Source organism: Theropithecus gelada, chromosome 8 (assembly GCF_003255815.1).
Source record: "Theropithecus gelada isolate Dixy chromosome 8, Tgel_1.0, whole genome shotgun sequence".
NCBI classification, from domain to species: Eukaryota; Metazoa; Chordata; class Mammalia; order Primates; family Cercopithecidae; genus Theropithecus; species Theropithecus gelada.
In genome coordinates, this window is record NC_037676.1 from 135,526,524 (window position 1) to 135,670,702 (window position 144,179).

At 47.2% G+C, this 144,179-nt stretch overlaps 2 protein-coding genes and 1 pseudogene across 6 annotated transcripts in view; 2 read left to right on the forward strand and 1 right to left on the reverse strand.

Moving 5' to 3' along the window:
- The window catches only part of WISP1 (WNT1 inducible signaling pathway protein 1), a 40,025-nt gene extending 38,578 nt beyond the window's left edge, over nt 1-1,447 (forward strand). For both annotated transcript variants that reach the window (XM_025395284.1, XM_025395285.1), the window contains one exon: nt 1-1,447. This exon is cut by the window's left edge and continues 2,737 nt beyond it. The gene's annotated coding sequence lies outside the window, so the exon portion shown is untranslated.
- Nucleotides 1,448-8,570: 7,123 nt separating this feature from the next.
- Nucleotides 8,571-68,938, reverse strand: NDRG1 (N-myc downstream regulated 1). 4 transcript variants are annotated; one of them, XM_025395280.1, is made up of 16 exons: nt 68,768-68,938; nt 55,913-55,993; nt 51,711-51,746; nt 36,108-36,213; nt 33,639-33,759; nt 30,792-30,854; nt 29,991-30,051; nt 28,366-28,452; nt 25,872-25,928; nt 21,735-21,838; nt 20,020-20,076; nt 19,183-19,234; nt 17,928-17,975; nt 15,687-15,722; nt 13,359-13,410; nt 8,571-10,516 (listed from the first exon to the last, which is right to left on the reverse strand). In XM_025395280.1, the coding sequence occupies exons 2-16, from the start codon at nt 55,973-55,975 to the stop codon at nt 10,275-10,277; spliced, it is 1,185 nt and encodes a 394-aa protein (XP_025251065.1). In that variant the 5' UTR covers nt 55,976-55,993; nt 68,768-68,938; the 3' UTR covers nt 8,571-10,274. The 4 variants fall into 4 exon arrangements, with proteins under 4 accessions (XP_025251065.1, XP_025251066.1, XP_025251068.1 ...); XM_025395281.1 differs by lacking the exon at nt 68,768-68,938 and adding an exon at nt 68,638-68,720; XM_025395283.1 differs by lacking the exon at nt 36,108-36,213.
- Nucleotides 68,939-94,340: 25,402 nt separating this feature from the next.
- LOC112630682 lies at nt 94,341-94,742 on the forward strand (annotated as a pseudogene).
- Nucleotides 94,743-144,179: the final 49,437 nt, after the last annotated feature.

A 144,179-nucleotide genomic window follows, 5' to 3' on the forward strand; every position in this document is an offset into this window, starting at 1 on the left:
TTTGAGAAATGGAACTATCTTATGCAGAGCGCAGAGGGCAAGTCTCAGACCCATGGGTTGAAGTCATGGATAAGGAAATTTGGATCCAATGTAATGAAGCTCTTTCTAAGTCAGAATTTCCCTGCAATGGTGTGGCCGGATTCAATAAAAATTAAGAATAATAAATATAATGGAAAAAATCTCCATTGATTGTTTACTCGGTGCCAAGCACTATGCTAAGTTGTTCATTATCTTATTTAATTGTTACAGCAATTTTGAGTATACATCTCTTCACTATTTTATAAATGGAACATCTGGGACTCAGATTTTCTGAGAAGTCAGCCCCCAAAAAGTTAGAGCCCAAACACCAGCTTATTCTATCAGTCCCTGCTCTTGCAGAGGCCTCTAGAAAAGACCTGAATGACTCCTATTGGAGAATCATATCTACAAGGGGCTTCAAATAGACCAAATAGATCATCACCTCTCTGGTCCCTTGTTAACTATATGTTCTGAGACAAAGAAAATGTACCCTACGGGTTAGTTAACCTTGGCTGAGGAAATTTACATTAGTACTTAGAGTGAATTACTCAGGTGTGCTTAGGTGTGCAAAAGAGAGGGAGATCTGAATTCACCAAATTAAATCTTGCTAAACCTTATTATAAGCATTTGATGAGTGCTTAGCATACACCAAGCCTTGTGGAAAGTGCTTTCCTACCATATCTCATTTAATCTTCACAGCAGACCTACAGAATATGGCACTATCCTCTGAGTCTCACAGAGGTTTAATAGTTTACTCAAGGTCTTACCAGCTAGTGAACAGCAGACCAAGACTGGAAACCCAGGATAGTCCGATACCTGAGCCATCTCTTCTTGTGCTACACCTAGTTATTCTGTCCCCAAATCAGAAGGCATGACCTTTATAAGAGGCACTTTACTGACAATAGCTGCAATTTTAACTTTGAAAATGATTCAGAGTTATCAAAGATAGTAGACTCAAATGATATGATTGTCTGTAATCTCGCTAGCCTTGTACCGTGTGTCTATAGCAATTACAGGGAAGTAATCTAGCTCCCGACTACTACGTTGAACTATGTCACTGCTTCTTACAAACTTGTCTTGATGCAAAGCAGCCACAATGTAAACCCTGCATATCTGGGAATCATAACAGTCAACTATGTATCTCTGCGTGTGTATATATATGTATATATCTATTTTCAAACTGTGATTTAATATTTAAATATTCCTACTGCCATTTTTGTGACTGAAAAACTACACATGAGGAAACGTCTTAGAATTTTCCAATAGAAGAAAAATAACACTTGGGCAATCTGTCATGTTTCACAACAGTCCTCATTTTTCTCGTGATTTGTGTAGTGGGGAACATGTTTGCTCAGTGTGAAGGCTTTCATTGCTCAATTTCTCTGTGTAAGGCTTTTCTCCTGAAGGGAATAAACCATCAGCAAAGTCATGTACTGGATTTGGTGGCTTCTCTTGTACCTGCAGTTGTTATGAGACAATGATGGAGCATTGAGCACGTTCAATAAATGTGCAGATGGTGGAAACGAGGTCCCAGACACTTTATATAGTGACATTAAAATGGCTAAAAAAGTTTGGAAATGGGTTTAGAAACACAAAGTTTAGAACTCAGAGAAGACAAGGGCTGCCAATGTATCCGGGCTGGAAGACACCTCATGTAAATATAAAGTGAAATTGTTGGCGTTTATTCATTCACTCACTCACATATTCAGTGTCTTTCTACATCTCCAATGAGACTGAGTACTGTGAGGTCAGGGACTGTAGCTGCTTCCTCTGAGCCTAGCTCAGAAGCAGGCACATGTCAAGAACTGAGTAAGCAAGGATCAGATGGATGGACAGAATATCTATTGCCAGCTGCCTTAGGAACCAAGAGGAGGAAAAAGAAGCATAAGGAAGGGTGCAGATGCAATGGAAACAGTCCTGACTTTGGGCCTCAAATGGATCTTGATATCCTTTTTTCCTTACTAGGCTCATCTGAGCCTCAGTTTCTCCAGCTGTGAGAGTTAGAAAATGATTGTACCTACCCCTCAGTGGGATGCATATTTCATACAAAGTTTTAAAATACATTTTAGAATACTAAGCACTTAATAAACTTAGAACATTAAGCACTTACTAAACACATCTATTATCAGCTGAGTTTCTTTATAAACTGGGGGTAATCAGCAAGGCTGCAGTAAGAATTAATGTCAATGTGTGTGTGTATATATTTAATTTATTTAGCCCTTATTTAAAATAGCAAATGTAAAGAAAACTATCTATACTCCGTTATAGTGTCACTATCTATACTCAGTTGAATGCTCTTTTACCTCAGCCATAGACTGCTGAGCCCCTTAATTTTTTGCTTTTTATGTTTTCATGTTGTGCTGTCACTTGATTTAAAACCCAGCTTCTCTAAAGCAGGAAGGGTGTGTTACACTTCTCTATGGCTCCCAAGCCCGACACAGCACACAGCATATCTGAGCTGTATGGACCGATGTGCAGATGGCTGGGGCAGATGAAGTGAATGCCTCTTTTGATACCTCTTGGCCAAATCCCTCTCATCCATTTGCCCCCACAACACATGAAGAGAGTATAAAAAGTCAAGAGGAGGCTCCATTCCAATAAAAATATAATCGTCACACGAATTCTTTCTAGGAACACCTCTATCCTGAAACATATTGGTTTCAAAATTGGAACTTAGATCATGGTGTCCTGTGGGTGCCTCAGATTGAGATGAATGTATAGATGTTAGGGCAATTTTTTAGGATATCAGGTGGCTGAATTGGGGGGAAAACGGGATTTAGGGGAAATGGCCAGAGCATTTTATTATGAAGCATTTTCTTTTCAAAAGCATATTGCAGAGATGCCAGTGTTCTCCATCACCCCTACTGACAAAATCGGAATGCAAAGGCATCCTCTGTATTCAGAGAACCAAATTCTAGTTGAATCTGGGTTCTTTCTAAATGTAGGAATGAGCAAAAATGACTTCTGAGGAGACAAACAAGCTGTCACGAAGCCCGTGCACTGTTTCATGTATTTTATTCTGTAACGAATGTCTCCAGATCTCCAGCCTAAACCTCACTGCTCTTGTTTTTCACACAACCCTAACAATGTAGATTTCTTAGTCCATTCCATAAAAAGGGAGAGGAAGCTGCCCAAAGCAGGCTTATTGATAGCAGAGGCCAGCCCGGCAGCAGAGGAGGAGGTGGAAAAATTAAAAGCCAGATGAAAGATATAAAAGCAGGTCATCTAAGTCCGAGTGGGACCATCTAATAATGGAAGGACAAACAGCCGCCACAGTCAGTAACAACCTTATGGGCATCCACAGTCTTAGTTAGTCCCAGGAATTTACTGATGTTCCACAATCCCAAGACATCAATAAGTGGGGGCATGAGTCACGTGCTCAGTGAACGGTTTTAAAAGACAACAAGACAACAAGGGATTTAATCCATTTTAGAAATGGCTGGGCAAGCGATTTAATCTCTCTGAGTCTTGGTTTTCTCATCTATATGAAGCAAGGAAAACTCCTCACAAATAAATAATAAAAAGGTGAAATAATCTATAAAGTACACTACATATTATTAAAGGAAGTATGCATCTGTTAATTTAACAAAAGTCTCCTGTTATGTGCTTTGCTCTATGCTGGTCCTGTCGATACAGAAGAAATCTCACCAGCCTGGCCAACATGGCGAAACCCCGTCTCTACTGAAAATACAAAAAATTAGCCAGGCATGGTGGTGTACCTGTAGTCCCAGCTACTTGGGAGGCTAAGGTAGGAGAATCACTTGAACCCGGGAAGTGGAGGTTGCTGGGAGCCCAGATCACACCACTACACTCTAGCCTGGGTGACAGAGCAGGAGTCCATCTGAAAAAAAAAAAAAAAAAAGAAGAAGAAGAAGAAAAAGAAAAAAAAACAATCCCTAGTTTGCGGGAGGAAGGACACCCACAGTGACATGTGTTACAAATGCTAGATGTCCCATCTCTGCATGGTGGTGCCTGCCTCCTGGCGAGGGCTGGGCATTCAGCAGACACTTCTCAAAGCAGGGATGAGAAAGGGCATGTTCTGCCACAGTGAGCTTTGCTGTCAATGGGCTTAATCATGCAACAGATATGCCCAATTCATCGCCACAACGACATCAGTTACTCAGACGCCCGCTGCATGCATGTGGGGGGAAGGGCGCAGGGGCAATGTGAGCCCAGTCACAGTTAATTAGACAGGGAGTGGCACCTGAGTAGAGCTGGACCAATGAGATTCTTCCCCTTAAGAGACAGAAAGACCTGATTAGTTTTGGGTTCAAGAGCCAAAAGGTCAGGTAGCCCCTGGGTTAGGGCCACCATTTTATGCTTCAGAGTTACAGAAAAATCTGATCTTAGAAAGGAGACGGCTAACTCCTCCCCAATCCTGTCTCCCACCCCATAGGGCCAAGCCTCACCTTCTGCTCTTGGATTCCATATGGGGCACTGGCGAAGGGTTTCCACGTAGCCTAAGAAGCCCAATATAAATACATAAGCCAATGGATTTAGGCCAGATCTAGGGGTCAACCCAATGACTTTCTTAGGGAAACTGAAAAGGGCCAAGGACAGACCCTGCACATGCTAATCTCAGCACACACTTGGCCTCCCAGGGGCTGCTGAAACCCAAGAATCGGAAGATTTGAAACCAAAACAAGCATCTAGGAGACCAGAATCAGATCCCCAGCTGGCCAAACAGACTTTGGGTATGTATCTCTAAATAGCACGGATACATGTAAACACCGGCAACAGTTTCTTCCTCGCAGAAGCCAGACCACAGCAGGTCTCTGTGCCACACTGACTCCTCAAAGCTGGCACAACCCCCCTGCTGGGATGCTTCCTCACCATCCTCGCCCTTTCCTCCACCACCCACTTTATCTTAGTTCCCGTCTCACACAGGACACAAAGTAGGAAAGGCACTTCTTATGTTTGTTGAATAATCATGAGCCAACATGCTCCTCCCTCCCCTGACTTTAAACAGGGCTTCTTAACCTGGGGTCCCTGGGCCCTCCAAGAATCTATGTATAGAATCCAGAGGGCCCTGTTCCCAGATGGTGAAAAAAATGCATCTTTGTTGTTCCTGACCACTAATTGCAACTTAGCATTTCCTTCTATCTAAATGTAGGCGACAAACCCTAATAGTATCAGCAGCTGTAATCCAGATAATCCTCTTATTTCAATTGCAGCAGATAGCTCAAAGTACAGGACTTTGAAATTGCAGCGATGTTGAGGTCTGCTTCCATATTACTGCTGAAGAAGTGCATGTGATTAGGTCACACAATAGTCACATTTGGATAATTATACTTCTCTACAAGTGGCTTTTTTAGTCTTACGTATTTTATTTTACGCATTTAAAACTCTTCAGAGGAGGAGTCTGAAGTCTTCTCTAACTTATCAATGGGACCATCCGTGGCACAAAGAAGCCCAAGGACCCTGCCTTCCCCTCAGCCCCTGCTGGGACAGGATGCAGTTGTAAAAACTATCACTCCAGGCTCACCTCCTGCCACGTACAGCTCACAAGGTCATCTGCCCAGGTCTACACTGCACGTTCCTCACAAAGAGACATACCAGGCTGGATGCAGTGGCTCACTCCTGTAATCCCAGCACTTTGGAGGCTGAGGCAGGTGGATCACCTGAGATCAGGAGTTCAAGACCTGCCTGACCAACATGGTGAAATCCCGTCTCTACTAAAAGTACAAAAAATTAGCTGGGTGTAGTGGCACATGCTTGTAACCCCAGTTACTCCAGAGGCTGAGGCAGGAGAATCGCTTGAACCCAGGAGGTGGAGGTTGCGGTGAGCTGAGATCATGCCATTGCACTCCAGCCTGGATGACAAAGGCAAAACTCCATCTAAAAAAAAAAAAAAAAAAAGGACACACACCATCCACCCTCAGTGCTGGTGCCCAAACTGGCCCCTCTGCTGGGAACGCCCTCTCGCTCTTCTGTGCTGAGGTGATGTCCCCACCTTCTTCCAAGTCTAGCTCCTAAACAGCAGGGCTGTGAACTACGGCACATCCACCTGTTGCACGATGGTGCAGACTTCGAAAGTGTTTACAGCTAAACATTTTACAAAGCCTAAGAAATTCTTCAAGGGAAGTGAAGAAAAACCAACACAGAGAACAGCATGAGAGCTGTTCTCAGTGGGGGCCTGTCCTTGAGTGGGGGCTGCACTTAGTGACTTGCTTCTGTGAAAGGAAAATCCTGGGGTCTCCAAAATCACTCAGCTAAAGGGGAAAGTCAAGTTGGAAATTGCTCAGGGCAAACCTGCCTCCCATTCTATTCAAAGTCATCCCTCTGCTCCCTGAGATAGATGCATGTTCTGATTGCCTCCTTCGGAAAGGCTTATCAGAAGCTCAAAAGAATACGACTATCCTGCGTCCAGGTGTTCTCATTGTTCAATTCCCACCTATGAGTGAGAACATGCGGTGTGCACATGTACCCTAGAACTTAAAGTATAATACATACATACATACATAAAAAGAATACAACCGTCTGTCTGTCTCTCACCTACCTGTGACCTGCAATTCCTCTCCCTGCTTCTAGTTGTCCCTGCCTCTGGATGGAACCTTTGTATGGTTCTTACATGTATGGATGGATGTCTCGTGTCTCCCTAAAATGTATAAAACCAAACCACGCCCCGACCACCTAGGTCACAGGTCGTCAGGACCTCCTGAAGCTGGGTCACAGGTGCACGTCCTCAGCTTTGGCAAAAGAAACTTTCTAAATTAATGGAGAACTGTCTCAAATTCTGGGGGTTCGCGCTTCCAAGGAATGAATATGGAGAAGTAGAAAGGGTAACTTGACGATGGGGAAATCTGGCAAACACTACCCCAGCTAGGCCATCACCATTAATCCCATCGGCGATAAACGACAGTGATAGTGTGTGGCCTGGATATGATGTGAGAAGCAGGACAAACCACCTCTATGGGCTTCCCTGAAAAACCCACAGCCCCCAGTTGTACCATGAGAAGAACTACGTACAAACCTCAGTGGAGAGACCTGCAATAGAATGCCTGACTAGTGCTTCTCAACGCTGTCAAGGAAAAAGGAAAATCTGGCCAGTCGAGGTGGCTCACACCTGTAACCCTAGCACTTTGGGAGGCCGAGGCAGGTGGATTGCCTGAGCTCACAAGTTGTGAGACCAGCCTGGTCAACACGGTGAAAACCCATCTCTACGAAAATACAAAAAAATTAGCTGGGCATGGCAGCCTGTGTCCGTAATCCCAGTTACTTGGGAGGCTGAGGTAGGAGAATTGCTTGAACCTGGGAGGCGGAGTTGCAGTGAGCTGAGATCGCGCCACTGTACTCTGGTCTGGGCGACAGAGTGAAACTGTCTCAAGCAAAAAAAAAAAAAGGAAAATCTGAGAAACTGTTATAAGCCAGAGGAAGCTGAGCATGACAACAAAATGTAATGGGGTGTCCTGGATGGGATCCTGGACAGAGAGAGGACATTAGGGGAACCCCCGTGAATTCTCAATTATGGTTCAGGGCTTAGTTAACAGCAACGTCCAACTCATCTCCTGGTTGTGACAAGTATGCAGTAACATCAGATATTAATGACAGGGGTCACCGAGTACAGGCTATATGGCAACTCGCTGTATTCTTTGCAACTGTCTGTACATTTTAAACTAATCTTAAATAGTTAAAATAAGAGGTTATACTAAAGTCTTTTAACTTTTTTTAAATGTAGAATAGAAAGCAAGCATTACAATGGTTGCCACTGGGCATGAGAAAAGGAATGGTCTTTCCACATCCATTTTTTTGTAATCCAAACAAAACGTAGCCTGGGTACGGTGACTCACACCTGTAATCCCAGCACTCTGGGAGGCCTAGGTGGACGGATTCCTTGAGGTCAGGAGTTCAAGACCAGCCTGGCCACGGCAAAATCTCATCTCTACCAAAAAGAAAAAATAAAAATAAAAATAAATTATCTGGGCATGGTGGCGCATGCCTGTAATCCCAGCTACTCAGGAGGCTGAGGCAGCAGAACTGCTTGAACCTGGGAGGCGGAGGTTGCAGTGAACCAAGATTGTGCCACTTCACTTGAGTCCGGGTGACAAAGTGAGACTATTGTCTCAAAAAATAAAAATAAATGTTAAAAATAGAAAAGCTGTTTTCCTCAAATTATAGGTTGAAAAGTTTTCTCCTCTTATCACTGTGCTGTCTAAGCTATTGGTCACTTGAGGTGCGGCTGGTCTGAAAGGGCCGTGAGTGTGAAAGACACACTAGAGTTCCCAGAATGAAAAAGGAATGCAAAATACCTGCTCAATAGTTTTTATAGAAGTGGTAATATTTCAGACATCTTGAGATAAATGTATTATTAAAATTAATTTCATCCACTTCTTTCCACTTTTGAAAATGAGGCCACCAGGAAATTAGAAGTAACATATCGGCTGACTTAAATTTCTGCTGGACGTGCTGCTCTGAAGCAAAGAATTCCAGAGATGAGGGGCTGGGGCCCCCTAGGTGTCAAGGATGGACAACCCCCCAGTGAAACAGCCATCCCTGCACTGTAATGTTTCACACACACAATCTCTCAGGGACAGAAAAAAGACACAAGCCGCTGCAAAGTTACAAATTTATTGGTCTGGAAATAAATACAAATATCTCATTAAGAAACTCCTCTGGAAAGACTTGTGCACAATAGTTTCCCATCTGTACTCAGCCTCTCTTGCCCCGATCCCCGACTTTTCTGCGCAAGGCCAGGGAAGGCCTCCAAGGTGATGGGCGGCAGGTAACGAGTCATTGCCTCTCATGCCACCTGGAAGGCTGGACTACTCCCTTCTCCCAACCGCAGGGTCCCAGAAATCCTCGGGCCCCAGCGGCTGACTTACAATGTTCAATTCACTCTGACCAAACTTCCTATGAGAAAATCCACTGTGAGCCAAAATGAAAAGTACAAGGCAGTAGTACAGGAGCCTGGCAGCCTCGCTGGCCGCCCAGAAACGTCAGTGGTGCTGCCCCATTCGGCGAAAGGTTAGGGAGCAGGAAAAGAGGAAGCAGAAGAGGGAAGGAAAGTCCCACGGAATGCGTATTCCAGAATCCTTACATTTTCTCAGCCACCGCTCCCCACATGAGTTCCCACCCCCACCCCCACAAGAGTAAAGAGTTCTGAGGATCTAAGAACGTGACTCGGTCAGGTAGGTTCAGCTACTGAGTTCACGTTCTAGCCCAGCTGTCGAAGATTGAAAACTGGATGTAACCCAATCACACAAAATCCCTGGAACCAAGCTGGGATCCACAGAAATCACAACTGCACTGGATCCCAACACAACCATAAGGAATCCCTTACATCAAGTAACCCCAATTCCGCCCCCACCCCAGTGCTTCTACCCCGGCCCCTGAAAGGACACTCATCACAGCCAGGGCAGCTGTGGAATGTTTCCCTCCATTCCAAGGAATGCAAAACAAATCTAAATGATCTTCTCCCTGAACAAGAATCATCACTCGCTCACGTATCAGGGGTGGGAAGTTGGGCTGTGGAGAAGAGGCAGAAAGCAGAACTAAAGCCTTCAAAAACCATGATGCGCAACGTTTGCTGAAACATTTTTGTCTGTAAAGCCAGGAGATTTTGTTGCCTGCTTTTGCTGCACATTAAGAGGATGCTAGAAAAATCAAGCTTGTTTGCTTCTGCATTCAAAGCTTTCTAGATGCACCAACTTTAAAAATCTGTTTCTTCAAGTTAACTACATAGATTGGTTGTTCCAAATGCCTCTAGCCTCAACATAAATCCCACCTTTTCCCCCTTCCTGTTTTGCCTGTTTAAAAGAGGTCCCTGCACGTCACTATTACCCGCCTCCCGAAATGAGAAAAGGATTTTGTTTCCGGAAACTGGATAAGTTTCTCCTCAGTTAAAGAGGAAACGGGAAGTGGGCGGCTGGCCTTCTGACCAGGCACCTGTTTGAACCAGGATGCTCAGGGCAGCCTAGGCTTGGCTTTTGTGAAGTGTGCGCTGCTACGTGTCTTGTTTTTGGCAGTTTGGTGTCTCTGAGGGAGGGGAGGAGAGTGGCAACTCACCACTGGTTAATAGAAGAGGATGCGAATGCAGAGATGCTTGCTTCCTTCCTTTGGTCCACTGCCACCCCGCCTTTGGAGAGGGCACCCACGTAATGGACCCCATTTGTCTCCACCAGAGCTCACTCTTACAAAATAAGCTTTGGATTAATACCGAGTTAGGCGCAGTGTGGCAGGCAGGGGGCGTAAAGGGGCTGGGGAGGAGGGGGCCGCTACAGAGATCAGAGTCCGGGGGTGGCGGCTGGGCAGGCCGCCTAGCAGGAGACCTCCATGGACTTGGGCCCGGCGTTGTTACCGGCGGCACCCGAGTTGGGGGTGATGTCCAGGTGGGCCCCCTCGCTGGTGTGGGAGCGGCTGCGGGTGCCCTCGCTGGTGTGGGAGCGGCTGCGGGTGCCCTCGCTAGTGTGGGAGCGGCTGCGGGTGCCATCCAGAGAAGTGACGCTGGAACCAGAGGCTGTGCGGGACCGCATCAGGCGGGTCATGCTAGCCGAGGGCACTAGGGGGAACAAGAAACAGCCAGTTAGAGGGCAGGAGACTGCCAGGTGAGGAGCCAGGCATGCCCATCCACCAGCCACATGCCCTTCTACATGCCAACCCCAGAGAAGCCTTGATCCCTGCAGCCATCCAGCTGCTGGGCCCCCGTCCTCTCCATGTCCACTCAGAGAGAGAGACGGCGAGGCCCAGATGAGGGGAAGAACTGCTGCACTCACACCATGAGTGACTTGAACCCAGATCTGGGTCTGCACCCCAATTCTGCCACCTCTTAAAAGCTGTGTAATTTTGAGAGTATCCCCCTGAGCCTCCCTGTTCCCATCTGTAAAGGGATGTTAATACCGACCCCTGGGATCAGCACCTGTGTGTACGCCCATGACCCCATGCTGTCCATGATCACTGCAGCAGGGAGGACACCTGGGGTCAGCCGGGCTCAGCTCTGCACATCACAGGTGGGGAAAGGGAGAGGGGCCACATGGCAAGTTCCTGGCAGGGCTATTCATTGTCATCTCTCTTTCCCAAAGAAGCCTGTCAGCCCAGGTGCTAACAAGGGTGCTGCCTATTCTTTGGGATCTTCTCCAAGACCTCAAATGTTCTTGCGCATGGCACGTGCTGATGGGGTGAAATGAGGAGGAACAATCCTGCCCACCGGTACCGGATGGGACAGTGTCCTGCAAGATTCACACCCACCTGAAACTTCAGAAAGGAATCTTATTTGGAAATAGGGTCTTTGCATCTGTAATTAGTTAAGGATCTCGAGATGAAACCACGCTGGGTTGACAGGGAACCCTAAACCCAATGACCGTGATGCCCTTATAGAAACAGCACACAGGGACACGCAGGGGAGAAGTCCACGCAAAGACAGAGGCCGAGATTGGAGCAATGCAGCCACAAGCCACGTAAAGCCGAGGATTGCTGGGGCCATCAGCAGCCAGGAAGAGCCAGGGAAGGTTCTTCCATAGTGCCGTTGGAGGGAGCAAGGCCCTGCCCACAGCTTGATTTCGGACTTTAGGCCTCCTGAACTTTGAGAGAATGGATAGAATGGATTTCTACTGTTTTCAGCCACCCAGTTTGTGATTTGTTAGGTCAGCTTTAAGAAACTACTATCCCACCCACCTGAAGCATCATGGCTAGGAGGCCACAAGCAGTCACAGCCATCAGCAACAGGGGCAGCTGATCCACACCAAGCATGCAGGGCTTATGTTATCTCCCTGATAGGCACAGGCAGGGGCTTTTGATGGCAGGCACTCCCAAAGAGAATTAATCCTTGCTGAACTATCTTAAAGAGCTAGTTTTGAATTCAGAAAGAATTGGGGTCAATGCCACATCCGCAGCTCACATACTTCTCTGAGCCCCTACTTCTCAGAAATCTGGGATTTCTACTGAGGAGGATGAGAAGGATACAGTAAGCACTGATGTCAGGTGTGCAAAGGGTTCATTAAGCCAGCCCCCTGCAGTGTGCAGGAGGCCAGTGGCCAGTTCCTTTCCTTCTCTTTGGCTGATGCCTTTGAGACCATAGCTCTTCCTGTTTTATTCCCCCCAAGACCTGCAGGAGGCTTTGGGTTTCTGGAAATAGATGCTGATTTGGGGAGAAAGATGAGGTCTAGCATTCACTTCCTTTCTCTCCAGAACACACTCTCAAAGCAGAAATCCAAACCCTGGTGGGGCCAAGACAAACAGGAGTCACAATTCACACTGTGCAGGGTAAAGCAGGGCTGCCCCACGGCTCTCTCCATGGCTATCTCCAGTGACAGCCTTTGCCTGCAACTTCTGTCGGGGAAAGCAGGCTAGAAAGGCAGGAGCCCCACTGGCAGATAGCTTCTGTTGGAAGAGGGCACCTGGGGATGTGGATCCTGCCTGAGCCTGAGGCATGGAAATCAAACCTGCCAGCCCTGCCTTGCTAGAGCTAATCATGGCTGAGGCCAATGCTAGGACTGCAGTCAGCTTACCAAGCATACTCTTACTATCTACATGGGCAAACAGTTTAAGGAAATGATAAAAGGGATCACAAGTTCAATACCTTCCTAGTAAGGAAGGACACACAAATTATAGTTCCAAAACAGTAGGGTCAGAAGAGCCACTAGTCATGTCAGGGCCGGACTATGGCTGACAAGCCCACAGCACCGACTGGCTGCTGTTCACTTCTGGAAAAACAGGCTGTATGTGCCTAACAAACTATAACTGCAAAGTAAGAATTAGCGAGTCCCTGAATGATGCTTCCAATGTATCCTCCACTTCCCAAAGCTCATGACTTGAATGTGGCATGCTCCACCTTGAATATAAGCAACTTTGTTAGCCACTTCTACAGAGCTTTGCGGTCTTCAAAGAACTTCCACCGATCCGCCCTCTACCCCCTGCTTAGATCCCCGAAGCCTCGGCTTCATCATTGATAAGATGGGCTAAGACTATGTCAAAGGAGTACTGTGATAGTTCAATGAGATAAAATAATGTGTTAGTATATCTTTCATCACTGACACCGTCTTCATCATCACTATAGGTGATGGTCTCTTAAAACTTGTGATCAAAATTTTAAAGACTGTTATTGTTTCACTGTTTGTCACTGTCTTGGTGCTTAAAGGGACAGTCCTGATCCTAAACCTCCCAAAGCCCCTGGTGTGAAGCAACTTCTGTTCAACAAAGGAGGAAAAATGAGCCTCGCTGGTATAAATGAGAGGCTAGACCTTCCAGGCTGCCACGCGCCCTCCACACACCTAAATGTTTCTCCCCAGAAAGCCGAAGCTGGCCAGGGGGACAGAGAATTGCTCATCCAAGCCTGGCTCAGGACAGAGCACTTCCAATTCCGACACACGCCCTGACCCACTGCACACGAGGAACGCCATACTCACTGTATCCCATGCCCTGCACGAAGTACTTGAAGGCCTCAGCGAGCTTGGCTGGCTGCAAGAGACAGGGAGAGAAAATGCAGTCAGTTGCTGGGGGACCCGATCACCCGAGGCCATGGGGTGTGTGCCTGTGGTCACCTTCATTTGAGAGCTTGGCTCCAGACAAAAGCCATCACATGTTGACGGGACAAAACACAAAAGTAAAAGGAAGACTATGGGATAATGATGGGACATTCACCCCACAGCTGTGGAACTTGGACAAGTTACATGATCTGTCTGAGCCAGTTTCTTCACCTCTAATACAGGGCAGAGTATCGCAGCTATTCCCGTGTGTCTCCAGGGAGATTACATTCCACAAAGGAACGTGTCTAACCCAGCATGTAGAACACAACAGCATCGCCATCGTGAGCCACTCCCCGTGCAAGGGGCTTTGCTGCATTTGATCATTTACTCCTGATAACCCCTTATGAGGTCAGTGCTACCTCAGATACATTTCATAGCTGAACAGGTTTGGAGAGGTAAATCCACTCAGGGTCCCACAATAAGTAAGTGGTGGGTCCCGTAGATTAACCCAGGGCTCTCCAAACTCAAAACACTCATTCTTGAGGCAAGTCACTATCAACCTCAATAGCAGGCTGGCTGAAAGAAGGGATGATGGATAGATAGATGGGTGGAAAGAAAAGGATGGATGGGAAGAAGAAAGGAAAGGAAGGAAGGAAGGAAGGAAGGAAGGAAGGAAGGAAGGAAGGAAGGAAAGATGGATTAAAAAAAGAATTGGTGGGCAGAAGGAAGGAAAAAAAGATAAATATGAACAAAAGAAGGACAAATAAAAGGAAGAAAGGATATGGAGAAGAATGAATGGATGATGGCTGGATGGTTCACCGGATGGGTAGACAAACCAATTAATTAACAACTCACTGGGTTACTTTAAGTGAACTGTGTATGGCACGCTGAGACCACATCCAGTTCTACCAGTTCTCTCAGTTCATTTAATGTAAACTAGGAGGCGAATGCTCAAGTATCACGGGCATACATGCAAGGCATATCTGTTCTTCAGTTAATTCCAACTGTTCTATCCTGTGCCCTGGGTCCTACTCTCCTGAGGCAGTGAGAGGGCACTGGTAGAGGCTGGGCTGACCCCCTCCCTGCTCTCCACCAACTCCTGCCAGGACTCCACAAAGAGGCAAGTGACATTTAAAAGAGCGGCTACGCTCAAATTGCCCTCTGGAATTTGTGTGACAGTGGAAGAAAGAGACAAGAGAAGCAGGTCAGGGCTGCAGGGAACAGGGACGCCTGTGTTCAAGATGATGAAGAGAACCAAGAACACAGGCTTGGGAATGAGAATTCCTGGGCCCAGTTTTAGCTCCAGTAATCATGGGCAATCTCTCTCAACTTTTGGCCTCAGTTTCCTCTTCTGTGACACTGGAATAAAATGCTTGCTCTTCCCACCTCTGAGGACTATTGCAAGGACCTAATTTAATCGAGGATGGGAAAACCCTGTGTAAACATACACCCAACCCGCAAGGGCACAAGGACGACAGGAATTGCTCCTCCCTGCGCTGGTGTCCCCGAAGCCTGTGCTAGTTGAACTCTGAAGCTCTGAAAATTCTTTTAATTATGACCAGGGTTACATCTGTTCTCATTTTACGTAGAGAAAGGGAAAAAGGAGGAAGAAAGGAGGCAGGGCAGGTTTTGGACCAAAAAGATGACAGAAAACTCTACTTCATTTTAAGATAGAACACAAAACTATCGGGATATAAAATTATAGGACAACAGATTAGAAGTTTACTTGTCAGGTTCGTGAGATTCTTTATAGGAGAGGATATTGAAGGGATCGGTTATGCAGCAAACACACTATGTTGATCAATGTGTTTATCTGTACATGTGCACACACATTTACACATGCACACAGACGTGTACACATGCACACCCACAAACACACATGCGCACGCGCGCACACACACACACACGCACAATTTGGCTTCATCTCCTCCATGTCCCTCTGCTCTGGGCTGGAGCTTCTCGGGGCCCTTCACTCCAGCAGAAGCCCGTGGTCTTTGGGGCAGACACACCTAGATTCTGATCCATGATGACTAAGGTGTGTCTACTTGGCAAATCCCCCAACCTCTGTGAACCGCAGTATCACCCACTCCACAGGGGTTGGCTCCTAGGGGATCAGAGTCCTCCTATATAGCACCTTTTCCCAACAGTCCACAAACTGTCATCCGATGTCACAGCAAGGCAATGAGGGAACAGGTGTCACAGAGGCACATGCACTCCACCCAGGGGGAGGCGACAGCTGGGTAATGCAAAAGCCAAGGTGGCACTCACCTGGGAGATCTGTGGGAGACCGCCACAGTCCGCCATCTAGGAGACAGGGAAGCTGGTTAGTGCCAAACACCACAGCCAAGGCCATCTGCACTAAGTTTGTTCTGAAAGGATGCCCATCTGCCCGCTGCCCTGCCCTGCCTTGTCCTGCCTTACAAAGGAGGAACAGGGTGGACCGTGGGTAGGGAGCATTCCAGCCCCACCAAGCAAGGTTGCTGGTGTCCCCGTGGCAACTATCACTTGCAGCTTCCTATATGCCAGGCACTACACTAGGCCCTATAGATAATTTCACTCCATTCCCCAAGAACCATGGAAGGTACAGCTGTCCCATTTTACAGGCAGAAACTGGGCCAGAAAGAGCTTAAGGAACTCGCAAGGTTCCAGGCCAGGATCTGTCTGACTCGAAAGGGTTTGATAAAAAAGGCCCTTTTTATATATTCCCTTTGTTCCCTCAAAAGGAAGTGGCTGAATTTGGGTCTTCGGGCCGGATTCAGCTCCTGACTGGTACCCTTCCTAAATGCTGGATGTTCAAAGTCCCTGTGAAATCACCGAACCTCAAGAGGCCACTGCAGCCTCTGAGAGCGTGCAGCCAGACTGGACGTGAGCAGAGCTGATGGCAAGGGAGCAGGGGGAGGCTGTGGGGAGGGTGGCCTGGGGTGAAATGGGGCTGGAGGAGTTCGTGGGAGTGGTGAGGCTATGGGCATCCTACAGCCCAGGGCGCCTCAAGTCTGGACACCCAACACTAGCCACAAAGCGACACTGCCCTGGGGCAGTCCTCAGCTCACCCAGCACGCAGGGACAGGATGCCCAAACGTTCCCTCCAGGCGGGGCACTCAGCGCATTAGGCTGGTGCTGTGGAAGTCTCCAGAATCAGGCCTGAGTGAGTTCTGTTTCTGGATCTACCATCAAATCGGCCACAGGACCTCAGTCAGGCCACCCACCCTTTGCTGTAGGTTGTGGTTGAATTGTGTCCCCCAGATAGACATATCTAAGTCCTAACCCCAGTACCTATCCATGTGGCCATACTTGGAAATAGTGTATTTGCAGGTACAATCAAGTTAAGATGAGGTCATATTGGATTAGAGTGGACCCTAAATCTAATGGCTGAGGTTATTAAAAGAAGAAGGAAGTTTGGACACAGACGCAGTGATACAGTAGGGAGTGCTGAGTGAGGACGGAGGCAGAGACTAGAGCAATGCATCTACCAGCTAAGGTGCACCACGTGTGGCCAGCAGCCACCAGAAGCTGGAAGAGGCAGGCAGCATCCTCCCCCAGCGTGGAGGGAGCACGGCCTTGCCCACACCCTGATTTCAGACTTTCAGCTTCCAGAACTAAAAGGGAATAAGTATCTGTTGCTTTAAGCCACCCATTTTGCGATACTTGTGACAGCCGCCCTCAAAGTGCGGCATTATGCAAGCTTGACGCCCAGCAGCTTCTAATCTTGCAATTTCCTTCTGAGGGAATCTTGAAAGAAAATCTATGTAAAGAGCCCAATACAGGAAAACAGCCTCCCACTCAATAAGTATCGGACACCCCCCACATGCCTTTCAAAGGCATTCTACTTCTATGGGGGAAGTTGAGGGCACGGTGACCTACAGATGCCACTTCCTTGTCCTTCCCCCAGTGCAAGGGAGCCGCCTCATCTCCACCCAGGTCCCTCCTGGCCACCTGCCCCTGCAGGGGTGCACCCGGGCCGAGAGGCCCCTCTGAAAGGTTCCCACTCTTGTGCTGCATCTCCGGGCGAGGCTGCCACAAACAGCCGGTGGTTTGCATTGTGCAATCAGTCATAACTGCCAAGGGACTGGTGGAGGTTGCTACAGACCCTCAAATCCAGCTGCGAGCGAGCTAGCACACCATGTGCTCAGATGAACTTGCTGGAGAAAGTCCTGACCTTCCCTGGCCGTGGGAGACGTCTCCTCCTATTGTGACAAGCAGAGCCCCTCTTGGAGGACTGTCCCGGCCCCAGCCTATGGAGGGCCCCTGCCAAGTCATCCCTGGTCTCTCTATCCCCAAAACCCTCAGACCAGCAGCCTGTTGATTCCTGCAGTCCCACAGAAAGATCCCTCATCTTTGCAGCCTCAGATCGCCAGTCGGCACCCAACATGTTCATAAACAGATAGATTAAATCATTCACTCTATGGTTTCTGATTGTGTGCCTTGCCTTTTTCAAGCCTAACTCAATATTGCAGAAAACGTGAGTTTCTAAGAAATAACAAACACAAACCCCCGTTGTTTTGCCTGTACCTTGAGGAGAGTGGTCTTTGTGGGGTCCAATTTCGAGTTGCACTCCACCTGCACAAGAGGGAGGAAATCTGTTCATTCTTTACGTGAAGCCAAAGTCAAAACATCATCCCCTTCCCTGCCACTCTGCCGCCGTCACCAGAAACTCCAGCATTTCTGCTGGCAAAGAAAAAAGTATGTGGGGTTTGGGATTCAGCAGATGTGGCTTTCAATCCAAGCCTTGCCATTACCAGCTGAGACAACTTGGATAAGTTATTTAACTTCTTTGGGCCTCAGTTTCCTCATCAATAAAATGGAGATAATATCTTTTTTCAAAGGGTTGTTATGAAGATTAGCTGAAATGTAAACAGTACTGCAGAAATATCTGCTAAATAAATATCCTTGTTTAACCAGCAGCTGCCAGAGATTCTACAGTTTTAACACTCCCAGATCTAACAACTATTCTTCATGTAAAACCACGCTGACCAGGCTGGTTTCTCTCTTCATTTTGTCAGTGACCCTCTCGAAAGGGGCATTCAGAATTGGGAAGAATACACACATGTAACCCATGATGTTCAAAATGCCTAAAGTAAAACTATCACCTCCCTTGATCTGAACAGTGTATCTCTATTGATGTATCCCATGATTATCTCCAGTTGGTCAGCCCATAAGAAATTCATGGTTCGTTAAGGCATGCCAAGTATTTACTACATGAACATTTGCAAGTGTCACTCTGAAGATCACTGCACAAGGTCTGGCAGTACTGCAGGACTCTGATCCATAGCCCCTAAGTCTTCCATCTCCCCAGCTGTGGGGTTGTCTGAAAGGTAGAGTCCTCTCTTTGCTGCCACAAAGTTGCAGGTGGGAGTTAAGGGGTGAAAGGAGTCAGGAAGCTTTGCTAAGCCCTGCCTCCCAGTGCCTCTCTCACCTGCCAGCTCATCAGGCACCAATCAGTTTGGAAAGATCCATCTGCTTCCCAAATAAGAGGCGAGTCTCCTGGCCAGGAAGCCACGCCCATATAAACAAGCCAATGGGACACAGATCGGAGGGTGAGGGGACCTGGGAGAGGAGACACTGCCAGGCAACTAGGGCTAGCAGCCACCAGGGAAACAGACTAGTGGCCGGGCCCTCTGCCCAAAGGCCAACATGGCATTTCAGAGAAACATCACCTGCCCTGAAGGGGCAGAGGAGAGAAGGGGCAGGCAGGGCCACTTCAACAAAGTCAACCAGACTTTGCCTGTTGAATTAAACACAGAAACCAGCTGTGATTTCTACATACCACGGCATCCACCGCAGGCGAGCTGTCCCCAACCACCAACAGAGCAGGGCACCTGGGGTCAGAGACAGAGCGGAGAATTAGCACAAGATTCCTTTAAAGATTGTCCTACTCCCAGGCCTGTCAGGCCGGGGCCTGCATTCTAAAACAATGTCATTTTGGTTTCCCCAACACCCTTTGCTCTTTTACTTCCGTCTCCTTTGATCTTAGGATAAAATTGGTTACTAGTCCTTTACAACTTAGTATGAATTTCAGCGAGGGAACTTCTGTGCCCCAGTGCTTTTATTTTAAAGCATCTTCTCCTCAAGGATGGATGAGCAGGACTTAGCTGGTAATCAAGACCAAAACGAGAACAGCATGAAGGACAAAGGCAATGACGTGCCAGGTTCCCAAGTGTCACAGAACGTGGCACACTCAGCCACAAAAAGACACCATCATTACTGGTGGAAACCCAGTTAGTTCTGCCCACGACTTTTTTTTCCTCCTAGACATACAGAGCACTGTAAGACTGGGCCCTGTGCTATCCATCCCTAGGCTTCATGGAACAAAGCCTCACAGTTATTGATGTAGTAGGTGCTTAATAAATGCTGTCCCAAGTACAATCAACAATCTTTCTGCAAGATCAAAGGCCCATGTCGTGGAGACACCCTAGAAACTGATGCCACCAGCACAGGGAGAAGTCCAGGTCAGACTGTGTAACACCCAGTCTCAGGGTGGAATATACCCAGGTCTCACTGACACAACGTCCTGCCACACTCAGAAAGAAGGCCTTGCCAGCAAGGCCACATTTACAGGCGGCAGCCCCGACTGCAAGTGCTGGGCGAGAGAAAAGCCACTCACTGCAGGGTGACTGTGTGGGTTCCCGGCATTGGTCGCTCAATCTCCAGGTCACGCCGGCTGCAGGAAACAAATGCATCATTAGCATGAGCGCTCTTCCCCTGGAGAAAGCTCCCACTCCCATCCAGCCAAGCCCAGGAGGTCCTGCCAGCGGCCATTCCAGCAAACCACCCACATCCCCAACTTGCGAGAGGTCCTGTGGCTTTCAGCACTCCACACCCTCTTGGTGTCCACAGACCTGGTTAGAGGGACAGCAGGACCCATGCAATTCAAGCAGAGTCCCCCTCATTTTGTCACAAATATTTGTGTGGCTTTTTTTTTCCAGGAGTAGATGTCAGGTCTTCCACCACAGAGGGCCCCTGCCTTCCTTGTCCCCCTAGTCAGAGCCCCCACCTGACAGAGGGGCCACCTCCCAAATGTTCTCGCAGCCTCTTAAGTCCCAGCCTCACCAACTCATGAGTCCTCTATAAAGCACCCAAATGATCTCTTTAAAACTCAGGCCTCATCTTTCCATTCCCTGTCTCAAACCCTGTGGTGGTTTCCCACTGCACTAGTGTGAGGCCCAGTGCGGGCCCGGCCCAGTGCCGACCACCCTCCCTGCATGCACTCACCCACCCTTTCTGCTATCTTGCAGCTCCCAACATGAGAAGCTCTTTCCCAGCTCACAGCCTAGATTTAGACAAGCAGGATCCAAATCATGCTCTGCCACTTTCTAGCTGTGTGGCCTTGGGGAGAACACAGGACCTCTCTGCGCCTTTGCTTCCTCAACAGGAAATGACAATACTACCAGGACCTTCAGAGTGGGATTTTGAGAGGGGTCCGTTCATTACTGTGCTATCTGTGCAGGCAAGTTAAGAGTGTGGAGTCTGTGGGTTGTGCTGGTCTCCTGTGTCTCCAGCACCCAGACGAATGCCTGCCTCACTCCAGTTCTCAGGAAGTGTTTGCAAAGTGAACGCACGGCCGGGCTTCCGTTTCTTCAGTCACACAGTGAGGATGTTACCACTGAGATGAGGGCAGGATTGTAAAAGGAGGCAAATACTAAGCTCTGTTACAAATGTTCATGTCAAGAAGTCACGTTATTAACATTTGACCAGAGATAAACACTATGAGGCTTATTTCTAGCTCCTGTTTTGGGAGCGTGGCAGAGACAGCTCAGCAGGTTGAGTGAGCTCTCTGGAAGATTACAGAGTCTCTGGCTGACACCACTGGCCCTGAGCTCTCTCCTCCCCTAGCTGAGCTCCAGATAAGCACCTAGTGCTGGTCGAGAGGGCCACGCCTTAGGCAAAGGCCGTGTTCAGGTCCTCCTTATCCTTGGAATGACAAACTCCCAGAAGCCTGCCTGGATTATTCCCAGCCTCCAGGAGTGCTTTGCTGCTCTCTCACTTAGCTCTTCTTACATTTGGCCTTTTGTGGACGTCAGCAGTGGGCACACACATTTACGCTCAACCCTCTGAGTGTGCGACTGCGTCCCTCTCACATCTGCACCCCCAGCGGTGTGGCGAGTTTGTTCAGATCCCTGCAAGACAAGCTGAACTCCAGGAACCAGCTTAGAGGACAGGTGTCCTCCTGGGGACACCTGTCCTATGAATCTATTTGCTCAAACTCAGAGCCTACCTCTTCCACTCATTTTATACCCTCCCTCTCACCTGCCCCATATTTCGGAACTACAGAAGACACCTCATAAATAGCAATGATGTGGCTGAACAACATCCCGATACCTGTTGTAGGCATTGATGAACAGGTGCAGGTTGCCAGGGTTCATGTCATTCACGATGTGCTGGCGGTAGGTGTGGACCACCTCCACGTTACTGTGCATTTCTTCCTGCATTTAGAGAGGTGAGAAGATGGTCCTCATTGCACCGTGGCCCTGGGCTGGTCACTACTCTCTCGTTCTCCAGGTTATTTGGATACAAAATAAAGATAATAATGCCTAATCCACAAGACAGCGACGGATCAAAAAAAAAAAAACCCGTTTGGGAAAGCAGCACATCCACCCGGGTGCAGACAGTGCTTTCACTGTCCGCTGGGAGCAGGAAAGACACCCCATCCTGGAAAGGCCACACCCCACCCTTCCAAACCCATTAATTAGGGAGTTTCAATCTGAAGTCAGACACCCTGGATCTAGAACTTAGCTTCATCACTGCCCTGTTCGTGGGCAAATCTTTTAACCTTTCTGAGCCTCATGTCTCTCTAAAAAAATAAAGGGAAGAGAGAGAATGTTGCCTACACTTCACTAGGTTATAGGACTTAATGGAGGTTGTGTTCTCACCTCTACCAACAGTAACAATTGGATGCAAATGTTAGTAATTATTTTCCAACAGAAAGAGTTGAAAAGAAGTTTTTCATGCTTCAAAAGCAAAACCAACTCACGCAACAGGAAGTTGCTGAAAAGAAGGGCAACTGCAACTCCCACCATGGCCAACCAGAGCCTTGGGGAAGTCGGCCTCAGCCTCCCGTCTCTGGGTGCTTTTTGAATGTTATTTGTGACCAACAACTTGTTTGCTCTGTTTCTCATTTGTACGAGGGCAGACACTGGAGGTTTCACACAGGGGTCTGATGTGACCAGTGGCAACCTGATGAGAAGTTGGAGTTGGGGGCCAAAGAAAGCCAGTGTCAAGCTTGAGCTGCGTCCAACAGCCCAGGATCATTTGGGGAGCAAGGAGGTCAACTGGCTACTAAGAGCAAACTCTGGAAAAGATAGTCAGGAATGATGCTGGGATTTCAGATCAAAACCAACTGTAGTGATCTAGGGGCACCCTTAGACATTATGGCCAGACCAACCAGTCTCCAAATAACTTGGGGTACAATCAGATCAGATGCTCAACGCTATGTGTGACATCCCTTCTCCAGTGAAACAGAAACAGTGGCTGTGAATTTTTCCCCAATTCCTATCAGTTTCAGATTACACACTCAGGACAGGGAAAATGTATCACACGCACTGTGGAATGAATCATAAAAGGGGAAAGAGGACTCTGGTGGGCTAAGCAGTGGCCCTCAGAAGATATGTCCATGTCAAATCTCTTGAACTTGGGAATGCAAACTTGCTGGGAAAATTTTTTGCAGGTATAATTAATTAAGGATCTTGATATGAGATCATCCTGGATTACATGAGCTGGGATGAAGTCCATTGGAAAGTATCCTTAAAAGAGGAAGGAGAGGGAGAATTGAAATAGACACAGAGGAGAAGACCATGTGAAGACAGAGGCACAGAGCGGCCTGAGCAGCCACTAGCCAAGGAATGCTGAGAACAGCCTGGAGCAGTAAGAAGCCAGGACGAATTTCCCCTAGAGCCTGTGGCAGAGGGGCGGCCCCGCCAGCACTTGATGCCAGAGTTCTAGACTCAGAGCTGTGAGAGAATACACTTTTGTTTTTCGTGTGTGTGTGTGTGTGTGTGTGTGTGTGTGTGTGTGTTTTGAGACAGAGTCTCCCTCTGTCTCACCCAGGCTGGAGTGCAATGGTGCAATCTCAGCCACTGCAGCCTCTGCCTCCCAGGTTCAAGTGATTCTCCTATCTCAGCCTCCCGAGTAGCTGAGATTACAGGTGCCCACTACACCCTGTTAATTTTGTATTTTTAGTAGAGACAGGGTTTCACCATGTTGGGCAGGCTCATTTCGAACTCCTGACCTCAGGTGATCCACTCGCCTCGGCCTCCCAAAATGCTGGGATTATAGACGTGAGCCACCGCACTCAGCCCACTTTCATTGTTCTAAGCCATCCTGTTTGTGGTAATTTGTTACAGAAGCCACAGGAAACCAACACAACGGGCAAACCCAGCAGTTGTACCCGCCAACTCCAGAGTGCAGCCTCTGTTCCCCGGTACACTCGCCAACTCCAGAGTGCAGCCTCTGTTCCCCGGTACACTCGCCAACTCCAGAGTGCAGCCTCTGTTCCCCGGTACACTCGCCAACTCCAGAGTGCAGCCTCTGTTCCCTAGTACGCTCGCCAACTCCAGAGTGGGGCCTCTGTTTCCCTCGTACACTCGCCAACTCCAGAGTGGGGCCTCTGTTCCCCTCGTACACTCGCCAACTCCAGAGTGGGGCCTCTGTTCCCCTCAAACACTCGTCAACTCCAGAGTGGGGCCTCTGTTTCCCTCATACACTCGCCAACTCCAGAGTGCGGCCTCTGTTCCCCAGTACACTCGCCAACTCCAGAGTGCGGCCTCTGTTCCCTAGTACGCTCGCCAACTCCAGAGTGGGGCCTCTGTTTCCCTTGTACGCTCGCCAACTCCAGAGTGGGGCCTCTGTTTCCCTTGTACGCTCGCCAACTCCAGAGTGGGGCCTCTGTTTCCCTCACACACTCGCCAACTCCAGAGTGGGGACCTGTTTCCCCAGGACTCATGAGAGTGTCAGATGGTCACACGTTAGCTCAGAAGCAGACACTGGTATATAAGCAAATCAGGTCACTGCAATTTCAGGCAACCAAGGGGTTTTCCAGACCCGGGGCTTGAAACCGAGCCCATGGCATACGCTTCCCGAGGACAGCTGGCCCCAGCTAGAGACACAAAACCAATGTCTGGGGCCAGGTAGGCTGGGCTGATAAGATGACGACCGCTCACTTCTAGCATGCTGCGAGGGGCCCCCTCAGTGGCGTGACTCTGCAGAAGAGCAGCTCATCTAAGAGCCAGGCAGCAGCGCAGGCAGCCGCCATCCTGCTGTGGTTGCCAGAATGAAGCCAGATTCATAGACACAAACACTGGCCCCACCTCTCCCCGGCAGAGACCCTACACAAGTCACTCAACCTCTCTGGTCTGTTTCCTCTTCCATAAACTGGGAATGACAACAGAATTTATCACACAGGTCACAGAGCATCTGGGTGGAATCCTAGTCCTATAGCTAATACTTGTGAAGCTCTTAGGACTGAGTCCAGCACACAGCTAACTCCACGGACGCGTTTGCTATAGACCAGATTTAGAACAGCCCAGAACTGGAAACAACCCAAAGGTCTATCAACAGGTGAATGGAAAAACAAACTGTTGCACATACATAAAAGGGAATATACTTCTCAGCACTAAAAAGGAATGCACTGTTTTTTAAGAGACACGGTCTCTCTGTCGCCTAGGCAGAATACAGGGGGCAATCATAGCTCACTGCTCACTGTAACCTCAAACTCCTGGACTCAAGCACTCCTCCTGCCTCAGCCTCCCAAGCAGCTAGGACTATAGGCATGCACCACCATGTCTGGCCAATTTTTAATTTTTTTGTAGAGACAAGGTGTCGCTATGTTGCCCAGGCTGGTCTTGAACTCCTGTGCTCAAGCAATCCTCCTGCCATGGCCCCCCAAAGTGCTGGGATGACAGGAATGAGCACTGCACCCAGACTAGGAATAAACTATTGATCCACTCATTAACATGGACAAATCTCAAAATGGTTACGCTGAGTGAAAGAAGCCAGACCAAAAAAAAAAAGAGTACATACTATATAATGCCATTTATATAAAAATCTAGGAATTGCAAAGCAATCTATAAGGGCCAATGCAGAACCAAGTTGCCTGAGGAGGAGGGAGAAGAGGATTATCAAGGGACACAAGGAAACTCTTGGGGTGATGGAGACGTTATTCTGATGACAGTGATGGTTTTACAAATGTATATACATGTCAAATTTAGCAAATTCTGCCCTTTAAATATGTGCAGTTAATGTACTTCAATCAGCCGTTTTTAAAAGACACATATAAAAAGAGAGAGAATGAATGACTTGTTGCTTATGAATGAATAATGTCACATTATCTCACGAGCACCAGCTCGGCGGCCCCCAGTCGATTGTGTCTTGTTCTCTCCACCCCCACATGGGGCCCGGTGCTGAGCACCACACAATGCATTGCTCAGCAGGAACAGCAGAATGCCAGGCCACACAACTCACCTTCCCAAAGAGGTGGGACACCACCATGTCTGGCAGGGCTTGGGTCCATCCGGAGATCTAGGGAGGAGTAAAGTGGGTGGATTAGAAACCAGGAGCTAACAGTAGTGAACAAAGTCAGCAAAACCCCACTTCCCTGGGGGGACAGTGGCATTGCCAGACTCCCCTCTGCATGCAGACCTCAAGGACATCCCCGTGATAAACTCAGTTCCTGTCTCCAGTTCCCTCCTGGACCTGACCCCCCACATGCAGGGCCTGGGACTATATCCAATTCCTTATTTTCAGAGGCCCATGCACAAGAAATCCACAGCAAATGAGCGCTGAATAAAGATCCAGCTACTGCTAGCTTACCCTGCTCAAAACATTCACCAAGTCTTCAGCAAAGAGGGCCGTCCATTCACCTCTTCTAAAAACACACTGAACTCCCCCGTCTACGCCCCCGGATATGCTTGGCTCCCAACTGTCCCTCTCTCTCATCTCCAAGCCAGTTTCCCCTTTCTAAGTATACTGACATTACCAAAGACACTGACAATCTTCTTTTTCCTACCTCTCCCCAGTGACTAGGTTTGCAGCAGCTCTATAAATGGTAGGATACAGCAGGAGCTCCATAAATGTGTGCTGATCAAAGCATTGGGCAAAAATAAGTAGCAGAGAAGCTCTAGACCTAAGGGTCTTTGGCTGGCCCTTGCCTGCCACAGCCCAGCTGTGTGGCACCGGGCAGTCTGCATACCTCTGGGTCTCAGACTTCTAATCTGGAAATGGGAGTGCCAGGAACTTCAAGGCCACAAGGCAAGGTGAGGAGTGCAAGAAGTAACTGCACATATCACAGTGTCTAATACCAATGCCTGGTACTCAGAAGGCTGGGGTTGAAAAGGAAGGGAATACTACAGCTATTAAAGCCCTGCAGACCTTCCCCAGGCTTCACATTAGCCAGTGGTCGACATCGCCAGACCTTCGAGTCTGGCTCAGAACAGGGATCATGAAGCACAGCGGGTGGACTGGAATGTCACTTCCTTTGCTGGAAAATCAAATGAAAAACAGAAGCGTGTTCCACTCCTGAATGTCATACAGGCAGGAGGGAAGGGGTCCTGCATTCTGGAGGAATGTTCAAAGAACAAACACAAAATCACAGTGGCTAGGACAGGGCGGGGGATGGAGCAAGAGGCACGGCCCCTTCAAACCCTCAGTCCCTGGCAGCCACCCAAAATTTGGCAAAACTGCACTTGCAAAATGAAAAGCTGAGATCACTTCAGCTTTGTCCTATTTCAACTGGAATGACCTGCCCATCTCCTCGGCAAACACTGAGGCCTTTACAGGGCAAAAAACCAAAAATAAACACCACAATGACAATTTTTAAAAGATAAACAAGGAACCTTAGGACACCAGCCAGGGCACAGCTTCCCAAGACAGCACAGGCCCCTTTTCCTCCAGGCAGCCCAACCTGCTGGCCAGGCCTGCCTGTCTCCCACCCCGGACAGGAGCCCCAGGGGCAAGGATGGTCAGATCCACGAACCACGAAGTCAAAGCAAGCTGCATCCAGTCCCCATTCTACTGCCTAGCCTTTTTTTTTTTTTTTTTTTTGAGATGGAGTCTCGCTGTGTGGCCCAGGCTGGAGTGCAGTGGCCGGATCTCAGCTCGCTGCAAGCTCCGCCTCCCGGGTTCACGCCATTCTCCTGCCTCAGCCTCCTGAGTAGCTGGGACTACAGGCGCCGCCACCACGCCCGGCTAGTTTTTTTGTATTTTTAGTAGAGATGGGGTTTCACCGTGTTAGCCAGGATGGTCTCGATCTCCTGACCTCATGATCTGCCCGTCTCGGCCTCCCAAAGTGCTGGGATTACAGGCTTGAGCCACCGCGCCCGGCCTACTGCCTAGCTTTATGTGGCCCTGGACAATCCCCTTAGCCACACCGAGTCCTCACTTCTGAAACGGTGATAAAAATTCTCACCTCCTAGAGTTACTATGAAGATTAACTGCGGTAATGCACACATAGCAATGTAGAATGAAACTAGCACATGGTAAACTCTCAATCTACATTAGCTAATTATTATCATAAAATTTTGTGGCACACTAAATATACATTTTTTTTTTAATAATATGTGAATGAATTCCTAAGATTAGAGGCTTTTGTCTTGTTCATCTCAAGAAGTTTTGTTCTTCAAGATGCTCAGCATCTTGACCAAAGCCTGGCACAAGTTAGGTACCCAGCCAATACTCATTAACCCAAGCAATGCTTATCCAAGCTGGCTCAGGGACCTGCATCCCAGTGCTTTCCCTGGCTTAGACAGCTTGGTGGTATTTAAGTCTTCTGAATGGCAAACGGCTGAGGTCATGTGTACTATTCTAAGCAAAGCAGAGGGAACTGGAGTGGGCAGTAGAGGGTAGCGGAGGAGTGGGTAAAGAGAGAGCTCGTAGCTCCAGGGCTCCGCCAGCCAGAGGCTGTGTGCACCTGTCCCTCTGCCTGCAGGGACTCCGCCTGCCTGACAGGCCCCCACCTCACCTTGGAGGCGGCCCAGTCCATCCAGCCTTCCGCACAAGGGTTCACGTTGATAAGGACGAGGCCCTCCACCATCTCAGGGTTGTTTAGCTGCGATTCAAGACACAAAGTGAGACAGACATCCCAGCAATCTGAAACACTAGGAACTTTCCAAGGCAAACCGAAGCTTGAGAGAAGTACCCAGAAAAAGGCAGTGTGGGCAGCAGAGCAGGCTGCTGCTCCCTGGCCCCACCCCATGCAAAACTGAGGTTCCAGCACAGCAGACACGGGATCGGGTCCTAGAGAGAGTGGGAAGGAGAAAGAGGAAGTGCAAAAGAAGTAGGAAGCCCGCCACATTGCAGACCTGCCTTGGGCAAGTCACTTCAACCCATGGAGGCTCAGCTTCCCCACCTGTCAAATGCGTGTAATACACCATCAACCTCATCAATCAAACAGGGTACACAAAAGCTCTCTAGCTGTGGCAGTAACAACTGTGTTACTTCCAGAATATATAAACACACACACACACATACACACACACACACACACACACACACACAGAGTTATGCATCGCTGAATAACAGGGATACTTTTGAGAAAATTCATCATTAGGAGATTTTGTCATCGTGTGAAGATCTCAGAGTGTACTTACACACACTAGATGGTATAGTCTACAACTCACCAAGGCTGTACAGTACAGCCCATTGCTCCTAGGTTTGCTGTACAAACCTGTATAGCATGTGACGCTACCGAATACTGCAGGGAATTGCATCATGATGCTAAATATTGATGTATCTAAGCAAATCTAAACATAAAAATGGTAGAGTAAAAATGAATCATTATAATCCTATGGACCCACTGTCAAATATGCAGTCTGTCATTGACCGAAATGTCATTATGTGACGCAGATACATATAGATATAGATATGTACACCTGGGGTTCAGTTGAGACATTGTTTAATTTGCTGAGAGTCTATATGGCCAGACCATTTTGTATTCATGTCAGCATTTCTTTCTTTTTTTTTTTTTTTTTAAGATGGATGTTGTAGAATCATGTCAGTATTCCTAACCTCTAGCAAAGCCCAGCAAATCATAGGCAGTCAAAATACCTATGGATGAACAAAATGAGTATTGCTGCATTCTTACATAATTGCTTGGTGAAGATACAAAGGAACAGTGGCTTTGGACCTGAGCCCAGAGAAATAACAATGACAACTGTCATGAAAACTTCCTGTGTCTGATTCTAGTTTAGAATCAGTTACGAACCAGGAGTACCCTGACTGCAAAAACCTGTACAGCTGTTACAAAGCAATGTCATAGCAGAGTACTCAGTGAGCACGGAGCGTCCTCACTAGATGGCTAAGCAGACAAAGTCAATGACAAAAGAATGTGTCCAGTATCACTCAAGAGTGGAGGAAGAGAAAAGGCTGAGTATATACATATATATACACACACACACACATATATATGTGTATATATATGAGTACTCACGTGTCACACACACACACACACACACACACACACAAAACTGTGGAGCATACGGGTCATTTCTTTTTCCCTTTTGGGTTTTCAATGCTTTTTCCAAATGTCTTCCTTCATCTTAAAATGTTATTTAAAATGCGATTTTCAAAAAATGCCAAAGCACTCACAGCAAATCGAGTTAGGATGTAGGCGCCTGCTCCTGTTCCCATGCCAATAATGCTTTTCAGCCTGGAAGCAGAAATACAAATGCATGTCACACAAGGAGAGAGTGACAGGAGCCCCCAAGGACCCACTTAGCACTTCCTGAGGGTGACCACCTGGCTAGGCAATGCGGGAGCATGCTGCTGTGACTGCCTGCACAGCCCTGAGGTTACCGTGCTTTAGGACTGGACAGAGACCGCGACCTTGGAGAGCCGCGCCCCTTATCCTCACTTCCCTCCTGGCCGCCACCCAGGCTCTGAGAGACCGTCTGACATTTCGGGAAAGCCCGTTATGGCATCATTTCTTCCCACTCTTAAGCTTTATTTTGGATTCTAAAACTTGGAATGAAAACAAATTGAGCAAGAACCATGAAGTTATCATTATTTGAAGGGCTCAAGACAGAGATGAACACTGGAAAAATGAGGGTGTGGAGAGAAAAGCTAAGGTCTCAAGCAACTCCATTCCAGAACATTCCATGGGAAAGAGAAGGGAATGGAAGAACAGGAGGCAAGAGCAAATGGGTGGGGCGGCTGCCATCACACAACATAACATTCATGCAAGAGGAAAACTGAAGTTACAGGAGGCAGACTAGAGCTCAGAGACTGTATGAAGAACAGTGTTCACAGAGTGACAAGCTAATTTCTTGCCTCATCTTTAAACTGCAACCTTAATTTTAGTGGTCAGTCCAGAGCAAAGCCAAGGGGCAGGAAGACGCTAGAAGCCAGGCTTTTCTGCAAACGGAGGAGGAGCTGATCCCTCGCTCTTACCCAAACTGTTGAAGGACTCCAGGAAGCATTTCAGCCAGCTGATCCATGGAGGGGTACATGTACCTGGGGATGACACAGAGAGGCCATTAGTGAGCGCCCAGAGAGAAACGGGTAATCGAAACAGGGACACGCTTGAAGGGTGGGGCCATGCAACAGACTGCCCCATGCACATAGACCCCCCAGTCTAGTCCCTTCCCATCCTCCTTCCAAGACCCTTGCAGCACACCCTATCAATTGCTTCCTATGAGCCAGGTCTCATGGACGCATTTTGGGGCATTATTAGCTCATTCAGTTCTCACAATAACTCTAGAAGGCTGCTAGGATTTTCCCCCCAGCAAGATTATAAATATTACTGAGGCTGAGAGATGAGCCACTTGGCCTCACGAGAACAGTAGATGGTTAGCCAGAAACATGTCCTCACTGGGTTTGTCTGGTTTTGGGTCTAGAGTGTTGCAGAAACTGACTAGAAGGCATTTCACAATTCCAACCTCAGGGAGAAGGAATTAGATCAGGCATGAATGAGTTCCATCCGCAAAGGAGTGACTGATGCTCACACATGCCGGGCTCTTGGTGAGGCAATGGCAGGGGCCTGTGAGCAAAGCAGAGGCAAACCAGGACAGGAGCCAGCCCTCAAGTCAACAGAAACAGGGGGGTGTGACTCATAACAAAGGCTATCGAAAGAGAACTGCCGTGATCAGGTGATCAGGAAGGGCTTCTTAGAAGAAGTGACGCTGAAGGGGTCATGGGAACCTGATGAGTAAAGCGTGTGGGCAGGGAAGCAGCGTGTTCAGATGCCCTGGGAAGAGCCAGAAAGAGCCCATATGGTGTGGCTCCACATCAACAGAACCACTGAGTTAGAAGCCACAGGGCAGAAGAGGGGCAAAGACATGAAGCTCCTCTGAAATGGCCACGCCTCAGTTTGGAGCCAGCAGCTCCTAAGGTGTGACACTGGAGAAGCCACTTAATTGCAGGACCCTCTGTTTCTTCCCTGTTGCCCAGGGCTGGTGTGAGGCAAGGAAGCAGCAGAATTCTACTCCCAAGGTCCCTCCTGTATAGATGGTGGAAGCCAGAGCCAGGAGGAGCCCAGCCAGGGATCCCCCACCCTGCTCTGCTGTCTCAGCTTCAGGATACAGGGGGCTCACCCTTAAAGGGCCTGGGAGACTCCCTCTCACCCCTCCCAAGCCCCACACTCTCCTCTGCCCTACTCCAGGAGGAAGAAACAAGTCAGGCCCCACTCTGACAGTGGGTCCCATGAGATGCACACAAAAACCACCTAGTAAACTAGGGGGAAAACACCCTGTAGTATCTAGACCAACTGAATAAAAATTCCTGGGGGTGGGGCTCAGGCCTCAGAATATTTGTAAAACTTCTCCAGGGGGAACTAAGAGTCTCTGCTTTCCCCCCAAGTCTTTCACACTATTCATCCAACCAAAGATAGATTTACTGACATACCTCTGGCTTTATCTGCTGGTTAACAATTAACCATGTCCCACTGTTTTAATACACTTTTAATTTTTGGTCCTGGTCCCATATGGTTAGCTGTACCTTCCCTTCCTCTCTGATAAAGGTTAATTATTAAGGATAATTCTGAACGCTAATAAAAAAGGATTTCTATTTATAAATGCCAAGAAGGCCCCTTCTGGAAGACTTTAAACCCAAGAACCTGCTCCTGCCCTGGTTTAATCAGAGCGTCAGGTGCGGGGACAAGAGGGATTATCTCTGAGGTCTGCCTCCCCAACGTGATGCTGATTGGGGGATCCAACAAGCTTGACCATAATTGCACAAGGGGAAATTGAAAGGCCATGCCCATACAGATCACGGGCTGACAAGGGCCAGGCAGTGTAAAGACTCTCAACTAAGGCAGCCTGATGTTCCAAAGAGGATACACGTCTCAGTAGATAGGACCAAAGCCAACTCCCCGGTTCTCAGCTGTGCAACCTTTTTTTCTTTTTTGGAGACAGAGTCTTGCTCTGTCACCCAGGCTGGAGTGCAGTGATGCGATCTTGGCTCACTGCAACCTCTGCCTCCCAGCTTCAAGGGATTCTCTGGCGTCAGCCTCCCGAGTGGTGGGGATTATAGCCACGTGCCAACACGCCTGGCTAATATTTGTATTTTTAGTGGAGACAGGGTTTCACCATGTTGGCCAGGCTGGTCTCGAACTCCTGACCTCAGGTGGTTCGCCCACCTCGGCCTCCCAAAGTGCTGGGATTACAGGCGTGAACCACTGTGCCCGGCCTCAGCTGTGCAACCCTGAGCAAGGTAGTTAATGCCTCCATGCCTCAATATGTTCATCTGGAAAATGCAGCTAACAATACCAACCACAGAGCTAGCTGTAAGGATTAACCCCAATGTTAAACACGAACGATGAAGCCTAGCCCACAGGAAGTGATCCATCAACATTACTTCTCTCCCTCTCTTTTTCTCCACAACCTTCTAGGTTTTTCACCACACTATTTGGTCATGTCAAGTCCTCCTCCACTTCAGTCCTGTCCAGGCTGAGCACACCTATGGTAATGCCAGCCATGCAGGAAGGCTGGGGCAATGGGGAGGTAGCATCTGATGAGTATCCTGTTTCAGTTTAGGAAGATGAAAAAGTCCTAGAGACAGATGGTGGTGATGGCTGCACAACAATGTCTGAATGTCCTTAATGCCACTGAACTATATACTTAAAAGTGGTTAAAGTACTAACTTTTATGTTATGTATCTTCCCACAATTTAAAAAGTGGTTAAGACAATACATTTTATATTTTACCACAACTAAAAAGTATTTAAAAGAGCAAAGCAGCCGAACCCCTCCCCGACACCCAGTTTCCATGCTGTAGAGCTCATAGGGCAAGAGGCTCTCACCCTGCGGGGAAGGAGGCTGCGCCGTCCTGCTGGCCAGGGGCGTCCACGTGGCAGACGGCGAAGTGCTGGGTGATCTCCTGCATGTCCTCGTAGTTGAAGAGGGGATTGTAGCAGGTTTTGTCTGAAGAATAGCAGAGAGGGAGAGACGAGAAAGAACTAAGAGGAGAAAAAAAATTAGGTGTCTCGGTGGCAAAGCTCATTCATTTTGTTTCACTCCTATTCAGAAGAAGGAAGTGAACTTGGAAGAACACAGATGTTCGCGTTTTTTGTTTTCTGGTTTTGTCCCCATGCCCACTTTCTTCTGGTGATAGAAAGCAAGAGTAAGTCATGGGGCAAAGGAGTGGGAGCTGGCAGATGAATCTTGCAGTTGGTGCTGGAAGGGGCTCCCAGGATGGCTCCTGCAGCTCCTCCAGTCCGTCAGGGTCAGGATGGCCCTGGCGTGAGATGGGTTTGCCCCCCTGATCCTCTCTTTCCATCTGGGCCCACTATACCCTCCTATCTGGGGTACTGGCCCAGGACACACATAATTTTCAAACAAGGAGGAGCATGGGAGGTGAGATGTGCCTCCTCCTTTCATGTGGCCCGGATGAGTCTCCTCACTGCTGAAGCCTAAGAGAGTCGGGCTGCTCACCCTACCTCCTGTCCCTTTTCCTCCTGGGCACTCAGCTAGACAGTACTTCCCAGGCTCCCTTGCAATGAGAAGCAGCCATGTGATCTGTTTCTGGCCAATAGCCTGTGACTGTCACCATTTCCTCACCATACCTGCCACCGAGATCCTCTAAGATCCTCTAAGCTTCTCTCTTCTCCCATCTACCTGCCAGAAGCACAGTTTCCAGCAGAAGGCTCTACAGCCCCAGGGGATGGCAAACCCCCAAGCTAGAAGGAGCCTGGGTCCTTGAATTGCCAAATAGAATATGTCCCACTCAACACCCACTAAACTGTTACGTGAGCGAGAAATAAAACACATATTGTGTTAAGCCACAGAGGGCTTGGCATCTTTTGTTACAGTGGTAAGCCTATGATAAACCAACAATGAGCCTCTCTACATGGGGAGAGGCTGCCATGTGCAATTCCAGTTCCTTGTCAGAGTCAATCAAATAAGACAGTGTAACTCAAAATACCCAGCACGGACCTGGTACAAAATGGATGTAAGGGAAACAGACAGGGGAAGAAGTGAGATAAAAGAAGGTGAGAATGAAGTAAAAAGTGGTTTTCAGTGGATTTCCGTGAAATCATCCCCAGCCTCAAGGTATTGATAAGCTTTATAGAAACAAATGAAAATCAGGCAGTCCATCATCAAAAATCAAGGAAGCTTGCAATGCAACTCAAGTTCACAAAAATTACGGGACCAGTGAAACCTATGTGTCTTCTGATTCCTCACGGAAGAATTCACCTCTACTCCATGAAATTTCAGCATTTAGTAGATTCCATTCCATTTGCGTCTATGAAAAATGGGGAACCCACCTCTGAAAACCCTGCGGTAATCTTGGAATTCACAGTCTAAACGTTCATGGCGGTGTCACTCACACAGCCAAAAAGTGAAAATGCCCCAAATGCCCATCAACTAAAGAACAGATGGCCGGGCCCAGTGACTCATGCCTGTAATCCCAGCACTTTGGGAGGCGGAGGTGGGTGGATCACCTGAGGTCAGGAGTTCGAGGCCAGCCTGGCCAATATGGTGAAATCCCGCCTCTACTAAAAAAACAAAAATTAGCCAGGTGTGGTGGTGGGTGCCTGTAATCCCAGCTACTCGAGAGGCTGAGTAACAAGAATCGCTTGAACCCAGGAGGTGGATTACAGTGAGCCAAGATCCGCACCACTGCACTCCAGCCTGGGCAACAGCACGAGACTCTGTCTCAAAAAAAAAAAAAGAAAAGAAAAAAAGAATAAAGTGTGGTAAATTCATACAATGGAATATTATTATTCAATAAAGGAATAAAGGCAGTACAAATACTAATGCATGGCCTGGATAAACCTTGAAAGCATTATGAAAGAAGCCAGTTACAAAAAAATTACACGTTATTTGATTTGATGTATACAAAATTTCAGAACAGGCAAATTCACGGAAAAGGAAAGTCAATGAAGGGTCAGTCATCTGGGGGTGGGGTGACAGATAAAAGTACAGGATTTTTTGGAAGGATGAAAATGTTCCAAAACTGTGCTGATGGTTGCCCAGTTCTGTGAAAAGACTAAAAACCATATGTGTGCATTAATATAGAAGTCACTGTCACAGATAGCAAAGAACTCCCTGTGTTCCCAGCGCCTCTGGGCACACAGACAACTCCGTGCCCACATGCAGCGCATTTCTGGCTTTTCCAGGCTGTGGCAAGAGTTCTTCCCAGAACAGCTCCAGGAAGTCCCAGGCAAAAAGAAACCACCGGCTCCCGGCCACCAGCCCTTCTCGGCTGCCTTTTTCCGCCACTCTCTTGGGAACCGGCTGACAGGGAACCAGAGCTCCTCAGAACTTACGGTTCATGCCGATGTCATGGTAGGTGAGGATGACAGGCCGGTTTCCCTTGGGAGTCCCACACAGCGTGACGTGAACGGAGCCATGTAAAGTCTCGATGTCCTGCTCCTGAGGAGACACAGCAGACAGTGGGCTGGTCATGCGGGGTTCGTGGCATCCGTGTGGCTGAAGACACCCAGCCTGTTTCCAACTGTGTTTTGAGGAAGCTCACTTCTCATCTGGCCATAAGATCCCTGGCTTCGGGCAGCAGCTCTCTCTGGCCAGAAGCCACTCCCACAGGGCTAGGAGGGGACTCCCAGGAAGCAGGGGACAGAGGCCTGGCTCAGACTGTGCTGTTAAATGCACAAAATGCCAGGGACAGGGCTTGCCCGTGACCATCTCTGCATCGGACTGTTTGCTCCATCCGGAAAACAGGCCACCAAGCCTGTGCTTCCTTGCCCCCAGGCCCCACTGACCCCACAGGTTACTGTACCTGTGACTAACATCTGGTGGCTTGGAGTTACCCAGAATTCACTCCCCACTTCCAAGAACAGCCCCCAATTTCCTTCAGGAGCCCACCCAACACTCACCCTCAGTCCTAAGAGTTCTGTTGACATTGACCCCCCTCCCCACGTTTCACAAGTCAAGGCCAGTTCATGCACTCCACCTTCCAGATGCAAGGACTGGATTAGGTAAGAACACATAGGTTGGCTCAGGCCAACTAAAGCCAACTGCACTTATTTCCAGTAATTGGGGAACTGGACTGGACTTGATGGAGTAAGGCTGAGAGGGCTGGATCTGCAGCAGCCACATTGTCACGATGAGGCAAGGGCCTGCCTGAAAGTATGGCCAGCCCAGGGACAGAAAAGAGTGAAAGAAGGTTTGGGGATGGCATCCACCACCTGGGATTTTCAGTTACATGGGCCACCAACTTCCAATCCCATGTAAGCCATGTTGAGTTGACCAAAAGATTCTGAATGATACCACGCCCATTCTCCCTCCTGCCCTTCCTTCTCATTGGGCCAGGTGGTTCTTCTGGTCAAGGCCAACTCTCCAGCTCGGCCAGCGACCCCCAGCCAGCTTACTCCCAGTCATCCCCGTGCCTCTCTGCACCAAACCTTCCTAACAGTTGAAGACCTGCTCATCTTTCTTCCTCTGGAAAACCAAATAAAAAGGCACCCTGCCTTGGTTCCAAGCACCCCGGTTCACTCATGGACCAACCTTTCACCTGCCATGTTCATCTGAACTCCTGCAGAGGGTGGTCGTGAGTCTTTCTCAATTGTCACTTCCACTCGCCCTTCACCCCATGCCTACCCTGGGCTTCCGCCCTCCTCAAGGTCACCCAAAAGGTTCCGAGGACCCCGGTCACTCGTCTCCCTTGAGTGATTTCCACGTCTGCGAGCAGTGACCTCCCCTTTGAAGTGCCCCGCTCTGGGCTCTGCTCCCACAGGGCCGTTGGGAAGCAGGGAGGCAAGGCCATCAGGCTGCTGAGACCATCCAAGTGCCAAGGCAGTGCTGAGCCATGTCCCTCCATGTCCTCACCCTCACAGGAGCCCTGCCAGGGCCAAGTGACCCAGCTGGCTGAGGAAGTAAAGTCAGTGTCCCAGAGTCACATGGCCAGGCAGCACAGAGGCGGGTCCCCCAGACAATCAACCTCCGCGGGGCCTCAGGCTTCTCAGCACTTGGCCCGCCCGCGAGTGGCGCACACTCAGGCCTCACGAGGCCACTCAGCCCAGCACGCTGCATTGATTTTCCAAAGAGTAAATGAGGCAGTGAAGTGGAACACAGAACACTCCAGATGCTGCTGAACCTGCTTCCAGAAGCTGGCGGAAATGTGACCTATACAGGTCACTGCCGTGTGGCGGCAGAGGAGAGTCAATGTTCACAAACTCACGCTTGAGAAGAGGCGATGGGACAGATCACCACTCAGGTGCCCTGTGGGGGCAAGTCACCTCCGCCCCAGCTTGAATCTTTAAAACAGGAACAGCCTGGCCCTTCCTCCCTCCTAGGGGTGCTGGAAGTCCAGAGAATGCCGGCTGCTCCATCCGCGAGTGACCGGCTGTGACTCGCGGATGGCAGCCACCCACACGCCATCCACACCAGCGGGTGATCAGATTCCACCTCTGCTACTTCTTCACCCCTGATACTTAAGGCAGTTTGATTTCATCTGAGAAACATTCATTAGGCACCTATTGTATGCCAGGTCCCCTATGTCCCTGCAGGGATGAGTGGGTGACAACTCATAAGCTAGTAGGGGCAGTGGAGACGGTCCCAGGGGGCTGCAGGTCCTCTGGGTCCTCTGAGAAAAGTGGAGAAAGAGGATTTAACCCACTAGGGTGTTGCTGGGAATGGGACCAGGAAAGCCTCCTGAATCCCGTAAGATCAGCGATTCTCAACCTGAGGAACAGGTTCAAAAATAAAGAAAAACGGCATCCAATTCCCAGGCTCCCCTGGAGGGTATGGAAGCTCCGTACTGAGTTTCCAACAAGAAATCACCACCTCCCCCTCCCCAGTGGAGGAGTGCAGGGGTTCCCGACACTCACTTGGAGAACCCCAAAGCCAGCCAGCCCCAGGCCACCATCGTGCTTCTGCAGAAAGGAGACAAGCACTCTAGCTCACTCACGGACCAATCTCTCACCTGCCATGTTCATCTAAACTCCTGCAGAGGGTGGTCCTGACTCTTTCTCAATGGCCACTTCCACCCACCTGCCCTGGGTTTCCGCCCTCCTCAAGGTTACCTAGAAGTTCCTTGTTCCTGAATGGCCAGAGATGCGGCAGTGGTTACCAGGGGAGGGTGGTGACGTATAAAGAATGTACTGTACGGAGCTAGGCCCAGCCCCCTGGGAGCACCTGGGCCCGCCCAGCACGGGGTCATCCTGGCACCTGCATTAGCCCCCAACACCGTAAGTCCCCTGGCACAAAGAGCTCAGCCCCATCTCCCTTCCCCACTCTCTGCCCCTCAGGGCCCAACGCTTCTTTCCTGCACATAACAGGCACTGGAAAAATCCATAGATGAGGGAGCAGTGGCCCAGCTTCCAGTGGGGGCCAGAGATCATCTGCTGGGCCCAGCCTGGCCCTGAAGCCACTATGGGAACAAAGGTCTATTTGTTTGTGGGGGCACATTCTTCATTGTCTCCCCAGCTGGCCCACATGGCTCCCTCTAAAAGACAGGCCAGGGCAGGCGGTGTTCCCACCACCCAGAGTTCAAATCCAAGTCCTACCACTCCCCAACCTCTGAGCCTCCAGGTCCTCACCCCTGAGCTGGGAGAGCCGCCTGCACCACAGGCTCCATAGCAGGAGAGGAGTCACCTGCACAGAGCCCAGAGCACAGCACTAGGCTGGAAGGGGACTCCCAGTACGGGCAGCAGAGGGTGCTAATGTGGTGGCAGGTATGGGACACGCCACCCCAGCTGGCATCAAAAATGTCCCTGGCAGCCCCGGGGTTGCAGGTGCGTAGCAGATTTCTGACTCATCTCTTTGAAGGTCTTAAAATCTACAGCCATGGAACCAGAACTAAATTGGAGGATCTATCCTTCCAAGTCCAAGAAGGAAAGGCTACCTGGGTCTCATTTGCTGCTCTGTCCACAGACCTCTGCACAGCTGCCTGCTCTCAGTGGGCACCCAGTATCTGATAGATAAGAGATCTGATCCTGGCAGATAATAGTGAATCACTAGGAAGGAACTTTATCTCCTAAGGGCATTGATCCATGTTGGGCTCTTCCCCACTCTGCTCCTGGATTGGCCATGAGATGCTCAGCTCCCTCCTGATAAGACCCCCAGGGTTGGTGAGAGCCTAACAGGGCACCAATGCTTCACTCCAGCTCATGAGGAGTGTCAGGACCCTGGCTGCTGCCTCAACACTGCCCCAAACCTCAGCCTGAGCAGGACTCAAAAAAGAGGCTTTCGACATTGCTTGCCTTGGTGGGAAGGACAAAGACCCCGTCTGAGAAAGTGGAAGTGAAGTGGTGGAAGTCACGCAGGGGCAGGGCTGCCTCCCAGGCATAGGTGAGCAGAGGTGAGGGAGAACATTTGCTAAGCGCCTACGAAGACTAAGGCAGGGTATCAGACCTCCATGCCACCGGGAGGCCTATCAATCCCATTTTACAGGTAAAGAAGTTGAGGGGACTCTCCCAAGGTCATAGGCTTGTGGTGGTAGAGTCGGGATTTGAACTCTCTCCACTGGGCCCTTGCTCCTTTGTGCCAGGGTCTGCTGGCCCCCATCGGTCCTCCGCTCAGTTCCTGGACCCCCGGCACACACAGAAGGAGGAGAAAAAAAGCAAGTGTTGTACCTGTACCCAAGTCCCATCCCCTAAGTCACACACATACACACACACACACACACACACACACACACCCAACAAACACACCCACCAACAAACGCACGTGCACGCACGCGGTTCTAAGCCAGTCAGAAAGACTGTCTGAGATTGAATGGGAGAATTACAATGCTCACAAACACAGGCCTTTGTCCTATTCAGTCCCAAAGGAATGTTCTGTCCTTCTGTCCCTGCCGGGATAAATCACTCAGTGTTCTGGAGAGAGGAACCCGTCCCGTGTCTTCCACGTTTTCCCAAAGAGAAAGCACAAGGAACCCAGCACATCAGAACTGCAAGGTGCACTGTTCATCCTCTTGCCTGAGAGAGCAAAGTGCCTGTCTCGGGGCTCATCAGGGACCCCCCAACTTCTGGCTGGGACAAGGCTAGCAACACAAACACAACTCCTTCACCATCCAGAGCCCCACACCCAGCTCTTCCACAGCTCAGGACCAGGCCACAGAAGACCCTGCTCACAGGGCCTGATTCAGACAAGACGACGAAAAGGCAAAAACCCGGCTGCACACACTTGCCTCTCACCTGCTCTGGAAGAGTCTAGAAAGCTTCTCTCTCAAATCTAGAGGTGATGGCAGGGATGGGGGCAGTAATAAACTGCCACTGCATCTTACCCCATGCCCGCTCTGAGTTTCTCACACGTGTTTTCTCATTAAATACACGCAACAACCACTGCAGAGATGAGAAAGCTGAGGCTGAGAGAGATTAAGGACTTCATCCAAGGCCACACAGCTGGAATAGTGGGGCAGGATCTGAACCAAGCTTGGATTAGGATGTCTGCATCCAAAGCCTGTTCTCTTTATCATCCTGTTTCACATTCTGTGCCGGGCAGAAGAGGGGAAGGAAACCTTTCTCTGCCACGTGCACTGTGACTCCCTAAAGGGTGATGCAGCAAGTCAGATTCCCCACACTTATTTGACTGCAGAACACTTGTACCTCCCCAGTGTCTCCAAGGACTGGCCATCCCTGCAGCACAGGCTGTTACACTACCAAACAGAATCGAGAAATAATATCTGCTGCTCCCATCCTCCTAAAACAGGCACCTGCCCCCAAACCGCAGGCATGTGTGTCTTTGTGAGGAAGTGTGCCAGCATTGGAAACACCTCAGCACAGACATCAGATATCACCTCCTTCCTGCTACCCACCATACACACGCCATGCAAACCCTGTTCTCTTCTTTGCAGCACAACCACAATTACAAATATACATGTAACAGCTGCCTCCCCAGCCAGACCGCCAATTCCCAGAGGGAAAGGCTGGCTCTCCAACAGACAGAGTCTGGCCCGGAGGGTGCACTTAGAGATTTACAGTCTACACTGCCTGTATGCTGGCAAGTAGCAAACATGGCACCTACCACTATGGTCTACACCGCCTGTAAGCTGTCAAGTGGGGAAATAGGACCTAACACTATGCCTTGAAGATTTCATCTCTTTGGCTGTCAGTCCTGGCTTGGGAGCTTTAAAACTATGGCAGACTCTGTTGGTTGGCATCCCAAACATCTGTTGTTCCCTTCTTTTTGAGGATAGAATTCCAACTGCTGTACTAAGAAGCCAAGTGCCTGAGAAAGTGGTCCCCTTCCTTACTCAACTCCCTTGAAACCAAGGACGGTCAGGAGGTTCAGTTCTGGCCAATGAGATGCCAGCAGAAATTCCTGCAGCTTCAAGGAGTTTTTTAAAAAGGATCAAACTTGACCTTTTGATTCTTGTCCTTTCACCCTCCTGCCTGCATTCTACTTGGGACATGGATGAGATGCTCGGGGGTTTGGTGGCCATCCTACCAATCTGAGGACCAAAGCCGCATGCTCAGGTGACAGCAGGAAGCTGTTAAGGACTAACTCCAGCAGGGCTGGGTGACATTCATAGCCCGGGGTGTTAGTTTTTTAGGCTGGTGAGAATAGCAAACATTTCCTTGTTACAGCACTGTTTTTTGAGCAACGTTATATATCCTAATGTTATAACCACCACATGCCCTTGGCCAAGTTATCAGCCTTCTCTGACAATCCCTGCCATCAGTTGTAAGCTGAGGTCAATGACAAGACCTCCTGTTCCATTGAGATACTCCCAAGACTAAAACCATGGGACGGACCTGATCGTGTTTTGCAAACTGCGGCGTTTCCCTCCACGTCAGCTGTTACGGACAACCGCTCCAGAGTGATTAGTGTGAAGCTGCCAGGGCCAGCCCCGCTGGCTTAAGTCAACTCTCTGGATGATCCGGAGGGGCTCTGGAGGCCAGCTGTGACTGTCTCCCCACTGCCCCCGGTAATCCCCTCCTTCCCAGCAGGCCCTGGCCAGATGCCGACCGTCCTGGGCTCTAAGAGGACGACCGCGTACCCAGGCTCTAAGTCAGTTGGTGGGCTGGGCGACCCCTCCCTCAGTCTGACAAGCCTTGGGGTCCAAGCATGGCCTGACCAGTCAGGGTGCCCTCTGGAAGAGCAGGCCAGGAAGCTGACTGTGGCTCATCAGCATAAAGTCAAGGCCCACGGCAGCAAGAAAGGCAAATCATGGGAACAGAGGCTCAAGTGAAAATGTCAGGGGCCTGCCCCCTCCCCACCATCTTTTCATAAAATGATACACTCCTCCCCCTATATTTTCCTGGTTCATCTCCTGTGCCCATGGAGGAGGAGGGGCAGCCACAGCAGTGCCATTCATCTCGATGATCCATTCCATTAAGTAACAAAAACAGGCCAGGTGTGATGGCTCACGCCTGTAACTTTGAGTTTGAGACCAGCATCTGCAACACAGTGAGACCTCCTTTCTACAAAAAATAAAATTAGCCAGGCATGGTGGCTCATGCCTATACTCCCAGCTACTAGGGAGGCTGATGTGGGAGGATCACTTGAGTGCGGGAGGTCACAGTTGCCGTGAGCCGAGATTGCACTACTACACTCCAGCCTGGACAACAAAGGGAGACCCTGTCTTAAAAAAAAAAAAAAAAAAAAAAAAAAGAGTAAAGAACACACAAAGTACCCGAGATAACTGAGGGAAGTGTGTGTAGCCAGGAGGAACACGATAAAAAGACAGCCACCCACTTACTAAGCAAGTTCAATAAAGCCAGCTTTGTCTCCTGTGCTGTATCATGACAGCCATTGAACAGATAGTCTCCGGGGCCGAAGTATAGGTGCCCAACAAGATAACAGAGTAAAGATTCAAGATAGATAGGTCCTTGGGCTTCCAAAGCCATGACTCCCCTGCAAGTCACACACAATGGAAGACCTTCCAGAGGTCAAGCTGGGCCTGTCACTTCTCACTTCATTCCCCAGGCTTCTTTCATGTTGACATAAGGTCAAGAGAATTAAACAAGGTTACACGGAGTCAGGGAACAGGCTGCTATGGGCAGAGGGTGTCAGCCTGGGAATACAGCATACAACTGGAACCCACACTGAAGACCTCAGTTCTCCAAGGAAACAAGAATTAGGAAGAGCGTCTTTGTTTGGATTAGGGTGAAGAGATGGAGCAGACCGCGTCATCCATGGAGCAGGGGAGGGCGACAAAGACCTGTGAGCTGAGCTGGCTGCTGTGTGCATTCAGTATCTGCAGTGCACTCAGGGACAGCAATGCTCCCCACTGTTTCACAGATTAGGAAACTAAGCCCCAGGGAGGTCAAGCAAGTGGCCAAGGACACGCGAGTAGCAAATGACAGGGCTGGGTCTGCACTCGCTTCTGCTCACTGCACCCTTTCTGGGACGCCAAGAGATGAGTGAGGTCAGCCTGGCAGAGCCTAGCCTGGACAAACCTCAGAGGCCCTGGTATGAGCCCTACCTCTCCTGTTCTATTGGAGGGTGCTCCTAGGAAACCCACAGCAGAATTGCAGAAGCAGCACACTGTGTTTATTTTCCAAAGCCTCATTTTGCGCTGATCCAGATGAGTGTTCCTGCCATCTGTCACTCGAAGGGTTTGCTCTAAGTCCCAATGGCTTTGCTAGGAAGTAGGGCTGGGGGAGGGCGAGGTTGGGAAATGGCGAGTTGAGGATTTCCAGGCTTCTGTCTGAGTTCTGCCCACCTTCAGTCATGGGGCATGAAAACAAGAAGCAACTGTGTGGAAAGAGAGAAATTAGCAAAAGGTCACCATTTCCATTTTCCCTGTGAGCTGGTCTGCTTCCAAAAAGAGGAGGGAAAACAGCCCCCCTGAATGGGATCGTACATCCCCAAGACCAGCTCAGCTCTGCCGAACAAGAGGCCTTGCAGCAGAACGGGAGCCAGACCTCCGGAGCCCCCGCCCAGCCCTGGTACTGCCCCAGCCCCTCCACCACTCCACACCGAGGCCCCACGGGTAACATCAGCTCACTTCTCAGGAAGCCCTGGTGAGCACACAAACACAGATTCCCATGGAAACCAAATCAAATCTAACCGTCTGAATAACTCCAGATCCAGGTGGAGGGAAATAGAAGCAGCAAATCCAACAGAAAAAGCAATTTGAAGCCACAGAAAGTCACCCGGCCCACGAGATACAATTTATGGGTGATGAAGTCAACGCTGCTGTCCCTTCCCCAAAACTCGTTAAATTCACTTTGGCTCCAGACGTGCGGACTGAATCCGCTTTCGCCATCTATCTCATCGTGGCGTGACACTGAGCAAATCCCTTCAGATTTTCTGGGCCTTGTATCTTCGATATAAAACGAGGATGGCAAGGATACCTCCCTCAACACGGTTTCATGAGGATCACATGAGCAGATGCAGGAAAAGAGCCCAGCATGGTTTCTGACATACAGCAGAGCTCAAGAGAGGCCCACCAGTACAACTTCCATGACTATAGCATTTTTCGGAAGCAGATGGATCTAAATCTAGGAGTATCTCAACAGTACCCTCTGGCAAGTTCCCTAACATCTTCAAATGGGTTTCTCATCTGCAAAAGAGGCCAATACCCCTCACCTTGGCAGGGAAGCCCTGAGACAATGAGTACGCAAATATTCATTCTTCCTCCTCTTCTCTCCCTCAGGTGGCCTTCCACAAAGCTCCCCGTCTGGAGCAGAAGTCTTAGACTCTAGAATTATAGCCAAAGAAAAGAAGCTGGAACCCAAAACACTCCCACCCTCCCTACTCCTCAAATTTGCAAACACAATTGCCTAAAACCTGATGCCGGAGGCCTCTCAGCAGAGCCAGATCAGACCGTGTCCTTCCTGCAACCCCGACACCTAGGCCAGCAGCCCGCCCACCCCGTGCTCTGAGGGTTCCGGAATCTTCCCAGGAACGGGAGCCAGGCGGGGGCCTGACAGCGCTGGCAGAACCTCATACGCAAATCACCAATCACTTTGCCCGAACATCACCCAGGACAAAACACAGAGACCACCTAAAGGTGATGCCAGTGATGGAGAGATAAGGCCTGATGCCATCTGCTCTGGCAGGCGAGCTGTCTCCTGAGACAGGCCACCCAGCAGCTCAACACAGACTCCACCAGCAGCTCCTCAGTGCCAAGTTCTGGGCTCAGTGTGTGTGTTTTGATTCATTTCAAAAACAAACCAAAAAAAAGCCTAAATTATTGACTACATTGGGAAAGGAAGTAGGAATCTGCCTTAGTCAAAGTGCGGAAGCAGTAATTCTTTTTCAAGGAATAACATCGACTGCTTTCAGATACACAAAACAAAGCCACTCAAGACTCCTTAGACTGAGCCAAGGGGAAGCTATGCCCGGGGGAAGAACTGCCCAGGAGGGAGCCCTATTTTAACAAGCAGGTAAGACACCAACTAAATGAATAGATAAAATCCATTTGCCATTAAGGCACATCAACTCTTGAGTCCTACAACAAATCTTCCTCAGTAGGCTAAACATAAGCCCAATGAAGTGTTGTTTAGATTATCTGCTTGGCTAGATCTTTTGACAAGCAGACGTGGCAAAGGTGAACCAGAATCTAGTCCAAAATGGCTTGATTAGCCTTTGCAGGAACAGGGCTGTACTCAAGCAACACGGTTGAGAGAACTGTCTGCATCAGACAGCCCTGGGCTCAATGTGGCCCACTTCACAGCTGCCGCCCCTGGGAAAGTCTCAGTTTCCTTATCTGTAAAGGATGATGGTACAGGTCCCCAAAGGTTCAGCAAGAGAGCGTGGGAGGCCTTCAGTGCTGGCCTGGCTCATCATCAGAGGACACCGAAGTGCATGGCGGGCAGGTGCTGTCCTGTCACTTTGCTGGAGCTCCTGTGTGAATCTGAGGTCAGAGCATGCTGGCCAGTCCCCGGGCTGATAAGCCCTGTAGGCCCCCTTGACCAAAGCTCTGTCCTTCTCAGTTCCTAGCCCTGTAACCCATCATGCCCCAGAGAGCTTCCGTCGTCATACTGCACCGCATCTTCTGAAGGAAATTCTACAGCAACCCGACACCCAAGATTTTGGAGACTGCTGAAAATCTGGGGGATGCTTTCATCAATCTCATGAGTCCCTAACACCTTCAAATCTAAGAAGCCAAATCTAAATGAATACGGTTTTATACAAAGATTTTCTTTTGGTAACAATCTTGAAAAAGTGTCATTCAACACTCAGATTTCAGCTCAAATATTGTGACTTACTGGGAACACTGAGTCTGTTAACAGCTTACAGGAATAACACATTTTTGCCCTTGGAAATTTCAGAATCCAGATCAGAAAGGCCTTTGCTCCGCCTGGAATGATCTATCCCCAGTCTTCTCTTTGTCACGTGACTGGCTCCATCTATCTTTTAGGTTCAGAGCAATGTCATGACTTAAAAAAGCCTCAACCTAAGACAGCACCCCAGCCATGCCCTCTCCCATCACCTGGCTCCGTATCACCCTTCACTATTCTCTTTAAAGCACCTACAGAAGCTGGAATTCTCACATATGCTTGTTTGTATGTTTGTTTGCCTCTTTCTTCTAAGGAATCCGGATTGGTTTCAAATATGCGCCCTGGAAGCACATAGCTTGAAGTCCCCTTTCCAGCTCTGCGATCTCAGGCAAGTTCCCTAACCTCTCTGTGCTTCAGGTCCTCTCTCTCCATAGGATGGGAACAGGATCGCTGTAAGCACCCATGGGGCACATTTGGCATGCTGCCAGGCACGCATTCTGTGCTCAGCTGTACTGAGCTATTATTCCAGAATGTAGGTTCCTGAAAACACGGGTCACTGCCTGTCATGCTCATCACTGCATCCCCAGCACCTAAACTAAGGCCAGGCACAAAGTGGGCATTTGTTAAAGAAACAAAGGAAGGCACAACAGGGAAAAACGCCCCAACCTCATAGGACAGCTCGGGGGATTAACTCAGAGGGCTCAGCCCAGGCTGGTGCAGGATGCTGGGAGACCTCATCCTGACCTCTGCTCTGTCCTTCCAAAGGCTTCTCTGTGTGGTCCCCACTTTAATGATGTCCTAAGGGGCAGCTCCTTAACCGATCCCAGCCTGAGCCACATAGGTTGACCTTCCCTGAGAGTAGGGGCAAGAGCTCCTATTCTCTGTTCTCTCAGTTGCCTGTGTCCTGAGATGGGAGAATGCAAAAGTGTTTTTGCAGACTTTCCAGAGAAACACAAATGTGAGGAATTATCTTCACAGGGAACAGATAAACTATGCTTTCTAGGTTTCTCAGAATTGACAACCAAGATTTTAAAATCCAAAATAACCATATGATCCAGTGATAGGGTTTGGCTGTGTCCCCACCCAAATCTTATCCTGAATCGTAGCTCCCATAATCCCCACATGTCGTGGGAGGGAACCAATGGGAGGTAATTGAATCATGGGGGCAGGTTTTGCCTGTGCTGTTCTCATGATAGTGAACGAGTCTCAAGAGATCTCATGGTTTTATAAAGAGCAGTTCCCCTGCACAAATGCTCTTGCCTGCCGCCATGTAAGACGCGCCTTTGCTCCTCCTTCACCTTCCACCATGAATGCGAGGCCTCCCCAGTCATGTGAAACCTCTTTTTCTCTATAAATTACCCAGTTTCTGACATGTCCTTATATCAGCTTGAGAATGGACTAAAACCTCCAGCAATTCCACTTATGGGTATATACCCCCCAAAACTGAAAGCAGGATCTCAAAGAGATATCTGTACGTGCATGTTCAGAGCAGGCTATATTACTCACAATAGCCCAAAGTGCCCAAAGTGTCCACCAACGGACAAATGGATAAGCAAAATGTGGGTCATACATACAATAGAATATGATTCAGCCTTAGAAAGGAAGGAAATGCTCACACCTGCTACAACAGGGATGAACCGTGAGGACATGATGCTAACCTATATCAGCTAGACACTGGCAAAGAACAAATCAATGCAAATGAATACAGTTTTATAATAATAATATAGTATATGATTGCACTTATATGAGGTACTTAGAGTAATCAAAATCACAGAGACAGAAGATTGAAGGGTGACTGCCTGAAGCTAGAATGAGGAGTTGTTTAATGGGACAGAGTTTCAGCTCTGCAAGTTTTAAAGTTCTGGGGGTGTGGTGGCTCAAGCCTGTAATTCCAGCACTTTGGGAGGCTGAGGCAGGCAGATCACTTGAAGTCCGGAGTTCGAGACCAGACTGGCCAACATGGAAAAACCCATCTCTACTAAAAATACAAAAATTAGCCCAGTGTGGTGGCGGCCACCTGTAATCCCAGCCACTCAGAAGACTGAGGCATGAGAATTGCTTGAACCCAGGAGGCAAAGGTTGCAGTGAGCCAAGATCGCACCACTACACTCTAGTCTGGATGACAGAGCAAGACTCTGTGTAAACAAAAATAAAAATACATAAAGTTCTGAAGATGGATGATAGTGACAGTTGCACAGTAATATGAACATACTTAATATTACTGAACTTTTAAAAGTAGTTAAGACGGTAAATTGGACGTTATGTGTAGTTTTCCATAACAACAAAAATAATTAGGGAAAACACCCCACGATAGTTAGTGGATAGGGTATGTGATGCTTGGCCCAGCACTGATGCGGGAAGCACCACAACACTGGCCCTTGTTAGTGTCCTCTCTCCAATGCCACTTAACAAGGCTGAAGCGCTGTCTCCATTTCACAGATAGGGAAATGGAGGTGAAGCAACTTGTGCTAGGTCAATCACCAGGAAAGGGCATCCATGGGGCTTGCGGTTCACTCTTCCTGGCTCTGGAATGGGGCTTTCACCTGAGGAGGATGGACAATCACATCCCCACTGCAGGAAGATACAACCTCAGTGCCAGCAAGCCGCTCCCCTGGGGAACACAAGGAGCTGACATTTCAGCCACGGGGAAGGTTGGCAAGGGCAGCTTCGATCAGGCTGAGGGAGGCTGATGTGGCCCGGCCCATCCCTGAATGAGCAGATGTCCCCTGGGACTAACTTCCAGCAGTTCTCAGCTCAGAGAACCAAACAACCAAGGCCATGGTGCTGGTGCTGCAGCCACTGCATCTGTTGCAGCTCTGACTGCCCTGGGCTCATTTTTCCCCATTCTCAAGAGGGTGAAAAAGAGGATCTGCTGCCATAACTCTTAGCTGCCCCACCATGCCACCCTGAAGGAGTGACTTCTCCTTTTCTCTGCCCCTCAGGTTCCCTAGCTGTAAAATGAAGGCTTGGACTTGATAAACCTCAAGACAGTGCATTCACCTCCCACCCTCCTGGAACACCTTCGCATGCGCAGCGTCCTGCAACACAGAGAGGAACGGGATGGAGCTCCGGCCAGGGCGTGGGAGAAGCCTGGACCTCAGCACACGAGTGGCGCAGGAAGAACATGGGCTTCCTTCCTGGTCAGGCAGACCTGAGTGTGGCTCCCGGTCCCTCCACTCTGGCCTCAGTCTACCCATCTGAAAAATAAGGCTAATGGTGCCTCTCATGTTACCATGAGATGTTGAGGCATTACATGAGATATTAGCTGGGAAGCTCTCAGCACAGTGCCTGGCGGGTAGGAAGCCCTCACCAACATCACTAAAACCTACACAAGCAGCAAGGGAAGCTCTCAGGGCTGGAAGAGGCGAGGCCCAGAGTCTGGCACCACTTCCCCAATCACTGCTGAGTGACCTCAGGCAAGTCAGCTCCCAATGCTGTCTCTCTTCTTCTTCTTCTTCTATTTTTTTTTTTTTTTTTGAGATGGAGTTTCACTCTTGTTCCCCAGGCTGGAGTGCAGTGGCGCAATCTCGGCTCACTGCAACCTCCGCCTCCCAGGTTCAAGGGATTCTCCTGCCTCAGCCTCCCAAGTAGCTGGGATTATAGGCACTTACCACCACGCCTGGTTAATTTTTGTATTTTTAGTAGAGACAGGGTTTCTCCATGTTGGCCAGGCTGGCCTCGAGCTCCTGACCTCAGGTGATCTGCCTGCTTTGGCCTCCCAAAGTGCTGGGATTACAGGTGTGAGCCACTGTACCTGGCCCTTTCTTCTTCTTCAACACTGAGGTCAGGGTGGATCTCCAGGAACAGCCTGACACAACCAGGATGAGGAGAAAATACACACCTTGGGGGCAGTATCGAAAGCCTGGATGATCTACTAGCCAACGCTTCCAGCCCCCTCCCCTCCTTTCCCTTCCTTCCAAAGACAGTGCAAGATTCCTCAGCTCGGGATGGATGGGGGCGCATTCATGAAATAAGAGATTCAAGAGGAAAAGTGGAGTTGTTTTGAGGTACGGAGGTAGAACAGAGGAGTGAGATGCAGAGCACAGAATGGGTCCCAAACTGGGGACACGTGTGCAACACACAGGTAGATGTTCAGGTGAGCACATCTCAGCCGCCTTTGGCTGGTCCAGGAACGCGCCTGTCTTTCTTCAGGGAGACCACGAGCTCGCCATATGCTCAGGCTTTCTGCCCCGCCCTCTAGAGCCCAGCACAGCACCGGACCCACCCGAGCTTGGGGCTAACGAGTCTAGGACTTAGAGTTCCTCAAGTTCTGACCCAGCCCTCAGCTGAGAGAGCCTAGTCTGTTCTCCTGAGAGTCTGTTCTTGGACACAGCTGAGCTGCACCCCCTGGCACGCCCTGCAATCCTGAGTGGGGATGGAGATGCTTCAGTTCTGGGCCAGTAAACCACAGAGAAGGCTGGTTTCAGTTTCCCAAGCAGAGCCAAGAACATCGAGCTTTTGCTTCTGTTCCCTCCCCTCACAGGGTCCCAAGCCAGCCCGGCGTTACACCATTTTCCCCACACACGTCCCACCGTTCTGGCCAATTCTTTGGGGCTGAAACAGGAGGGGTCTTCTGCTTCTGTGGGAAGTGACTGGTCTCTGCTTCTCTGGCCAGCACTCAAGCCAGCTTCTGTCTGGGAGCAGCAGCTAAGGGTGAGGACCTAGCTGAGACCACGGCCTTCTCTCCCCTTGCCCGCAACGTTTGCGGAATGATCTACTTAAACCAATGGAAAGAAAGAGGCAAAAGAGAAGATGGGATGAGGAAGGGGAAGGAAAGCCATATCCTCTACTTGCCTGGACATCAAACTCTTGTAGGAGGCTGGTGATGGTCTGTGGAAAGATAAAAAAGATTGTCAATTTCATCTGTGTCCTCTGTAAGAGAAATAATGTTGGGACGTATGGGCCTTTCTACGCCCTGAATCTGTTAACTATGCTCCCTCCTTTGTGGGGTCTCCCTAATTCCTCACAAAGGCAGGCTTTCCTTTCCTTTTTTTTTTTTTTTGGCTTTTTGAGACTGAGTCTCGCTCTGTCGCCCAGGCTGGAGTGCAGTGGTGCGATCTCGGCTCACTGCAAGCTCCGCCTCCCGTGTTCACGCCATTCTCCTGACTCAGTCTCCTGAGTAGCTGGAACTACAGGCGCCCACCACCACACCTAGCTTTTTTTTTTTTTTTTTTTTTTTTTTTTTTGTATTTTTAATACAGACGGGGTTTCACCATGTTAGCCAGGATGGTCTCAACCTCCTGACCTCATGATCCACCTGCCTCGGCCTCCCAAAGTGCTGGGATTACAGGCATGAGCCACTGCGCCCAGCCCAGACTTTCCTTTTCATCGCAAAATAGAAGTCCAGCAGAAAAGCAGACACATTAACTGGATTCCTTTCTGACAACAGCCTTGACAGATAAAAATCTGAAGGTCTAAGCTGATGACAAGCTTGAGAGATACAGAAATTTGATATCTGACTATTAATTGGTCTCCCTGGCTCCACCCGTGTGCTATACTTTTAAAACTCAAACCTGACCACATCATGGTCCTCCTTACATTTTTTCTATGGCTGCTGTCATCTGGACCTGGATCAAATTTCAATCTCTTGTGAGTAGAAACAGGCAGTGGAGACCTCTAAGCATTTCCCTCAACCTAAAAATTCTGAGTTTCAGGCTGGGTGCGGTGGCTCATACCTGTAATCTCAGCACTTTGGGAGGCCGAGGCGGGCGGATCACCTGAGGTCGGGAGCTCGAGACCAGCTTGACCAACATGGAGAAATCCTATCTTTACTAAAAATACAAAATTAGCCAGGCATGGTGGCACATGTCTGTAATCCCAGCTACTTGGGAGAATGAGGCAGGAGGATTCCTTGAACCCAGGAGGCAGAGGTTGCAGTGAGCCTAGATCACACCATTGCACTCTAGCCTGGGCAAAAAGAGTGAAACTCCATCTCAAAAAAAAAAAAAAACAACTCTGAGTTTCAGCCCAAATTCTATCTTTTACCAGATAGTCCATGGCAGGACAGGCCCAGGAAGACAGAGAAAAGCCCCATGTCTCCTCTGGCCTGGTGAAAGTGTGACTCGCAGGACCAACTGGAGTCTTGGTTGGCCAACATTTCTAACAGATGTTGCTGGCATGTTTTCCTCCTCCTGACACAGAGACGGAGTCCCAACACTCTGTGAAAACTGAGCCCCAGCCTCACCCACCACAAACCTCCAGAAAAGAAGACAGCTCAGCAGAGGAAAATGCAAAAGTGATGAGGGGAACAGGATGATGGAATGGAGCCCCCATTAGATGGCACGGATTGGAAGACTAGATGACAACACAGGCCCTCGTGCTGGGGATTCAAATAGCTCCACATCCCCTGGGCTGTGGGCAAGAACATCAGGGACTCTGGGTAAATTGAAGTGGAAGCAAACGTGGCTGGCACCTATACCATTGCACTGTGTGTGTATATGTGCACATGAGTGTGTACTGGTGGGAAAGAATGGAGAAAGCCATTCTGTACAACAAGCACCAAACTTCAAAATGTCAGCAGAGTGCAGTGGCAATCCAGATTGCGGACAGACACAAGGAAGAACTTCCCAATAGTTCAGCCTAACTCTAAACACTTTGCTGAGTCAATCTAAGGAAACGAAAGGAATTTATTTCCATCTAAACCTTGAAAGAAAGGGTAAATATTCACTGAGAGATGCACTAGCATGTAACCCTGAGTGGATAAGCTCTTAGAGACATGTTTCATACATAAAATGTTGTAAGGATTCCAGTAGGCTGCCTGAAATAAATAAAAAATATTGTTTTAAATGCATTCACCCTTGGACCCAACGATGTCACTTCTGAGAACTTTTTTCTAGGACTGTATCTGCACATGTATGGAATGACACACATGAAAGATACAAGGGTGCGAATTTCTTGCAGCGCTGTTTGTAATAGCAAAAGGCTGGAAAGACACAGGTGTTCACATACTGGGCACTGGGCAAATACATGAGGTAGAATACTATGCACCTAAAAAGAGAAAAGCAAGTGGATTGTGGACTGATGTTGAAAAGAGCTCCCAGAAATGTTAAGTGAATAAAGGAAAGTGTGGGATACTATTTTCACAGGGCTTTTTTAAAAGGTAGAAATAAGAATACGGTGATATGTATTTGTTCTACCTAGAAGTTTTTGTTTGATTGTTTCAGAAGACTATGTCACAGACCCAGAGTTAAGAGGACATGGATTTAGAACCTGCACAGTATACAGCAGCGGTTGGCACACTGCAATCTGCCTCACCCAATGTTTTAAATTTTTACTGGAACACAGCAAGTACATTCACTAACATACTGTCTATGGCTGCTTTCATGCTATAATGGCAAAGTTGACTGGTTGCAACAGAGATCATGTGGCCTTCAGTGTCTAAGATATTTACTATCTGACCCTTTGCAGAAAAGATTTGCAGACCCCTAGGGTGGAATGATAAGCAAGTATTCTGTAGCTTCCCCAGGCTTGGTTCCGAATTCTAGTTGTACCAGCTATCTGAATGAACTTGGCCAATCCCCTTCCTGTCTAGGATCAGTTTTTTGTGTTGTTTTTTCTTTTAATCAGCAAAAGGTGAAAAGAGATAGTTGCCTCACACATTTTTAAAGAAAAGTCTATGAAATTATGAACCTAAAACAAATCAGTCACATGTAGAGTCATAAGGAAATTAAATGAACAGTCTTTTCACCAACGTCAGCTGGCCTGGGTTTGATACCATGTCCCACACTTTGTAACTATGCAAAGCAGACAAATTAACCTCCCTAAGACTCAACTTCCTCCTCTACAAAATGAGTACAATCACAGAACCTGGGACCTGCATGAACCAAAGCTGAAATACGGTTGGCAGAGAAGCAGGCATGCAGGATGTGGTTAGTGAATGGTAATTATCATTTTTAAAAGCATTTAGTTGGCTTTAGACTAACTTCACTTTTGGACCAAAGCTTCCACATTTTTAAAAAGACATATCATCAGAGGTAGTTATGAGGCTCAGTGAGAATTGGGATGTGAACATGTTTTGAAGCTACAATGTCAACTGTGCAAATGTAAAGGTTCATTCATCATCAGAACCATCAGCCCAGGATGGGCCCTGCCAGCCCAGCCTATAGGACAGGGGCCTCTGTTTCCAACAGGAAGGGCTCTGTTGACAGAAGAGGTGTGCCCAAAAAGATAATAATAGCAAATGAAAAAGCGACTATGCATTGCCCATCTCCTCTATTGCAAAATTCTGCCTCCTGGGTTCAAGCAATTCTCCTGCCTCAGCCTCCCAAGTAGCGGGGATTACAGGTGCACACCACCACTCCTGGCTAAGTTTTATACTTTTAGTAGAGACGGGGTTTCACCATGTTGGCCAGGCTGGTCTCGAACTCCTGGCCTCAAGTGATCTTCCCGCCTCAGCCTATGAATTAGGTCACTCCATCCTCACTTGGCCCCAAGAGGTAAGTCCTAATGTCACCATTTTACAGATGAAGAACTAGAACATGAAGAGACTGAGAGGTTTGCAAGTAGACACCAAGCTGCAAAGTGTCACAGCTGGGATTTAAGCCCAGACGGTGTGGCCCCAGGGTATGCAGCTTTAATCAGAGCTCAGGCAGGCAGTCCTCATGGGCAACTGGGCCCCATGTTGCATGTTCTATAATCCCAGAATGTTAGAGACGGGAAAGCTGAGAGAACCTCTGGTTCGATGCCCTCACATTACAAATGACAGTAGAAAGGCCCAGAGAAGTGGGCAAGGGGCCCAGCCCCCAATCCTATGGGACTTGAACCAGAGCCTCTCACAACTGTGCATTTCAAGGAAGCAGTGGACACATGTGTTATGTGTGTATGCATGTGTGTGTATGCTGTGTACATGTGTGTGCAGCATGTTTGTATGTTGCATACATGTAAGTATTTCTGCAGTGTTTCCATGCCCATAAGTGCGAGTGTGAGCTCCGGTGTGCCTGTGTGTGTCTATGTGCACATGTGCCTGTGATGGGGTAGCCAGGAAGATCTCCACTCACCTCTCCTTTCTCCACCAAGGGCTTCACCTCAGCGAGGTCTACGTCCTGCATCTCCCGAGACATGTCCCTGCTGTCACCTGCCTGCAAAGAGACAAAGGCCAAAAGGTCAACACTTCCTGCAGAGAGGTTTCCCAAAGGAAGCAAATCCAAGACCAATGGCGAGAAGGCCAGGCCTGTGCTCGGCCCAGCAGCTTCACCTCCCTTGTGATGCACTGCAGGGGATCAGGAGGCGCCTTGTACACACGGCCCATGGACCCAACTCAGTCTTTCCACTGGGCCTAAGGCAGTGGATTTCCTGGGAGAGGATACTGAGGCTCACAGACACTACCCTCCCAAAGAAATGGATGGATCAGGCTCACAAACAGGTCCCCATACCGAGTTCAGGCCCACCCACCATACCCAGGACGCAGCTCACTGCATTCTAGACGGGGACCTGCATTGCTCATCCCAAAGTCAGGCAGCCCAAGTGACAATGAAACGGGAACACAAGCTCATACAATGCTTACCATGTACAGGCATAGTACAAGCTTCAGCCTCACAGTTAGCCCTCACAGAAGGCTGGTGACGCAGACGCAGAGACACACAGGCACACGCGTGTGCACGCACACACACACATACACACCCCATGGTGCAGGACTCTCAGCTACCTGCTAAAAGGGAAGAGGGCAGAGGAGAACCTTAATCCAAGGAGTTTGGCAGGCACTTGAACACATAGTACAGTTTTGTCAGAAAAAGGACCTCCAAGGCAAAAAGCACTTCCTGGACCAAAGCAAGGAATGGGCCAGATGAGCACAGTTACCTGTGCTCTAACACAGGGCAGGTGCAGAACTGTGGGCTGCAAAACCAGACTGAAGCAGAGCCCAGGAACACTCAGAATGCTGCCATTGACTCCCTGGGGTGCATGGCTCGGGCAGGTGGTGATATCTATTAATCATACTTCCAAGAGCTGAATCTAGAAACCAGAAGCATAAGCATGTATTCCTATAGATCAGTAGTCAAGTTAGAAAAATTAAATGCCCACCAATCCCTGGGGTGAAGCATAAAAAATGCAGAATAAGGTCAAGTATTACAGACAGCATCAGAGGACTGGGGGTGAAGGAGTAAGTGACAAGAGGGAAGAGCCCAGGCCACCCACCTGGTTCACAGATCCAGACTTTCTGAATGGAAAAGGCCATGAGAACCAGCCTGACCAAAGCCCTCACACTGCCAGCTTCAGAGTGGGAACCTGGACCCCGCACTGCCCAAGGCCCCTTGGATGCAATGGTAGAGAGAATGCAAGTCTCTGAAATTCCTGCCTAGGGCTCCTCTGAAGACCCAGGAATTCCCAAGAACCTGGTGAAACACCTCTTAGAGGTCAGCCGGCAAGTGCGGGCCACCCTGAATCCACCCCGGATCCATCCCTTGTGCCAACACATGGCATTCCATGGGCGGATCCCGCTCTCCACTGGGGTGCTCTGGTCTGGGGCCCCAGCATGATTTTCCCCAGTAGATAACCAGCCCCACAAGAATGCCTTTATACAGACTTTGGAGTCTATGCTCCAGAACATTCTGAAAACAAAGTCGGTTTTATATTTGTGGCATTCCTGGGCAGCTGCCAGCTTGGAGGCAGGAGGCATGAAAGGCCCGGGTCTGTTAGCCTTGCTAATTCAGCAGGTTTGTGGTCCCAAGACCCTGGCCTGTGGGACACCTCGCCTACACAGCCTAGGGAGCCTTCCAGAAACCCAGGGCCCTGCCAATGCCATCCCTCATTCTGAGACTGAAAGGACTTCTCACGTCACAGGAGCTTCTTAGCATACCCTGCTCAGCAAAGCACGCCAGGGTGAAGTCAGGGGGCTCTCACTGTCCCCCCAGGTGGGTTCAAGCAGTCCTATCTGTGAGCTTCATCAAGCAGGTAGCTTGTTCTTTTCTCTACCTCTAGCTCCCAGCATGAGAGACTCTCCTAGGCACAGTCAGGCTGCAACTCCCTCTCTCAATAAATGAGCAATGTAGCTCAACAGCCATGCTTTCAGTAAAATTCACTTTTAAATTCTCGCTAAACCCCAAGAGTGCAATGTCTGGAAAACAAATTCTACATTTAAAAGGACTCAACAAACGCTGTGGTTCAGTCCAGTTTTGTCAGTTCTCTTTGGCTTCCAGAAACCATGATCACACTAGGATATGGTGTCAGCCTCCACCAGCTCTCTCCTTCTCCAGAACACACAAGAGAGAAATGTCCACCTTCCCCGTTTCCTCTATCTGGTGAAACCTCTTCACGCTACCCGGCACCTTTTTCCTTCCTACAGCTTAGCTTCCCAGACCACAAGAGGCAAGGGGCTGAAAAATCGCTGTGTCTCCTAGAAATATCAAGTTCTTGAGCATCTGCTTTTTTGAGCTGGTGGGGCCTTCTCTGACCCAACCCCCTCAGTGCTAAAGGCCTTTGGGAAGTCTAGAGATAAAACTGCCGAGGATGATCACAAGACATATCTAAACTAGGGGGGATTTTATCTCCCAGGGGACATTTGGCAATGTCTGGTGACATTATTTATTGTCCCCCAAATGATTCCATTGATTTTGAACCATTTAGGAAGCGTCCTAGACTCTGAAGTCTGCGGGGAGACTAGATAAAGCTTTGCACTATTCTGGGGGGACTGTGGGGGCTGCAGACCTGAAGGCAGCCTGCATGTTGGCCGCGCCCTGCAATACCAAGGCCGCATGAACCAAGGACTGCAGAAGGTGCTTTCTGCGGGGTGACCCAGCCAGCTGCTGGCGGTCCACCACCCGGGCAGGAGGAGAGTGGCTCCCTCACCTCAGTTCTCCCAAGTTGGGCCCGTCAAGCAGCCCTTACCTTGTCCCTGAAGCCTCAACCAAAAAACTTTTCAAACTTTATTTGCAGGAGCTTTTGTCCAAAGGAAATCATGTAAGGAAGTTCAACATTTTAAAATGTTAAAAAAATAAATATTTAAATATTTAAAAAGCCAAGGTGCTTCGGCTGAAGCCAGGAAAAGGGGCCTGAACCCCACTCCACCTGGGACTTGGCTCTCTACAATCTGCCCCCACCAGCCCCCATGCCACCAGGCTGGCCCTCAAACAACATCTGAGTTCTGGGAAGCAGGTTGGAAAACTCAGGATTTATTCAGAGGTTTCTTCCTACACTAGGTTCTATGTGCCCAACATGGAGCTCAGAACAAAACTAACACCAGCTCTGGTGATGAGACCGGCTATGGGACCCAGGTGGGGATCATGAGCTAACAGACCCAGCTCCCACCCCCACGGAGCTCACAGTCCTGAGGGGACAGGCGCTCCCTCGGGCTCACTCATCAGGCTGCGTCTGGGCTGTGTCCACTGTCCTGTCTGTCCCCCTGGAGGGCAGAGCGGATGCTGTCTGGACAGCATCCAGGACAGTATCTGTGCCTCCTGGACAGAGATCCTCAGCTCAGCACTGCTGACATTTGGGCCCCGCAAGCAGCCTCTGCCTTAGGGGCTGCCCTGAGCATGGGAAGAGGCTCAGCAGCATCCCTGGCCTCTGCCCACCACATGCCCACAGCATACACCCCAAGCTGTGACCAGCAAAAGAATCTGCAAACGTTGCTAAATGTCCCCTGGTGTGACATCCACCTTCCTTTGGAACAGCTGATTTTAGTAATTCCTAGTAGGTAACAGTATCCAGAAAATGTCAGTTGGATGCATTCTTATTTAATCTAGTGCACGCACACACACACACACTCTCAAATGCACTCACACATCCTCTCACCCTGACACACTTGCAAACTTTCCTTCTCACACTCATTCTCACACTCACACACTTATAGTCACACATACATTCTCACACACTCATTCTCACACACTCACACACTCTCACACACTGAGACACTCTCACTTTCATGGGTTCTCACATTCACAGTCATTTATACTCACGCGCACTCACACGCACACACGCACCCCCCACCACCTTCATTCACGGAGGAGGAGGCTGGGCCCAAGCGGCTGCCGCTGTCCTGAGCTCACCCCGCTGGCTGCAGCACAGGGGCTGGAGCGGAGCCAGATCCGATGTTCACAGCCTTCCTTCACTCCGCTCTCCCCAAAACACTTGTTCTGGGATTCAAAGTCACCACCTGAGAATCACGGAAGGACCCAGTTCTGGCAGAAGACGCTGACTTCTGGTGTCTGTGATCTCCTTCTACCAGCAGGAAATGGCAGGTGATACGTGACCTGGTTTGGGGGCTCAGGCTGGTGCCTCCACTCCTGCTCCCTCCCGCCAGGCACCTGAGGCCCTCATGGCTTAGCAGGTGTGGCAGGTGGAGCCTGTCCCTGGGCTTGAGGTCCTTGCTGGACTCCAGTCCCTACCCCTTCCCTCTGCCTCGTGCAAAGTCCTAATCACAGCACATTGGGGCCCACTAGAAAGCATCTAAGTGGTCCTCTAACAGGCGGGGTGGCAGGGCAGGGCCGGGCCACACGCAGCACAGCGGGGGACCCAGGGCTGACTCCTAGCCCACCTGCCCTGCCTTTGGAGTGGCTTGGGACTGACAAACCGTGTCTCCATCTCCAAGGCCATCTTTCCTCCCTAAGAAGCACAGAGGACACCCCTCCAGCAGGTCTCCTTCAGCTAAAACCCAGCTTAGCGCCAAAAACAGGGCTCCAGGTCACAGCACCAGCTGCCAGCCTGACTTGTATCTCCACTTCTTCCTTTCCCATCCACCTGCCTGGGAGGAATTCCAAGAAGACCAGAGAAGTGAAAGGTAGCCAGGAGCTGGGGGAAGGCTTGCCGGTCAGATGCTGGTGTTACCATTTATTAGCTCTGTGATCCTGCATAATTTATCGAATCTCTTTTTAAAAATGTATTCTTCTTTTTGTTTTTTAGAGAGACAGGGTCTTGCTATGTTGCCCAGACTGGTCTCGAACTCCTGGGTTCAAGTGATCCTCCTATTTCAGCCTCCTGAGTAGCTGAGATTACAGGCATAGGCCACCATGCCTGGCTATCTAATCTCTTTGCCTCAGTTTGCTAGTCTGTCCGTGGGTATGCTAACTCCTGCTCCCAAGGATCAGCAGTGCGGCTTAAATTCAAGAGTGGCGGGGAGAACCTGGCAAACAGCTGCTTAATTCATCAGCATACTTTCCTTTCAGGGTTGCCTTGGAGATGTCAGGACATCTGTGAGGACGCGACCTGGGTTTCAGTCCTAGAGTCCCAGTAAGGAGAGGGACACACAGAAAATGTTCAGCAAATTGCCACCAAGGTTTCTGATTATCAGGCCCAGTGCACCACCACTAGGGCCCTCCTCTCCACCAGCACTGTCTGTCAATGAGTAACGAGGGCCCAAGAGGGGCCACACAAATATCTTTCCGGTCCAGCAGACCCAGGAGAGTCAGTGGAGAGCTGGATCACAGGTTCCAGGCAAAGTCAAGGCTAGGATCTGTCTGAGGAACAAAAGAACATGACCCGTGACCCTGGGGCCTGGGGGGGCAGTGGGCACAGGCGTCTTGGGTAATCTGAAGCCACTTGAGAACTGTTCAATAGCTCCTGGGGGACTGAGGGGACACACAGAGCCTGTGATTCCCAAAAACCTGAGTGGGGCAGCAGGAACGCTGGCCTAGGAATCAGGGCATGGGGACCCTGCCACCTTCCTATTCCATGACTCTGAGCAAGTCACTTCCTCTCTGGGCCTTGGTTTCTCCATCTGTAAAGTAGGCACAGTGTATGTCTATGGAGATCACGCTGTCCACAACAAACTTATAGGCAAACGGAAACCCAGGCAGGAAGGTGCTTCACAAAGACAAAAGGGCCACGGGGTCTTACCAAGGCCCTGCTGGGCTCAGTTCTGGCCAGATTAGCCCTGCACCTTGGACCAAGGCCCCCACTTCTGCCGGCCTCAGACTCCTGTCTGTTAAGACTAGAGCCTTGCCCCAGCTCTGCCACCCATCTGCACACCCTCTTGAGCAAACTCTCTTGGGCCCCCAGAACTCCCACAGGGTGAGGCTGAAGGGGTATCCAGCAGAGAAACATCCATGATCTGTTCTAGAAGTTCCAGGTTCCACCCGCCACGAAGAGCAGCCACAGGAAGGCAACAATATAACCCTACACAGACACACCACAAAAACAGCACCAGGAACAGTATCTGCAGCACTAACTGGGTTCTAAACCCCGTACTTCCTTTAAGCCTCACAGAAACCCTAGGAGGGAGGTGCCAGCATGTCACCATTTAACAGATGAGGAAACTGAGGCACCAAGAGGTTAAGATCTGTGCCCCAAGCCAGCAAGCATCAAGCTGGCACAGGTTAAAGCAACCTTAAAGGGAACGCCGAAATGACCTCAACATTGTCCTAAATATATCCATAGTCCTTACCACCACCCATGGCCCAGATGCAACGTTGTAAGGTGGGCTGCCTGTGACCGTGAGGCTTTCAGCGTGTGGAGGTCAGCTGGGACAGTCACATGCCTCTCCTCCGCTCTGCAGCCGCCACTGAGCCACCATGAGTAGGTTTGAGCTTTTGGCAAAACCAGCGTCTTGGCAAAACCAGCGTCTTGAACTTTTCTCCCTTCACAACACCCAGACGGTTCTGTTTTCTGCTCCCCCATAGCACCTTCCTAAGATGGCCAACTCAATGCTTTGGAAAAGCGTTCACTCAGCACACTGTTTCACTTGCTCCTCAAGACGGTTCCCCCAGGAGAGCTTGGGTATTATACCCAGTTCCCAGACGGGTAACCTGAGGCTCAAAAACAAACACAAAGGCCCACTTGACTTCCAAAGGCCACAGGTCTAGATTCCTCCCTGCGGAGGGAAAGGTGAAAATCTCACTGGTCTGCTGTGGGTGCAGGTGTGGCGCTCGCTCCCCTTGGGGGAGGGCAGACAACAGTCCCCTGGAGGCCTTCAGTGAAGCAGATAAAGGGAGGACAGGCGGGAATTGTTGACAAGTGTAGCATCGATTGTCACCAACAGCAACTGGCCCAGATTCCACCCTCCATAGCATGCCTGGTTTCAAGGCCACGTGAAAGCTAGCGTTCTCTCCAGCACATTGGGCTCTTTACAGAACAGATTTTAAAAGCAGGGGAAAAAATCAATGTGTGCTATGACTGTTTGCTATAGCAGCTTCCCCAGAAAATTGCCCAGAACAGCACCATTTCTGCCTGAACCTCAAGGAAAACCACCTTGGACAGACCCTGGATGGCCCTGCCTTACTGTGAATACATTCCTTTGTCATTTCTCTGCCAAAACAGATTTTGAAGTCAAGCTACAAAGCAGTTCATGGGCTCTCTTGGTGTTTTCTGGACCTTTTGAAACTCAAGGCCCTGGGGAGGGTGAGGAAGTTGGCAGTCTTCAAGCACTGTCTTTCTTATCTAATCAACTCAGCAAACAATATGGGTGGATTCATCGGACCTTCAAGAAAGTTCCCTAGTTTAGAGGTTAGGGAAATGTATCAGAGCAATCAAAATCAAGGAAACAGTGCAAATGGCACACAGAGAATAAAACCACACTAGGAACTCCTCGAGGGCCCGTGCTTTGCGTGGACCCTAAAACCCAGGATGCATCAGTGATGTTTGATATTCAAGGAATGAATAAGGGATCACTAAGAAGGTGAACCCCACTGCCTCCCTCTCAAACAAGCCAAAGCTGCATTCACTCCCTGGGTGTGGGTCCAGAGGGGCTGGAGGCGACACTGAACTTGTGTGTGTTCAGCTTGAGCACAGCACCAGGGAGATCCGAGAGAGAGAGAGTGTCCCAAACACAACAGCAGGAAGAGGAAGGTGTCAGGAATCTCGTCAGGGCCCACCTCTTTTCTGCAATACAACCGAGATCTTCCTGGAGATTCTCAGTGGAGTTTCGGCAGTTCGAGTAATTTGTTTGGCAGAGAGAAGATGACCATCTGAGGGGATGAGGTGAATAACTGGAAGTCCAAAGGAGGACACTGGTCTTCTTAGAGGATTACTCTGTGAAATCTGCGAGACAGGCATGAGCTGCGCTGGATGGTCTGAGATAATTTGTGGACATCACACAAACGGAGCCAGTGTTAGCAGAGGACGAGGAAATGGATCCCTCATACAGAACCCTTTGTCCCGAGATGGGATGCTGGCCACGCTAACAGAATCCTTTTCCAGAATGGTCTTGCAGTTTCCACCCTCCGGAATGGTCCTCCGATCTTGTCTACGCAAGGTGGTCCAAGTTACTTCCTTAATCAAAGGAGGTGTCCTTTCACCACCACTAACACAATACCTACTAAGGACAGGCTCTCAGGTTTCATGGGGAACATGAGCAGGTCCCAGGAGGGACCCAACCCAGCCTCCCCTCCAGTAGGGGACAGCCAAGGAGGCCTTTCTGGAGAAAGGAGGAGAGTCCCACAATTAAAAAGGAGGAGGGAGAGGTGGTAAGCATTCCCAGCTGAGAGAGGCCACAGACCCAACTCTAAAATGGCCCGCTCACATCCACGTTTGAAGAGGGCTACTCAGAACCTTCTTAGGTTTCATGGGGGTGGGGCTGAGGGTGAAGACAGGAGAACAGGATGGAGACCTGGGCCCCCACCCACCTCTCTTTAAACAGAACTCTATCCATAGTTAAAATGTATACCTGCAGAAAGGCCCCCGCGGATTTACAGAAAGGAAAGATTAAACTGCTGGGGAGGGCACTCAAGGCCCCCAGACTGTTAAGGAGCCTCACATTCTACCATCTCAGTTCAGGAACACTGGCTGAACTCAAAAGGTCAGAGATGGAGCCCAGGCAGGCAGGGGGTATGCAGGTCTGTAAACAATGTTAGGTAGGAAAGTCAAAGATCTGGGTCAAAAAGAGACCTGTGATGGCCCCGATTGTGTAATCCATTCCCATTCTGTAGTGCTGGGGCTGATACCCCACCCGAGGGGGCCCAGGTTTCTTTTCACATGGCCCCCACCCCGAGAACTTGGTTCCACGTTCGCACCTACTCATGGCCCTCTACTTCTGCAACTGCCTTCCTGTGGGGCCTCAGTGTGCCCAGCCCTTCTGCGCACCTGCCTGGGCCAAGTTCTCAGCCAAGACCGCTATCTAGCCTGCCTCTGTCTCCAAGTTGAAAGATAAAAAGCCAAGTGGACACGCAGGCCTTCCACCACACAGCCATCAAGAGAGGCAGGAAGAGCAGCCTGGGGTGGATCCAGGAAATCAAACTCATTCTCAAAACGTGGGCCCAGAGGGTGTGGGCAGCCTCCAAGGGCAATGTTGGAGTGTGGAAAAGGCTCAGGAGGCTCACCTTGGCCAGAACCCCACTCACTGGACTCTGGACACAAGAGTCACCAGCCTGAGCCTCAATGTTCTGACCTGAGAGGTGGAAAGAATGTCTTCTACCTCAGTTCGATGATGTGATGCATTGAACCTCCAAGGCACTGTAGCAAAGAAGAGCCATTTACTGAGCACTAATTCCCAGGCACTGCAGACACAGGGTGGCCTGAAGGTACAGTGGCATGCATGGCCACACCTTCCTTTCTTCTCTCCCCTGTAGTTCCAGAGCAGAAGTACTCAACTCTGGCTGCCTGCAGGATACCCCACTCCCAACCCAGCCAAGGGAGCTTTGAAACAATAAGGTATCCCCTGATGGAGACAGAATCGCAGGAGACTGGGCATGGAAATGTGCATTTCAGAAGAGGTTCTCACGACACTATTATGCAACCTACATAAGCTTAGCAAAAAGCAAAACCTAGGTCAAGCATTTGCAGGCACTTTCACAGCCTTGGGTAGGTTTAGGACAAAGGGCCCCAGACTCTGCTTGCCAAGAAGATGCCTTGAGAATGTCTTCTGTGGGTGTTCCTGACAACAAACACCTACACACTGTTTTCCACATGCTGGGTGCTGTTCTCAGTTTACACAGATTAATAGTTACACATCCTGATGACACCATGTCTGTTACTCTCATTTTACAGAAAAGCAAACTGAGGCATGGAGCTCCTGATTGCCCTTTCATTCGATCCCGATTTCTTCAGGCGCCCCAACATGTTGCCATGGAAAAAAAACAAAGGCTCTGAAGTCCAACTGCCCGGGTTCAAACTCTGGCTCTCCCACCTGAGCCATATGGCTACAGGCAAATCCTGAAACTCTCCTGGCCTCAGTTGCCTCATCCACTCAGTGGAGCAATACGGTCCAGGCAGCGTTCTTGTGAGGATGAAGGCCGATGAAGGGAGACAGTGGCTGTTCTGGAGGGAGAGGGACGCCGTGTCCCTCCCTGGCCTTCCTTCCAGGCTGAGTCAAACCTGAACTCTGCTTGAGTCGTAGATGCTGAGTCATCACGCTTTCTCTCCCAGGACAGGGCCTTTGAGTCACGTCTGGAACGGGATTCTCTGGGGTTGGGTCCCAAGGAAGAACTGCAGCTTTGGGCCATCAGAAAAACACAATGCCATCTTTCTTTCAGGGCCATGTGAAGGCAAGTTCAGGCCAGTGGGTTTCAATGTACCCCGGGGGGAGGGCCCTCAGCTCAGTTGAAATCTGTCTTCTGTCATGGGGGGGCAGCCCCCATTCAGTCAAAGGCCAACTCAGGGGGCTGCAGCCTCTACGCCCCTGCTCTTCAGGCTGGCTTTACTAATCTCTCAAAAATACCTGATTTACACTTTAAAAAAAATCATCCCACTCTGCCCCTTTCGCCTCAAAAGTTTCCTCGACAGAAACTCAGTGAAGATGCAATTTCCTTTTGCCCCTCCATAGCAGGCAGGCAAAATCCTGTCAGGAACCCTTTCCACTGCCTTCAGTCCCACCCAGGAGCCTACCACAAAGCTGAGCTCCAGCTCAGCTCGGCCTGCGCACATCCCTCCCCATCGCTGTGCCTCATTTTCCATCTGTAAAACGGGAAGAAGTTGGACTAGGTCCTGTGTGAGATTTTTTACTCCATTCCAAATGATCAAACCTTGTTGCTCCAAAACAACTTCTTCAGGAGTAGAGACTCAGACACTCCAGGGTCCCTCAAAAGCCAAATCCAACACCTCCACCCATGCACAGTCTATTACCTTGCCTGAAACTCAACCTGCTGGTTCACAGAGAATGGGGCAGAAGACCCAGAGCCATCCACTTCATCCCATGTGCATATTTCAACTCCTCCCACCTGCCAGGCACTGGGCCAGGGGCCAGGTTACAGGGCGAGGCAGGCAAATCCTTCCCCTTGCCCAGATACAGCTTACATTCTCGTGGGAGACACGGTCCTGCAAAGCTAAGAAGTCACGGGTCAGGAGAACACCCCGTTTTCCATTCACACTGAAACCCTCTCTCTCCCTTACACCTTCCTCCATCCCCCACTTTGTGCCACCCCAGCCTGGGGCTGGCTCTGCCGCCACACACACCACACAGAACCGGTCTGTGTCTCCAGCTGTGTGCCTGTCTTCCCCACCAAAAAGCAGCCCTTCCAAGACGGGCGCTGGGGTTTGCCCCCACTGCACCTTGCTTATTTCAATCACATTTGTGAAACTCAATAAGGACGCCAGAATTTCTAAACAGGAAGAGTCTAGACTGAAAAATTCACCTTGAAACTGCATTTCTGCAGCAAGAACAGGGGGTTTGTATTTAGATATGTTCATTTGATGCAGCTTAGGAGAAGGTCCCGCGCAGCTGATGGCTATTATAAGGATGTCTACCGCCCTCCTGCCTGGCCACTGGCTGACCTCTGAATCTTAGATATTTCCCAGTAGCTTAAAGAAACCAAGCAAACTGAAGTGTCCCCAGCGTCCGTGAGGAAGGGTTGTTCTTGGGTGGGCATAAGATAACCAAGGGCCCTGCCTCCCCCACCCGCTGCCAGGCATCTCCCACTTCCAAGCCACAAAGGCGTGCTGTTCAGGACCCCCAGGGACAGCAGGGACAACAGGCAGGGAGGTATGGGGGAGGGGTGGGAGTAAGGAACCGACCCACTAAATTCCAGCTCCAGCTACTAATTTGACAGAGGCGTGACAGCGTGTTTCCCCCAGAACCAGCCGCATTCCCCACGCCCAGCCCGAATCTCCTCCCGAGGCTGAATCAGAGACCGCGGCGGATCCCCCAGGAACGTCGGAGTAATTCCAGCTGTTCTCCCCCCTTGGAGAGCAGGAGCGGCCAGCACCGGAGGCAGGGGAGGGGAGGAAAGCGGGGAGGGTGGGCGGAGGCGAAAATGACGCCACTCCTAGCTCCAGCCAGCTCAGGGGCCGCCAAATGTCCGCGAGACCCCTCTCGCCCAGGCCACTTCTCCCACGCCGCCGCTGCTCCAATCGCGGGTTCCTCCGGGGGCGCACCCTGCCCAGCGGCGCTCACAGACACTTGCTCCCACTCGCGTGCTGCACTGTGACACACCCTGGACCCTCCCCCCAACACACGTTTACACTCACACGCACACCGCCCTGTGTGTGCTACGGGACTGAAGCGCCACCAGCCTCTCGGATCTACGCCCGTTCCCGACCCAGTCTGTGAGCCAGACACACCCACGCCCCCTTCTCCAGCCTCCTCGCCAGCGCCGCTCACCTCTACCATCCCCATCTACACACTCGCGCTCAATCTCTCCGTTCCCAAACACACACACCCACACCCACACACACACTCCCCTAGTCCCTTCTGCACCCACGTCCAGCGCGCACCCCTGCCAACGGCGCCAGCTGGGATTCGGAGAGGAAGCCAGGAAATGCTATCCTGGCGTTTTCGGGCCGTCTCATCACCCCATATCCGCAGCTAGCGGGGAGATGAATGGGAATCTTTCTTTTCCTCCCTTTCCGTAATTGAACACCCCCAACTTCAGCGGTGTCTGCACCCAAAGCCCCTTCGCGCCCGCGCCCCTGGGTGGCCGCACACTTGCAGCTCCGGGGCGCTTACTCCTGGGGTCCGAGGGGCTACAAAGGGCGGTCCCGGCGCTCCAACGGCATCGCACGGGCGGCCCCTTTCTGCTCCGCGTCGCGCCCGGGAGAAGAGGGCGCGGGCTTACCTAACGCGAGGGAGAAAAGAAAGGACGGTGCTGAGGCTGGCGGCGCAGCGCCCCGCGGAAGCCGAGGGCGGAGGGTGAGCTGGCGAGCTTGAGCGCGAGCGGTGAGCCAGACGAGGTTTGTTTACGTCCCGGCGAAGGGCGACTTTATAGGCACCGCGGCCCCGCCCCCGCGCCTCGCCCCTCCCAGACCCTCGCGGTCCCCGCACGCAGCCGGGACACACCCCTTCCCCGCTCCCTCCTCCCGGGCGCGTAGGGCTGGGCTGGGGCAGCGGCGCGGCGGGCGCCCACTGGAGCCGCCGCCTGTTGCGCAAGCCTTCGTAGGGGCGCGGCCGGGAGGGGCATCGGGGCCCGGGTTGTGGGTCGGCTCTGCAGTCCCCTCCGAGTCCGGGTCCTCGGCCTGTGCAGCGGGTGCGTATGCCCTGCCCGGAGGAGTTGTTTGTGTGCTTGTGCGTGTTCATGTGCGCGCTCGTGCGTGTGCATGTGGACTTCCTTGTGTCTCCGTGTGGGCGGAGGCCCCCCAGCTCTGCCTCAGAGTTTCTTCTAGCGCCGCGCCCTGAGCGACTCCCTTCACTTCCTCCGGGTCTCACCCGCTCGGCTCCCCAGCCGGATTCAGCTGCCTGCCCAGCAGCTGCCTTCCCTTTCGCCAGATAGGTTCCCTCCCATTCTCACCCTTCCTTGTCGCGAAAGCTCTCGCTGAAATCCTCGCTGCGGTTTAATCCCGTCCATCTTGCCCACCGCCGCCCAGCACCCAGCGCCTCCCCTTCCCCTCATCTTCCCAGTTCTAAGCACACTCACTGTACCTTGCCCACTAGGCTCTTCTCTCCTGCCCCACAAACCCAGATGGGAGGGTTCTCACCCCTTCCTATTCTGATTTCCTGAACTTTCAAGACACACCCTTTCCAACCTTAGCACTGTCCTGCTCTGCTGCTCTGTTTGTAACTATTGCCTGCATGTTCTCATCTGGCCAAAGAAACCAGCAATTCTCAACCCCTACTGCACATGAGACGCCCCAGAGGAGCCGCCAAAATTAATAAATAAATAAATAGATAATAAAAAGAGAGATGGACTCCAGAAAGGTTTAATCAGAATCTCAGGGGGTGCAAACCAACTGGGCATTTGGGGTTTTTACAAAGCTACCCAGGTGGCTCCTGACGTGCAGCCAGGTTGAGAAGCACTGCATGGAGGAACATGATTTTATGAATAAAGGAAGCCTGACTCATAGCTGGCACCGTCATTGTCCTCAGGCTACCTGCCCAGCGTTGAATTTGCCACTGAGCCCAGGACCAGACCCAGGGCAAGCTCAGGTTACCCTCCCTGCCCCTCCACAGACACATACGCGCGTGCGCACACACACTTCCTGCTGAATTGTAAACCTCTTTTCTATGCCAACCCATGCTGTCTCCAAGGCAGGGGCCATGGCTCTCCTCTGCATCCCACATGCCTCCCTAGGCCCTTAAACTGATTTATTATGTCATTCCACAAGGAACAGAATTGAGCTGCTCTTATGAGCTGGGTCCTGTGCTCTGCCACTGGGAAAGGACTGAAAAGGCAAAGACATTTTCTACAGGTGCATAGCATATACAGCCCCAAGATGCAGTTTCTCCATCCATACAGCGTGGTAGAGCTGAGCTCATTCATTCCCTAACTATATTAAGGACCTACTATGCCCAGGCACCATTCTAGACCCTGGGGACATGATCATGAACAACAACAACAACAGCAACAACAAAAATGTGCATCTCTGGGAGCCATCACGTTGTCTAAAGACCCTCCCAGATCAAGCAGTCTGTGTGCCTGTTTTCTTTTAGCCAGCTTACACATACCCATTCTCCCGTAGGCTCCCTCATTGTGGCGATTTATTGAGTGAACACCTTTGACTTTCTATCTGCTAAAGATACAAAAGTGTCAAGTTCAAAAGTGCGGAGTGTCAAGATAAGGAATGTCAAGTTCAAAAGCGCAGGGAAGGCAGCCCACTACTTCAGTAACAAATGGAACTCCTAGTGCATGGAAATGCAAGGGCATTTTGCCAGGGGAGGCCCTTGCCTGTCTGTTAGAAGGGGTCCTCAGGACAGAACGCTAAGAGCAGCCCAGGCTTGCAGCTTGAAACCCCGAGGAGGATGCCTGGTGGGAGGCTGGGCTTGTGTGGGAAGCCTAACCTTCTGGAAGACCATTAGCATTGAATAAGTCAGAGGACAGAGGAAGGAGAGTGGAGTGAAGAGAAAAGAGCTGAGAGGGGAGGCAAGAATTTGAGCAGTGGAACACAATTTTCCAAATGATGGTATTCTAAAATCAGAGTCCACATCACCTTGGAGAAGGCCTGAGGAAGACACCATTTGGATTCTACACTCCCCTCCCTCAGCCCAACACAGCCAATTTTCCTTCCCCATTGAAAAGGATGTTTTCTTCCACTGAGCACCAGATGAAGTCGTTTTCTCAAGTTTAGTTAAGTGTCACTCCACAGGAGAAAGACTGTCTTTAGTACAGGTCTGGATGCACATAAAGCATAGAGGATGCCCACCCTATGCAGGGGCTCCTTTCTGGGACCTGGGAGCTGCATGCACCTCCACATCCCCCACCGCAGCCAGCTGAGGAGGCAGAAGCTCACGGAGCTGAATGTGGGTGCAAACGCACTGACTTTACATTATTCCTCTTTCTCGCTGGTCAGCAGTAGAATCAGATTTGCTTAGTAAATGCACACGCGCTGCAAATCCGTCACAGGATGAGGTTGGATTTTCTGGACTGATGTCCACTGGAAATTTCTACTTAACAACACCTTAGATTTTATACCAGAATATTCTAACTAAATGTTCCAAAAATGACCATAGGAATCACCTATTCCCAAATGTCTTTCTTAAAACTCGTGGGGTACTCGGGGTTGGGAGAGACCAAGATGCAGCGGGGATTCATGGGGAAGAACCCAGTGGTCTGTGGCCCCAACACCAACTTCACCACTTATGAGCTGTAGTACCTGAGGCAAATTACTCCACCTCTCTGTGCGTGGGGGAAACGAATGAGAGAAACCGTCAGGCCTTTCAATCACAATTTATGGGCCTACTGCTGCAGACCATCATCTTTTCTGCTGTCAAAATGAAAAAGTGTCCCTAAAAAGTGAGTATCTTCCCAGCTCCAGTCCTGGGCTCCCTCGGAACCCCCTCTCTCCTCCAGCATCCATCTCTCCCTTTCTTTTGGATCAAACTAATCAACAAGTAATGATTCACTGCAATCAGTGATCCACCCTAAACCGATCCCCTCTTAATCCCAAGTCCCCACCTCCTGTACTGCAGCCCAATTCCTCTCACCCCGTCCTCTCTAAACTTTCCAAAACAGGCATTTGTACCTAAAGGCCCGTCTTATCTCCTCTTCCTTTTGCTTTGTAGTGTTTGTCAAGTTTTTCTTGAACCTGGTCAAATAAGTCTTCAAAACTTGTTAGGAAAGACAACAGCCTTTGTCCGCCGACTTTCCCACTTCTCTATCCCCAGAAGTCACCACTGTCTGCTCTTGGAGAATTATTTCTATCTTATCTTTGCCACTTGCAGACTCTATGCTCTTGGGCAAGTTATTTCATTTCCTGCCTCTGCCTCCTTGTGTATAAGATACACATAACAATATAGGGTCACTGTGATAAATAGATGTGTTAATATATGTAAAGTGCTTGTAAGAGTCCCTGGCACATAGAAAGCTCTCATTAAAGTGTTCACCATCATCCTCACTGTCATCATCACCATCATCATCATCATCATCATCTCATCCCATCCCTCCTGGCATCTTGCACACCTGATCATAGAGAAGTTCAGTAAATATTGGTTGAAGAACTGAGCAAATGCAGATGTTTCTCTTTGAACTCACCCCATCTTATTCGGTGTTACTGCTTGGACTCTGTTAGGAGGGAAAAGGGGATTCTACCAAGTGGAGGGACTGCCATCTGGGATTTTTACTTAAGTAAAAGTAAATTATCCCAGTTCTCTGCAAGCATGCCTGGCCTGTAATATCAAGTTGTGAGCAATGAAAATTTTTTTTAAAAAACTGTGAAAGGAATACAATTCCAAATGAGGGTGAAGGGTAGGCTATGTTCAGGATATGTAATAAATCCTTTACTTTGAACATAAATGAAGAGTTGTGCAATGTTTGGCCCTTAGAAAATCAGTTTCTCCTCACTCTTGGCTTGGATGAGTTTCCTAGGACTGTCATAACAAATCACCATAAACTGGGTGGCTTAAAACAGCAGCCATGTATTCTCCCACTGTTCTGGAGGCTAGAAGTAAAAACTCCAGATGTGGACAGGGACCTGCTCCCTCTGAAGTCTCAGGGAAGAATCCTTCCTCGCCCCTTCCTGGCTCCTGGTGGTTCCTGGCAATCCCTGCTGCTCCTCAGCTTATACATGCCTCACTTCAATGATGGTCTCCGTCAGCACATTCCTTCCTCTCTCGTCTCTCTGTGACCTCTCATCTTAACCTACCTAATTATATTCTGCAAACATCCTGTTTCCAAATACGGTAATTTTTGTTTGTTTGTTTTTTTAGAGATGGAATCTTGCTATGTTACCCAGGCTGGCCTCCAACTCCTGGGCTCAAGAGATCTTCCAATCTCAGCCTCCCAAGTAGCTGATACTACAGACATGCACCACCACACCAGGCTCTTTTGAAGTTTTGCATGGACGTGAATTTTCGGAGAGAAACTGTTCAACCCCATACATGGCTAACATGGATTTAGCAAGTATTTGTAGCATATTTGCTGAGAGATGTACTCAAGGGGCTGCTCAGAGCAGCCCTGACAACAGTGCACTCGTAGGATCCCGCCGCAGCCCCCTTTTATTCTCTGTCCCTCCCATGCCCTTGATCACATGGCCGGTTCCATTGTCATCTTGATTAATCTAAATCATAGGTCCTGCCTCATTAGGCCTTTCACTGCTCCTGTTGCCTGCCAAGTTCACCACGCCAGCCCTGGTGTGGCCATAGGGATATTCCTCGGCGAGCCCAGGCTTGTGTCTGCCTCTCCACATTCTCCTCCAGCCAGAGTCACTCACTGCTTTTCCTGAAAATATTCGTCTTCACCTACATCTCTGAACTTTTGACTAAGCTGCTTTCTCCTCCTAGAGAGCCTTCCCACCCCCTTCACCTGTGGTGACTTCACTCATTCACTCTTCCTGGAAACACAGCAGGGTTGATCACCACCCATTTCCTTTCCCCTTCTTCCTGCCGCTCCCTCCTTGAAGTCAGGCATGTCAGGGTGACTTGCACTGTCAATGGATGGTGAGTGGAAGTGACCTGTGTCACTGCTGGGTGGGAACTTTTGCAAGCACTGTGTGACTCAGCTGCTCTTCTGACTCCTGCCACTGTAACTAGCCAAACACCAAATGGCGGAGGCTCCATTCCCTGGGGCTGGGAGGAAGGAAACACGACGCAGAGCCTGCAACTGACCTAAAATGGACATGTAACATGGCAGTTGCTAAGGCAGGAATGTATGTGTCCCCACCGCCCCATAGATTTACATGTTGAAAGCCAACCCTCAATGTGATGGTGTTAGGAGGTGGGGCCTCTAGAAGGATATCAGGTCATGAGGGTGAAGCCCTCCTGGATGGAACCAGTGCTCTTATCAGAGAGACCCCAGAGAGATGCTTTTACCCTTCTGCCTTGTGAATTATAGTCAAAACATGACTGTCTATGAGGAACAGGCCCTCACCAGGCAGCAGGGCCTTGATCTGGGACTTCCCAACCTTCAGAACTATGAGAAATAAATTTCTGCTATTTATAAGCTACTCCGTTTCTAATATTTTGTAATAGTAGACAGGAAAGAAAGAAAACCTGTTTCCATGTGCTGCTAAGATTCTGAGGGAGGTTGTTACTGCAGCCTAACATAGCCCATCCTAACTGATTCACCATCCTCCAGGGCCCATGCAAACTGCCAGCTCCCCTAGCAAACCTCTCATTCTCCTGCAACGAAATTCTTCTTTTTTAAAAAATTCAGTACAAATTTGTTGAGAATTCATGTCCCACTAGGCACTGTGTGCTATACTAAGAAAAAACAGATAAGCAACAAAAAAAAGCATATTCCCTACCCTCATGAGAGCCACATCAGACCAAAACAAATGGCATAATTATATAATTGCAATTGTTGCAAGTGAAGATTATGTAAGCCAAGAATCTCCCCTACTCTGGAAAGTCAGGAAAAGCCCGCATGAATGAGCATGACCTTAACACCTTCAGACCTCCTGAGTATTTTGTATTTTTATTTTTATTAGTTAGAATTCTTTAATGTAGCCCGGTGTGGTGGCTCACATCTGTAATTCCAGCACTTTGGGAGGCCGAGGCAGGCAGGTCACTTGAGGTCAGGAGTTCGAGACCAGCCTGGCCAATATGGCAAAACCCCATCTCTACAAAAAGTACAAAACTGGCTGGGCTTGGTGACACATGCCTATAATCCCAGCTACTCGGGAGGCTGAGGCAGGAGAATTGCTTGAACCCAGGAGGTGGAGGTTGCAGTTAGCCAAGATTGCACCACTGCACTCCAGCCTGGGTGACAGAGTGAGATTCCATCTCAAAAGAAAAAGAAAAGAAAAAAAGAACTCATTAATGTATACCTGGCATCAATAAAATTTTGAATGCCTTCAGCAATAAAGGGGGGCAGGGAGTAGTTATGGGCTCATGCAGCAGTAAGGTCCAGAGGAGAAGCAGGTTCAGCATGGAGGATCCAGGGCTGATATCACCAGGACTCTGTCGCTAGATCTCAGCATCACCCAGGTTAGTCTTACTTGGTTTTGGCTTTGTTCTCTGACAGGTTCTTTCTAGATTAAATCACAAGGCTGTCAGGTCATATTAGGTCAATTAATTAGGGACCTCCTCTCTGAGGAAAGCAGATCCCTGAAATTTTTTCCTCATTTTTGGAGAGGTTTTGGGGAGCTTTGATACACCTTATATGCTTGTCAGCCACTTGTTCTGAAATTGCTGACCCTTCACACTCTACCCATGTTTTTTGCCTCACCTGATCACCTGCCTCCACCACCATCACCACCAACTGCACCTTCCAGCCAAACCTGCCTGCCTGCCTCATTCCATCAGGCCAGCCAGCTTCATGTCTTTGTGCCTTTGCTGTTGCCTCTGCAGGGTGGAACTTCTTGTTGGGGGGCAATGAGTCCTCTATCTTGGAAACACAATACCTTACATAGGATGGATAAGACTGAAGTGATCTTTGTTAACTAAAGGGAAGGAAAGGAGAGAGAGGAGGGAAGAAGAGAGAGAGAGAGATGGAAAGAAGGAAGGAAGGGAGCAGAGCAAGAAAGAAGGAAAAGAGAGGGATGAAGAGAGGAAGGCAGAGGAGGGGAAGGAAAGAGAAAGGGAGAAGGAGGGAGGGAGGGAAGGAAGGAAGGAAGGAAGGAAGGAAGGAAGGAAGGAAGGAAGGAAGGAAGGAAAGAAAGGAAGATAGAGTTCAGTCTAATATACAGACAATTGGCTTAAAACTACCCTCATTCATCGAGTATTAGACTGTAGGATGGTTCTTTGGCATTTTCTAAGCTTTAACCTGCCTCCAAGGCTGCACTTACCTTATTAATAGAGGGACTCAGTGACTTTCTGAGAGAGAATGATTGTCTTTACTGAGAGAAAAGTTAGATTTAGCCTCACTGGATCTCCCACCTGGCTCTTGACTGATGATTCCCTGCCACCATCACCTGGGATCTGGTTTAAGAATTGCAAAAAGATTTTGTAGCAATCATTCAACTTATTCCCCAACCTGATTGCAGGATAGTAACACCTGACTTTGCATTTTTTGTACACAGTTAAATTTCAAGTAGGACATTCCTTTGCTGGACCTGGAGGTACATTCCATCTTGGTCAATAAATTATCCTGCTCAATGTGATTAGAATTAGAAATGCAAGTGTAAGCCTTTTATTTGTTCACTCGCAATGCTTTCTGAAGCTGAGTCTAAATGGCTCATAGATTCATTCCTGATGAGTAGCCTACTGACCCACAACTCAGCAACAGCACTAATTGTGTAGGAGCCTATTGCTCCCTCTTTCTGGAAAGAGACTGAATCGTTCACCCCGTCCAGGCATTCCAGCAGTGTGTAATTTTGGCTCCCACTAGGACAAGATGCAAGAAGAGAGGGGAAATTCACCCCAATTCTAGACAACACAGGGAAGACTAGTCACCCTGCATGCTGCAAAAAAATCAGACATATGCACAGGGAATGATGGGCTGCAGCACAGAAGAGTTGATGTTATCTTCAAGTTACAAGACAGACCAAACCACAGCTGCCCTGTTCTTAAGCAAAAAGGGAGGTTATGCAGAGGAGAAACCAACAGACTTTTATGAAAATTGTCAGAATCAAAATGGAGTCAATTGTGTTTAAAAAAAAAAATTAAAAATGGAGTGAGGGAAGGCCAAAAGGACAAGGTGCTCATGCAAAAATGCTGGATAATAAGAAGTATCACAAAAGACTACAAAAAGCACAACCTTACACAAAAGCTATTGCAACCTTACACACACACAAAAATACCTCTGCAAGGGTATCCTCCCAGCAAGTCCCTGCCCAACCTTGGACTGATGCCATCCTTGTTATTAATCCTTGTAGCCAAGGATATAATTATCAAAAACAATTATGTGGTCCTCCTCATTTTTCCTTTAAAAGTCTTTGGCTTTTTTTTTTAACCTTTTTTTTTAACCTGTTTTTAAATCTTCTTAAATATGCATATAGTTTAGTATTACACATGTATTCCCATTGCAATGTTCGTTCTCAAAGAAATATTATTTTCTTTTTTTTTTTTTTTTTTTTTTTTTTTTTTGAGACGGAGTTTCGCTTTGTCGCCCAGGCTGGAGTGCAGTGGCCGGATCTCAGCTCACTGCCAGCTCCACCTCCCGGGTTTACGCCATTCTCCTGCCTCAGCCTCCCGAGTAGCTGGGACTACAGGCGCCCGCCACCTCGCCCGGCTAGTTTTTTTTGTATTTTTTAGTAGAGACGGGGTTTCACCGTGTTAGCCAGGATGGTCTCGATCTCCTGACCTCGTGATCCGCCCGTCTCGGCCTCCCAAAGTGCTGGGATTACAGGCTTGAGCCACCGCGCCTGGCCAGAAATATTATTTTCTTTAAGAGAGTCTCCCTCTCTATTATTTAGGATAACATAACTGGTGTCAGAAGTGGGATTTGAAGCACGATAATCTTTAGAGAAAGTGTGTGATTCTTGAGACTGGTGTGCAGTCAGCATATCTGAGTCCTTTGAACTCTTTTCTTCCATAGCTCGTCTTTTCATCCATGGTGAGTATTAGGCCAAGACCCCATTTTTCTGGTAAAAGCTCTTTGACTTTATTTGAGACCTGGACTTTGCATTCCTCCTGGGAAAATGAGACTTTTTTGTTTTTTTCTGACAAGTCCCTTCTAGTACAAAGTGATATTGTCTTTCTGATGGGTATACTTTTCTGGTTTCTATGGAACTCATGTTCTGTTAGTGAGGCGTGCCTTTACTGGTGCATTCACTATTGATTCCTTCTGCATACCTGGTTTAATATTTTCCTTGATCTGTGTGCCTGGCTTAAAATTTTTGTAAACATTTTTATTTTGGTTTATTTTAGTTTGGCTATGCATGTCTATATATAATTTGGATTATTTTCCCCCATGCTTGATGTGAGATGACAAATTAAAAGCCACTGGGGAGGTTGCCATCATCTAAAACACTGGTCTAAACTCTTGACATTCCCTGACAGGATTTATAGGATTTACTTTGCTCTCGAGAGAATAAGAAATGAAACGGAATTCTCAAATATTAAGGCATGCCAGGTTTTCTGGGACTCCATCCAGCTACATGGCTTTTCCTCATGCACATTTTTAAATCAGTGGCCATCATAGGAATCACAAGAACTCCCCAAGCTTGTTTTCCTTGGTACCAATTTTTAAAACTGCAACTGCAAGGTTAAAATAAAATGCCAGCATGTAAAAACTCCTAATTTATCTCCCTCACTTTATTTTCCTTTTTTTACCTCCTCTCTGATTGCTTTAAATCTGCTCTCTTTTTCACTGTTATTAAGATAATCTACTGTTGTTAATTTCAAAAACACTAAAAGGTTTTTCTTAGGGCACTTCAGCCAAGACTTTTAAAAAAGAGAGAGTGCTTTCAAATTACAACAGCTTCATGATAACCAACAACCTAACCTCGCACGCCTAAGAGTCATCCCTTTAGGAAATGTAAATTTAGGCTTACTGTGCTATGATCACTTAGTGTGATGAAACAGTTAATTAAAAGATTGATAGTCTAAAAGAGAAAGAACAAGATAGCATGTTTATAAAAGTTACGTTCTCAGATCAAACAGGTCAAAGTCTTGAGACAGAGCAATAATATAAGGTTTCTCTATGCAGCATAAAAATGTTGCTTAGTCTGCCACACACACACCAGCAAAAGCCAAGGAAGAAACCCCGAAACTATAAACATCTTTTTCTAAAATGTTCCCTGCCCACATCAACTAATCAAGCAAACCAGACCTGTAAACAAAAAGATAAATTTGTTGCTAAAATTCAAGGCCACCTGGTATTGTTCCCGTGTACAATTTAACCAGTCATAACTAAAATACAAACATTTAAATATTTAACCCCTGAACTTATTTAAACTAAAAAAAATGATAAAAAGAGGTTTTTAAAAATCAAACTGCAATAAAAACCTCTTTGCCTGAAGCTTTGATACACAGCCTTCATGAGATTACCTACTGGGTAAAGTAAAATGTAGCCGGAAAAACAGGTTCCGTTTGATCAGAAATATCATTTGGATCCAACTGTCCTTATATAAATCAGTGAATTTATACTGCTATGTTTTACTGCTTGAGAATCTGCTTTTGTGTATGTATTTGTGTTGTCTGTCTGTTTTCATTTTGTTTGTGTATTTTTCTACCAAAATATATTCAAAAGCCTTAATTAATTAATGAATTAATTGACTTAAAAGGAAACCTGGAGTACTTAAGTATTTCGTAAAAATACTAACTCGGTTTTAAGTTCATAAAACTTAGATAAATTTTTGGTAAATAAAATAATTTAAAAATTGTTGGTAAAATAAAAATAGAAATGTCTTCAGTATTGTCAACATATGTTTTTCCCTGGGTTTAGTTATCAGATAATTTTATATTTGTCTTTGTTAGATGTTTTAACGTGATAGGCAAGGTTTGACACTAAGGTCATAAAACTATAAACCCAGCCTAAAAACAGAATGATCTTTGTTTATGTAACCCTTTGGTAAGTAAAACTAATTTAATATTATTGATTTAATGAAAACAGCTGTAGTTTTGAAGTTATCCACAAAATACTCAAATATTTAACTTTAAGGTCCTTACTTGGGTGATAAACACCTGATAGTCACAGGCTATAAAAATGGTTAACAAAATAATAGTGTATGATAATGACTAGCCTTGTCTAATATCTCAGTTTTCATAAATAATCTAAGTATAGTTGTGAAAAATAAATAAATTAGGTAAACATAAATGGCACAAATGTTTATAAACTCTTCATAGTTTCAAAAAATCTTTTTGGTAACTTTAAATCTTAAAATTATATTAAATTAAGAAATAAGTACTCATTAAGCATCTGGGTCATTTTCAAATAAGATCAAACACTAAAACATACATTGCTAAACATAAATTTATTTGTTCCTGGCTTTTCAAATTTTATAAAAAGACTATATTTATGTCTATTAATACTCCTTGAAAATTATGTTATGGAGAAATATGTTCCTAACATTATAAAATGATTCTCATCTACAAAATATTGATATGTGACAACAAGTTCAAACTTTCTTACTTCCTATGTTTCACTAAAATTTAAGGTTACTAAGAGTTAAAATTCTACTAATTTATATATGTTACTATATACGAAGTATACCAAAAAAGTAAAATATCTTTTAAATGAGAAAAATAATAAGGAAGACATAAAACATGTTCTTTATTGAAAAAAACCTTTTTTTCTAATTCATAAGTTGTTTAAAGATTATTTCAAAATATGAATTTAAAAAGAAAATCAAACCAAGACATAAGGAAGCTAATGAGTAACACACAGAGAGAGGTAAAAACAACAACAACAACAAAAGAAAACCACTGTTACAGATACAAAAATGTATTTTTGGTAAAAAAATTAAAAAGAAAAAAATAAATTTCAAAATAATTAAAAAATATGTTCTATGGTAAAATGAGTGGCTATTTACAAAAGAAAAGTGGAACAAAACTAAAGACTTAAGCCTGTTGTCAAAGATCCGCACAGGTCATGAAGATTCCTAAAGGATAAATTTAGTTTTAAAAATGTGTGTGTAATCCTCATGTTCTCTCTTATAAGTGGGAGTTGAACAATGAGAACACATGGACGCAGGGAGGGGAACATCACACACTGGGGCCTGTTGGTGGATGAGGTTAAGGGGAGGGAGAGCATTAGGACAAATGCCTAATGTATCTGGGGCTTAAAACCTAGACGACAAGTTAATAGGTGCAGCAGACCACCATGGCACATGTGTACCTATGTAATAAACCTGCGCCTTCTGCGCATGTATCCCAGAACTTAAAGTAAAATAAAAATAAATAAATAAATAAACGTGTGTTTAATCAAGTTGAGTAAAAGTAAATTATTTTTAAGTCTTTCTAAAGATTGAGACATACACACACACACACACAGATACAAGTCTTCTGTTATAACTACAAAGAGTTCTTACAATATTGATCTTCTCTAGTAATATTTACAAGAAGTTACAAGTTTTGACTTTTAATTCTGAAAATTTTCAGCCATCATCTGAACCACAGCTTTTATTTGTTTTATAGTCTCCATTTAATGTCCCTGGTTTCAGGCTAACAATACTGTCTTCTTCACTTAAAAACGCAATTTCATTTCTAGAGGTGGAGTTTTTTTCTTAAAAGGTTTCAGTTCAATTTTGCTGTATCTCACAACAAAAAGTTAGAGGTCATACATTACTGCCTTTTGTTCTTCCTTTTTCTCTCCTTAAACAGATACATCTCTTTGCTTGGCTGGGGCGATAACACTGTCTTTCAACTTTTTTTGTCTGCCCCAGTAACTTTTTCCTCTGGTCCTGACTCTGTTGGTGTGGCCCAGTGTGAAAATGTTTGTCTGAAAGGCCTAAAAAAGTAATATTTTCCTCCAGTATAACTTGATTCTGTACTCTTGACTTTTCTTGGTATGTTTTGATTGTTCCATTTAGCAGGAAATTTTACACACTTTTACTTTTTTTAAGAGCCATGTACTCCTCTGCTTAAGGTAGTAGTTTTCTTGTTTACTTCTTCTAAGATATGGTGTAAACTTTAACCTTAGACACATACTTTTCTTGTGCCTGATTAAAGTTAAGTACCTTTTCACCAGGTTTGACTTCCAGATTATCTAAGCAGGCTTTCCGTAATGCAAAACAATCACACTGTACGTTTTTTCTTTACCTTTTGGTAACTGGCCTATAAAATAAAGAATTTGTAATTTCTTGTGCTTCATGTTGCTTTTATTAGTTTTTCTGATTACTTTAAAAAACTAAGCTTTATAAGCTTAGTTTTCTGTCAGGCCTCTGAGCCCAAGCCAAGCCATCGCATCCCCTGTGACTTGCACGTATATGCCCAGATGGCCTGAAGTAACTGAAGAATCACAAAAGTAGTGAAAATGTCCTGCCCCGCCTTAACTGATGACATTCCGCCACAAAAGAAGTGAAAATGGCCGGTGCTTGCCTTAAGCGATGACGTTACCTTGTGAAATTCCTTTTCCTGGCTCATCCTGGCTCAAAAAGCTCCCCCACTGAGCACCTTGTGACCCCCACTCCTGCCCGCCAGAGAACAACCCCCTTTTGACTGTAATTTTCCTTTTACCTATCCAAATCCTATAAAACGGCCCCACCCTTATCTCCCTTGCTGACTCTCTTTTCGGACTCAGCCCGCCTGCACCCAGGTGAAATAAACAGCCATGTTGCTCACACAAAGCCTGTTTGGTGGTCTCTCCACACAGACACGCATGACAGTTTCTTTTTAATATCCATGTAACTTTCTGTATTGCTTTTGAAGTCTTTGATTGTCACTCTGGTTAAATAAATGACTACTATTTCTGTGACCTGTTAACTTGTTTGATCAAATGTTTTGAAACTTTCAACTTCTCTGACAGGGTTTTCCAGGACCAAGTTCTAAATTAAGTCATTTTGACCTAAAATTAACTTTGAGATTTTCCAGTTGGGGCCCTGGAGAATCTGAAAGGATATATCTCTCATTTTGTAGAGATATTAAATAATTAGGTTTATTCTGTAAATTGTATGGGAAGAAACATTGCCAAATGATAAGTGATGCTAGATTTTCTTGTAATTGCATATATGGGTATGTTATTGACATAAACGTTCTAAAATTATAGAAAACTCTTAAAAATATTTTATCAGACTTGATTCTGGTTATTATGCTGTATGCCACAAAATAACCAAATTTCTTTGCCAATTTCTGGTTCTGATAAACTTTCATCAGGTTTTTAACCATGGTTATTCTAAGTTTTTGTTTTATACAGTTATTATTTAAAATACTTCTCTAAAGGCATCTGCAGTCAGATTCATGAAAAAAACTCTAACGAGTACATTTAAATACAGGCTTCTAGAAACTTCAAGATCAATGGACTAAATAAAAATGTTTTCAATTCTGACTTTTAAAAAACCTGATAAATTCATGAAACTGCTAACCAAGATCAAGTACAATAAAATAAATTATATAAATATAACTGAACTAATGAAAAAAGTATGGTTTTTATAGACTCTGTTGACCAGGCTGCACTGCAGTGGTGTGATCTCACTGCAACCTCTGCCTCCCAGGTTCAAGAGATTCTCTCCTTCCTCAGTCTCCCGAGTAGCTGGGATTAAAGGCACCCACCACCACGCCTGGCTAATTTTTGTATTTTTAGTAGAGATGGGATTTCACCATGTTGGGCAGGCTGGTCTGGAACTCCTGGCCTCAAGTGATCCGCCACCTTGGCCTCCCAAAGTGCTGGGATTACAGGAGTGAGCCACCACACCCGACCACAATGCTGATTCTTTATTTAAATATTTTGTCTTCCAAATTTAAGAAAACTTTCTGTCTTAAACTGCCTACAATTTACAGCAGGCTGGGCACAGTGGTTCACACCTGTAATCCCAGCACTTTAGGAGGCCAAGGTGGGCCAGTTGCTTGAGACCAGGAGTTTGTTGGAGACCAGCCCAGGAAACATGCGGAAGCCCCAACTCTACGGAAAATACAAAAATTAGTCGAGCATGCTGACAACTGCCTGTAGTACTAGCTACTCTGGAACTGAGACAGGAGGATCCCTTGAGCCTGGGGGTTCGAGGCTTCAGTGAGCCTGGGCAACAGAGAGAGACTCTGTCTCAAAACAAACAAACAAACAAACAAATAAATAAAAGAGTATGCAGCAATTTAGTAAAATATACCTTTGTAAACAAAAGTGAGAACATTTACTTTTTCTCTGCACACTTGATTCTTCCAAAATTTGAAAACTATTCATAAGTCTTCTCATTTTTTATGAAAATATAACTGTTTACTTAAGTTCAGTAAGATTCAGCTCTTTTTATAACAGGATACAGTTGAAAATACTGGTTAAATTACCAATATTTGACTAAAATACCATATTTAAATTGTTTAGAGGTACTACAGGTCGAAATCTGCCTTGGTTTGGCTTCCTAGGGACAAAAGGGTTTGTTTGGTTTTTTTGTTTGTTTGTTTGTTTGTTTGTTTTTTGAGACAGAGTCTCGCTCTGCTGCCCAGGCTGGAGTGCAGTGGCAAGATCTCTGCTCACTGCAACCTCCGCCTCCCAGGTTCAAGTGATTCTCCTGCCTCAGCCTCCTGAGTAACTGGGACTACAGGTGTGTGCCATCACGCCCAGCTAATTTTTATATTTTTTTTAGTAGAGAAGGGGTTTCATCATGTTGGCCAGCCTGATCTCAAATTCCTGACTTCGGGCGATCCGACCTCCTCAGGCTCCCAAACTGCTGGGATTACCGGCGTGACCCACCGCGCCCAGCCCTCAAAAGGTTGTAATTGTTTTAATTTAATTTAATGTAACTTAATTTAGGAGAGCTAAGTAATTAAACATGAGGCCAAAGTACGTAAGAAAGTGGCAGTCTCTTATTGCAAATATGCACACACTCTCGGGTGATGTTCTCCCGTCCACAAATGCAGGGGCCGAAGAAGTCACACCGCGCTTACCGGCAGCTGACTTTTATGCCTGGGAGCTGGAGGGGGAGGAGTTTAAGGCGTGTGTGTAGGAGTGGCTTCTTGAATTTCGGTGTCCCCGGCTTGATGTCACTCTGCGCATGCTCAGTTGATTTAGTTCTTTCCCCGGGCACGGGAAAATCTGTGATGAAGAACCCGGAAACAACAGGGACTGCTCCATCGTGTTCACCTTCCTCCATCTTGTCCCTTCCCCCTCACCCAAACAGTAATCTGAGAATAATATGTGGTCAAATCACTATTCTCACAGACAAGATTTGCTAAAACTAAGCTTATCTAAAAAACAAATGTCTTACTCTGATTGATAAAAATCAGGATGTCTATAGAGAAAACAAGTCTGACTCCAAAGAAAAAACTAAGCTGGGGGTGGTGGCTCATGCCTGTAAGCCCAGCACTTTGGGAGGCTGAGGCAGGCAGATCACCTGAGGTCAGAAATTTGAGACTGGCCTGACTAACATGGAGGAACCCTGTCTCTACTAAAAACACAAAATTAGCCAGACATAGTGGTGTATGCCTGTAGTCCCAGCTACTCAGGAGGCTGAGGCAGGAGAATCTCTCGAACTCTGGAGGTGGAGGTTGCGGTGAGCTGAGATCATGCCATTGCACTCCAGTCTGGGCAACAAGAGTGAAACTTCATTTCAAAAAAAAAGAGAAAAAACTATGATACATCTGTTGGTAGATTGCAGCCCTGTACGTGGTTTCCACATTCTCGTTATTTACCTGTAGAGTGGACTTAGATCCTGAATTTTCATGATTGCCTCCAATATTCAGCCACAGTTCTCCAACTAAGAACAAAAATTGCTCTATTCTTAAAGTCCTAAATGCTAAAGCTAGTTAACTTAATATAAATTTCAAGGGACAAGTCTCATGCCTAGTATATGAGCCGCACAAGAAGCTCATCAAACCTGATGTCATAACCAGACACAAGCAGTTGATGACTTCATGCTGTGGATGACTTTCCCAATGCTCTCATACTATATCAACTTTTTAATAACCTGCTTCTTTTTTCCCATAACCGTACATGATGAACATCTTTGCATTTTAAAAAATCTGACCACACTTTTTAAAAACTTTCTTATTTTAAAATACAACATGCATAAAACTGAAGTATACATTATAACAGAATAAATATAAAATGAACACTCAAGGACACAGCAGCTACCTGGGATAAGATGGAGAACATGGCCACTCCACAGGGACTCCCTCCAGGACTACCACCACCACCACCCATAAGGCCACATGATCTTTTCTAAGAACACATAATATTTGCTCCTTCATGTGGATGAACCACAGTTCATTTAATGTAATGTGTCAAATTGTTGGGCATTTTGAGTGTTTGTGGTTTCTGCTGGAGTGAATATCTCGCAGGTACTTCTGCATACTTACTTGTGTCTCTCAGTGATTTCTTTGGGTAAAGTCATAGAAGGGAAATATCTGGTTCAAAGGGTGTGCATATTTTTAAGGCTTTTGATACATTGTTGCAAATTGCCTTTTTATAGGCAGTAGGAGGGTTGGGTCTCAGCAGCCCTTCAGCCTGGTGGATGTTTACTCATCTGGTAGGTGAAAGTATCTCATTGTCTCAATGCATTTGGGTGTCTTTTCTGTTGATGAAATGACATTATTTATGTCATGTAATTATACTTGTCCTCCAAGAATTACCAGTGAGAGATCCTATTATTAAAACATATAATCTCAAGAGCGTGTCCTATCTCTATGTCCACCCATAAGTGATAAAAATCCCACCCCACCCTTTCTCTTTCCCACTCCACATCTGGAACCATTTATCAGCTCCCAGACTTGAAGCCAAACCTGACCTCATTGCAAAGTCCTTGGTTGTGCTAATAAGCAGCTACTGGAAACTGGGCTAAGTCACTCCCCTCTCTGAGCCTCATGGTCCTCAGCTGACAAGGGCTTAGCAAATGAGAGAAACATGGAAGTGGAATAGAATTATGAACTCTAACTTTAATAAACTAATACATGTTGAACATCTATTATATGCCAGGTACTGTGCTAGATACTTCGTGCCTCACGCATCCATGTGAAGAGACCACCAAACAGGCTTTGTGTGAGCAACAAGGCTGTTTATTTCACCTGGGTGCAGGCGGGCTGAGTCCGAAAAGAGAGTCAACAAAGGGTGGTGGAATTATCATTAGTTCTTATAGGTTTGGCGATAGGCAGTGGCGTTAAGAGCAACGTTTTGCGAGCGGGGGGTGGATCTCATAAAGTACATTCTCAAGGGTGGGGAAAATTACAAAGAACCTTCTTAAGGCTGGGGGAGATTATAAAGAACCTTCTTAAAGGTTGGGAAGATTACAAAGTACATTGATCAGTTAGGGTGGGGAAGAAACAAATCACAAGGGTGGAATGTCATTGGTTAAAGCTATTTTCACTTCTTTGGTGGATCTTCAGTTGCCTCAGCCCATCTGGATGTATACGTGCAGGTCACAGGGGATATGATGGCTTAGCTTGGGCTCAGAGGCCTGACACTTTGCATGCTTCATTTCTGAGTTTTACAACAACACTGTGAAGCAAGTATTATCATCTCTATTTTACACGTGAGGAAACGGAGGCTCAGAGAGGTGAATGACTTGCCCATGGTCCCACCGCTGGGAAGACTAACAGGCCTGGCTGATTCCCAAGAATCTGCTCTTTCTGGGAGGACCCAGCGCCATCAACATCTCTGGACAGTCTGGACAGGCATATGGAATGACTATCATTAAATGGTGTCTAGAGCATGTCTTATCAGAAATGTTCTTGGATAATCCCTTTTTTCCTGCTATGGTGGTCCCATTGCTGTTTGTCCCATGCACCCCTCCAGAATGTGGGGGGGACTGTTGCTTGCTGGAAGACCTCCCCAGGACTCAGAGCCCACTTTAGTTAAGCTCTGCAAGAATGATAGGAGGCTCATCCCTCCTTTGGCTCCGTTCTTTGTCTCGACCTCCTGTTACCACCACCTTCCCCACCTTCTCTTGGCTTCTCTGAGTCTCACCTGTCCAGGAAGCCCTCCATGATGAAAACTCAGAGTTAACCTGAAGGACTTTCAGAAGGAAAGAACAAGAAGAGAGGGCTTGCCATGACTAAATGTCAACCCTACACAGGGACTTCACCTACATCATTTCATGCGATTAGCACCCCAACTGTAGGAATTATTATATCCCCATTTTGCCAATGGGGAAGCTGAGCTTCCGGCAGGTAAAGTTCTGAACCGAGAGTTCATGGCTAATGAGAAGAACTAATACTTATTTAGCATATAAGCACCAGGGATGGTTATAAACCAGTTGCATGTAATTATCATATTCTACACATCTCCAAAAGGTAGGGTACTGTTTTTATCATCCCCACTGTATAAATGGAAATACCAAGGCAGAAAAAAAAAGTAATTTGCCAAAGATGTCCCAGCTAGTAAGTAGAGCTGGGATTAGAATCCAGGCAGTTGGCCAGGTTTGTCCCTAACCACCATGTCTGGATGACCCCAAACCTCCATGGTTTCTTTTTCCTAAGCAACGAAGTGCCTTCTAAATGCAAAGGTTGGTGGGGAAATGCTTGAAGTCAACATTCTCCCTGTGTAGTTTGAGGAACCTGACACCCAGAGAGAGTGTTCCTGGCTCTAGGTCCCAGGTCTTGTGACTGCAGATCCAGTCTTACCACAATCCAGCCCACACCACCTCTACTCAGAGGGAGAAAGGGTGTTGCTGCTGATCTCACCTCCTCCCTGCCCCCTCGGTGGTGGTGGGCCAGGACTCTCTCTGAAAGAGGGATCGTGTGTTTAATTATTATGTGAGTAACCGTGGGAGGCTTCCTGGCTGATTATTAATAGAAGCTGGAGAAGGTGTGCGTGTTTAGCAGCAGGCCAGCAGTTTGGGATGCCAGGCTGGCTTGGTCTCTTGGTTTGTGGAGTCACCTGAATGATTTGACTCATCTCCTGACTGAGGGCTTGGCTTCTTACTTCGGAGACACCCCATTCCCAAGGCAAATTGCTGCCTTGCCTCTCTCCTTACACTCGTTTACATCATCTATTTCCAGGCTGCCTGCAGGAACTGAAGCCTCTAGGCAAAGAGACCTGGATTTATTCCTTGCAGATCTCAGCTACATTGTCTAACCTCTTGGGACCTCAGTTGCCTCATCTTTGAAATGGGCATGCCGACATCCAACTCGTCATGAGGACTTATGGAGATGATTGCACCTCAGGCACTCAGGAAGCTGCCACCATTGTGACTAGTATCATTCGGAGTCTGCCACGTTGGAACCTGCTGGCCACAGACCCTAACAAAACTGTTCCTTTGCTGCAAATGTCTTTTCCAGGTCTTTCCCCCTTTTCTCCACATGGGGAGTGATGGTCCTATGAGGAAGAATAATGTATTGCAGTATTAGACAGTGGGGTTCTTCTTTTTATTTTTTTTATTTTTTTTTATTTATTTATTTATTTTTTTTTTTTGAGACGGAGTCTCACTGTGTCTCCCAGGCTGGAGTGCAGTGGCGCGATCTCGGCTCACTGCAAGCTCCGCCCCCCGGGTTCACGCCATTCTCCCGCCTCAGCCTCCCAAGTAGCTGGGACTACAGGCGCCCGCTACCGCGCCCGGCTAGTTTTTTGTATTTTTAGTAGAGACGGGGTTTCACCATGTTAGCCAGGATAGTCTCGATCTCCTGACCTTGTGATCCACCCGCCTCGGCCTCCCAAAGTGCTGGGATTACAGGCTTGAGCCACCGCGCCCGGCCCTTTTTATTTTTTTTAGCAGGGCTCTTGGGAAGAAACCTGGCCATTTGAGCCCTCTTGACCTGGGGGTTAGGGTGACCGGGCCCAAAGCAAGACACAGTTTGACTTTTGTTTGGATACGACTTAAGGCATGAAAAGATTTGATCAAGAATCACAGAAGGGAAGGAGAGAAACTTAAAGCTGGAGAAGAAAGAACACTTCGCCTGAGCTGGTGCAGGGTCTGGGGTTCTGCTAGCAGCAGGGACCCTTGCTCCTGCCCTGGGGAGGTAGAGGGACTGCTATGTCCTCAACCCACCCTGTCTGGAGAGACTGGTGCCCAGGCAGCAACCCCTGCTCCGAAGAAACCCTGAGTTCCCCAATGCCTGCCTGCTCTGTGAAAGAACACGTGAAACTTCGCCTGACATTGGTGCAGGGGAGCTGGGTGCCCACTCACGACAGAGACCGAATTTCCCACTGAGCCAGCGGAATGAGGGCTGCAAGTTCCCACGGACTTAAAAAAAGTAAGAAAAATGGATATTTCTTGCACACCTGAACTTGTGGCCTCAGATCTCTGCCCCTGCCCCCCTCCCCGCCACCGTGTTGGGACCTCTGCACCACTGCAAGGGCGAGAGCAGCAGTGCATGAAGCTGCCATGTAGAAAACAGGTCTTGAGAAGAAATGTCCGTGATAATACAGCGGCTGCAGTTCTGCGAAGGGACAACCCCTGATGGCTAGACCTGCGCTGTCTAATACAACAGCTGGCAGCCACACGGGTGTGTGTTTAAATTCATTCAAAGGAAATGAAATTAAAAATTGGCCACGCTTCAGGTGCTCAATAACCCCTGTGACCAGTGGCTGCTGAGACTGGCCACACACACTTCTATCATTGCAGAATGTTCTCTTGGTCTACTGGTTTATTTGTCTAGACAATTCTATCTAGAGTAAGTAACACGGAACAATTCCCCAAAAAGCACTGGGAGAAAACTTTCTTTACTCCTCTGCACAACAGGTGAAGACTACCTCTGTTTTCAGGGACAGTTTTAATGATTTCTAGCAGTCAATGTGGAGGAGGAGGCCTACAATTACGCATGGGGGTGGATACAATTTCTGTGGAGGAAGGACGTGTGTGCAAATAACTTCTACCTGGCAAGCACAAGAAGTTTGTGGACACTTTGTTCCTCGAAACACCTCTGTAGGGCCCTCCTTTGGAGACCTTCCAGGCTGGCCTCTCTGGCCAAGTCTCTACTGCCCACGTGTCCCAGCCCCTCACGATGATGACTCTGAAAAAAAGGTATTTTGGAAAAGCAGTGTCACGTGTGAGCCCCATTTTCTGTTTGCAGGCCTGTCTCTCCTCTGTGGGGGTTAGCTCTTCGAGAAACATCTCCAGTGTATCCCCAGCAGCCAGAGCCTGGCTACACACAGTAGAAGTTTAATAAGTGTTGATGAGATGAATGGGCACGTTGGCAGATGGGAGGCTGAATTGGGGTGGCTGCCTTTGGCCTCCAACAAAACTGGGTGTAAACTTCATCTTCTCCAGAATATCTTTGTGGACTCCAACCCCCAACTCTGGGCACAATGGTATTCCTAGATTCCGTGATTGCTTTCCTAGATTCCCAGAACGGGTTGTGGTATAATAGGTGGACGAGCTGAAGGATCCACAACCAGAAAACGGGGAAGGTTGGGAAGGGGAGGGTTCAGATAGAAACTCAGTAGACAAGGCGGAAGAAGAAAGCCTCATGGGGGACACTGGGGGTGGACAGGCCCTTCTGTCCAGGGGTTTCCCCAGCAGCAGCGGGAAGTAAGTACCAGGTGACACCTCTCTGTGTTGCTCAGAATCTTTTAAAATTTGTGCAGGGAGAATACAATGGAATATTTCACATGCGTCTTATATCCAAGCAACAGAAATTCCATTGCAGATAGGTGCTGGAGAAGCCTTTTATAAAGTTCCCCAGGGCAGGGCAGGAGGAGAAGCCAGGCCCAGGAGTCAATCCCAAGCCTGGAGGGTAGGCCCTGCTTTGGGTGACCCACCAGGCAACTGGGTGACCCCCTATCCGAGGGCCTTGCTCAACCCCCGTCGGCTCTGCTGGCGGCATTTGAGGGCTTCTCTGCAGGATGCCAGTGCAGAGCGCTGTTCTACCAGGCGGCCCATCCCTTCAGGTGTCTCCCTAGCTTCTCTGACAGCTTTGCCACCTTGCACCCGCTTGCCCGCGTGCTCAGTCACGTCCTCCTCGTCCGCCGCGTTCCCCAGGCAGCTGTGTCAGCCTCCCAAAATGCAGGTAAGCCTCTGGCCTGGGGCCAGGTGTCTCCGGCCTGGCTCACCTGCTGGGTAGGTGACTGTTAGCATCGCTGCCTCTCCCCTAAAAGAAATCCCCTATTTTCACCCTTAGGCACTCAGGTACCATACCGACTACAAACAGTTTTATCTGTGCCTTTAAGCATTTACAATTGAGATATCCACCGGTATTGAGTGAAACGCCTGTTTCCAGTAAACATTTAAGGCTGCATTCATTCATTCATCATGCATTGAGTTAGCTCAGACCTGGTTTGTCCGGGAATGTTCCCTACTAGGAGCACAGCGTCCAATTCCACTGAATGCTAGAGGGAGGAGCATAGACAGGAACCTCCGCCTTTGAGGTGTGGAGAGGAGGTGGGCGGGTACTCACCATCGTAATTGTAGCTTATTCTTACTGACAGCAAATCCTGTGCCAGGCCCTGTTCTAAGTACTCTCCATATTGAAAGCCTCAGAATATTCGTATCTGAGGGAGATGTTACTATGCTACCAGTTTTGTAAATGAGGAAAGTGAACACAGACAGTTTAAGTGAAAAAAGTGTCACATCACAGAGCTTGTAGCAGTTTGCTAGGGCTGCCAAAATAAACAACTGCAGGCTGTGGGGTTCAAACAACAGAAATGGATTCCCTCACAGGTCTGGGGCCTGGAAGTCTGAGATCAAGATGTTGGCAGAGTTGGTTTCTTCTGAGGCCTCTCTGGGTTGTAGATGGTTGTCTCCTTTGTGTGTCTTCAGATGGTCTTCCCTCTGTACCTATGGCCATGTTTTCTCCTCTCCTAAGGACACCAGTCACATTGGATTAGGCCACCCTAGTAATCTTATTTTAACTTGAGGACCTCTGTAAAGACCTGTCTTCCAATACAGTCACATCCTAAGGTACTAGGGGTTAGGATATCATCCTACGAATGTGTGGGACACAATTTAACCCATACTATAAGCTAGTAGGTGACAGAGTCGGGATTTAAATTCAGGCTGACAGGCTCCAGAATCCATGTGCTGCCTCTCAGAGAGACTTCCCACGCTGGGTAAAAAGTCTGCAGTGATCCTCTACCCTAGGGTTGGAGAAAATTTCCAGAGTCAGGGTACTGTGGGGATGAGTAGGAGACTGTTGGTACCCTCCAGCCTCCCCTGACAGCTTCCAAGCCCTGAGCACCCCATACGCCCTGGATGTCCTGAAGCTCCAAATGCATTCTCCTTACATGGCCAGGGAATTTCCTTCTTCCTTAGATGAGACAGGGAGACATAAACAAAAGACCCCCTTCTCTGCCAGGCACCTTTCTGGGCACTTCCCTACGGGACCCACTCAATTTAAATAATAACCCAGCAAGTTCGTGTTTGTCATCCCCAGGGAGTAAATGGAAGCCAGCTTCTTTATCATCCTACCTTTCTCCTAAATCTCAGAGACACCTCAACAGGGAATATTCTAGCTAGAAGGTCCTTATCAGTTACAGGTTTCAACAATCCTGTAGATAAAAAAACCAACGCTTAGAGAAGGATGTGGTATGTTGGAGTCACAAAGCCCATTCAAGTCAGAGGCATGACTCTAACTGTATGGCTATGAACTGTGAGACCACGGCAGCAGAGACTGTGTCTGTCTTCTCCATCCTGGGGACAGAGGACAGGGAAACCCTTTCTACATATTTAAGAATTAATAAATTATTCAACAATGAATACATTATTCAACAATGAATACATTAATTCCCAGCCCAAGCCCTTGTTTTGGTCTCAAATAAAGAAATAATGGGTTGTATTCAATCTCCTCTTCATCTTTCATAATAGAACACCAAATTTTAACAGATATCCAGCCCAAATAAATATTTCCCGGTTTCTCTTGTATGTGACTGTGTTTTGGCCAAGGCAATCTAATTAGAAGTGGTTGAAACCTAGAAAATACGCTTCAAGAAAAAGCATGCACAAGTTAATTTATTTCTTCCTTTATGCTGGCAAGAGTGAAATGCAATGGCTGGAGCCCCAGCAGTTACTGTGGACCACGAGGTGACCTTAGGCATGAAACCAATGCAGCACAGAACAACGGAGAGAAGGAACCTGATTAATCAACACTCTAGGGCTCCATACCAGCCCAGACACCTCCTCGGGTTGCCTTGGACACAACAGAGAAGTAAACACCTATGTTGCTTAAACGGCTGTTATTTGGGGTTTTTTTCTATTACTCATAATTAGACGTAATCTCACTACTCTAATGACGGAGCCCATTAGAGGCAACATAGATTAGTCAAGAGCTCAGAATGTAAATCCAGATGCACTTGCTAAGGGCATGACCTTATACAAGCTACTTCACTCTCTGGAGTCTCAGTTTCCTCATCTGTACAATGGGTTTAACAATAGCATTTATCCTCTTCCTCAGTGCTGCCTACTGGCAGCCATCTCCTCAGCATCATGGCCACCCTTAGACCCCTTATGAAGCCCAAGATCGTCAAAAAGAGGACCAAGAAGTTCATCCATCACCAGTCAGACTGATATGTCAAAATTAAGTGTAACTGACGGGAACCCAGAGGTATTGACAACAGGGTTCACAGAAGGTTCAAAGGCCAGATCTTGATGCCCAACATTGGGAGCAACCAAAAAACAAAGCACATACTGCCCAGTGACTTCTGGAAATTCCTGATCCACAACGTTAAGGAGCTGGAAGTGCTGCTGATTTGCAACAAATCTCCCCATGCTGACATCGCTCACAATGTTTCCTCCAAGAACCACAAAGCCATCATGGAAAGAGCTGCCCAGCTAGCCATCACAGCCACCAACCCTAATGCCAGGCAGCGCAGCAAAGAAAATGAGTAGACAGCTCATGTGCACATTTTGTGTTTAAATAAAACTGTAAAAACTGCCGCAAAAAAAAAAAATAGCATTTATCCCATGAGATTGGCATAATCCATCGTGTAGATAAACGGTGACACATCATATAAAGTACAAGCGCATAGCTCACTGTGAGGCCCAGGCAGTGGCATGCTCAGCAGAGTTCTTGCCTTTAGCAGCCAGACCCCAGCATGGGGGTGTGGGATCAGTTTTTGTCAGATGAGGATGATGATGATGATAATGATGATGAGGATGAGGATGCTTTACTTACTGTCACAAGTGACCATGAGCTAGCTTGGTCTTGACTGAGGGGCAGCCCAGGACTCCTGGCTGAACCTTCATCAGTGGAGCAGAGGGGTGCCAGGAAGAATAAGACACAGTGGGGGACTTCCTGGACAATCCAGCCTTTACCAGCTTGGAGGAGTTTTTGGAAAGGTGGGTGATTCCATAGGGATGTGGGCTGACCATTCCACAGTGCTGCAGAAATCAGAACAAAACAAAATGAGCTATAATAGTGAAACCATGTGCCCTGTGCATCCAAATTAAACAGCTCTACCACTCTGTGGCCCCAAATATGTTCCAACACTTCAAATTAAGGAACAAACAGAAATCAGATCCAGACAAGTTTCGTTTGGGAGGATTTGTTCTGCCTCATAACTGTTGTTTAAACAGGCAGGAAATTTACTCAGCCAGCTTACTAGCTCTGAGACCTTGGGAAGAAGCCATTTAAACTCTCTAAGCCTTAATTTTACCACTGTACAATGGGGGTAGTAACATCTACCTCAAAAGATGACTGAAAAGAAGAGATTAAATAGATTGTCTAGCAAACAGTCAGTACTTAATAAATATCTTCTGTCCATTTCCTTTCCCACAGGGCCACCACAGCAGAGCCTAGAGAACTAGTGCCGAGTGAACTGGGTACACAGCGTTTATTTCAAGTGTGTAACTGTAGGCTGGGTGCAGTGGCTCATGTCTATAATCCCAGCGCTTTGAGAAGCCAAGATGGGAGGATAACTTGAGGCCAGGAGTTTGAGACCAGCCTGTGAGACCCCATCTCCACAAAAAATACAAAAAAATTAGCTGGATGTGGTGGTGCATGCCTGTAGTCCCAGCTACTCAGGAGGCTGAGGAGGGAGGATCGCTTGAACCTGTGAGTTTGAGGCTGCAGTAAGCTGTGACTGTGCCACTACCCTCCAGCCTAGGTGACACAGCAAGATCTTGTCTCCAAAATAAAGAAACAAAATAAAAAGTGCAAATGCAGAAGAACATGTGTTGGTCCTACAGAATCTCCTGACGAAACTTGAACCAGGCAGGGGTCGAGTTCATGCCAGACGCCAGTCCCTCAAGGTACAGCAGGACCTTGCGGGAAAGCTCTGTCCATGACCCGGTCCACATGACATCAAAGAGAAATGTTTTGATGTTAATTAAATGATGTGAAAGTGGTAATCTATTTTAATGTTCTTTAAATATTAAAAGTGCTTTCTATTGTCATTTTTGATAGAATCTGAGAAATCAGAGGAAGCGAGATTGTGATGGGGCTTTAGATGTCTATCGAGAATTACTAAGCGGATTTCAGCTCTCCTGCACGGCAGTCAATGGACAATGGCTGTCTGGAACATGGCATTGAGAAGAATTCTCCAGGTCATAGGGTAGACTAGCTATGTCTAGGGTAGACTAGCAATCTCTACCCTAGACGTAGCGTAGAAATGTGACATGTACACATGGTCAGGGTATTTGCCATTCCTGACCTAGTCCCTTTGCCCCATCTGGCTAAACCTAGACTATGTGAACATAACCAATTATCTAGTGAGGCTAGATAATAGCTAGGTAGTTGCTCAGAGATCTCTCCCTGGTGAAAGTCTCCACTAGGCAGAGCTGGAAGTGAAAGATATGTTAACACATGGATCCCATGTGGTTACCCTGAACTGAGCACAAAATACCAAGCACTGTACATGCATTATTTCTAATCCTCCCAAGAATTCTGTAAGTTGGTCACAAGTGTACCCATTCCGTAGATTAGGAAACTGAGTTCTCATGAGCTTAAGCGACTTGCCCAGAGTTACCCTTAACTGTTGAGCATCAGAGCTGGAAGCTGCTCCCCTATCTAACACAGAAACCCACACTGTCTTTCCTTGGGCTACACTGTGCTTTCAGGAAGGAAAGGGAGCGGACAGTCTGACTAGGTGATGGCTGACGGAAGCTTTCTTGTTCCTCTGCCGTTGCTGGGTTGTCTGGACAACCTCCTCGGGCCTCTATTTGGCTTTGACTGTGGGACACAACCTTGGCTTTCACCAGACAGCTGGGTGCGTCCTCCCGTTGGGAAAGGTTGGTAAAGCCTGCGTTTTGCCCCAGACAGGTCAACTCAGGCCAGAAGCACGTTCTTCATGGACTCACCTTGAGAAAGCCACTTCTCTGCATGCAGGGGCAGGGCCGGATGCTGACTCAGGGCTGCCTGGATGGTCTGGGGTTGCTCATTCTTGCACAACTGGGAGTGTTACGACCTGCGGTCTGTCGGCCAGCCCCTTGCCTGTGAGCAGAGACTCTGAGGGGCCTATCCAGGCTCCTCCTTGGAACACAGGAGCCATTCCTCACCTCTGCCTTGTACCCCTCCATCTCCACGTGACTTTGTGCTAACTTTGCAAAGGTTTCAATGCTTATCAAGTATCTTTGAATAGGAAATACATTTCAATAGCTTACAAAATAAGCAGTTTCGAAAGGCACACAGGAAAAGTTCTTATCCCCATTTTTGCCCGCCATCCATTGAGTTCCCCACCCCTACCATAATAACCACCTTTATTACCTTCCTGAGATTCCTACAGAAAACAAACATGTATAAAGGTATATGCTTATCACCACGTACTTCCGTCACACAAAGTAGCATACCATAAACACCTCTGGCATCCTATTTCAAGTACCAATATATCCCGTATCTCTCATAACATATAAAAATATTTTTATTCTTTTCAGCACCTGCATATATGCCATTTAATGGATATAGTAAGATTATTTAATTAGTCTCCTCTTGATGGACGTTATGTATGTTTCCAATGTTTTACTACAAGCAATACTGCAATAATTTGTCACTTAGTAACTGAGCAAGCTTATCAGTTGGATAAATTCCCAGAAATGAGAGTGATGGCTCAAAGGGTGTATATGCTTTCATGGCTTTGCTAGTATTTCAAAATTGCCCTCCATAGAGTTTGTACCAATTTACGCTCTCACCAGCAATTTACCAGTTTCCACCCAATCTCACAAACACAATGTATGGTCAATATTTAGTTTTTTTACCAACCTGATAGATGAAAAATGGTATCTCAGTATTGTTTTAATTTGATTATCTCTTACGTTGTGTCTTTCTGTATTTTAAAAACTGTTTATGTTTTTTACTGTGAACTTTCTATTCATATCTTTGGCCCATTTTTCTTTTTGTTACTACTCTTTTTAGTATTTCTGAGAGCACTTTACATATTATGAAGATTAAAAGCTTGATCTGTAATATGACTTGCAAATATTTTGCCTAGCTTGATTTTGTCTTTTGATTTTGCTAATGGTTTTATTATGCTAGGTAGAAATTTTTAAAAATTGTATATCGTATAATTTGTCAATCAATTCTTTTATGAATATTGGATTCTGAACTGTAATTAAATAAGCCTTCTTACTCCATATTTTCCTGTAATATTTTTATAGTTTGAAATTTTATATTTAACTATTTTATCTATTTGGAATTTATTCTAGTGTATGAAGTGAGCTACGTTTAGACTGATATTCAGTGGACCTACTATTCTTTATTGAATCTTTTCTCTGCTGACTTAAGATACCACTTTTATCTTACTTTATACTACATTACAGAATGTATCTTATTGTATTAATCAACTTTCTCTCCTGTTACATTGGACTATTTATGTAACAGTGCAATACTAATTTAATTAATGATTAATCAAATTCACTAATTATTGAGCTCCATGACATATTTTAATATCTGATATGACATTGTTCGTTTTGTTCAGATTTGTCCTTGTTTTCAATATAGACTTTAGAATCATCTAGTTTACTTTGTTTGTTTGTTTGTTTGTTTTTCTGAGATAGTCTTGCTCTGTCACCCAGGCGGGAGCACAATGATGCGATCTTGGCTCACTGCAACCTCCGCCTCCTAGGTTCAAACAATTCTCCTGCCTCAGCCTCCCCAGTAGCTGGGATTACAGGCACCCACAACCACGTCCAACTAATTTTTTTTGTATTTTTAGTACAGACGGGGTTTTACCATGTTGGTCAGGCTGGTCTCAAACTCCTGACCTTAGGTGATCCCTCAGTCTTAGCCTCCCAAAGGCTTGAGCCACCACACCTGGCCTGTCTAGTCTACTTCTAAAACCAAAACTAAAACTTGATATTTTTGTTAGGATTACATTAAATTTAGAAACCAACTTAGAGAGATTTGGCATTGTTACACAATTGAATTTCCCTCACCAAGAACAGATTACATCATTTCCTTTGTTCAAGTGTACCTTTGTGTTTTATGTAATTATAATAAATTATGTTAACAGATTTTATAATATGAAACACATTCTTGAATTCTTGCATAAATTCTATCGGGTCATAATGTTTAATTCTCTTAGTGTCATACTAGATTTTATTTGTTAATATATTATTTAAAATTTTTGTTTTAACATCTATTTGGGAGACATTTTTTTGTGTGAAATCTTTCTCAATATTTGGTGCTGATGTGTTTTTCACTTCATGAAAGAATTACAAAATTTCCCTTTTCTCTATGTACTAGATTAATATAAATCATGCTGGAACTGTTTACCTTCTAAGGATTTGGCAGACGTCCTCTGTGAAAACATCTTTTCCCTTTTGCTCAGAGGTGGGGAAGAAGAGATGGTTAACTTTCTGGCAACTTTTTATATTTATTCTCTGGTAATTACAAAGTTTGAATTTCTGTTATTTTCTGGGGTCAAATTTCATACAATTTTTGTCTGGAAAGATTTTTATTTCACCTGGGTTCCAAACATTTTTTCAAGTTTATTTGCATTATGAAAAATTTTAGACATATATAAGGTTAGGAAAGAATAGTATACTGAGCTGCAGCTACCCAGGACCCAGCAACTATCAGTTCACAGTCACTCCTATTGCATGTGGAATCCCACGCTGCTTCCCCCCACCCTCCTCCTGAGTCTGGAGTATTTTGAAGCAATGCTGGGATATTGTATTCTTTTGCTTGCAGAACTTTCAGGCTGTGTCACTAAAACATAAGTATTATTTTTTAAACAGGAAATCATTCAGTTATTTGTTGAAATCAGGGTCCAAATAAGCTCTAGGCAATTACACCTGCTGGGTATGTGTCTTAAATCTCTTCATGTATAGGTTTTTCTGTAAATCTCACCTCCTCCTCTCCCAGATATCTTTCCTCAGAATTTATTTGTTGAATAAACAAAGTCATCTTCCTGGTAGACTTTTTTTAAAAATTTTTTTTTGAGATGAAGTCTCACTCTCACCTAGGCTGGAGTGCAGTGGCATGATCTCGGCTCACTGCAGCCTTCACCTCCCAGGTTCAAGCGATTCTTCTGCCTCAGCCTTTTGAGTAGCTGGGACTACAAGTGCATGCTACCACGCCTACCTAATTTTTGTATTTTTAATAGAGATGGGGGTTTCACCACGTGTGCCAGGCTGGTCTTGAACTCCTGACCTCAAGTGGTTCATGTGCCTCAGCCTCCCAAAGTGCTGGGATTATAGGCGTCAGCCACCAAACCTGGCCTTCCTGGTAGACTTTCTATAATCTGAAATGTGCTGATTTTCTCTCTAGGTATCATTTAGCATGTTCTTATTTCCCCTGCATTCTTCCATCTGGAGGCTAGATCAAATTCATGTTCTGTTTTTGGCTAAGAGTACGTTATAAGTAGTAGTGTGTCAAATTTATTTGAAAGTTGAGCAATGTGGTCTCATGATTCTTTTAATTTTCTCTCTTTTCATGATTATTTCCTACTTACCGTTTCTTATTTATTGAATCTTTTTTCCTTTTTTTCTTAAGCAGGTTGGATTATAGTTCATCTATTTTGTCTTATTGTTTTTCAAATCAATACATGTCAGTTTCACTTATTAGTTTGCGCTCTGCTTTTATCCTTAAAGTTACTTCTCTCTAGTCATATATTTCAATGTTCTTTTTCTAACCTTTGTGTCTAATGCATACTTTATTTTATTTAATTTTACATAATTATTTAAGTCTATGAATTTTTCTATGAGCACTTTTTATCTCTATCCGTATGTTCGGCTGCATTATTCCTTAGACATTCTACAGTTTGGGTTTGTATTTCCTTTTTGACCAAAGAGTTATTTAGAAGATAACACTTTTCAGAGTTTCCAAGTAAAAGAGCCTATAGTTTTATTATTAATTTCTAGTTTTATTGAATTATAGTTAGAAAATGGTTTGTATTGTTTTGACATTTTGGAATTTATTAAGGTTTTCTTTTTGGCCTAGCATGTTCAGTTGAAGATGTTTTAAAAACATTTGAAAAGGGAGGATGAGGCAGGAGAATTACTTGAACCTGGGAGGCGAAGGTTGTAGTCAAAGTGAGCTGAGATCGTGCCACTGCACTCCAGCCTAGGCAACAAGAGCAAAACTCTGTCTCAAAAAAAAAAAAAAAAAAAAAAAAAAAAAACCTAAAAAATTAAAAAAGGAATATATTCTAGTTTCAGGGTATGGCATTTGAAAATATGCCAAATATAGCTTATACATTATATTTTTAATTCTGTATTTGAATTTTTGGATCTATCAGGGACTTAAACGAAAATGAATTAAATTCTCCTAATAACCAGTGTTTTTGTTTCTTCCTCCTTTTAGCTCCTATAATTTGTACTTTATGGCTATTACTACTATTATATTTAGTTACAATATTTATAACTTTAATTTTTATCATGAGTTATACCCTTTAGTTTATAAGTTTTCAATTTTGTCTTATTTAATGCTTTTTTTGGAAGAATTCCGCTTTGTCTGATATTAAGATTGTGACCACTGCTTTCTCTTGGTTGCTTTTGCCTGCAAGTGTTGCACATCTTTGCATTTTCAATTTGTATGAACCACTTTATTTGATATGTCTAAATGTGATACATTATACATTGAGTTTTTCTCTGTAGTTCAATCTGGGAACTTTTTTCTTTAATAGGCAAGCTAAACTCATTTACGGTGACTGATATGACAAATAACATTTAGTCTTTTTTTGTCATATGATTTTGTGTATTGTTTTCTATTTTAAGAGTTTAAAAATTTAACAGGTGATCTCTGTGTGTGTGAGTGAGTGATTCTTAAAATTTGGAAAGTTAATATTTTTATTATAATACCTGTCTGCATAATTATATCTTGGTCTATTGCTTTAGTTTCTTTTAGTTCACTCCCATAAGTAATAATAAAATTCACACTCCCTGATTGGATTTCAGTTAAGGCTATTATTTTTCTTAGCAGTATCTTTTAATTATTAACTATGCTTAGAACTCCACTATTTGATGTGTCAAATGTAAACAATTCTTACACTTCCAACTATTGCAGATGAAGATATCAGCAAAATTACAATACTTCTCATCCCACTTTTCGTTAGCTGTATTTGTATTCAGCTCTGTCACCCAAACTCCATCTTTGTTTTAGCCTCAATTTACCAGTTAAATATATTTAAATATATCCATGCTCACAATCAACCTTTTGTCAAAGTTCTCCATGACATTGTGGTGAGCAGAAATTAGGTTCATCTTTCAGTACTTCTTTCCCTCAAAAAGGACTCATGAGAACGTTTCCTGAGTTCTTGCGTAGTTAAACCTATTTGTCTTTAAGACCAGCCTTGCTGGGTATAAATCTTTGTCTCACACATTCTTTTCTTGAAGGTATTGTTGTGTTGTGTCGTTCCACTTTACGTTCTGATATTGAATCTTCTGATATTGGGTTGCTGCGGCCTGTAGAAAATCAGCCTGATTTTTAACCCCTTATTATATGTGACTTGAGCTTTTTGCCTGGCTGGCCAAATAATTATTTCTTTACCTTAAGTTCAATAACTTTATAGGCGTATATTATCAGTGTTGACTACTTTGGATCAGTTTTCTCTGACATAGAGTATCCTTTGAATATATAGATTCAAGTCTTCTTTTATTTGAGGAAAATAAGTATGTTAGTCTCAATATTCACAAATTATGTTTAATAGTTTCTACCACATAGGGCGGTTGTGACGATTCCTGAGCTAATGCATGGGAATCACATGTTTCAGTGTCTAATTTCATCTTCAGAAATAAAATTATCATTATTATTATTACTATTTTAAAAGTATTGAATGAGTGCCTTCTCTTGGTTAAGCACAAAGTAATGCCAAAAATAGGTAAGTCACACACATTATCCTTAAGTACCCATGTGTGGTCATCATGTGGTATGTGCTTTCATCATGTAAACACGTAATACCAAAGTGCCCCAAGGAAGGACGCAGGAACCAAGGAGGATCAAAGACGTATTCATGGAAGCAGAGACTTTAATTAAGTTGAATGTTGGCTGTTATTAAATTTTATATGGTAGTGAGATGATGAAATCAAGTGAAAAGTTGTAGGCAGGGGCATTTTGGGCAAAAAGAACTGCATGAACCAAGGCTTGGAGGTGAGAGAGAGCATGGTATGTTTGAGAAACTGCATATGGCTATAGAAAGAAAGAATGATGGGTGGAGAAGTGGGAGAAGCAGATGAAGGCCATGTCTTGCAAAGTCCTGGGAGCCAGGGAGGAGCTGGGCTCCGTGATACAGGATGTGAGGGGCTTCTGCAAGACTATAAACAGAGTGTTCTAGTTAGATGGGGGCTTTATATTGGTAACTCTGACTACAGGATGGACGATGGATTGAGGAGAGTGGCAAGACCAGGAAGGACAGGGAGGGGACAGTTCCACTCATCTAGGTAAGATGTGCTGGTTTTCTGGCCCTCAATTACATCTGTATTAGTTAGTTCTCACATTGCTATAAATACCTGAGACTGAGTAATTTATGAAGAAAAGAAATTTAATTTGTTCATAGTTCTGCAGGAACCTGTACAGGAAACATAGCAACTTCTGCTTCTGGGGAGGCCTCAGGAAGCTTAACAAGCATGGTGGAAGGGGCAGGGGAAGCAGTCACAGCTTACATGGCCATAGCAGAAGCAAGAGAGAGGGGTGAGGTGCCACACACTTTTAAACCACTAGATCTCATAATAATTCACTATTATGAGGACAGGACCAAGGGAGAAATCTGCCCTCGTGATTTGGTCACCTCCCACCAGGTAACATCTCCAACAGTAAGGACTACAATTTGACTTGAGATTTAGGCAGGGAAACAGATCTAATCCATATTATTCCACCCCTGATCCCTCCAAATCTCATGTCCTTCTCACATTGCAAAATACAATCATGCCTCCCTAATGAGTTCCTCAAAGTCTTAACTCATTCTAGCATTAACTCCAAAGTCTCATTTGAGACAAGGCAAGTCCATTCCACCTATCAGCCTGTAAAATCAAAAACAGGTAGGTTACTTCCAAGATACAATGAAGGTATAGGCATTAGGTAAATACTTCTGTTCCAAATGGTAGAAATTGGCCAAAAGAAAGGAGCTACAGGTCCCATGGAAGTATGAAACCCAGCAGGATGGTCATTAAACCTTAAAGCACCAAAATAATATCCTTTGACTCTATGTCCCACATCCAGAACACACTGGTGAGGGGTGACCTCTCAAGGCTTTGGGTAGCTCTGCTCCGGTGGCTTTGTAGGATTTAGCCTCTGTGGATGCTCTCACAGACTGATGCTGAATGCCTGTGTCTTTTGCAGCTGCAGGGTGCAAGCTGCCTGTGGATCTGCTATTCTGGTGAATGGTAGCCCCCTTCTCACAGCTCCACTAGGCAGTGCCCCAATGGGGACTCTGTGTGGGGGCTCCAACCCCACATTTCCCCTCTGACTGACCTAGTAGAGGTTCTCTGTGAGGGCTCCATCCCTGCAGCAGACTTCTGCCTAGACATCCAGGCTTTTCCATACATCCTCTGAAATCTAGGCAGAGGCTTCCAAGCCTCAACTCTTGCATTCTGTGCACCCATGGGCTTAACACCATGTAGAAGTTGGCAAGGTTTACAGCTTGTACCCTCTGAAGCAGTGGCCTGAGCAGTATCTGAGGCCTTTTGAGCTGAGGCCTCCCAGGATGCAGGGAGCGTTGTCCAGAGGCTGTGGAGGGCAGCAGGGCCCTGGGCCTGGCCCACAAAACCATTCTTCACTTCTAGGCCTCCAGACTTGTGATGGAAGGGGCTGCCATGAAGGTCTCTGAAATGCCTTCGAAGCCTTCTCCCCATTGTCTTGGCTAATAGCACTGGGCTCCTTTTTACTCATGTAAATTTCTGCAGCCTGCTTGAATTTCTCCCCTGTAAATGGGCTTTTTTTTGTACCGCATGGCCAGGCTGCAAGTTTTTCAAACTTTTATGCTCTGCTTCTTCTTTAAATATAAGTTCCAATTTCAGGTCACTTCTTTGTTCATCCATCTGAACATAAGCTGTTAGAAGCAGCCAGTCCACATCTTAAACACTTTATTGGTTAGACATTTCTTCCCTATACTCTAAATCATCACTCTCAAGTTCAACATTCCACAGATACCTAAAGCAGGGGCACCATGCAGCCAGACTCTTTGCTAAGGTACAGCAAAAGTGCCCTTTACTCTAGTTTCCAATAAGTTCCTCATCTCCATCTGAGATCTTATCAGTCTGGCCATCTCTGTGCATATTACTATCAGCATTCAGATTGCAACCATTCAACAAGTTTCTAGGATGTTCCCTCATCTTCCTGTCTTCTTCTGAGCCTTCCAAACTCTTCCAACCTCTGTCCATTACTGAGTTTCAAGCCACTTCAATGTATTCAGATATCTTTTTAGCAATGCCTTACTCCTTCTACCAATTATCTCTATTAGTTCTTGCACTGTTATAAAGAAATACCTGAGACTAGGTAATTTATAAAGAAAAGGTTTAATTGGCTCACAGTTTTGCAGACTGCATAGGAAGCATAGTGGCTTCTGCTTCTTGGGGCTTCAGACAACTTACAATCATGGTTGTAGGAGGTTAAAGGGAAGGAGGTGAATCTTACATGGCCAGAGCCATAGCAAGAGAGACCGAGGGAGGTGCCACATACTTTTTTTGTTTGTTTGTTTGCTTTTGTTTTTGAGATGGAGTTTCACTCTTGTTCCCCAGGTTGGAGTGCAATGGCATGATCTCAGCTCACTGCAACCTCCGCCTCCCAGGTTGAAGTGATTCTTCTGTCTCAGCCTCCCAAGTAGCTGGTATTATAGGCATGTGCCACCACACCTGGCTAATTTTGTATTTTTAGTAGAGATGGGGTTTCTCCATGTTGGTCAGGCTGGTCTTGAACTCTTGACCTCAGGTGATCCACCCACCTCGGCCTCCCAAAGTGCTGGGATTGCAGATGTGAGCCACTGCTCTTGGTCATGCCACATACTTTTAAACAACCAGAACTCATGAGAACTCACCATCACAACGACAGTACCAAGCAGGATATCCACCTCCATGATCCAAACACCTCCCGCCAGGCCCCACCTCCAACACTGGGGATTACAATTCAACTTGTAATTTGGGCAAGGACACAGATCTAAACCATATCAGCATCTATGTGGATTAGGGCTCCTGCCAGCCCCTCTGCCCCTAGGCTAAGTGCCCTTTGCTGGTTACCTTGTACTTAACTGAACCCTTGGTCCCAGTGGAATGGAGAGTGAATAGCTCTAAGACAAAGGATAACATGACTCAGTTGGTTGACTGAGATAGACGAGGAAGAGGAAGAAGTTAAGATGACTCCCTGGGTTTCTGGTTTGAGCAAGTATGAGCCTGGAGAAGCCATTCACAGAGACCAGAAACACCAGGGGAGATGTGGGCTTGGTGTCAGATGAGTTCAGATGTCTTGGGGACATGGCAATGGAAACACCTTGGAAATGTCCAAAAGATGATTGGTTACATATTTCTGGAGCAGGAAAATATCTGATCTGGAGTGATCAGCATATTGTAGGTGGCATCTGAAAGCAGGGCACATATTTTACCTTCCGTAGATTAGAAATGTATTTCCGAAGATATAGTCATAAAAGTTCTGGACCGGTGGTTCTTAACCAAGATGATTTTGCCCCTATGGAATATTTGGCAATATCTGGAGACTTTTTTGGTTAACGTAATTGATGAGAGGGGCTATTGGCGTCTGGTAGGTAGGGACCAAAGATGCTGCTAAATATTTCACAGTGCATAGGGCAGCCCCCTTAACAAAGAACTGTGTTCACATTATCAGTAAAGTGATCTGATACATGAAGCAACAGTGAGATCTTAATGATTAAGCACTCAGTGTGTTACCTTGACAACTGAGATCATATCTCAAATCCCATTTCCCACCTGGGTGACCAGCTAAGAAATTTACTTGCTCACCCAGGCTCCAGTTTTCTTATCTTTAAAAACAGGCATAAATCAGGCCAGGCGTGGTGGCTCACAGCTGTAATCCCAGCACTTTTGGAGGCCGAGGCAGGCAGATCACTTGAGGACAGGAGTTCGAGACCAACCTGGTCAAAATGGTGAAATTCCGTCTCTACTAAAAATACAAAAATTAGCCAGGTGTGGTGGAGGGCACCTATAGTCCCAGCTACTCGGGAGGCTGAGGCAAGAGAATCACTTGAACCTGGGAGGCAGAGGTTGCAGTGAGCTGAGATTGCACCACTGCACTCAAGCCTGAGTGATAACAGCAAAACTCTATCTCAAAAAAATGTTTTTAAAAAGGCATAATTCATCCTTACCTCATTAATTTTGTAGGATACTTAATTACACATTAAAATGTGTATATAATAAGTACTCAGCCAATGTTAGTTTGTTTTTGTTTTTTTTATCTTACCCTACAAATCTCCTACCTTAGAAATTTAATTTCTGTGGGAAGCTTGGGTGTTCCAACCCTCCTCAACCAGGACCCAGGTGGCAGGTGGTGGCAGACACGGTGGCCTTCAGACCTCATGTCAACTCTTGACTGTATAGCAGGGCTCTCCAACACCTCTATTCAAAGATGCCTACCCCCCATCCTCCCTCTATTACATAAATCTGTCTCATGCTCACCACGGCACTCACCATGATGGTGTTTCTGTCTTTACTAGCTGGCCTGTTGCTTGCTTCCCCTGCAAAGTGTAAGACCAGGAGGAAAGGAGGCCTGTTTGTCCTAGAATCCTTTGTGCATAAAACACTGCCTAGAATATCACGGGCACACGATACATATTTTGCACACGAAATGAATAAATACACAAATAATTCTGCCCCAGTTTAAAAACAAAACAAACAAAAACCTGTCAGAGCAAAGTTATAGTCACAGCCCTCTGTGACTTAGGGCTGAGGGTCTTCAAAGACAGAGATGGAGGTGGGGGAGGTGGCCCACTGGCCACAAAGACCCTGCTGGGGGAGCACACACTTAGAGCAGGTCTAGATACAAGGCCAAGCTCCTGGAGCTCAGGGAGCTGAGAAGAAACTGCAGGAGGGAAGATGCACATAGCTTCACAAACCTCAGAAGGTGCTGTTGGTCTGGCCTTCTTAATATAAAGAATTTGGAGCTCGGCTCCTGCTTGGTGGAAACTAAAAGAGCACCCACAGATAAGTAAGCCCATTTCCTTGCTGCTCAGGAAAATACCCAGGTCTGCAGACGAGCAAGACCTGCCCAAGCCACAAGGAGAGGTAAGGAGAGGGAGGTACCAGGATTGCAAAGAAGGTTTAAAATCACATTTATTTGTTAGAAGGTCATTCCTACTGGCCTTTTAATTCACACCCCTGTTACTAAAATTGCAGCATTGTCTTTCAAAACAGTCCCTTGAATGCAGCATCCTTCACTCTGTGGTGGCTCAAAGCTGTTTCTGAGTCTACCCAGGTTGCTCCAGTGTTGGCTATCAGGAAGCATTCTCCTCTGCCCAACTCTCAACAAGAACTCATTCATTCAAAAATAATTTCCTGAGCATCCCTCCTGTCTGAAAGATGTGGACACAGAGGAGTAAGATGCTGTCCCTGACCTTGAGGAGTTCACAGTCCGCCAATGGAGGCAAACATGGGGGACAGCTTCATGGTGATGGCAATAGGTGGAAAGACATTTGTGGGGTTTCTAACAACCACAGAAATCTTTATAGAGTTAGAGAAATGGAGGCAGTTGGTCTAAAGAAGCTTGTCCGGAATGCTCAAGTCAAAATGAGAAAGCTGAGAAAACACAGAGTGGCCTTTTAGGTGACTTGAGACTCTCTCATTATGTCGCCCATACAGTTTTCCCTTCTGCTCCAAGGCCCCAGGTAGAATTTTCCCTTCTCCTCCAAGGCCCCAGGTAGACGGGCCCCCTGAAGCCATGTCACATGACTAGGCATGGAGAGCAGAAGTGACTGGTGGCACCTGCCATTGGCATCTCCAGTGTCCACTCTGCAGGCTCCCCTTTCCTGCTGCAACACTGAGCAGTAATGCTCCTGATGGTGGCGCCCCCACCAGCTTGGGCCCTACAGGTAGGATAAGCATGTGAGCCCTCACCTGCTCCATGACAGTTACATAGGGAAAGTAAGAAACAAACCTTTATTGGTTAAAGTCACTGAGATTTTGGTTTTTCTTGAAGCATAGTAGAGTGTGTCCTGACTGATACCACCCAACCCCAAATGACCTTACTCACAAAGTCTACAATTTAATCCCTAGAAATTTCTTTTCTCAGGGTAAAGATTGATACATTTTATTGTATTAGTCAGGCTTCGCTAGTTTAGGCAACAACAAAAATTCCCTAATCTAAGATGGATTTATTTGGCGCTCAGATCAGAGTCAGATTTGAGTCATGCGGCTCTATTCCATACCGTGCCTCTGCCATCAGGACACATAGCCTGCAAGGCTGCTGTAACAGGAGAAAAGGGAGGCAGCAGATTGACTTGTAACTGACAAAAGCCACTCTGCTCACAGTCCATTGGCCAGAAATAAACATATGGCCCCAAACTGGATCTGGGATGGTCAGTCTTACGTGTCAACTTGAATGGGCCATGAGATGCCCAGATTAAACATTCTTTTGGAGTTTGTCTGTGAGGGTGTTTTAGGATGAGATTAGCATTTGAATCAGCAGACTCAGTGAAGTAGATGGTCCTCCCCAGTGTGGGTGGTCACCATCCAGTCCATCAACAGCCTGCATAGAGCAAGGCAGAGGAATGGGGAATTTCCCTCCATTTTTACAGCATTACTGCTTGAGCTGTAACATCACCTCTCACCTTCTCCTGCCCTTAGAATAGGATTGACATCATTGGCTCCCCTGGTTCCAGGCCTTTGGACTGATCTTCAGCTTGCACATGGCAGATCATGGGAGTTCTCAGCCTCCGTAGTCACATGAGCCAATTCCTCATAATAAACCTCTCTTCTCTCTCTCTCCATATATATGCATGTGTGTGTGTGTGTGTGTGTGTGTGTGTATTAGGTCCCTCTCCTGTGGACTCAGAACATGATCAATTTCCATACTGCACCTGCAGACAGCAGGTAGGAGGTATTCTTGGGCATCTGTCATGCTGAACTAAATGCCTTTTACCTGTGTAAGCTCAAGAAAGTCCTATAACCTCTCCATGTCTCCGTTCCTATATCTGTAAAATGAGAGTAATACTGCAATCAATCTAATAGGATTGTTGTGAGGAATCAATAAATTAATATATAGGAAGCATTTACAAGTCCCTGACACAGCCGGGCGTGGTGGCTCACGCCTGTAATCCTAGCACTTTGGAAGGCCAAGTCAGGTGGATCACAAGGTCAGGAGTTCAAGACCAGCCTGGCCAAGGTGGTGAAACCTCGCCTCTACTAAAAATACAAAAATTAACCAGGAGTGGTGGCAGGCACCTGTAATCCCAGCTACTCAGGAGGCTGAGGCAGATGAGGCAGAGAATTTTTTGAACCCGGGAGGTGGAGGTTGCAGTGAGCCGAGATCAGACCACTGCACTCCAGCCTGGGCAACACAGTGAGACTTCGTCTCAAAAAAAAAAAAAAAAAAAAAGAAAAAAAGTTCCTGGCACAAATTATAAAACTGCTAGCTATTATTTTTATTATTGTTACTTACTATTATCTACCCGTCTCCTGCCAAACCCTGTATGAACCACAGTCTGGCTAGTGTGAGTTACATAGGTGTGCCACCCTACCCTGCATCCATCATTTGTTTACTGTACAAAAATTTTACTTCATATCCCACCCCACTTAAAAATGTGCTACTGAAGTCAAGCTAAGGGTATGAAAAAAAAATGTGCCAATGGACATTCATGCAAGAAAAACAGTTGTTTATGATGACCTAAGCTCAGAACCTAGCTACATGTTATGTAGGCACTCAGAAGGGCTTTTGTGCACACTGTTAATATTTCCTAAATGTTCTAGGAAGCATCTACAGTGTAAATTGAGAGAAGCTTGTGCTTTATTTGGTCTGGAGTTCTTTCAAGAGTTTCTTGCTATTTGGGAAAATTATAACACTCACAGCAATTCTACTCATAGTCTTTGAATCACCAGCAAAACACGCCCAAGTTGGTCTGTGTTTATAAGTGTGCATTCACAGTGGTTTCTTATTTATACATGTTGGGAATCTGATTGTTTCATCATGTCTTCCAGTATGGTCATGCCCAAGCACCTGCATATTTAGAAATGTACTACAAATCATTTTTATTCCATTTCTCCTTTATATGTAAAAGTGCATCAAATCTATTGTCTTAAGATTATATATGTAAGGAGATCATAGGATCTATAATTTGGATTTTAGATAGTAAAGAAGATCTACTTTACAAAGGGGAATGGAGTCATCAATTTATTTATTTTCTAGGAAATAAATGGGTCAGAAAGAGGAAGCTTGCACTGGCAGAGGGTGTGGTGGAATTCCAGGTATGTAAACAGTGTTTAGAGAAGTTAACCTATGCTCCTCTATCATTCTTCCCTAGTCTTCTGAACTGTATTTTCTTCTAGCTTCTAAGACACAGACAGTATCCTTGCATCTTTCTCTTTTAAATTATCTAGAAATAATTTTGTTTCTTGGCCCTCATATCCCAGTGGGTTTGGGTTTTTTTGTTTGTTTGTTTGTTTTGTTTTGTTTTGTTTTAGAAGAAACAGCACTGGGTGAGGAGACAGAGGACCTCAGTTTGAGTCTTCGGCTTATGACCTCGGGACACTGCATTTGTCTGCGCCTCTGTTTCTTCATCTGCAAAAGTGAGAGCAATCGTCTCATTTCTGAGCAGGGAGTGTTTTAAGCTCTGTAAGGGGCCACAGGAAAACAAGGCAGCAGGCCCAGGAGGGCCAAGACCACAGCCCCTGGAAAGAATAAATCATGTCTCCTGGAGAGCAAGGCTTGTTGGGAGGAGCTCAGACTGGTTCTGCCCCGCAGTAGGCCCTGGGACTCAAGTCTGCTCTCTGAGCCTCAGTTTCCCCATCTGCAAAGCAGGCACAGAGGCAGAACTAACTAGATGAACTCTAAGCTTCCTTTGCTCACAGAAGCCCTGTAAAATTAATTTAAAGGTAGATTTGCCCACGGAAACGAGAAATATATTTATTCAGAAGAGATAGTTTCTGTGTGATGGTTTAATTTTGTGTCAGCCTGACTGGGCCAAGGCGTTAATGCCCTGATTCACCATTTTTTTCTGAGTGTATCTGTGCAGATATTTCTGGATAAGACTAGCATTTAAGTGGGGGGACTTAGTAAAGCAGATGGCCCTTCCCAATGTGGGTGGGAACCATCTAATCCATCGAGGGCCTGAATAGAACAAAAAGGTAGAGGAAGGAGGGAAAGATTCATCCCTTTTGCTTCCTGCATGCCTGGTTGAGCTGGAGCATCTCATCTTCTCTTGCCCTTGGACTGGGACTTATAGCATCAAATTCCCTGGTTCTCAGGCCTTCGGACTCAGGCTGGAATTACAGCACTCACTTTTCTGGGTCTCTAGCTGGTGGATAGAAGATGGTGAGAATTCTCAGCCTCCACAACCACATTAGTCAATTCCTCACAATCTTTTCATTAATTATATCTATATCTGTATCTATATGTCTTTCCTATTGGTTCTGTTTTTTTGGAAAGCCATAATACATTCTATTCTAATGATGGAAAGAAGTTAAGCCCCAATTGTTCCACATGTCTGGGAATTGCGTTGGAAGAAATAGTCTCCTAGTGGAAGGCGACGGTGGTCATTTCCACATACTGTGGAAGCTCCCAGACAAGGCACATTGTATCTGAAACACAGGCAAAGCGCTGTCACTCATACTCTGGGTTAGTACCAGGGACATGCATTCTCTCATTTGACTAACATATTCTCTCTCTAACCAGGCTCCATGCTGGGTGCACCACTTAGGCCACACTAGGTCATCAGAGGAAGCAGATACAGAGAAGAGCTGAGCCCAGGCTCTGTGCTAACTGTGATGACCGAGGTAGCTCAGACAACTGTGGCAGGGAGTATAGAGCAGGGTCACCTCACCCAGCCAGGGCACATAGATGTCAGGAGAAGTGCCAAGGAGGCATAATACTTCTAGATAAAGAGAAGGTTTGGAAAGCATGGTAGTTCCAGGCAGTGGGAACAGCCTATGAAAAAGCATGGAAGCATGAGAAAATGTGGTGGGTTTTAGGAATGATTAATAATCATATCTATTGCGCATAACATATGGGGTTTGGAAAACCTAGAATTGAGGCTGATTGAGTAGATAGGGGCTGGCCAGGAGGGCCCTTGTATACTCTCATGAGGAGTCATGACTGGCCTTTGGGCAATTGGGAGCCATTGAGGAATTAGAAACAGGAGGCTGACATAGTCAGATCTGTGTTTTCAAAAGACCTTGATGTCTTCCATTATGTGCGGAAGCACCAAGTCAGGGAGATAATGCGAGAGAGAATGAAAATTGAACCACGACTGTGGCTATGGGAGTCAATGCAAGACTGATCTGAACGATACTATAGGTGGAAGAAGAGAAAAGGGAGATCAGAGGGTAGCCTGGGTGGCTGCTGTCAACAAGTCCTTGGGTAGGGAATATTGCCCAGACATGTAGGGGATAAATGTAAGGCATCTGAAATATAAGATGATGATGGGCAACTGATATAGGACACTGTCACCTTAGTCTTTGTGCTAATCCTGAAAGTTGGTTGCTTTGGGATGTTGGATTTTCAGAGAGAAAGTGACTTGCCCAAGTTCACACCTCCAGGAATCCAGCTATGATTACAACTGCCCTATATTAACTGGGACCTGGAAGGACAGAAGTTTGAGAAGCCCTACCAGAAGCTCTCAGTGGCCTGCTGCTGTGCCATTGAAATGTATTTCAGCATCTAAGAGAGACTGCATTGTCCTCCCGGCAGCCCTGGACCGGACCCTGTAGCATGATGAGCTACTCCGGAAGAGAAGAGACAAAGTTCACTCCTCTGAGCAGCAGGGTCTTTGGTTGCCATGTGACTGAAGATGGGTAGAGATTTTTGTTTTGTAAACATAATAAAAATAAAAAATAATACAACGAGATATGATTTCTTCCATGAAAAACCAAAAAATCTCTCTCATAGTCTCCCAGTCTGAATGCCTCCTTCCTTCTCTCTTCCCTTTGGCTCGTAAATTCCTCATTCCTGCCAAATAGGTTGGTTGAGTTGGAAACATTAATTGTTTGCTCTGGTGGATGCCAAGGTTCCTGCCTGGCCTTCCTCATCTGGCCCAAGTTCATGTGCCTTTCAAAGCCCAGCTTAGATGACCCCTTTTCTTGGACCCTCCCTGCTGCCCAGCCATGCCCCCACTGCACAGCTGAGGTCAGTCACTGTCTCTTGAGCCCTCCTCAGCTCTGGGGTGACCCTCCTCCTCTCAGCACCTGCTCCCATGGGCTTCCCCCTTAGACTCTGAGAATCCTGTCCTGGCAGTGGGGGCCTTGTCTTCTCTGCCTTCATATCTTCCTTCCTAAAATGACTGCCACCAAAATGCTGAATCAATGGACAAATGGATGAATAAATAAGTGGATTTAAAAGATGCTAGTGAGGTGAGCTGTCATGAACACACTCTCTCTGAGACATTAAAAATGTTCTATTAAGTTATTTTTATAAAACACATGCACCAAGCCCAAAATATCCTTACAGTGTCCAAGTTTCTAAAGTGAAAAGTGAGTCTTCTTTCCAGCTCCCAGATCACTCTCCAGATGCTGTTGCCCACAGGCGTCTTCTTCTGTTTTGAGACATTTCCCTTTTACATTGTTGACACAATAGGAGGCATGCTGCACAAACTGTTCAAATAAAAGAAATAAAATAAAAAGAAATATTTGCATTTCTTTTAACAATATCATGGAGATCGTTCCACATCATTTTCCATTCAGAGTTATGGAGTTCCTTTTTACATATATATAATAGTTTATTTGGCCAAGCTTCTATTGGAAGACAAGGATGACATGCCAATTAATATTCTCAACTCCTGGGCTTGTTATCCTTCATCCACACTAGAACTAGGTACTCTTTTATTCATTTTGGACCTTGCTGGTGACTTCTGGTTGAAAGAGATGGTGGTGTCAATGTGCATTCAACTGTTCTATTTTCATTGTATTTACTTAATAATTAATGTTTTTAAATACTTTTGCCAAACACTGTGAAAATACTTCAGAGGCAGGGACAACATCATACACAATAACTGCTCTCATGTGGCACTAAATACATGTCTGAAATTAATGGGTAAATGAATATTTGGGTGCTCGAATCTCGATGATATGAGTTGGAAAGGGTTGGCGAATATTTTCTGAAGCAAGGTCAGTGGCTTAAAAGCCCAGTTGATTAAGACATTTCCTGCATTATATTCCACCAAATCAATGAAGCAATTCATTTAATCCACTTTCTATTAATGGCTGGTTAAGCTCCTTCCAATCCTTTACTATTGTAAACAATGTTGTGCACTTTTCTGAGTATTTTCTTATGAAATAGCTCTAGAAAGTCCTAAATGACAAATGGCTGAATCAAAACGTTCACTGTTTTTAGAAGTTTCTGATATATATATGATCGATTTTTTTCCTCTAGAAGATTTGCAGAAATTTTCACTCCAACAGCCTCTGAATCTTTGTCATACCTTCTTCCATCCTTGGGCAGGGACAAATCATGTGAAATGTAGACATGTGTTTCTTCAATTATTAGTTCTGTTGAGCATACCTTTACATGCGTGTTGGCAATTTGTATTTCTTGTGTGAATTATTTGTTCATTTCCATGGTCTGTTTTTCCACTGGGATTTTGCTTTAGTTCTTTCCCGGCAGAATGTCACTGTGGGGTTTCCAATGAACCATGTCCTCTGGTGTGTGTGCCCTTGTTCCCTGCCCCCTTGAATTTGGCCAGGCTGCTTGGGTGACTCACTCTAACTGATACCATGTGGCAGATGTAACACTGGGACAGTTATAGGGCTAAGCCTTCAGAAAGCCTGGCAGCATCTGCCTTTGCTCTGTTGGAAGCCAGCAGCCATGTACCAAGTCCAGCTACCTTCACACCCCCAGACTGTGAGAAGTCCGAAGCACCCACATGGAGAAACCACAAGGAAGACTGCTGAGGCCCAATTCCACAGCCTTGCCTGAACTCCTTGCAGCCAGCCACGTGTGTGAGCCATCTCAGAGGAGGGTCCCCCAGCCTCCCCTAGCCATCTGAGCTGCCATCCCCTGTCCAAATTGTAGAATCAAGAGCAAATAAGTAAAACAACTGTCGTTTCAAGCCACTAGTTTGGGGTAGTTTGTTACACACCGAACTACCATTAAAAACCCAAGACACTTACATTATGTAAGAATTCTACAGATGAAGATTTACGTATTGAAGGTATTAACTGTCAGAAGTTAACTATCATGGTTAGATATCAAGGTAAGATCTAACCACGATTCATACAGTATATTGTGTGTGTGATGCTCTTTAAGTCTCTTTTAACCTGGAGACATGTCTCCAGCCTGCACCTTAATTATTTTGTATTTTTGTACTGGTGGAGAGAAGCCAGATGTCTTGAAGATTGTCTCCTCTAGAATTGTCTGCTGCCTCCTCATCCACTTGCAGTTGGTTTCCAGCTGGGCTTGGACATGGTCATTTTCAGAGCCAGATTTGGTCTGTGGTGTGTCTTTATCAGCAGCCCATCTGCAAGCCACGATGAGAGGACTCAGAAGAAAGTAACCCTGCCAAAGCCTTAATTTCAAAGTCCAGCCCCCAGAATTGTGAGAAAATAATTAAATTTCTGTTGTTTAGTTCTTTGGTACTTTTTTACGGCAGCACAAGCAAACTAATATAGCAGATAATCCTTAACATACCCCCAGCATGCAGGAATTCCTTGTCATTACATAGTATAGGTGAAAGAGGTGAGGTTAGAACAGATTAACTCACCTGTCCAAGGTCATCTGATATGGTTTGACTGTGTCCCCACCCAAACCTCATCTTGAATTCCCATGTGTTGTGGGAGGGACCTGGTGGGAGGTAATTGAATCATGGGGGTGAGTTTTCCTGTGCTGTTCTCATGACAGTGAATAAATGTCATGAGACCTCATGGTTTTAAAAAGGGGAGTTTGCCTGAACAAGCTCTCTTTTCCTGTCACCATCCATGTAAGATGTGACTTGCTCCTCCTTGCCTTCCGCCATGATTGTGAGGCATCCCCAGCCACGTGGAACTATAAATCCATTCAACTTCTTTCTTTTGTAAATTGCCCAGTCTCAGGTGTGTCTTTATCAGCAGCCTCTGCCAGCCACAATGAGAGGCCTCAGAAGAAAGTCACCCTGCCAAAGCTTTCATTTTGGACTTCCAGCCTCCAGAATTGTGAGAAAATAAATAAATTTCTGTTGTTTAGGTCTGTGTTATGTCTTACGGCAGCACAAGCAAACTAATATAGCAGTTAATCTGTGACATACTCCCAGCATTTACGAATCCTTATCATTAAACATTATAGGTGAAGTTGAGGTTAGAACAGATTCAGTCACCTGCCCAAGGTCATCCTACTAGCAAATGGCAGAGCAGATGCTCAGACCAAAAACTATCTTATTCCAAACCCCACACCAAAACCTCCTCCAAAAAATGTCAACAGAAATACCAACATACTCAGAATGTCATATGGACTGGGAATGGTATAAGATTCCTGCCCTCTGCCCCATTTTCTTGTGAAATTTTCTCTGGACCTGAGAGAATCAATAAATGACCCCTCCCTCACTCAACACTTCTGTCCTGTCTGGGCCACATATGTCGGGGTTAAGAACATGGAATTTGGAGTTAAACTGGTCAGGATCTGAGCTCCTGGCGACTTGGCTGTGGGTTTGCTGTGTGAAGATGGGTGTTATTTAACCTCTCTGAGCCTCATTTTCCTCATGGAGAAGACTTATTTGCTCTCAACCTTGTGAGGTAACTGTGGGAATTCAGGAGACAAAAGCTGTAGCTCAGGGCCCCGAACTTGGCCCCGAGGGGTACCCAGTAACTCAGAAGCCTCAGGACAGGAGTCCTCAGGGCAGTTCTGCTCTCTGGGCCGGTCTCAGCAGCATCCCCTTCTCCCCCAAGAGGTCTCTTGGCCACCAAGGGACTGGGTCTCACTGGGCCTCACTGGGCTGTGTATCTTCAGAGCACAGCCCAATGCCTGGCTCCTAGTAGGCCCTTGGGAAATATGGGTTGAACAAATTAAAGTGGAAACAGTAAATAGAAAAACAAATCTGTTTGGAAACTTCTGTGATGCTATTTGTGCTTTTAGATATAATCTCCCAGAATCCTCTTATTTTAATAATTTAGAATTTTATTAAGCTCCTTAAGAAGATGCCAATCGACCTTGTGGTACTACAGGGTGCTGGCCCATTCCAGAGCTGAGCTTCAAAGTGGGTCGGTGGCTGCATCCCCCTGGCCTAGGTATAGTATTCTTCCTCATGGGATCTGAACTCTAGGTCTTGTGATTCATACAAACATATGCAGGGTGCCCCTCAGATGTAATTTAAGGACCCTCTCCAAGGGACAGGGCCAACTCTGAGTAGAAGTGCTGTAAGCCCACTAGTGGGGTGGGCAGAAAGACAAGACATGCGTGGGTGTGAAAAGACATGTGTGTGTGTGATGTTCCTCTCCCACAGCGGGAGGCATCCAGGGTGCCAAGGCTGGCCCACACCACCTCTGTGACCTCCCTTCCCTACCCTGCCAGCATCTGGTCCACGCAACACTGTATTGTGCATTTGAAGCTCAGCGATCGTTTTCTAGGGCACGACTTAGAAACTGGGACACAGATCACTATTGATTGGTGAATACCAAGAGCGTTTCCTCACAGGGCAGAAAGGGTCATTGGCAATTCATTTATTCATTCACCCGTGCATTCACTCACTCAAGAAACTGGCTCTGATCAAGTGCTTGCTGACCTGGGGGTTCAAAGATAAATGAGACCTGGTCTCCGCCCTCTAGACACTTCTGGCCAAACACAAACAAGCATGACACTAAATACCTACAGTGATGTGTGCTTTGCAGAGCCAGGTATGGTACTGGGGAATAAGAGGTCAGGATCTTAACCAACCTAGTGTGAGGGAAGGGAAGAAAGGGGGTAGGGGGACAGGATGGTCTAATTAATAGAAGTGCTGGTCTTTAGGTTCCTGCTCATGAAAATACAACACGTGCACCATCATCTTTATTCTCCTAAGAACCCCAAGAAGATCTGATTCTCAGCCCTCATTTTATAGACAGAGTATCAAGGTTGACAGAGGTGGGGTAATTTTTCCTAACAAGAAAATGATGCAGATGGGATCTGAACCCAGATGTCTGACCCTGAACCCAGATGTCCGACCCTGAGTCCGGCCACTACCATCAGGCAATCAGGAAGGGGCAGATGCAACTAAGACAGAAACTCAAAAGCTGAGAAGGGAAAGAGCAGCCCATCAGAGCTACAGTGAGCGTGGCAGGGCAGGGGAAATGGTGAGTAGTGGTGGGGCAGAGAGGGAGGATTGAGACCTAAGGGGCTCTTGCCTGGAGCCTCCATTAGCTCAGGGTGGGGCAATGCCCAGAGAGGTGAAGGGAATTGTCAAAGATACACGACCCCAGTGGCAGAGCAAGAATTTTGACCCAGCATTCTCTGCATGAGAACCTGCTGTTCTTGGCTGGGCGTGCCGGCTCATGCCTGAAATCCCAGCACTTTGGGAGGCTGAGACAGGTGGATAACTTAAGGCCAGGAGTTCGAGGCCAGCCTGACCAACATGGTGAAACCCCATCTCTACTAAAAATGCAAAAAATTAATTGGGTGTGGTGTGGTGGCACACGCCTGACACATGAAAGGCTGAGGCATGAGAATCATTTAAACCTGGGGGGCAGAGGTTGCAGTGAGCTGAGGTCGCGCCGCTGCACCCCAGCCTGGGTGACAAAGCAAGACTCTGTCTCAAAAAAACAAACAACAAACAAACAAAAAACCTGCTGCTCTTTCCTCTGCAAGGGCTGCCTGGCCAGCCCTGGTCAGCCTTGGGCCTGAGAGGAGCCAAGGTTGGCTGGGCAGTGAGGTGGGGGATATGGGAGGGAGAGAACCAGTTATCTGCTTTTTTTCTCTTCTAGTTAAATAAAAACTCAAATAACAAAAGTGCTACCTAAGCCCTAAGCCTTCGTGCACACAAGGCCATATCCAGATGGATTTGCTAGGCTGGTTGGTCGAACTCCTCTGGAGATGGGGCCAAAGCTGGCAAATATTTAACCAGGGAGGGGACGGGTAGGTCCCACGCTTCCCCAGACCTGCACGACTCAGCCCCAGCGATGACCCCAGGTACTTGGAAGAAGTGCTGTGTGAGATTTCTGCCTGCATCTGTCTCCCCATCCCCCACCACTGTGGTCTGGGGTGTCTTCAGGCAGCTGCAAGCCTGAAAGGTGCAGGATCCATCTTTTGCTGGAAAGAAAACTTCTCCAGACCCTCAGCACTGAACAGCTGAGGTGAAGGAATCTTCTACAATCAGGGCATAAATGCTTAGAGGGAAGGTTTATTGTCTCTTCTTTACAGATGGGGAAACTGGGGCCCAGAGAAGGGAAACCCTTACCTAGTGTCACCACAGCAGAATAGGGATGTAAACTCAGTGTCCTGACAGCCAGTTGTGGGCTTTATCCTCCCCAGCTTAGTCTGCCCGGGCTGCCATAAACAAACATCACAGACTAGGGAGCTTAAAGAACATACTCATTTCTCACAAGTTTGGGGGCTGGGAAGTCCAAGATCAAGGTGCTGGCAGATCTGGTGTCTGATGAGGGCTCGCTTCTCAGTTTTCAGGTGGCCACCGTCTTGCTGTGTCCTCACATGGAGGAGACAGAGATTTCATGTCTCTTCCTCTTTTTATAAGGGCAGTTACATCACAAGGCTCCCAGCCTCATGACCTCCTCTAATCCTAATTGCCTCCCAAACACCTCGCCTCCAAACACCATCACACTGAGATTCAGGCTTTAACTATGAATCTGGAGGAGGCACAAACATTCAGTCCATTGCACTCCCCAAGACTGGGATATACCTTGTGCCTCTTTGGTTCTTCACCCAACTGCAAAATCTCTATCCCACCCCTCCTACCCCTATTGTCAAAATCAGTCTGTCTCCTCCCGGGGTCCTGAGCACCCTCCTCAGGGGCTCAGGAACCTCTTCATCCCTCTCTGCAATTCTGGAGCTGGCTCAGTGCCTGGCCCAGGGCGAGTGCTAAGGGAATATTTATTAAATCAATTTAACTTTCTCTCTTAATGCATTCCACATCCTGCTTCCAGAGTTATCTTTCTGTTTGTGTACAGGAGGGCAAGGCAGGCAGAGGGTTCAGCCCATGCAAAGGCCTCATGGCAGGAGTGTTCATAGTCAGTACCAGGAACTTGGAGGAGGCCAGTGTGTGGCTGGAGCACAGAGCAAAGGGAAAGTCTCAGGGCAGTGTGTTAGTCCACTCAGGTTGCTATAAAAAAGTACCACAGACTGGGGGCTTAAGCAACAGACACTTATTTTCTTACAATCCTGGAGGCTGGAAATCTGAGTCCAAGGTGTCAGCAGGACTGGTTTCTTCTGAGACCTACCTCTTTGGCTTGTTTGCCATCTTCTCCCTGTGCCTTCGTGGGGTCTTCCCTCTGTTTGTATGTGTCCCAGTCTCTTCTTATAAGGACAACAGTCATATTGAATTAGGCCCCACACTAGCAGCCTCATTTTATCTTAATTACCTCTTTAAAGACCCTCTCTCTAGATGCCGTCACATTCTGAGGTCCTGGGGTTTAGGACTTCAACATAGGAGTTTCTGGGAGACACAGTTTATCCATAACAGGCAGGGCCTTGGAAGGCTTTGCAGAGCCTCAGAGGGAGTTTGGACCTTATTCTAAGTTGCTGTGAGACCAGCAGAAGCCTTTCAGCCAAAAGAAAAAGCACTTTTGCTTTTGAAAAAGATCCCCATGGCTGCTGTGTGGTAACTCAACTTCCACGGGGTTAAGGGTTGAAACAAAGAAGAGGCCCTTGGAGTGGCCCAGTGGAGAGATGATGGTGGCCGGACCAGGGCAGGATGGGGAAGGTGGGGAGAAGTGGCTGGGGCGGGGTAAGTTTAGAGACAGAAATGACAGTCATGCTAACAAATGGATGGATGGAGGATTTGAGAGACAGAAGATATAAAGGAAAACTGGATTCAAGTCTTGCTCAGCCTCACAGTGGTGAGGTGACTTTGGGGAGGTGATTTCATGTCTCTGGGCTCCTGCTAAGAAGTCTGTAAAATCTGAATCAGGAGGCACAGCTCACCGGCAGACGGGGAAGTAATGTGTGGAAAGTGTCCCATGGAGGTGCATTCATGGGTACTGATGCTGAGCATCCAATATATGTCCCCCAGGCCAGGCACTGGGCCCGACATCCATGGTGGGGGTGATCCAGTCCCTGTAGGGGTATCTCCCGTGCCTCCCAGGGAGTCCATTCCAACACCCAGATGCTCTGTTCAATTTTCAGCAACGTCTACCCTTATTTCTCAGTTTTATCTCTCTAAGTTACCAAAGCAAGTCCATGTCACACTTGTCCCTTCAGGTATGGGAGTCCCCTGTTCCATTCCCATCCTGTGGCAGGTTAACATGGAGTCAGAGATTTGGAGATTTGTGTTAGCTTTTTTTTTTTTTTCCTTGAGACAGGGTCTTGCTCTGTTGTCCAGGCTACAGCACTAACCTCCAGGAGTCAAGTGATCCTCTCAACTTAGGCTCTCAAGTAGCTGGGACTACAGGCGTGCACCAGTGAATCCAGCTAATATTTCTATTTTATGTAGAGACAGGGTTTCTCCATGCTGCCCAGGCTGGTCTCGAGCTCCTGGGCTTAAGCAATTCTCCCACCTCAGCTTCTCAAAGTGTTGGGATTATAGGGGTGAACCACCACACTTGGCCTGGAGGTTTGAATCCCAGCCCTGGCTCTTAGAGACTGTGTGATCCTGGCTGGTCACATCACCTCCTGGGGTCTTTCTTGCTTTCTTCAGACATAAGGTAAGAATAATCATAATCGAATCACAGGCTGCCGTGAAGAGCAAACAAGATGAGCTCACACAACGGTCAGGACCCAATAAAGGGCAGCAATTTTAACATCAAAATACATCTGTGACAAAATAAAAGTTACTTAAACTTTGTGTGGGAGGCTTCTTGCAAGCTTTAGGATGGGGAAAAACAGATTTGGTGGATTTCCCAGTTTTATTTCCTAGACCATGCCTATGCCACCAGTGAAGCCATTGTCTGGATCATTAGTTGTGGTCATTTTCTCTGTTAGGGTCCCAGTCGTCTTCTCCTCCCTGAGCACACGCTTCATGTGACCAGCATCTCAGTATTTCTGTCCCGCTCTTGTTACTGTGAGTTATGGCTGTCATTGACACCACCCTACAGCCCTTCAGAAAGACTTCCGCCTGACGCCCACTCACTTCCTGCTGCCCTCAGCCAAGCATCATGGCCGCCCAGAACAGACGTGATGGGGATCAGGCTGTGCTTGGCCTACGGGCTTCTGCTGAGAGGAAACTCTTTGTCAGCTGGGACGTACTAAAGAACGGGCTGAACTCTAGGTGGTCCCTACCCCACCTTACCAACCACACACCCGTTATGTCGTCCATTCCACTCTGCCTTCCCCTTTCCCCCACCCCATAGGAGTACCTTCCAGACCCACTCACCTTTTACAGAGGAAATGACCAACAAGACCACCAAGGCCTGCCTATCCCAGAGAGCAGCCTTAGAGGGATGCAGATGGGGTTCACCAACATCATTTTTGAGGCACATGCATAAGGTGTTAAATAAAATCAAACCACAGCAGACAAAATTTCTTCCCAGTTCCTTTGATCCTTCTGGTTACATCGAGGAGCAGGCCTCAGTTTCCCACCAGGGCAGATGCTAACACTTCCTCTACTCTCTTTTAATCTGGAAAGAATAGTCTCTGGACTGGGCACCTCCCCAGGCAGCTGGACCTAGCTGGAAGTTAATATCTTGCTTTCTTTTGATTGTGTTTATTTTTACCCAGGCCAGCCAAACTGCTTCTCCACTTAGAACAGCTATACACTGGTTTTCCTTTAATTTTTATATTTCCATTTATACAAAGGGATCCGTTAAATTTTCAAAAATATAGAGGAATGAGTTTTTAAAAGTGTACTTGGATTATGGCAAAAATCATAACTGTGGTACATGAAAAACTACCATTTGGAAACATTACTTGGACACAAACAGGAATCCAGGCAGGGAGAAAGTGAGGCCCTGGAAGGGGCTTCCCCTCAGCTAATATTTGGTGGAGCTGGGCCGATGGAGGGAGTCACATTTGTTATGGGCTCCCTATGCACTAGCATTGTACACACCCAGTTGCTCTATACAAGCAGCCTGCGAGTTGCTATTTTCCCTGCAGAACCCAGTTCTGAAAACTGGGTTTCAGAGAGGTTGGGTGACTTTTCCAAAGTCACACAGCTAATTGAGGTAGAGGCAGGACCAGAGGCCTTGTTTCCTGGGCCTGTGTTCTTAGAAAGAACCCTAGCCTAAAGCCTCCCCCAAAAACCCCCTCTCCCTGCCCTGTACATCTGGGGAGCTGAGTATATAAGGCCTGAGCTGGCCTTTGTCTTGACATAAGGGCAGAACTTCTCCTTGTACTGACCCACAGCCAAATGCTGACTCACCTCCTAAACCCACAGAACTCAATTTTCTCCTACAAAAGCCAAGTTCAGCCCAGCCAGAATTCTTGTGCCAAGGAGTACCTACTTGGGGCTAGGGCCTCATTTATATTAAACTGACTTTGCATACAGCCTTCTGTGTTAGCCCATTTTAGACCTTAGTATACTGAGGCCCAGACTGGTTCTATAACTTGTCAAAATTCACCCCGCTGAGAAGAAGAACTGAAATTCCCAGTCGCGTGGGTCTAGCTCCAATGCTGACATCAGCATCAGTATCCCTTCCCTTGACCTATAATTTCAGAGAAGCCCCAGTCTTCCTTGACCCCACTATCTCTGCAGTAACCTGAGTCTCTCATCCTAATCTCCCTCCTGGGGCCGGAAGCACTGCTTTTGGCAGCATCTGTTAAAAAGGCCACGTGGACTCCCACTATGACAGTGGGTTCCTGGGAAGAGGTGGGACTGGGGATCTGAAGGAGGCAGGTAGGTCCAGCTTCTCCCATGACAGATCCTGCCTCTGGGGTATTCACACCCTTGGCCTCGAGGGGCCAGAGCAGAGGGAAGGGTCTGGACTGGGAAGTCAGAAATCTCTCTGGTGGACACTCACTCACTCCCAGTGACCTTGGGCAAACTGTAGCCTCTCCATTTACTCATCTGTAAAATGGAAAAGAGCTTCAGGAATTTTGAAGTTGCAGGCATCATATGGCCCACAAGCTTGTCTTGGTGTTTTTAACGAAAGATGAATAATGCTGAATATTTAATCTCTCTAAAGTAATGTCAGGGGGAGTCAGATAGAGGGTCTGTCTACAAAAGGTACATCTCCCTCCCTTCCTCCCTTTCTTTCTTCCTTCCTTCCTTGCTCCCTCTCTCCCTCCCTTGTTCTTTTCTTCTCCTTTCTTTTTTTTCTCTCTCTTTATTGCTTTCTTTCTCTTCCTTTCTCTCCCTCCATTCCTCCCTCCCTCTCATGTCCCACCCTCTGTCCCTCCTCTTTTCTTTCTTTTATCTTTGCTTGTTTGTTTATTTGTTTGTTTCGGGGGAGGGCACACTGATGCATGTATGGAAAGGAAAACTCTTCCTGTTAATATACAAAGTGAATCTGTGGCCACGGCTGCACCCCTCATTTTCATGGTCTGCTGCCTGTCCCAGGAGGCTGTGGCTCTGGACTGGAAGGGCTGGAGGTCCCCTCCCTGAGGACAGCCTCTGCAGCTGCTGGCCAAAGGCACGGCAGCCCCAAGAGTCAGCCGCCCGAGGCTGAGTCTGGAATGTCTTGTTTTGTTGTGTCATTAACACAGTGTTCATTTTTAGGGCCTGACTTGGGAACGGGTGCCAAGAGCATTCCTGAGGGGTCAGAAGGGAGCGTGTTTATTGTCAGGCTACAGAAGTAACTTCCTTCAGTAATCCCTCAAGTACTCAGCAGACCTTCATTAGGCACCTACTACTGTGTACCAACCACTACACCAGGACCCAGAGATGCAGAGAGGATCAATTAGCTCTAATCCCTGTCCTTGGACAGCTCCCAGGACTGTGGGAGAGGCTGACCTATCAAGGGACAGCCCCCAGGGGTAAGAACAGTGACAATGGAAAGCCCAGTGCACCGTAGGGTAGAGATGGTGACGCAGAGGGGTGGCCTCCAGGCTGCTTGAGTGCACCGGCCCTTTATTCTAGGGAATGTACTAGAAGGCCATAGTTACCTCTCCAAGAGGGCCTTTTGCAAAGGTATTCTTTTGCAGTGCGTGATTTTTTTTTTCCTAATTGCAAGACTCACTTATTCCTACTTTCAAAAATGCTATGAAATATGTGAGTCCAACAGTAAACATTCCTCAGAGATAACCAATGTTGGCTGTGTGCATTTCTTCAGCATTTTCTTGCAGGCTTCAGCATAACTAACACTCCTGGGGCCTCATGTGCCCCAGACCTCCTGAGAAGGCAGCATGCAACCGCTCACTAAGGTAAGTACCATCTGCACGTCCAGCTTACATGCAGAGAAATTGAGACACACTCGGAATGAGTCACTTGGTCCAGATCACGTAGGAAGGAAATAGCAAACCAGGACTCAAACCCAGGATATCAGGCTCCCTCTGAGCCCTTACTCCTGAGAGGCAAGAAGTCAAACGTGGCTAGGCATGGTGGCTCAGGCTCGTAATCCCGGCATTTTGGGAGGCTGAGGTGGGAGGATGACTTGAGACCAGGAGTTCAAGACCATCCTGGGTGACATAGTGAGAGATACCATCTCTACCGAAAAATGTAAAAATTAACTGGGCATGGTGGTGGCATGACTGTGGTCCCAGCTGCTCAGGAGGTTAAAGTGGGAGGACTGCTTGACCCCAGCAGTTTGAGGCTGTTGTGAGCCGTGATTGTGCCACTTCACTCCAGCCTGGATGACAGAGCAAGACCCTGTCTCAAAAAAAAAAAAAAAAAATTAGTCCAGTAACTCCCCCATCCTCACCTGGCTAGTGTAGGAGCCAAGGTTTGCACCCAAGCAGTCTTATTCCATAACACTTGGACTCAACCATGCTCTTTGCTGCCTTCAGCCTAATGATTACATATATATACTTACATGAAAACATTATTTACCAGTGTCTCATGGTGAACATGATATTCTGCACTTCAAGTAGATCTTGTATCACTTTCACTGTTATTACAAGCAAATCTGCCTCCTTCACTTCAAGGTCAATTTGGCAATCCAAATCTCAGCATACCATTGTTGATTTGCCCAATGTCTTCTTTATAATTTTTTTGGGTGGTTTCTGATTATCTGCGCTTGCAAACAATGCTTCCACAGAGATCTCGGCACAGGTTGCTGAGAGTTGCATCAGGACTGATTCCTAGAAGAGGGACGGCTGGGTCAGTGGTGTGCACCTGCACACCCTGGCATACCTGCCCAGAGGCCCCTGCAAAGACTTCCAGGGCTCATTTTCATCACATAAACGAAGAATGTCAGAGCCAGGTGGCGTTCAAAGGCTTTTCCCCACCATAGCTGGTGGTGGGACTCCATTTCACAGTTTTCATGCACTGTGCATTTTTATCTGTACTCCTAGATGGCTTTGGGAAGGTCATGATCTAAAAAGGAGCAAAAAAAGAGAAATCAATCATGCTGTCAGCAAATGCCACGGTGCAGTCAGCAGCTGACATTTCCAAGAGACTTGGCTTGGCTTGGCAGTTCTTGTGTGTAAGTTCTTGTAAGTAAGGAAGTGGTGCCTCTTCCTCCAAGCAGCCCCAGAGAGCAGAATCCCGGCTGGATTTCAGGTTTTCTGTGCCCCCGTGGCCAGGCGCCCTTGTGCAGTGCACAGCCTGACCAACCTTACACATTATTTTAGTTAGAGCTGTAAGCTGGATCCCAGCTGCCTGGACTCAAATCTAATCTTTAAATCCTATTAACCATATGCCCTTAGGCAAGCTACTTAAACTCTGTGTGTCAATTTCCTAGTGTGAAATAGAAGCTGATTATAATAATAGTGCCTCCCTTATAGGGCACAGCAGCAGCCGTGAGGAATTAAGTTAAAATATCAAAAGCCCTTAGAAGAGTACCTGGCATATAATAAACACTCCATAGACATTTGCTACTGAGCAATTAATAATCCTACTGTGCCATTATTTACGGAGGCGCTACCATTCCGCCCCAAGGCTTTATTTTTCTCCAAATACAAAGACTTTCTTGGGCTTTCAAGGTAGCATGTTTTGATGGAAAGATGCTGGGTTGGGGAACCAGAGATAATGCAGTTGGAATCCTGGCTTCTTTTCCTTCCATCCTTGTGACTTCAAGCAACTCCCTTTGCCAATCTCACCTTGACTGTGAAGAATTTTGTTTCTATATTGGAGACCTAGTAGTGTCCCTAGCAAGGAACTGCACAGTGGATACTGGTTTCTCTCCCAATTCAGGACACTAGGACTCAGCACAGGATAGAAGGTGAGGGTTTGGGTCATTTCCCAGGAAGGGGGTGGGAGGTGGAAGAATCCAGAGAGAAGCACACATTTTGTTCCCAGTGCAGCCTTGCCAGCCTCTCGAAGGCCTATCCCAGGGCCATCCCAATGCCCAGCCCCTGGCAGGCTTCCACATGCCAGGCCAGCATTCCTGCACTTCCAACCTTGCTCATTCAAGAGCCAACACTTGCACCACCTCCTCCTGGAAGCTTAGAACCTTTCTCCAAACTAGGATTATTCCCTACTAAGACCTCTCACATCTCTTAGCTTGTGCCTTTTTTGCAGGTGCTTTGATTCCCCTTGTACTGAGCTGCTTCTATTCTCTTTAGGAGACTGGCAACTTCCTAAAGGTAGAGGTTGGTGTAATGGGGGTGGGAGCATTGGCAGATGGTGAGATGGGGACATTGGAGTTGTCTATCATGGAACAGTTCCAGGGTTTAGTTCCTAGTCCCACCTCTCACTAAGCCAATATCCTTGGGTAAGGCACTTAACATCTCTGCTTTTCTTTTCCTTCCTTAGCATGAGTTGGGAGATAAGTGGCCACCGTTACTGAGTGTCTACTCTGCCCTGCTCTGCACCTGTGGATCTTCAGAACAAAGAAGCTTAGTTCTTCTCCTGCCCATTTTGTAGGGGAGGAAACAGTGGAAACTCAGAGGTGCAGACATTTGCCTAAGGATATACAGAAGATAAGGAGCAGAGCTGACATCAGAACTCAAGCTTGCAAATGTGTATGTGGGCCACCATGCAGCATCTGCCACCTGTCTCACAGCACTGCTGGGGGAACAGGGGAGGCATTGGAGGTGGCGGGCTTTGCCCTACTACGCATGGCATATGCATTTTAAATAAGGACTTTGATCTGGAAGCAGGATAGGGTATTTATTGCTTCAACTCAGCTTGATTTGGGCTCTTTTGTCCCACAAATGACACCAACCCTCACCAGGCCTGAAGACCTTGTCTGGAAGAGAAGGAGCAGTGGCGTGAAGTCAGAAGAGGCGCGATTACCTGCCAGCTTTGCCTCTGTGTTCTCTCCCTGAGCCTCTGGAATCACATTTCAGCCTTGGTTTTGCTATGAGAATTTGGAAGCAGCATGTGTAAAAACCCTAGCTCAGACTGGGCACTGGATGGACATCAGCAGTGAAGATTCACCGAGTTTGCCCCAAGGCAGGTAGTGGAACAGGTACATTAATGCATATCCCAAATCCTCACAGCCACCCAGAGGTAGACCCTGTTACTGTCATCACAGCTGCCCAGTCAGAAAACTGAAGTTCTGAACAACGCAAGAACGGCATTGTGAGTGGATTTTCAACCCAGGTGAGTTGGCAGACATGTGTAAACGCTAGATTTGACCATTTAGTTTATGACACAGCACAACCCACGAGCTTGGAGTGTTTATATGAGAATTCAGAAATACAGACTCAGGGGCAGGCATTGCCTGGGTCCATGTCCTTTCCCCCGGGCTGTCTGCCCCTGGGCTGTTTATAATGTTACTGGAATTTACTTAATGCCAAGTGAGTAACAGACTGTTCACCAGCATTTGTTTTGTGACTCTCACTTTTAAACCGGGTTGGAGTCTAACCCGATAAGGCCCAACCCAGTAAACAGCCTATGGAATGACAAACATTTCTGTTAGCCTCAGCAACGGCTACACATTACGCCTCCCATTGGCAGAAACTGCCCCTTTGTAAAAGAGATGGTAGTTTGGGAATGACATAAACAAGGGTAGAAAAAGTCAATTCCTGCAAAGCTTTTTTTTTTTTTTTTTTTTTTTTTCCCTGAGACGGAGTCTTGCTGTCTCCCAGGCTGGAGTGAGTGGCACAATCTTGGCTCACTGCAAGCTCCACCTCCCGGGTTCACGCCATTCTCCTGCCTCAGCCTCCCGAGTAGCTGGGACTACAGGCGCCCGCCACCACACCTGGCTAATTTTTTTGTATTTTTAATAGAGATGGGGTTTCACTACATTAGCCAGGATGGTCTTGATCTCCTGACCTTGTGATCCGCCCACCTGGCCTCCCAAAAGCCTTTTTTTCCCCCTCATCTTACTGTATCCATTCCTTTTACATGAACTGGCATGTTGGAAGAGCATTACAATGACAGGTGCCTGGGTTTAGGCTGCGTGACATCAGGCGAGTCACTTATCATCTCTGAGTATTACCGTCTTCAAGAGGAATAATTACACGTATCCACCTGAGTGGTGAGGAATAATAAGACAGAAAAAAGCAAAGACAGTGCTGACAGATGGGCAATGCTTGATTTATGTTAATTTTTTTCCTTTCCTCACTGTTAGGCGTAATTTTATCTGTTTCTTTTTCAGAAATGCATTTGAGTAGAGATGTGCGTTTGTAAGAGGTTGCTCTTGAGAATGTGACAAAAATCGCTGTGTGCCACCTGGCTTTCTTCTTTGTGAGTCTATATCTAGGTGTGGACTAGATTGATGGTCTGTGGTATTATTCAAACCAGCAGCATTTATTGAATACCATTGTAAGTTTGGCCCGATGGAGCTGGGAGCTGGGGAGTTGAGGAAAACCTAGTACTGCGGAAAGGAGCTCACATCCCAGCTGGGGAGGCAGGAAGCTCTAGCCTGAATAAACCAGGGATTGAAGAGACAAGCACAGCCTCTGAGTATCCCCAGGGAGTTATTCCTCCAGATTGTGGGGCTCTGGGTATACTTTCTGGAGGAGATGGTATGTTCAGAGTCCCCCAAGCATGAGTGAGGCTGCTACCGGCAGAGATAAGGAGAAAGGCATCCCAGGCAGAGGGAACAACAAAGAAATGGCTGTGCTGTGCAATTTGTGAAACAGTCATGGGGAGCAGTGGCTCTCAAACTCAAGTGAGCATTGGAATCGCCTGGTGGGTGCATTAAAACACAAACTACTGCACCCTGTGCCAGCACCAGAGCTCCCAACTTGGGCAGTCTGGAGAGCAGCCCGTGAGTTTGCATTCTAACAAGTCCCCAGGCGCTGTTGCTGCTGTTGGTCCACACAGGAAGAAGACGTTGTAGAGGAAGCAGATAGGTGGGATGGAGCCAAAGCATGGAGGAACGCGAACACCCGCCTGGTGCATCAGTCACTGGCTATAGCCATCGATGTGTTCATTCAGTCCTTTACTGAGCAAGCAGCACCTCTGAGCCCTACTGTGTGCTAGTACAGTGATGGACTCTAGGTATACAGCAACGAATACAGCAGTCTGGGTTTTGCCATATCTTTACCCTGCTAGGGTTCTCACAGGAGGATGGATGATATCCTATGTGATGTCACAGGCTGATGACCCTCTGGGCATCCAGGCACAGAAGGCAGGGGCTCTGGAGGTGAAAGTTGCCTTCAACCTCATGACCCCTTAACAAAAGGCCTCGTCTTACCCATGTTAAATTCAGTTTAGTTTAAATGTTTCTTCCTACATAGTGAACTATCACCTAACTGGATGTGTTAACAGGCTATAACCAACTCTAGTACCAATCTCTGGGTTTCAGCCAATCAAAGACGGCCAACTGTTCAAACCATGTTCAAACAAGTCAAATGCCAAGCTAGAACCCATCCAGCTGTTTCTGTACCTTACCTCCATTTTCTATATGTCACTCTCTTTTTTTCTGCCCATAAATCATCCTCGACCACGCGGTAGCCTGGAAGCCTCCCTGAACCTATCCTGTTTTGGGGATTGCCCAATTCAAGAACCATTTTTCACTCAGTTAAATTCTGTTACATTTAATTTTTCTAAATGTAAGGTTTTTCTAAGGTTTTTCCTTTAACGCCCAAAACACCCTGTGGTGCTTAAGGGAAGAATTGCTGCAGAGCTGACTTTCCTAATAATGAGGGTGATTGAGTCTAATTGTTGCAATATAGGGTCGGCTGCTCCAACTGAGACCAAAAACAATGTGATGGAAACAAAAGAGTATTTTATTTCTCTTTTCATGCAATGGTCTGGGCTTCGGAAATTTCTGGAAGAAATGTTTGTTTCATCGGGGCCCTGGCTCCTTCCTCTGTACTTCTCCACCCTCCCTGGGGTGTTGCTTCATTCACAGGGTTGGCGATGATTTACAGCCAGGTGCCCCAATGCGTAACTCGTGGGCATGTTGCATGGAACACAAGGAGAGTGGTGCTCTCTGGAGCCATGCAACACAGTGCTGTCTCTGTGAGGACAGAAACAGGAAAGGAGTGTGAAGAGGACATCCTTTCCCTTTTAGGGCTCACCCTGGAAGCTGTGCACCTCACTTCTGCTCACAAACCACAGACCAAAACTATCCCATGGCCTTAGATGGCTGCAATGGAGGTTGGGATGTGTGATCTTTATTCTTGGCAGTCTTGTATTCAGCTAAACCCCAGCCATTTAATGAATGCAATCTATTCTCTTTTACTTCATTCTTTTAGATTAAGTTTTGTGTAGTCATTCTCTCTAAGGTGTCCTACTCCATCATCTTGCCTCCCTCCTTTGTTTATTGAAGAGATACAGATATTTCCTTGTGGACAATTATTTTACCCCATCAAAATTCTCTGCAAACCTTCTAGAATTAGATCCATTATTCTCAATTCTAACTTTTCAGCAGAATCACAGGAGGGGTGAGGATGAAGATAGGGGAGGCTATTAATAGTGATGTTCCAGCCTTTTGGCCAGAAAAACAAATTTAATTTGTTTGTGGTAGGGTTGAAACATCAGGAATTTTGTAAAGCCCCCACTCATTATCTAGGTTTAGTTCTTCTTCTCCCTTAAAGTATTAGGTTTCGGCTATCAGTCAGTGAGCTGAAAGACGAGCCATAGTGAACAGGAGGTGTGCAAAGGTATGCATTGAAATGTTGAGTGCTGGCTGCACAAAAACTGAGCCAGATATAAACACTTAGCACCCACAAGTGCTTGCCACACTGCCTCTGAAATGGAGCCTCCGTCCTACTGGCCCTCAGTGTCAACTCTTTGATAATTGATCACCAATTGTTCTGTGAAGATTCACTCCACAGCAAGTTTCTCTGTAGGTGGAGGGGAAGGAAGACAGGTTTAAACAGCAATGTCAAAAAGAAGGGAGGAGGAAAAAAGATATTCCAGGTGGTTATCTGGAGCTATAATTTAACTTCCTTCTACAAAGGTGGTCTGCCCTTAATTATATAGGTGGGTTTTCTGTATTTATTTATGTATGTATATGCATCCATTTAATTGCCTGTGTTTATAGGTTAATACCCCAAATGACCCTTTATTGGGATGAGACAGAATAATTCTTCCATTCCCTGCATCCCTATTCACATCCCTGTTCCTCCAGATGCTGACTTGCTTGTTCCCTCTTCCTTGAAACATTCTCCTCAGGCTCCACGTGCACAGTGAAGAAGCAGGCAACATGGCATCAGCCAGATAGAGAACCCATCTGCATAATAAAAGATTAGGGTGGGGCAGCCAGCTTCTTCACAAGCTATGCAAATGGCACACCTAGTCCAAACCAGTTCTTCCCTTGCTATGCAAATGGCCTGCCTGGTACAACCAATCCTTTGTGTCCTATGTAAATCAGACACCACCTCCTCAAGCTCATCTGTAAAACCTCCTGCAGTTTGCCACAGACTGGAAGACCCACTCGGGAGCCCCACTCTCTGCAGTAGAGAGAGCTTTTCTCTTTCTTTCACCTATTAAACATCTGCTCTTAACCTCACTCCTTGTGTGTCCACATCCTTGATTTCCTTGGCATGAGGGAATGAGCCTTGGGTATTACCTCAGATGACGATAATGCTTCATCTGCACTGGATGTGAAAGATGAAGAATGCAGCCCAGACTGCTGCTGGCAGCCACTTTCTGATGAGAGAGGAATGAGCCTGTGGGTGAAGCCAACACAGTGGAGGGAAGGATGGAGACATGGAAGAAACTGGGCCTTGTTGATAGCCATGGAGATGCTGAATCAAGCCTTTCCTGAAGCCTTTTATAACTGCCAAGATTTTCAGATCTTACATCAACAAATTCCCTTCATCATTTAGTCTGGTTGTTGTATGTATATGCTGTTTCTTGTAGCTAAAATCATTGTAGCTTTTGTGAGATATTATAGTAGGTTCTGGAACATAGAAGATACATGCTCAAGTTAGTTACCATGTGCCCTGGAGACTGCCAGGCTCAGAAAACCATGCATGCCACCAATACATCTGTCCCTCAGCATTTTTATGTAGACAAAATCAAGTTAAAATGAAAACCATAGATGGTCTTAAGTGGGCACAGAAATCCTTAGCCTCCTTCAGTATTATGGAGGGGGCTATCTCACCTTTTTTAACTTCCTTGAAGGTAGAGCTGATTGGGGTGGGCAGTGGTGCTAGTATATAAGCCTTCTGCTTTTTTCTCTTTCTCTTTTTATCATTTATTTATTTATTTATTTGTTTAGTTTTGGCTGCTTCTCTGAGTCACTGCCCAAGATTGTAGAACATGTTATTAAGATGGGGTGATTACCGAAATTAGCTCTAACTTCACATGGCCCTGCAAGAATTGGGTGAAATGTGAACCCTGGAGATAGGCATCTCTTTCTCAAGAGTCTGCTACATGCACACTGGTCTGAATATGATCCTTCACTTCATCCAAGGGTAGGAAGCATTAGTCCCTTTGTAATGATGATGATTTTTATTTTTGAGGGTGGGTGGGTAACTACTTTTGGTGTCCATATTCTTTTATTGAAAATGAAAATATCTTTTATTTCCTGATAATGCATGATCTCGATCAGCCTTTACTGTGAATTATCCCATCACTATATACAGCTTGCATGATCTTTGAAATCTTGCACAAAAATACCTTGGGGTTATAAATTCAGTCACATTTGAATTGATTGTGGTGTAGATGAAGGTGAATTCAAACTGGGTCTCTGTATAGCTGTGTGGCCTTGGGAAAGTCACTTAGCTTCTCTGAGCCATTGTTCTTCCTGGGAAGAGTTGTATTAGGCCAAGTAATGGCCCCAAAAGATAATCTGGGTCTTAAGCCCTTAAACATGTGAATGATACTTTATATGGCAAAAGGGATTTTGCAGATGTGGCCAAGCTAAGAATTTTGTGATGGACAGATCATTCTGGATTATTCAAGTGTGCCCTAATTGTCATCACAAGTGTCCTTATAATGCAAAGGGGATTTGGCAGAGAAGAAAAGATGATGTGGCCACAGATACAGGGATCAGAGTGCTGCGGCCACATGCCATAGAGTGCCAGCAGCCACAAGAAGCTGCAAGAGGCCAGGAACAGATTCTGCCCTAGACCCTCTGCAGGGAGCACAGCCCTGAAGCCACCTTGATTTTGGCACAGTGAAATTGAGTTCTAAACTTCTAGCCTCCAGAACTGTGAGAGAATACATTTCTGCAGTTTTAAGCCACACAGTTTGTAGTAGTTTGTTACAGCAGCTCTAGAAAATGAATGAAAGCATCGCCAAGCACAGTTAGAATTCATGAGAGAACACCCATCCCCCGAAAGTCTACTGCTCTGAAATAACACCTAGAATATGTCCAAAATTAAGATTCCCAGGTTCCACCCCAGAAATACAAAACCAGAATGTTTAGGGGGTGGGCCCTGGGCAGCTGCATTTTTAACAAGCTGCCAGGTGATGCATGTGATTGGGGAGCTCCAGTTCTTTCATCAACATCAAGCTTGGCCCTCCCAGCAGGCCTGGAAGACAATTACCACTGAAGAACCCAGGGAAGCTGGAAGTAAAGGAAATCTCCAAGGAAGAAGGCTGGATGGGTACAATATCTGGGCATATAAAGTTCTTATCTATATTTTCATCTGCATATGTAGAATAAAGACACATTGTACATACATTAAAATAACCTAAACAGTACCTGCTCTATAGAAGAAAATAAGAGAAAATAATCCACACTTGCCACTTCAATCATGTGGGTAGTTTTGCTTGCTCTTCCTTCCCTCCATGAGAGTGTACCCCCAGTGGGTGTGAAACAGAGATGAGAGCCTGTTCCCTCAGTTCCCAAGTGCTCCCATTGTGTGGGACCTTTCACAACACCAGTGCCGCGCCAGGATTTAGCCAAGCATATTTTGATAAAATGTGGTATAAACCATTTTTGCTATGTATTGTGTATAACTGTGCAGAGCCATTGAACACTTCTTCAGTAAATATGTATTGAATATCAAGGATGAGCCAGGCTCTGGTATAGGTGGAACAAAGTGGCAAAGACCCTGTCCTTAGGGAGCACAGATTCTAACAGGGGGAGCCAAGAAACACAAGGAATAAAGAAGGAACTAAATGGCTTGTTAGTTGGAAGTTAGTTAGAAGAAAAATAAAGCAGACTAAGGGAGATCTGATGACTCAGGTTGAAGGGAGGTTTCAGTGATCCATTGCCACATAACAAACCCCAAATGTAATCATTTAAAACAACACCAATTTATTATTTTCTGCAATTCTGTCATCTGGGCTGGGCTCAGCTGAGTGGTTCTTCTGCTCCATGTGGAGCCTGCTGGTGCTGCACCAACTGAGTGGGCATGTCCTCTCACTTGTCTGGCACCTAATCTGAGATAGCTAGAACAGTTGGGGGTTCTTGGGCATCTCTTTTCAAGTGGCTTCTCCACCAGGCTTGCTGGGGCTTCCTCACAGCACGGTGGTCTCAGGAGTGGCAGATTTCTTACATGGAAGCTGGATTTCAAGAGGGAGGAAGGGAAAGCTCTCAATATGAGACATGGGCAGGTACAGTGTTATTTCCACCATGTGTACTGGTAGATGGAGTCAAAATCTAGCCCAGAGTCAAAGGGTGGGAAAAATCTTGCTGCCTTTTGCTATAAGGAGTGGCATACACATACAAGGAGGGAAGGTGTTTGAGGCAGCTACTGTTGGAAACTACCCTTCACAGGGAGGGGGACTCTTTTATATAGGAGAGGTCTCACTGAAAAAGGTGCACATAAGGCAAGGCCAGAAAAAAATAAGGGAGACAGCAATATGGATATGTGGGAGGAAATAATTCTAGGCAGGCTGGGCATGGTGGCTCAGGCCTGTAATCCCAGCACTTTGGGAGGCCAAAGCGGGCAGATCACTTGAGGTCAGGATTTCAAGACCAGCCTGGCCAACATGGTGAAACCTCATCTCTACTAAACAAATACAACAACAACAAAAAAATTAGCTGGGTGTGGTGGTATGCACCTGTAGTCCCAACTATGTGGGAGGCTGAGGCAGGAGAATCGCTTGAACCCAGCAGGCAGAGGTTGCAGTGAGCCAAGATTGTACCACTGCACTCCAGCCTGGGCAACAGAGCAAGACTCCATCTCAAAAAGTAACAAAATTCTTGGCAAAGGGAATAGCAGGTGCAAAAGGCCCTGAGTCAGAAACATACTTGGCATAACCGAGGACCAGCACAGAGTCCAGTGGGGCTGGAGCAGAAGATGTGAGGCCAAAGGTGTGGAGATGAGGTTGGAGAGAGTCTAGGTTGGCCATGGGGCATTGATGGTATTGGTGCATATGGGGTCACAGGGGCTACGAAAGGACTTGGTTTTAAACCTGAGAAGATGTGGTGTAGAGTGACCAGCTGACCCAGTTTGTGCAGGATGAAAAGGATTCCTGGTATATGGGAATTTCCATGCTACAACCAGGAAATAGACAAAAGGGAAGAGGCAGGAAGACTCAAAATATGAGGTGACTGCAGTACCCCAGGCTTGGGAAGATGACAACTTGGCCCAGAGAGGTAGTCATGAGGCAATAAGAACAGACATGGGCAATCCCTGCACGGTGTGGTTTCCCCCAACTGTGTGGCATGGGCAATTTACAAGCTTCCCAAGGGTAATTTTGATTATACAAGACTTCGATATAACCAGTTATAATTTGACGGCAGCATAAAGCACAACTTCCTTGATGCTATATGTTCAGCAATGTCCCCTGGGTCCCATTCTGCCCAGCAGCCACAGGCAAATGGGCAAGGGTTGAGTCCAAGGCGTCCCCATCATGAGGCTTCCCCTTGCCCCATGGCAATGTAGAATCTCCTCTGCCAAGCTGGTTTCAACTTCCTCCCACTTCACAGCTGTTGGGCCTTAAACTCGAGCCTTAAACAAGAAACACAGCACTGCCAGGAAAGCCCAGGAAGCTGGCACAGGCTCCCTGAACTTGGTGATTCCCCTGCTGGTTTTATTCTCATGCCATATGGGCCAGCTGAGGCCAGATCCCACAGTCGGCATGGAGACTCCATGGTTCTTGGACACGCATGTCTTGGTCCCTGTGGTGAAGGGACCACTTCCCCAGTGGGAGCCGTGGAGGCCCCCTGCTCTCTGTGTCCATGGGTTACTTTGGCAGTGGTTCCTGAGCACTGGCCTAGGGACTGGTCATTCAGAGAGAACTGTGGCAGCCCAGCCCCACCCCTAGTAAGAGAGATGCAGCCCACAGGGAGGGAGACATCACACACACGTCAGTTCAGTTGCAGGGAGCCAAATTTCTGACAGACGGAGGCCCAAGGAGATGGGGAGGCTCAGAGGCGGCCCGGGTTCCTTCCTGGAGGAAGTGGCAGGCAGAGGAGGACTAACCAGGGCAGAAGGGGACAGGACGTGTCCCAGGCAGCCCAACAGCTGGAGTGGGAACAGGAAGCCCCATGCCTGTGGTGTGGGGGGTAAAGAGGCACAGAATTTCGGTTTTGCCAGAGTGAGAAAGTAAGAAGGGAAGGGGCAGAAGGGGAGGAAGAGAGGCGAGGAAGTTGGCATCCTGTCTATAGCAGGGAGCTTATAGAAGTTTCCATGCCAGGCAGAGACAGGGGCAGCTTTCCCTGAACCATCCCCCAACCCCAAGTCTTTGGCCACCTGAGCACCCAGCGGAGGCCCCTCTGCATGCCCCTCAGACTGCACATGAGTGCCCTGCACCCGCCTCTCAGCACTTTGCACCCTCCCCTCCCTGCTCCACCCTACCTGCAAGATAACAAAAGGCACTTTCTCCTTCCTCCCATGACCCACTTTCCAGGGCCAAAGCAGGCTGCTGATTTGATAACCTCGACCACAGGTACCCTGCCCACAATAACGTGTTTGCTCACACCCGGATTCCAACAGGGCAGGGCCCGATACCTGGAGTGATCTACACCACAATGCCTCAGATGGGAAAGGAAAGGGGCCTTCCTCAAGGTCCCTCAGGTCCCACCAGGCCTGGTAGTCACGTTTCCAGACTGAGTCTCCTATCACTAAAGGTAATCAAGGATCGACCGTGGAAAGATAGAGCTGGTCAGGGAGAATCGAGACCAGTCAACCTCCAGTCTCCAACCTCATAGGGTCTCATGCCTGAATTCTGTGTCTACCTCCTTCTTTATTCACTGCCAGTCCGTCTGTAAACATTCGCTGAGTGCCCCTGGGTGCCAGGCAAAGACGGGGCTGGCTTCCATTCCCAGCTCTGTCTCTCGCCAGCTGTGCAACCTGGGAAACATAGCTTGTCTCTGTGCCTCACCTACAAAGTGAGAATTCAGTTACTGTGAGGGTCAGAGATAAGGTACACAAAGCTCCTCGTATACTGGAAGTGCTCAATAAATGCTAGCTGTCGTCATTCCTTCAGACATGAAGAGGTCTGAGAGCTCTGGAAAGTTCTGACATTATAGGGTATCTCTGCTGGCATCCCACGGCCCAGGAGGCCCTGGTGTTAGCAACTCGCTCCTTTGCAGGGAGACAGCTGGTCCCGTTGAAAATGTAGACACCTTTGTGGCCACCCGTTCACCTGCACGCGTGCCCGTCTCACACTCAGCCCCCATGCCCTTATTACAGCAGTAGCTTTGAGGGGGCTATTATCCTCCCCAATTGTATAGACACAGAGGTGGTGTGTCCAGGGCCACCCAGAAAGTATGGAGCTGCAAAAAGTATGAAGTCCAAGCCTCTCGATTCCACAGACATGGTGCCTGGGCCATTTCTAGACACATCCGTGCATCCCAAGCTGCTGCTCCTGGAGTGTCCTTCCTGGCTGTTCAAGCTCCAGCATTTCCTGCAGGCCCCAGTTCACAGGACCCTCTCTGAGAGGGCTTCCCGTGGACCCTGGCAGAGTTTTAGGTTTCCCCTCAGCTCCCGCAGACCTTGCACATGGCTCTATTACAGCCTTTTGGAAAACTACTGTTAATTATCTGTTTATGTCTCCATTCCATTCCCCTGACCTGGAGCTGCCCAAAGTCCAAGACCTCGGCTTGAGAGGCAAGTCTGTTATCTCCGGGACCTTATCGCGCTCTGCCCTGGGTCACAGTCGTTTAGGTTTCTGCCTCACCTCCCTAGCGGGCTGCCCTCACTTCAAAACATTTAAAAAACCATTTCTCTTTCTATTAGCCAGACTTTCCCTAGCCACAACTAGGTTGAGGCTGACAGTTTCCAAACCACAGGTTGGGGGCATAGGCAGGAGGGGAACATGCTGAAGGAGAGGGGCAGAGGATTTCCATAGCCTGGGAAAGTTGGGGAGAGGGAGGAGAGAAGAGAAGAGGAAGGAAGAGGAGGAGGAAGGAGGAAAAGAGAGAAAGGAAGAGGAGGAAGAGGGAGAGAGGAGAAAGAGCAGAAGAAGAAGAGCAGAAAGGAAGGAGGAAGCTTAATGTGTATAAAATGCACAGTGAAAACAGGGTTGACTGAGGTTCAAATGTGCCTTCCTGGGCAGCTCTTTCTCCAGCTCAGCTCTGGCTTCCCAGGGCCTTGTTTCTAGGTGCCCCTGTTCCAGGCCCACAGAGAGGCTCTTGTGTGGCTGATGCAGGTCGGCCATGAAGAAGCTATTTCCAGCAGGCTCTTTACTGGTGGAAACGTGCACCTGCCTAGGATCTGGTACCACACGTGATGGGCAGCCCAGCTGTGGGCCAGATCAGATTCTGAGGCTGGCTTTGGCACCAGCTGGCTGTGTGACTGTAAGCACGCTACTAGGACCTTTGAGCCCCTATTTCTTCCACCCTGAAACAGGACTAGTAATTCCCAAGCCAGAGGGACCTTATCAGCGTTAAATAAAATGATGGAAGCAGGGTTTGGGGCACAGAGTGGGAGGGTGTTAGGACAATGGTAGCTCTCTTCCTGCGAGCAGCATGCTGACAGCTCAGAGGTGTGTGGATGCAGCCTGGACGTGCAGCTCCTCTTGCCAGGACTTGCGCAACTGATGGGATTTGTTGGGTGATCCGGTGACCTGTGGAGCAGGTTGGAGCTCTGGCCGGTGGGGAGTGTGGAGGAGAAATCCACAAACCAGGGAGCCTAAAACTGCATGGCAGAAAGTTCTGAGCATCAGAGATGATGTGGCTAGTGCCACAGTCTGAGAAGTTCTCATTTTGAATTCCAGAGTCTTTGGGGGAAAAGAATCATAGGTATGTGTTTCTAAGGTCTCTTTCTATTGCAAATGTCAGAAACTCAACTCAAATGGACGTAAGATACAAGGAAAATACTCTGGCTCATGTGGCCCAAAATTCTGAAGGGTTGCGAGTTTCAGGCAGGGCTGGATTCAGATATTTAGACATTGTCATCAGAATAGCATGTGTGTGTGTGTGCACATGCGTGCACGTGCATGTGCATGTGTGTGCGTGCATATGTGTGCCTGTGTGTGCACACATGTGCTCATGCATGTAGCCATGTCTACGGGCCATGGCTCTACTCTCTTTTATGTTGTCTTCAATGTCAGGCAAACTTCCCAAGCAATAATTAAGGTTTGGTCCTACAGCAGCTTCAGGCTTGTACCCTACCCATTTACCACTTACTATAGAGTTTCAGCAAAAGCCCTTGGGGCAGCTCTCACTGGACTGGTTTGGGTCATGGTCCAATTAGAGTCAGTCACGATGACCAGGGGATGGAATGTTCCCAATGGCCAGATGTACTCACTGGCTGAATAATGTCCACACACCATCCCCTTCCCCTATGTCCACATCCTAATCCCTGAAACCTGGGAATGTGTTACCTTCTATGGCAAAAGAGTCTTTACAGATAGATTTAAATTGAAGATCCTGAGATGGGGACGTTCTCCCCAGCTGTCTAGGTAGCCCTGGTATAATCACAATAGTCCTTATCAGGGGAAGTTGAGAGAGAAGAGGTGGCCTTGGAAGCATAGTTGGAGCCAAGGTTTGAAGATGGAGGAAATGGCTCTAGCAAGGAATGCGAGTAGCCTCTAGAAGCTGGGAAGGGCGAATAAATGATTCTCTCCTAGAACTTCCAAGAGGGAGTTTGGTCTTGCTGACACCTCTTGATCCAGCAAAACCCATTTCAAACTTCTGAGGTCTGGAGCTGTAAGAAAATACACTGTTGGCACACCGGTAGTCCCAGCTACTCAGGAGGCTGAGACAGGAGAATCACTTGAGCCTAGAGGCGGAGGTTGCAGTGAGCCGAGATCTTGCCACTGCACTCCAGCCTGGGTGACAGAGCAAGACTCGTCTTGAAAAAAAAAAAAAAAAGAAAAGAAAAGAAAAGAAAATACACTGGTGGTATAGGAAGCCGCTAATTTTGTGGCAATTTTTCACTGCAGCTGTGGCAAGCTCATGCACCAGGCTGGTTCACATGTGCATCTCTGGAGATGGGGCTGGGGGACATAGAGAGTCCCCCAAACTAGATGGACTGAATGTGAAGGAGGGGCAGGACCCAAAGGCAAACAAAGCCCCTTTACCAAAGAAAGAGGGTGTGGGAGATGGGCTGGTGAAAAAGAAGGCAGAAGATACAAAAGACGCACAGGCATTGTGGGATTCCTTTCGTAGGAAGTTCAAGATCAGGCAAAACAAGCTCATGGAAAGACAGGTTGGGGCTGCTTCTCGGAGAAGGGCTGTATATTGACCAGGAAGGGGCACCAGGAGTCTGTGAAGCTGGGGAACGTTCTCTGTCTTGACTTCAGTGGTGGCTTCATGACGTGTATATATCTAAAAAATTCTCACAGGTCCACTTAAGATGTACACACTGCGTTTTTCTCTCTGGGTGAGTCATTCCTCAATTAAACAGCAATAACAGGGATAATTCATGGCACCAAAACTCTGCCATTTGAACCCAAGTAGCTGTCTTCTCTGTGCCCTAATAATATTCATTCATCTTAGTCTTCACTCATTTGACAGAGGAGGAAACCAAGGCCCATGTGGTGAGGTGCAGAGCACAGGCGGAGTCATGTAGCCAGACCCAAGCCTGTCCACCGTGCCCTTCCTCAGCTCCGACGCTTTGAGCTGGCCCAGTGTCCTGCTCTGCAGTCAGGGGTGGGCCCCTCACCAGCACTGCCCCACCTGACGTCACAGTTACTCTTCGGGGCCTCCTGGGGAGAAAACATGAGTCTCTTCTCTTTTTCAGTGCTTTTGGGCTGCTAGAAACTTCCGCTCCCTCACTCACCTCTGCTGTCACTCGCCTGCTCTCACTCACCTTCTGCTCTCACCCACCTCCTTGGGATCTGATGCCCAGCTGGGGTCTCACAGCAACCCTTGTTACTGCCCCTATGGAAACACAAGACCTCCTGGGGCAGCGAGGTGAGGTTGTGCTTACTCTCAGCATGCCTTGTGCCATTCACTCCCTTTTATTCATTCAACAAACATTTCCTGAGGGCTCAGGAATTGGGGATACAGCTGCAAATGGGGCCTCAAGGCCCCTGCTCTCAGGCAGCTGACGGTCCAGATGGGAGA

Excerpts from the sequence above, each read along its gene's own strand:
- NDRG1 (XM_025395280.1), bottom strand. The coding sequence starts at position 55,975 with ATGTCTCGGGAGATGCAGGACGTAGACCTCGCTGAGGTGAAGCCCTTG. Across the intron at positions 51,747-55,912 it reads CCTTGGTGGAGAAAGGAGAG|ACCATCACCAGCCTCCTACA; the intron begins GTGAGTGGAGAT and ends ATCTTTCCACAG. Across the intron at positions 30,052-30,791 it reads GGAGTCCTTCAACAGTTTGG|GCTGAAAAGCATTATTGGCA; the intron begins GTAAGAGCGAGG and ends TTCTGCTTCCAG.